This window comes from Cibotium barometz, chromosome 10 (assembly GCF_041138505.1).
Source record: "Cibotium barometz isolate CiBa-2024 chromosome 10, ASM4113850v1, whole genome shotgun sequence".
NCBI classification, from domain to species: Eukaryota; Viridiplantae; Streptophyta; class Polypodiopsida; order Cyatheales; family Cibotiaceae; genus Cibotium; species Cibotium barometz.
The window spans coordinates 8,559,524-8,703,702 of NC_141055.1; the positions used below are offsets into that span (position 1 = coordinate 8,559,524).

At 40.9% G+C, this 144,179-nt stretch overlaps 2 protein-coding genes and 1 long non-coding RNA gene across 5 annotated transcripts; 1 reads left to right on the plus strand and 2 right to left on the minus strand.

Annotated features, from left to right (window-relative positions):
• Positions 1-43,242: 43,242 nt before the first annotated feature.
• LOC147634522 (ABC transporter G family member 22-like) lies at positions 43,243-48,256 on the minus strand. Of its 3 annotated transcripts, none has more exons than XM_086803603.1 (11): positions 47,672-48,256; positions 46,827-47,140; positions 46,529-46,647; positions 46,156-46,421; positions 45,793-45,948; positions 45,526-45,709; positions 45,146-45,451; positions 44,741-45,026; positions 44,151-44,431; positions 43,972-44,079; positions 43,243-43,876 (listed from the first exon to the last, which is right to left on the minus strand). In XM_086803603.1, the coding sequence occupies exons 2-11, from the start codon at positions 46,909-46,911 to the stop codon at positions 43,613-43,615; spliced, it is 2,055 nt and encodes a 684-aa protein (XP_086659729.1). In that variant the 5' UTR covers positions 46,912-47,140; positions 47,672-48,256; the 3' UTR covers positions 43,243-43,612. The 3 variants fall into 3 exon arrangements, with proteins under 3 accessions (XP_086659729.1, XP_086659727.1, XP_086659728.1); XM_086803601.1 differs by having other exon boundaries at positions 46,728-47,140; XM_086803602.1 differs by having other exon boundaries at positions 46,728-47,140; positions 47,933-48,092.
• A 23,063-nt stretch (positions 48,257-71,319) lies between these two features.
• Positions 71,320-104,343, plus strand: LOC147634523 (ras-related protein RABH1e). Its single transcript, XM_086803605.1, has 6 exons — positions 71,320-71,642; positions 101,702-101,772; positions 101,950-102,038; positions 102,177-102,288; positions 103,433-103,523; positions 103,869-104,343. The coding sequence occupies exons 1-6, from the start codon at positions 71,514-71,516 to the stop codon at positions 104,007-104,009; spliced, it is 633 nt and encodes a 210-aa protein (XP_086659731.1). The 5' UTR covers positions 71,320-71,513; the 3' UTR covers positions 104,010-104,343.
• Positions 104,344-134,294: 29,951 nt separating this feature from the next.
• On the minus strand, positions 134,295-136,077 carry LOC147634524 (uncharacterized). The gene is made up of 2 exons (XR_015266760.1): positions 135,941-136,077; positions 134,295-134,711 (listed from the first exon to the last, which is right to left on the minus strand). It is a non-coding gene; the product is annotated as an uncharacterized LOC147634524 (long non-coding RNA).
• Between the last annotated feature and the right edge of the window lie 8,102 nt (positions 136,078-144,179).

Here is a 144,179-nt window from a genome sequence, read left to right on the forward strand (position 1 = left end):
ATCATTTTATATTTGGGGTTTGGATGGTGGAGCCTATATTTCAATCCCTTTTGCGCCTTATTAATCAAGATGTGTTGTTGTTGCAACTAGTTACATCAAGGTGTCATGTTGCTAGTTTTGTTCGTAACTCTATTGATGGTGGATAGTGCATATTTTGGCTTACGTGCTCATAAATGAAGAGAGGTTGCTTGTGTTTCTCCTAGTTGTAGCTCTTGTCCCAATAGTCACAGGGCAGGAGCCACTGCCTTCTCCCTCTCCGTAACAAAGTCACAACTTCATGACATAGACATTGCTATGGCATTGCTATCTAGCCTTCTTACAAAGTGGCATTCTTGATCCTGTGGTACGAAGGAGAGTCTTGTCAGGCAAGTGCCTCAAATAACCCTTGTTATGGAATGCCACTCCCTCTTAGTTTAACTTCATCTCGTAGGGTAAGCTCTCACCAAGTTGGAGTTTTTGAAACACACACACACAATGTCCACTAGTTAAAAAGTATTTACAATGTTACTCAATCTTTTGCTAGAATGCATAGTTTGAATCAACAGTGTTCATTGATGTAGATACAATATCTCCTTGTTCTTAAATGCCTTCAACTTCTCTTCATCAACCTTATTTTGAAAATAGTCCTTAATCAGACGATCTTTCTTCTTGCAATAAAAGCAAGGTTTAGGTCTTCTTTTTCTTCTCTTCTTTAGACATCATGGTAGATTATGTAGTATCTACTTATACACTTGAGGATTCAATGCCATTTGATAAAACTTCCAATCGAGCTTCTTCTATTACCAAATGTGATGCTGCACTAACAAGGGTTAGATTGGGTCGATTGGCAATGACTCGAATCACATTATTAAACTTTAGGTGCATTGAGAAGAGTGACAAACTTCTTCTGTAATAATTTTTCGGTCCTTGAAAGTTAATTCATGAGACTTTTGATACTACTTAAATGGGTTGCAACAATATCCTCAAGATAGAAGCATAATAAATCAAGCAACCTTGGCTATAGAGAAATAGTTGGAAGACTAATATAAGACAAATACTAAAAGAGATTCAAAAGTCGAGATATAGACACTCATAATCTCTTACCACATCCATAAAGCTCCACATTAAAAGCTAAAAAATCTCCAAGGCCTTGAGCTAAGGCAGTCTCATAGTATCATGGCTCCACCTTCTCCTCCGTGGAGTAGCATATCTCAGCACATGGAGCACCTTCTACTTGTGGAGTAGCGTAACCTTCTCAGCACGTGGAGCACCTTCTGCTCTATGAAGAGGCATGGTAACCTTCTCAGCACCGTGGAGCACCTTTTGCTCTTTTTGGAGCAACGCAACACCTTTAACACGAGTAACACCTTTTGCATGGGCAACACCTTCAAATAAGATGGAGCAATACATGCCATCATCATTGCAGGAGCAGACCACTCGATTAGAGAACCTCTCTTTCTCTCGTAGAAAATCTCTCTTTTTCTCCTCTCAGAATGTCTCATATAGTTACACTCAAACAACAGGATGTTGAATTCTCTCCTCCACACTAGAGATTTAGCTTATGCTTCCTCTTAATGATGCAATCCATATTTGATTAGGGAGCTAAGTATCATGGAAAACCTTCTTTAATAGTACTACGTAATGAAGAGAGATTAGACTCACATCCTCATATAAATGCTTCACTAAGAAGATAGTCATGTGGATGCCAACACACAATTAGCTCCACATTAATACTCTTCACAAAAAAGATATTGATTAGGATGTTTACACAAAGATAAATCCTACACAAAGTATAGATTAGAAACTTAACACAAAGTTAATTCCTACACAAGCAAGCATCACAAAGATCTTAATCAATAGCTAAACATGCATTACAAAGGGCTTGACCAAAGAGCTAAAACAACTCCTCACATAGAGAGCTTTCAAGAAAGATGGCTCTGATACCATATTGGAGATTCAACAAGAATCAAGACTCACTAAATGAATAGGTAAAGTAACACAACAACTCAAACTAGACACAAGATGTAGTCCACAAACAACTAGGCACCTAGCCCTTTTATTCAAGTGCTAATATAAGAGTTATACAAGATGATTGTTGAGCTCTTTGTGACCTCTCATTATATAGAGAGGATAAGAAGAGGGCCTCCAAAAGAATGACATCACCGATGTTGTATAATGCTCCTTGACAACATCTAGGCCACCTCGTAACTCCCCTCAAATAGGATGCCAGCTTGACCCATGCCATGTGACTCTCTCGCCATCTAGACTCCTAAAATTGACTAGCTTACCTAGTCCTTGTACACCTTGTAAAAGCACCCACCATAAAGGCTAAAGATATATCAAAAGCTAAATCATATTTCCAATAGCAAGGACATGGTGTAGAGCCACACCATTTGGCCTAAAACCCACCATGAACAAAGATCCACCAAGCGGGAGTCCCATATAACAATGTTTTACCCAAACCTTGAGCCTTGTTGAATATCCTCGTCAAGCTACTGGAAACCCATGGCTTTTATGAAGGGAACTTGTCCCATTTGGGTTCTAAAATCCTCGCCATCCACACAACCTTAGAAGCCAAAAAGATCTAGGTGCTTGCCTTAGTACCCATAGTACCACCCAATAAGGGTACGCTTCGTTGGATCCCAACAAATGGCTACAAGCACAAGGATTCTATGAAGGAAACCCCCTCATTTGGGTGCCAAAATCAAAGAAATCTATGGCCTAGATCCTTGTAAATGCATCTTTAAATGTTAAATCCAAGTGGGTTTGAAGACCCAAAGCTATACGTCTGATGCCAACTCTCAAAAGCTTAAGCAAGAATGGAGAGAAATGGCTTCCACTTTGACTCATGTGCTGACACCATCTTTAGAAAATTCGAAAGAGCTCGTGGACTCTAAACAAAGCAAGAGGTAACACCTTTTCCATGTGTAGTGGCCTTGGCCCCTACTCATCCCTGTTCCAATCAAAGAAGAGTCGCCCATGGTGCCAAAATCTAAAGAGAACCGTGCATACACTTCTATGGCACCATTGATAAGTAACCCCGTGACTCAAGAAGATCACCCACCCCCATGACTCCATAACACTTGTATGTGCCGTGTTGCAACACCAAGTGACTAGTTGGAACTGGAAAGATAAAGCTCAATCAAGCATGAAATTAAGGTTGATAATAGTGATATCAAGGCGTTCATCATTGGATGAGCAAGGGGCTCTCTATTAATTATACACACATGCATACTTGGGAATGATAAAAAAATTTAAAACCCAAAAAAAAAACTAAAGAAGTGGCCAAAAAATAAAAACACGCACATGCAGCTACGAGCACATAGCACATACACACACTTACACTCACTCGTATGTGCACTCACACATATAAGCACCTACACTCATCTACATGTGCACCCACTTATCACTCACCTGTATGTGCATCCACATATACATGCATACACACTCAACCCTCCTAAAAAAAACTACCCCTCCTTGGGCCCTTTTAGTTTTTTTCTCACTTAGATCCTTTATAAATTTTTCCCCAGATTTTTGGAACACCCCTTTCCTAGGAGAGAATTTCTACACACAAGCACCCACACATATACACACCAACACACATGTTGGCTCACATCACCACGTTATCATGTAGGCTCATGTAACCACGTTAACACTTGAGAAAATGAATCTAAAAAAAATTCGACTCACATCACCACATCATCACATAGTCATGATCATATTGCCACACCATCAACCAAAAAAACTTTTAAAAAATCTTTAGAAGAAAAAGGCTCATGTGCCTATGTCATTGGAAACGTCATCGCTTGGGAAAAGATCTTTTAAAAAAGGCTCACATCACCACATCATGATGTAGGCTCACATTGCCACATCATCACCTTTAAAAAAATCTTTTTTTGGCTCACGTCACCATGTCATCACTAAGGGGGGGGGGAATCTTATTAAAAAAGGCTAATATCACCATGTGATCATGTTGGCTCATGTTGCCATGTCATCACTAAAAAAACTCTCAAAAATATATTTTTATTACTATAATAATCATAACAATATAAGAAAGAGAGTAATTGAAAAGAAGAGAAGACAAGAGAAAGAGAGCAAGAGAAGATGAGAGAGAGAGAGAGAGAGGGCGCATGAAAACCTCCCTTGAGAAGAGAGAAAGAGAGCAAGAGAAGAAGAGAGAGAGAGAGAGAGAGAGAGAGAGAGAGAGAGAGAGAGGGCACATGAAAACCTCCCTCGAGAAGAGAACTGTTGAGAAGAGCATTTAATGGGGGTGCAGAGCCATTAACACAAAATTGAAGCCGACAAAAGCGATGATTCACTTAACCATGCCTGTATCTCTCTCCAAAATCTACATCTGTGCTACTCTTGAAGTAATGTAGCGATGGCCAAAAGGTCACAAACAAAGTCACATACCCAAGGTCAGCATTGTCTAGCACTCCAAATTTGACCCCCAAGCCAAGGAAGCTTTGTAATGTTTTCCTTATTTCTACCCCCGATGTTGCCATGCTTTAAAAGCAAATGGAATGAATGGCCGCACCAACATTTTAAAAAGAGGCTAAAGAAACAGCGGATCCCTTTGACCATGTCTAATAAGCCACCCATAGTTCGTCATGTACATACCAACCAAATTGGGTGTCTTAAAATTCTTCCATTCTCATAGCAACCTAATCTCATTTCCACTTGTTATATCGACTAGCCTTGTTACACGTTATAACCACCAATTTCCTATCGCAAACCATGCATAAGAGTCAAGAAAACATACAAAAAAGTGTTAAAGAAAGCAGTGTGTTAGAGCTTTAACTGGAAGAAGCTTCTACATGGCCCACCTTTTGCCCAATGCCCATGTATGTTTTAACCACTCTGTTAGTTGAAGAAAGTAATGTGTTAGAGTTTTAACGAGAAGAAGCTTCTACATGGCCCACCCTTTGCCCAATGCCCATGCAGGTGTTAACCACTCTGTTAGTTGAAGAAAGTAGTGTGTTAGGTTTTACATGGCCCACCTCTTGTTCAATGCCCATGCATGGGTTAACCACTCTGTTAGTTAACCTACCATAAGGTGCTTTGCCATCTCACCCAAACAAATGGGCACTTAACGCTTGTAAGATAACACTAGAACATAAAAATAAACCTTACCATGCTATTAATATCAAATAGGAAAAGTCTATAGACTTCATGTACATAGTTGCTTAAGATTGGTAATAGAGGTTGTACTATTTTTAAGTTAGACCAACCTATAGTGTAAAAACCTAGTCATTTGTATACAAGTTATTTTTTACAATAAGCATTACATAATTGTTCACTTGTAATAGTTTTCTTGTGAGCTCTCCTTCTTTCCTCTTCTTGATTCCTTGCTTGATTCTTGCTTGCTTTATGCTAGATAGGTATGATTATAGGTTTTCTTCTTGTGCTAGCTTCCTCTTCTTCCCCCACCTTTTATGAGAGAGAATCACCACATCTCTTGTTGCCTCCATGAAGAAATAGAGTGCTCTCCTTTCACCCCTTTGGTAAGAAGCATTTTGGTGTGAGAACAGAGTGAGATTACGAGACGGACGAGTTAGCACACCCACATGGGAAGTTGCAGATTGTGTCTCCAAGGCAAGACCCAATGCCGCATGCTTTGGCAAGGCTAAGGTAAGCTTTTAACTTGAACATATTTGGTGCTAATGTAGCGAGGAACCAACCTAGGGCTTAGCTTTATTTTTCATCCATTCTAAGCTATTGGGATCACCCAATATTACCCGATGTTGATTAGGAGATTGTGCTCTGAAAAACATACGGTTTTGGAGCCATAGTCACTAACACCTTGCGACCCGTGTGTGAACGATATGGCATTGATCACATGGTCCAAGATTGCCCCAAGACGAGTTGCTTCAATGCAACTTGTCTCAAAAAATACAACTCTTAACATCTTAAGTGTACAAAACGGGTAACTGGCCACGGTACCTTTGAATATGCTTACAACGCTTACAAGACAAAGCACGAGAAACAGTCAAAAAGAATGCAAAAGACAATGCCTCAACATGGGTAGAAGAACATGCTTTAAAGCAGAACCCAAAATAAAAAGCAAAACCTTCTAAACCCAAGAAAAACAAGGGACTATGAACTATCGAAACCAAAGGTGAATTAAAAGACAAGGAAAAGGAGCCTGTAAAGGACATAAACCCAAAAGGGAACATAAACACAAAAGAGCCAAAAGCTATACATGATGCAGAAGCATCCACGTCAAAGACCACCACACAAACCTTAACACCCATATGTGCGACACAGGATACAAAAACCCAAAAGAAAATTCAATCTCGTCGCATGGGTAAACATAATGAAAAACTGACAATCCAAAGAAAGTCAGAAAATGAAACAAGTTCTAGTACGTCATTAAGTGAGGATGAAACAAGTTCTTACTCTTCACTCAGTGCACCACATAGGTCAATCAAGAAACTAGAACCCACCCAACCACCCAAAATGGATAATAATTATCACATGACATATGCGAAAATACAAAGCCTAGATGAGTACCGCTTCCCCTTTTAAGAGGAAGACATACTCTCTAATAGAAGAGTCATTTGAAACAGATTATACGAACTATATGCTTGAGACAGCACGTGAGAAATTTGATAATTCCCTTACAAGATTAAAACAATATCTTAAAACCTCATTTAGAGGAATGCTCTTCTCTCATGAATGAAGCCAGCATCACATCAGCACTTGCACCTTTAAGGGCTCAACATGAGTTATACAAAGACATAAAGAACTCCATAAAACAGGACTGTGAGGATTCACAAGTTTCCAAACAGACCTCATTAAGAATTGTCAGATGGCCAAGTGTGCCATGTACGCATTGGGCACTCTTAAAAAATATGAGATCCAAACAAGGGATGAAAATAAATGGGAATATGAAACAGAAACAGGATCTGACACTGAAACAAAAACTGAAACATCCATGGTTCCTTTGGAGGAAGATTCTATCATGGTGGTATGGTTGGATTTCCCTACAGGTAATGATGTTAAGCGCAACCGTGCAATGGTTAGCCCTCGAGCTAGTCATAACATCGTGACAATAGACACTTGGGTGTCATTGGGACAACCTAAACTCATCCCTACAGACAATAGTCTTGCAAGAGGAGCCAAGGGACAAAACATTGAAGTTCCAGGTTACTTCAGATACACTACTCAAATAATCGATGGCGATATGGAATCTACATTCCATGTTACCCTAGATTCCCTTGAGTATGATGTCGTCCTTGGTGGAACTTGGAACTTGGATAAGTGAATCGTTGTATTCACTAGATGAATCCATATAAATAGTCACCCTGAACACTACTGCAAGCAATGTACAATTGTTATTATGGGAGGAAGAGACCCTGGAGGAGCTGGAACTTCTAACATATCTTACTGAAAAGATCCCTAGGATTCTAGTTGGATTGGAAATTGCAAATAAAATCACCACAGTTCAAGCACAGCTTTATCCAACACGAGAACACAATCTCATGACCCTCGAGCTATGGGATTTGTTAGGTCAACCAACACTCACGGCACATCATCTTGAAAGGATTACCTTTACACAAGACTTGAACATGCCATGTTTGGGGTACTTTGAACATACAATGTATATTGAAACTAACCTCCTCACTTGCAAGTTTTTTGTGGTTGAGTATGTGCTGGAAGCAGATTTGATCTTGGGTCATAAATGGACTATTGCTGTGCCCAAGCACCACTATGCTTTGATAGCGATAGAGTCATCATGATGGTCAACGACAAAAAGTTGACAATACCATACTGCAAGGAAGAGGATCCAACTTTCATGAATATCCATGATGCTGAACGTAAAAGGATACAAGTCACTTCCACAAAATCCCCTCTACACAATGACCTACCATCTGCATCAAACGACCGACTCCGATAAAGCATCTACTCCTTCAACACCATCCTCAACTACTACGAAGTTCGATGCCAAAACCTCGCAATCAACAAATATTCCTGAAGAAGTTCCCATAGCCAAACCATCGATCTCTAACAAGGAACTCAAAGGGAAGGCCCCAGAGCCTATGCATCTTCATCGACAAACCTCACCAAAGGAGAACCACATGCTCAAAGGGCTCGTCCATCGACAGCCAATCCATAAGAGACTCTAGCCTCATCATCGTCAACAATGTCTATGAGTCTCAAACATGCACCCTCAATGCTAACCAAGTCAAGGAGGGCCCCAAACCTTCCAAATCAACCCAAAAGAAACTCCACCACGACAACCACAATCAACTTATCTTAATAGTATCAAAATGTGGGTGGAGAAGCAGCTACTTTAGCTCAAAGCTACTATGAAGATGCCAATCAAATTTGGGTGCCTCAACAGTCAAAGCCTCTTGCTCACAACGCAGCACTCGCAGGCCAAGGAAAAAGAAAAGTACTCCACAACATAGTCCACAACAGCCTTTGCAAGTTCCTCAAAAAACTCCACCAACAAGTCATCAAGTGTGTGTACCAAAAACACTGCTGCAAGCACAAGGATACTACCAAAGAAATACCAAAGCTTGGGTCCCCAAGCTTTATGATGCGCTTGGGTCCCCAAGCGCATCATAAAGTCCCCTAAGCTTGCACAAAGAAGAAAGCCTTAACACCAAGCACATCGGCCACTAGTTTATAAAGTTTATCAAAGATGGGTGAATGTGCATGTGCTTCAACAACAAGGATACTATAATGGTAATTCCATCATATGGTTGCCAAAATTGAACAATGTGAAGAAAACCTCACCACTGACTTTAACCCTAACAACTTCACCTAAAGTTCGACAAGAATGAAGGCCCAAGCAACAACAAGCAAATCACTCAACTATTTGTGCACCAACACAAGAGCTTATGTGTTCAAGCAAACAATCAGCAATCTCCTCTACTGCCTCGACAACATTTGAGTAACAAATTCAAGAATCAATACCCACAGCTGCAAGAGACTTATGAGCACATCAAGAACAAAATAACAATGCTCTTTTCACCCCTCTAGATGTGAGAAATAAGTGCACAAGAACCTATTAGTCGCAAGTCAGGACCTGGTTGTTCCATTAAAAAATAAACAAACAAACAAACAAACAAACATTAAGGTTAAAACTTGCAACTTCACGGAATTCCATCTCATAAAATATCCCTTCACGGCCAAAAATCCTACAATCTCATAAGTTCTGGTTTCTCATGAATTATAATCTCACGACTTAAGAACCTGCACTTTCACGAGTTCTGGTTTTTCATGAATTATAATCTCACGGCTTAAGAACCTGTACTTTCACGATTTAAGCCTCATCACATATTAAGCCATATCATGCATTAGCCTTTTCCAACGATCTTCAATAGCCATTGTACATTTGTTAAGCTTATTGCTTACTATTCTTTTGGCTAAATTAATATAACAGCTGCTCCATGAATACATATCTATACTCATGCACTAGAGAACATTTGCACCAAAGCCTCACCATCGACAACTTCTAGGTACATCCCTGGATGGGGGGGCCATGGTGGACGAAAGCCTTGTCAGTGGTACAACCCATCGCCTGGAATTCCCCTTCAAATTACCAACCTGTCCAAACAACGCTACCTTTTCACAAATCAATGATCTTCAATCCTTAGTGAAGATATCTATATTAGCCTCGCAAGTCGACCTTTCAATCCTCACCAACAAGAGACTAATTCAACATACAACAGTTCAATAAGAGTCTATATGAATCAATTCTTGTACTTCATGAAAATTTACTTCATAAGAGCACTTAAATATACATAAAAACATAAAAACACATGGGCAGAAGAAGACAGGAATAGGTCCTTCTCAACAACATTTGACAAGAATCCTACCACACAAAGGGACATCATCAAAGGCCAATTATTTAAAATGATAAATGTCGCTTCAATGAATCAATTGAAAAACTGAGAATCACCATCTCATTCTGATGATTAAGTCTACATTGCTCCAAATCCTTCCCTCTTCTCTCCCATTATTAACATCTCTTAGTGTCCCCACTAACAAAAATCACATGTATCTTGCTGAGGTGAGAGGAGGGACGAGGACCCGTAGTGCAACGCGGCGGTGTGACAACGCTCGCTAGAGGCATGGTGGAATTGCTTCTCAAGGAGTTGTAGAGTTTGGAGACCTCAAGGGTTACGAGTTCGGCCATTGGAAAGATGCTCATATGAGATAGTTGCGGTTCACCAGGTAATCTCTTTTTGGATGTGTTTCAAAGAGGGTTAGGGTGAGCCATAATAATATTTTATATTTTTCTATAATTTGTTTATGAATTGTTAGTTAAATCATCAAAAAATACTTAATTAGTTGCATCACATCCATTAAGTAGGTTTAGGACCATACATCACACCCCATCAAGTCTTTAAAAATGCCAAAAATAAGGTTAAACCAACTCTCGAGCCAGGGGGCATGAGCCCACAGTCCCACACAAAAAAAAAGACGTGAGTTGGGACATGGAAGCCTAAAAACATGAGCCTAGACAGGTGAGCCATGAGTCTAGACACCTGAGCGATGAGGTGGGACACATGAATCTATAAACATGAGCTTGGAGATATGAGTCTAGAGGTAGGTATACCTAATATAGTATGGACCAATTATTACTACCATAAAGACTTGTATAGACAAATCTCTCATGTCCTTGTTGGAATATTTTCTTATCATACAATCTGTACACAAATGCCATAAAGACTCATATTATGGACACACCTATCCATGTCCTTGGAAGATTTTCTTGTCATACAATATGTACTTGCTATAAATTCCAAAGAAAGTACTAGTTTTGTGTGCCCCAAGTGGGCCTATTTCATACAAGGGAAGTATGTGAGAGTCGAATTTATACAGAAAAGGCATGAGTCTATAGATGTGAGACTATAGACGTGAGTCTAAAGACATGCACTTGGACATGTGAACTTGAACTCGTGACCCTATGGACATGAGGCTAGAGCCATGAGTCTAGACATGTGAACCTATATACATGAGCCTAGAGACATGAACCTAGATAGGTGCACCCAAATACTTGAACCTATTGACATGAGCCTAAAGATGTAAGTTTAGAGGCATGAACCTAGAGATGTGGACTTGGACACCTAAGCCTAGTAGCAAAAAGAGAGAAAAAACTTATATAAAACCATTCTCAGATTTGTACTAAAAACAAGGACCTTTAATGTGAACCCGATCTATAATAATTACTAGAAAATATAATACAACCAATTGCAACGTATCAAACCACACTTCCTCAAAACCCATCAAGCCTTCAATCCCAGCAAACAACCAGCACACTCAGTTGTTTGCTGGGATTGAGTGCTTCCCCAATTAAGAATCCTAGTTAAGAAGGCTAAACTTTTTGGATCCCCGCCTCTAGTAGTAGGCAAGGAGATTTAGGAAAAATGAGCCAACGAAACATAGGCGTAATTGGAGGAACAACGCAACCCTTAGAAACATGAGCCACCATGTTTCTCTGTACTCTGGATTCACAACTATCTCTCTTAACATCATCTTAAATTTTATGTGATGAAGGCGTTCCAATTGCCCTATTTTTGGGTGCATCTCTTATGAAGGAGCAAGAGCAAGACTAGGAACCTCAAGGTTTGCTATTAGAAGCAGTCAAACCATGTCACATACTATAATGTTTCAAACATTTTGGTGTCATCCCCCCAAGCAAAACATGACCAACAAGCAGCCCAACAACTGTAGCAAAACAGGACATGTCTCTTTTGATGTACCACCTAGGACAAATGTTCCACATACATGCAACAAAAAGTGCGCATAGTATAAGTTGGAAACCTACTCTCCAACAGGAACCAATTATAGAAGCACCTTTACCATGGAACCCTGTTCCAGTTCTTCTCCATTTTTGGTCAAGGAACAAGGGAAACAAGGAGGGGAAAGGAACAAATATCAAGGACTACCTCATCACAAAGGGATCCAAAGGGCATTCATAGAACATGTCCTTAGTTGTAGCCAAGCTGGTGGCATAAAGGATAAGTGATATTAGAAACTACACAATCAAACCCAACCCCATATGGCAAGAAGATCTTGTACCCTGAAATAGAGGGTCTCGCATAACCACCTCATACATTCCAATGCCACATAAATTTGTTGAAGACATAATGAGGATAAACACCTAGAGGGTTAGAGTTGGGCAAAACCAAGCTAATCCACATCTCAAGGATGATGACCATATTTTATGGAAATGGAGATCTCGTTTGGTACCTATAGAAGTTTGATCGAATTTGTGAGGTCATGGGATAGATTGATGATCCTACTAAGATATGCTTATTCGAGCCAATGGTTTAGGTCTCTAAACCCACATCAAAAGGTCAATGAGATGAGGTCTTGAGAGACACAATTTTATAGTGGTATTCTTGTGCCCAATGGACCTAGTGGGAGAGCTAGATGGAGCCCCATTGTATAGATCTATAACCTCAAGTACGAGGAGGGAGAAATAATGTGGGACTACATTGTTAGGACTAAGTATCTCCATCTAAGATGAAACACCAGTGAGAGATTAGATGACTTATCACTCATATTAATTTATGATCAATCTCAAGAGCAAGAGGCTACACCATGACCATCTCTATAGGTCTAGGCACTACATCTTTTATGAGTGCTACCATGAGAAAATAGACATGGTAGATAACCTACAAGGCAAGGATGTAGAACTCATCTACCTAAACCAAGAGAGAGGGGATGCATCATCCAAAACTTCATCGTCGCGTCGGCCAAGAGTGCCTAACTAACACTAGCTAGATTCCTAGTTAAGGACATGAGCATATACGAAAGGTCTTCTCAATTGTTTATGCTAGCTGGCAAGGCTATCCCTAAGAGAAACCTCAAAGCTAGTCCTAGCTTATACCTCAAGTAGGAGAACCACATCTATTTCCACAAAGAGATATCATTTAGTGTGCAATTTTCCATTGGAAGCGTGCAAGTACAGAGTGTTTGATGATGTTGAGGCCTAGACAATAATAATTTTGTTTAAAAACTAAGGAAGGAAGCATGAGATATGGCAAAATTGAATTTTGTAGAGAAAAAAGAGGGGGAAAGTGAAAAAGAAAAAAAATCAAAAATCATAGTTTTGCAATAGCCATCGATCTTCTTTGTTTGGGAGATAGTGTAGGTTGAGACAAAAAATATTGGAGTGCTCTATGATCACTCTTCACAAAGAAGTGACTTCCATATAAGTAGTGATGCCACTTCTTTATTACATGAAGTATTACTAACATCTCTTGATCATAGACATGCATAACCATCTCTTTTCATCAAGATTTCGGCTCTCAACTATAATTACTTCATGATAATGAAACAAAACAGCCCCAATGCCTCTTCCACATGCATCGACTTGAACCGTAAATGGCTTTGTGAAATCCAAGCATACAAGTATGGTAAAGACCCCTCTCGGTTTGGAATGTTGCCTTGTTTATCATCTTCTTTGATTCTTAATTGGTGACATCCCAATCTCAAATCAATCTTGGAGAATAAACAAGCACCCTTTGGCTTATCAAGCAAGTTATCAATTCTTGGAATAGAGTATCTATTCTTGATTGTAGACTTATTCAAATCCCTATAGTCCACACATGCAAAAAGTGTTGTCCTTCTTCTTGACCAAGAGTACAGGTGATGCAAAAGGTGATTAGCTGGGAGTGACCCATCCCATGTCCATAAGCTCTTGCACTTGCCTTGCCACTTCATCCTTCTCCACTTTTGACAATTTATAAGGTGGTTTATTGATGGGCCTTGTATGCGGCTCAAGCTTTATCCCATGATCCAACTCTCATTTTGGTGACAAGAACTTTGGCATTTGAAACATATCCTCATACTCCTTCAACAATTCCTTCATACCTTTATGCATAACTTCACCCTTTTCCTCATTGCACTCTTCCTTGAAAAGCTCTAATACATAAATCGATCCCATTTTCTTTAGCTCCCTCTTGAGCTGCGTTGCATTGATCATTTTGATACTTGACACATGATTTTTGGTCTATGTAACCTCATTATTTCCGTGCATGAAACTCATTTACCCTTGTTGTAAATTCATGAGAAATCACCCAAGTGTTGCCAACTAATCACATCCCAATATGTTATCAATGGGACCCATATCCAAGACAAGTAAATCAACCTTACAAGTATAATCACTTGTGAGTATCAAAATTATATCTTTGCATACCAATGTGCAATCCATCTTTGCCTCATTAGCCACTTGAACTTCATGCCATGATGGTAAAGCTATGGGTTGTAATTTGCGAATGGATTTTGTGTTGATGAAGCTATGTGTGCTCCCACTACTATCAACCAAAACATGCATGCCACCCTCCCATTTATCCATGCCTTCGACCTTAATGTACTTGCAGCCTTGCAATCGACATAGGCATCACTAGAGATAGTGCACAAGGTGGCCATATTATCCCTGTCATCATGAACACACATAGACAATGGTAACCCATCATCATAGTCAACTTCCTCTTCTTTAATTCACCCGATCAAAAGGAAATTCACTATCATTCTCTACATCTTCAACTTCATTGGTGGCATCTCCAAAGTAATCCTCATAATCATCCATATCCTCTTTGTGCCTTCATGGCAAGGTTTAGTGAGAATCATGCTTAGGGTCATCTTCTCTGGTGGCTTTGCGAAAAGTCCAATTATCCTTGTTCCATTTGTCACCACATTTGAAGCATAAGTCCTTGTTCTTAACGTCATTAATGTGGTTTTCACCAATAACCTTAATCTCGTTAGATGCTTTCGCATATCAACTTGCTTCCCATCAACATTTGAAGGCCTAGGAAGAGAGTTGCAAATTTTCTCTCCCACCTCTTCCATAAAAGGTTGGGAATCTGGGAGGACCTACGTGAGATGCAACTCCACTTGAAGTCTTGCCCATAGTTGAAGTGTCAAAATTAGCCCTAAACCCATGCCTTGCTCCGCTTCCATGTGTATACTTTGCCTCGTATATTTCTGCAAGAAGCATGGCCTCCTTAATGGTTTTGGGTCTTTGAGCATCCACATTAATCCTAATGATGTTTTGCAACCCTTTGATGAACTTCCTCAATTTGTACTTCTCACTCAAGCCTTCCACATGACGTGAAAACTTCATGAACTTGTGCACATAATCTTTGACATTTTAAGTGATCATCCCATTTCTCCACCATCCACATAAAGTGAAAACTTCATGAACTTCTTTGGCATTGCCCGTTTGAGTGAGATCATCCCGTTTAAGGGCTGAAAAAAAAATTCTCCTCGTCTCATTCTTGAAGTCCACCCAAGTAGTGATCAAACAACTATGAGCATTTAAGTGTCACCACCAAGCATGGACATAGACTTCTAGATGCAAAGTAGAAAACAACACTTTGGCCCTATCACTACAAGGGCTAAGCTCAAAGTAAAGCTCTATTTTATCAATCCATTCTTCAAACTCCTCATTGGTTAAACCTTCATCTTTGAACTTAGTGAACTTAGTGAATGCAATCTTGTCCTTCTCACTACCTTAAATTCATCTTCATCATCACCACCTTGATGATGATTATGTGGTCTATGCTCAAATGTTCTAACATGATTTGACATGGTGTGGCCTACCATGACTATATTCTATTCCATTGTAATGATGACCCATTATTGTAATGATGACCCATCTCATTGAAGTGATGTGACTATATTCCATTACATTATAAGGATGACCCATCTCATTGAAGTGATGACCTCCTATCTCATCAAAGTGAGGACCTCCCATCTCATTGAAGTGAGAACCACCCATTGTGAATAATTCCAAGTTCCATCCATCCTTAGTTCTTCCAAAATTGCACCTTTGCCTTTGGCCAAACTCCTTCCTTGCATTGAAGAGACACCATGTATAGGCATACATGGCACATTTGTTCCACCTTGATGCATCAATGACATAGGTAAGTTCTCCTTTCCAAGCATAGATCCATACTTCTATCACCGTGATGTATAGGTAAGTTCTCCTTTCCAAGCATAGATCCATACTTCTATCACCATGATGCATACTAGCTTGAGGAGTATGTGATGCATTTGCATGTGAAGCTCCTAAAAAAGGTCCATAATCTTGTGGCTCCGTTGCTCTTAAATTGTGTTTTGTGCATATGGATGCACCATAGGTCCACCATAAGCTTCTTTGCCCTTGTCCACATCTTTCCTCAAACCAGTGAGCCTACCATGCAACTCTTTGTTGCTAATAGAATCAAACTTGTCCCCACCATAAATTGAAGTCTTTGGTCCTTTCTATCAAGCATTTTTGCATAAAGTACATCATATGTGGTAAATTAGCCTCTTGATGCATTCTACATACATCATGAACAAAAGGGTCATAACTACAATGTACAGTCCATGCCCAATCATCTTGAGAAAAACTTGTAGATTCCTTCTTCTCTGCACTTGGTGTGCATATACATTAGCCACAACCATACCCGATTCTTTCTTTTTCTCCTTCTTTAGCCTTTTCTTACACTCATTTATGTAGTGCCCTGGTTTCCTGCAATAGTGACACTTGTCCTTCTTTTTAGGCTTATCACCTTATTTCTTTGCATCCTTACTTAGGATTTTGATTTTGGCTTATAGCCACCATGCAAAGAAGCTTTACCTTTGCCTTTCTGATTGGCAACAAAAGCTTGGTTACCAACTCGCATAACAGATCTGTTTTGCTTAGACTGCTCTTCTTGCAAGAGTACTGAAGCCAGCTCATCAAATGTAAGGGCATTTAGATTTCTCTTCATGAGTCTAAGGGTAGAGGTAAAACTCTGATAAGAATCCGACAATGCATTGAGAACTGTGGGCATCAATGTACTATCAGGATATATCTTATCCACACTAGCAAGCTGCTCCTTAAAATCTTTGATCTTGGTCAAGAAGCTGTCCATTGAGTCTCCCTCATTCATGTGCTCAAACTCCAACTGTTTGCACAAATATGTAAGATGTGCTTCATTGCGCACCTGGTATAATGCATCAAGTGCATCCCTTGCCTGTTTTGAAGTCTTACATGACCGAATATGAGGAATAATGCTTCGCTTCATAGAAAGTGCAAGCAATGTATGTGCATGTGCATCTCTTTCATCCCATCTCGTTTGAGCAGCAATGGGAGGTACTAGTGATGCATGTGGAGGAGTCACATTTGTATGAGATTCTACTTCAGATGTACCTATAGCACCTAGTAGCACTGGTAGTTGTGAAACAGGACGAGTTTCACTACCACTGACCACATTCCAAAGGCCTTTAGCAACTAGTACATGCCTCATCATATAGGACCACAATGGGTAGTTAGCCCCATCAAGTTTGTCTTCAGTAGACATATTGAATACATCACTACTACCAGCCACGACTTTCTACCAAATGCAAAATCTTTCAACACACTGCAAGTACTCACTGCAAGTACTCAATATTCACTGAATGTAACCCTAGATGGCTACCAAACTGGCTGAATCACCTACAAAGTGTATGAAAAATAACACAAAGTAGAGAATAGAGTGTTACTGGCAAAAGTATGATGGTCGATGTTGTTGAAGACACTGTAGATGCTACTGCACACCAAATCTTTGCCCTTGCATAGCCCAAGTGGTGCTAGTAAGCACATTACTTCACAAAAAACTAGTAAGCACATTACTTCACAAAAAAAATTTGTTCTCATGTCTAGAATCTGTCCCAAGTGCAAGAACCGTCACATGTGAAAATGGTTCCTCATATCCTGCCAAAGGAGTTGGTAGAGTTATGCTCACTGCTACAAATGGGGGTGCATTTACTCTTTCTAAAGTTTTATATGTGCTAGGCATTAAGAAGAACTTGCTGTCTGTTTCAGCCTTAGCCTTGTCAAGCTTGATTGTGAAATTTGTGGATGACAGATGTATAATTCAGGATAGAAATGATGGTGGTTATTCTATCATTGCCTCAGGTACCTTGTTTCATGGCCTATATAAGATGGATGTATTTGAGAAGTTGCAGCACGATGCTTGCTCCAGTCTCTACTATGACTCGTGCTATGAGTGATGTAGAATTATGGCATGCATGATTTGGCCATCTAAATTATGACAGTTTATTACGCCTTCAAAGGCATGATATGGTGTCTGAGTTGCCAACTCTTGAGACCCCTACTAGACATGTATGTGAGGGGTGTATTCTTGGTAAAATGCATCAGGCATCATTTTCAAATGATGGATCTGTGAGAGCTTTTAAGAACATAGTGATGTATGTGGTCCTATGAGGACACCATCTATTGGGGGATATCTCTACTTCGTTACTTTTATTGATGATTACTCCAGATATAGTTGGGTGTATCCGTTAAAGGTTTTTATGTGCTTTAGGCACTTTGTATCCATGGTTGAAAATGGATGTGAATGTAAAGTTGGCATCCTTCGTTCAGATCGTCAAGGAGGGGAGTATATGTCCACGGAATTTCATGCATATATAGCTAAAAAAGGCATAAGGCATTAATGTACAGTGCCATACATACCTCAGCAAAATGGTGTGGCTGAAAGGAAGAACATGTCTCTCATGGGGAGATGGCACGATGTATGGTAAAAGCCCAAGATTTACCTCATGGTTTTTGGTTAGAAGCAACTATGTATGCAAACTATGTGTTGAACAAATGCCCTACCCCAAGGCCTTGCAATCTAAAACTCCTTATGAAGCTTGGCATGGCAGGAAGCCTTCTGTGGCTCATTTGCGTGTTTTTGGTTGTCTTGCTTATGCTCTTGTGCCTGAGCAACAACGCAGTAAACTTGATGATAAGGCAGTTAAATGCATATTTGTGGGATACAGTTCAGAAAGCAAGGGATATAGACTCTACCATCTAGCCTCAAAGCGGCTTTTGGTAAGTAGAGATGTTGTTTTTGTCGAAAACTCAGTTCAACCTATTCTTTCATGCAAAAAACAAAAAAATGTATGCTCACAGGACATGTTTGATTCACTCCTACCTTTGTTTAATGGAGAGCAACCATATGTAGAGAAATTGCAACAAGTGCTTAAATTCAGCCTTTTTGCGTGCAAAATCAGCCTGCAAATCAGCCTTTTTGATGAGGAAATTATTGAGGATGTAGTGGATGAGGAGAGAGCAGTCATAGAAGAATCTAGGCGTATGCCAAAATGTCTTATGCAAACATTGAGGGATAGTAAGTTGGCAGCTCCTTTACCTAGTAGAACTTGTGCAGGTTCTCATCATGCAGATTATTCTCATGTGGATCATGTTCTCATTTCTACTTTATGTAATGAGGAGGCACCTGTTTCCTTTGAGGAAGCACAAGATGATGATCATTGGGATGCATGCTATGCAGGATGAGTATAACTCTATACTCAAGAATGACACCTAGTACTTCACAGATGATGATCATTGGATGCATGCTATGCAGGATGAGTATAACTCTATACTCAAGAATGACACCTAGTACTTCACAGATCTACCTCAGGCAAGAAGGCTATTGGTACTAAGTGGGTTTACAAGTTAAAATGCAAAGCAGATGGTAGCATTGATCGCTACAAGGCCATACTTGTTGCAAAGGGGTATGTCCAACAAAAGGGCATTGATTATGATAAAGCCTTTGCACCCACATCTCATATGACTACCATTAGGTGTCTCATTGCTTTGGCAGCACATCATGGGTGGAATATATATTAGTTGGACATTAAGACTACATTCTTAAATGGTGATTTACATGAGGAGGTGCATGTATCACAGCCTCTTGGTTGTGCTATGAAAGGAGAAGATTCTAAAGTATGTAGGTTGAAAAAGGCTCTTTATTATGGCCTTAAGCAGGCTCCTAGAGCATGGTATGAGAAGATTCATGCATACTTGATTGCAAATGATTTTTGCAACAGTCCAACAGAGAGTACCCTCTATGTGAAGAGGAGTAAGGACACATTTTTTATCATCATTCTATATACGATGATGACATGCTGCTCAGGGACCCGATATAGATCAGATTTCAGCTTTAAGACTGATTTGCGATCATCATTTGAGATGTCAGATTTGGGACCCTTGCATTACTATTTAGGGATTCAGTTTATGCAGTACAATGATGGCATTGTTATGTTGTAGTCTAAATATATATAGAAGCTATTGAAGAGGTTTAATCTTGAATACTGTAAACCTATGGCTACACCTATGGAGACAGGTACTCGACTTAGTCTTCAAGATGCAGGAGACTCTTTTGATGCTAGTTTGTATCAGCAGGCTGTTGGATCCCTTCTTTATGTCTGCAACACGAGGCCAAATATGCAGTATGCCGACTCACAGTTGAGCAGATTTATGCATAGCCCAAGTACGAAGCATTGGCAAGCGGGGTTTTTGCTATTTATAGGGCACTCAATATTTTGGATTATTTTATCCAAAAGGAGGTGAGTCACAGCTGCATGCTTTCAATGATTCAAATTGGGCTAGATGTTATGACACACGAGTGTCCACTAGTGGGTTTTGCATTCGCCTTGGTGATTCATGTATATCAAGGCTCACAAGAAGCAGCCTACAGTGGCCACTTCTAGCTATGAAGCTGAGTACAGGGTAGCTTTTATAGCTATAGTTGAGTGTGTGTGGCTCAGACGTCTTATGGCTGATTTGGGTGTTGGACAGTCATCTAGCACTACGATTTTCACTGACAGCCAGAGCACATTAGCAGTTGCGAGGAACCTAGTGTTTTATGCTCGCACTAAGCACATTGAGGTGCATTACGACTATGTCAGGGAAAGACTCTCTGCAGGCAGAGATCAGCTTGGTCTATGTGCCTACACATGACAACAAGCTTTTCGTAAAGCTTTGGGCTTACCACCTTTTGAGGATTGATCGACTGTACATGTTCACATCATCACTCTAGGGGGGATTTCTAGCATTATATGGTAGTGATGTGTGTGAACACAACTTAGGACCATCGGGGCACTTTTTCCCTCACGAGGAGGTTTTTTTCCTTGTGTGTTTGTACACCCTCTTATCTACTCATTTTGGGGTGTGTACTTATCTTTTGTATCTAGCACACATTTGTTCATTCTAATCTAGTGAGTTTGTGTGCTCTCAAGCTTCTCTATCATGTGTGTGTGCATTGTTGCAACCCTAACCCTAATTCCAACAACCTAGTCGGTTACCCAGGTGTTTGAATGGAGAGGTTAAGGGCTAGATTGAGAGCTTAAGGAGTGGGGAATCCAAAACTATATCCACTTATGCTTGAGTCCAAAACCTCTTCTAATACTGAATTAGGGTTTTGTCCTCTGTTGTAAAATTGTCAAGATTGCCACATTCCTAAAAGCATGCATTAGAAGCACCCCTTTGTCCATGGGGCAACAATCCATTGCTCAATAATGCATCAATCAATTTCTTCAAGTGTTCCCAAGTAATTTTTAAAAAAAATGGCGTGACCTTCCGGCATTATGAGAGTAATCATTGTAATAGCATTAGACCTCTTACGAGCCTAAAGTGCCCGATCGACCGACCACAGTTTGAGTGTGAACACTTATGGCCATGTATATAAGTGAATTTCTCTCATTGTAGCATTAGGCCTCTTACGAGCCTAGAGTGCCCGACCGACCATAGTTTAAGTGAGTGTGAACACTTATAGCCATGTATATAAGTGAATTTCTCTCATAATACAATATACTCTCCCATTGTGCAATTGAGTCTTGCACTTGCTAATCCTCTTGCTAATCTCTCTCCCTAATAATGTATGCTAGTGAGTGTGTGAGTGAAGTGAGGTGAGAGGAGGGACGAGGACCCATAGTGCAACGCGACGGTGTGACAACGCTCACGGGAGACACGGTGGAATTACTTCTCAAGGAGTTGTAGAGCTTGGATACCTCAAGGGTTACGTGCTTGACCATTGGAAAGATCCTCACGATAGTTGCAGTTCACTAGGTAATCTCTTTTTGGATGTGTTTCAAGGAAGGTTAGGGTGAGCCATAACAACAACACTGTTGAACGAAGGCGACAATGTCATGTCCATACCCTTATGGAGCCTGACAAACATAGGGAAAAAGGCCATGAGTGAGGAGGTAGCACCACCGAGCACGGTGACATCAACTCATAAAATAGAAAAAGCATCAACTCCACAAACCCTACATAAACAATATCCAAAGTCACAGGGGAACAAAAATTAGGTGCCCAAGGTTCAACTCAATAACCAGCCCCACAATGAGGAGAAGAAGGATAATACGGAGACAGTAAGAAAGATTCACAAAGGAGCCAAAAATCAGACTTGGACTTCACAAGCAGGTTGGCAGTACTCCACACATACCAACATTCCACAAGGCATTCATAAGCAATGGATCCGAAAGGATTTACTATAGGCATAGGGATACTACCAAGGTAATAGGGCAATGTGGGTTCCCAAACCTCGCTTAGTGGCCACCATCACAAACTATTTCGGTAATAAAAGCATGCAACACCAACACCCAACTAAAACTGATGCTAAAACATTGGTATGGAGGAAGAAGATAACTCAACAAGATGGGTGAAGGGATTGCCAAAGCAATGTCAGTAACCACTTCGATCAAGGAGCTAGATAAATACCCTAAAAGAAACAAAGACTCTCACCAAGGGACACGAAGAAAAGCCCCCACCCACAGGACCTAGTCACAACATTGTTCAGTTGGGTGGAAGGAAGAATGAAAAACTCCCACATGGAGCTAAAACGACTGCATCAACAACTACCCGGAAGTGCCAAGGTGTCACCTTGGTTTTCATGGCAATAAAAGATGAAGGTATCCATTTGTTGCCCAATGGATACAAGGTAAACTGGGTATCATTCACTCATTTAATGCATGTTTAAATGACTGAGCCATGAAGAAAAAAATAGAAGGTATCAATCTTGCACTTTCATGATCCAAAAAAGCTCGCGCTGTGAACTGGTTCAAACAGTTCATGCCGTGAGCCATTCCTAAAAAGTTCATGACGTGAACTAGTTCAAAACAGTTCACGCCATGAACTCATTCAAAAAAGTTCACGTCGTGAAACGATCACTTCTCAGAGGCCAATTGAAAGACTCCACGTGGCCTTCTTCATTAAGGCAGTCGCCCTGTCTGATGGCTGCGTTATAGAATCAAAATTCATTTCTTTCTTGTCATTTCGCATCGTGTGTCCATTGCTACTCGCTTAGAGCTCCTGTTTCCAATCATTGTGCATCGTCTTCCTCGGATTTTCCAACCATAATCGACGATCATCGATTAAGGTGGGAGCTTGGTCCATTTCTCGTTTCCTTTTTGTATTCTTTTTCCTTTTTTATTTTGATGTTGATGTTTATGTTCAAATCAATATCTTCTTGTTAACAATCTTGTACATTAGTATCACCTAATTTGGTGGTTATTCTAAATAATTCCTTGCGGTTTCATCACTTGCTTGCATCACATCTTTTGATAACAAAAACATAAAAAATGATACAATAACAAAAATCTACACCTTCACGCTTAACTGCAGTTTCATATAGGACTACATAAACCTGCAATTCCACAAAACCACTATAGTCTCACGGAACCTGATTTCATGAAACCACATCTCATGGAATTCTGTTTCACGGAACTCCCTTTCACGAAACCACCATTCACGGAACTTCAGTTCATGAAACCACTTCTCCGGGATTCCGTTTCATGGAACTACCTTTCACGGAACCTCATTTCATGAAATCACCTTTCACATAACCTCATTTCAGGAAACCACCTTTCACGGAATCTCATTTCACGTAACCACCTTTCATGTAACCTCATTTCACAAAACCACATCTCACAGGATTTTGTCTCACGGAACTCCCTTTCACGTAACCACCTTTCACGGACGGGATTCCGTCTCACGAAACTCCCTTTCATGAAACTCCCTTTCATGAAACCACTGTAGTCTCATGGAACCTCATTTCATGGGACAACTTCTCATGACTTGTAGGTTCACGAGACTACTAAGATCCTGCACCTTCACGCCACAACATTCGCCTGTCAATTAACACACCTTGTTATTGCTCCTACACTAACACACTTCTCATCTCAACTTACTGGTTTACCATTAACACCCAAAAAAAAAGATAATGGTACCTACCCCACTAGTCTGGAGACTGATGTACTTTTCATGTACAGATGTCGGCCTCGAAAATAGAAGCCATAGAGACCTCAGTAGTCACCCAAGCTAGCGCTATAGGCTCCCCAGCAAGTCAGAAGAAGAAACCAGTGCGGGTACCAAAATTGAATTGCTTGGGCCCATATGCCCAAGCCTTCCATGGGGCCATCATTAGTAAGGAAATCCTTACGGCCCATGGAAAGGTCGCATTACATAACCACATCCTAGAGTGCTTCCAAATCCTGGAAGAGGTAGAGGTCAAGGAGAAGCTAGAGAAAGTGGGCCTAGGGAGAATAATGCAGATACTCCCAAGGAACATCGACATCTCTGTGCTGAATATATCAAGACTTATGACAAAGGCACCAAGCGTGGCACCATCACGAAGGCTTATGACAAAGGCACCAAGCGTGGCACCATCACGAAGGCTGACGGCACAACAGAGAAACTTTTAATCATAGAAGAACTCACCCGCCGTGACGCTCTGCAGCTCCCACCAGCAGTCAAAGTCCACGCCCACACATTCGACAAAATGCCTCTGGATGCTATGCTGAAGAAGAGTTCTTATAACTCAAATGGGGTAGAGTACGAGAATATCCGAGATGAGGCTACAGAGAAAGCCTGCAGAGCTATGTCACTTATAATGTAGTTAAAGCCAATGTATCAATACAACAGGGTCCCATTGAACAGGATTGCTAAAGTACATGAAGAAAAGGAGGAGGACTGGGCATATTATATTCATAGAGAGATAGAGAACTATCTCCAGTCCAAAATATGCAACCTGTACCTGTTAATCCAAGTCCTCAATCATATGGCAAAAAGGCCTCTCCCAGAACCTGAACCAGCAGAGCAACTGTAACTGGCACTGCTGCCAGAGCAACCGACACTAATAGCTGAAGAAATGCAAGAGGGGCAAGCTGCCCTAGTGGAGACCCAGGCCATTATGAAGGAGATAAAGAAAGGGAGAAAGAAGACGACATAAAAGAAAACGAGGGGCATCATCCCAGACATAGATGTAGAATCACAAAGACTAGAGGCTGAGGTGGCACAGGAAATCAGAACATACCAGGAAGCATTGACAATGCAAGAGACCACAGTCAGCCAGGCCGCCACACAAGAGCACACGTAGCAAGTTACTCCCCCGATGAGCCCGGCACACAACTGATTTTCACGGACCTATCCCCACTTAAGGATTCAGCTTGGTAGACACACTTGCAGAGATAGAACTTGAACAAGTAGCATCAGTTCCAGTACAGATTGAGGAAACACAAGGTATTGAGGCAGCAAACGGCTCAAGTGCATGAACTAGTAGCCCATACTAATATAAGCAAAAGACCAAGAAGTGCAAAGACATCAAGCCTGAGCAAAAGACGGCACCTGGAGGATGAAGAAAGACTACCCCAGCTTTCCTTCCTGGAGAATGTTGATAATGTATAGTTTATGCAAGACACTATGGAAGGAAGGGTTGGATGAGCTGTTCAACCAACCACCACAGGCTGGACTCGAAGAAGGCACAAGCACAAGTGCACCATGGGAGCAGGAGAAAAAAGTATGGTGTTGCCATCTCCTCACAACACACATGCTCCATGATTGTAACGTTGCCCTTTGGAAGCGGGTTAACGAGTCAAATACATGTGTAAAATCCTCAGCCATTACGGTTGCTTCAGTAATAGATGAGGGCTTTATATTCCTTACTAATTTTTCCAAGGGAGGATCCAACCTTCTGACAAACTAATGAAGAAGGGTCTCATCATCCACCACTAGATCGCATCTAACAGGGACTCGCATAAGACTAGTGATACACCTCAATAGGCTTGCCTACTTGAGATAACTCTAAGATCTCATTCATCTTCTCTTCTTGAAACCTAAGGGGATAAAACCCTCTAATGATGGTAATTCTTCATGTCCTTCCACCTCAAGTGGTCCTAATTAAGACGTTAGATTCAAGGTAATTCCTTTAAGGTAAACCCTCTGATGAGGGTAATTCTTCATGCCCTCCCACCTCAAATGGTCTTGATTAAGATGGTTAGATTCAAGGTAATTCCTTTAACTATTCTAGGCCACACCAATAATCTTCAATCTAGCAAGATTCATCTTACTCCTATCATCATACCCTGCAATATCAAAGTACTCATCCATATAATCTGTCCAATTCAACACTGCCTCTTTGAGGTTGCTGCCCTTGCCTTAGAAGGGTTATGGCTGAGATCTATGGAGCACCTCCTTAACATCGTTATCCAATAGCTTCATTTTGGATACAACATTTTGAGCCTCATGATTTTTTTGAACTAAAAGAATTTTCGTATAGCAAAATCTTGGCAATGACTATATGACAAGAAAAAGATGTCTTTTATTTCCTCAAAAGTCTTATTACATTGCCAGGGAAAAGATCTCAGTCGTCCTGGGATCCAAAAAGGTGAAAACAACAATACTGGCTTACAATTACAAACTTTATGCGAGGAAGATTCAAATTAAGATAATTTAGCCTAGCTAAATACTCTTCTAGGATAAGACTTCTACCATTAATTTTGTATACTTTTACAAAATCAAGACTTTCCATAATCATGGCCAAATTCAGATTTGAGTCATAGACAGCGAAAGATAAATATTCTATTTCTATCACCACGGTAAACTTTTCTTCATCTTCATCCCACTAATGATGCTACATAAATAAAGACTGATAAGGCTTTCCAAAATAATAATTGAGATAAAAATTTACAACCATCACTCTACTCAAAAGAAATTCGAATTGCTTGAGGATAAGTATTGGGCCATATTGCATTTTAATTTTTTACAACATTACTCAAAATAGAAGATAAGATTTAAACAGAAGACAAGATCCCTTAGATGCCTTTCTATCACATCGTAGGTCATCTTCATAAATTTACAATTAATTCCAATCTAATAAATTGTTATTTTATTAGCTTGAGATTGAAGATACTAATGGGTTTCTTTGAACGAGTTGGTGCAAACCAAGGAGGAAGAATTGGTAAGGACTCTAGTCTTGGTCATTATATTGGTAAAATGAACAAAGAAGTTCTTCCGATTTTTCACTCCAATAGAGGTAGTTACAAGGTATTTGGATTGGTCTATTATCCCCTCAAATACTGATAGAGTTATACAAAGAGAAATTTAATGCTATTAGGACTTTTGGGCATGCACTTGGGGTTTAGACTATGAGATCATCATATTTTTTAAATTACACCGCATATGTTTTAGCACCAACTATAATAAGATGGATGCAAGCCTCCTAGATAAGTTTTTAATATTTAGAGGTGAGATTAAGTTTACATCTAGTGATGAATAAGCAAGCTTAAAGGAAGAAGAAGCTTCCGAAAGAGGAATTCATCTTCTTACTTACCACTAGTGTTTAAACTTTATGTAATTGCCTTTAGATATATAAGTTCCGTACGAGAGTTTTTTTTAATGCTAATTTGTTATAAATACTGATCATTAAAAACATATCTTAGATCTTCATGTGATTCATACACCTTTTTCTTATACCTCTAATTTTTATTCTTGTGTACCACTAGTGAACAAGTTGCCTCATCGGATTAATATCATCTATTCCACCTCCATGTGATGTTTCCTTTTGAAAACCACATCAAGCTTACCAATGACATCATTCCATGCTTTAAGAAGACCTTTTAAACACCGCATTGAGCTTACCAATGAGATCGTTCCATGCCTTAAGTAGACTATATAGCTAAGCTTCCCTCTTTGGCAAAGTAAGGTCCATGAGCCTCCAAAATGTGTTGCAAAGTAAGGCCTATATCATAAGTACTTAAAAACTTTAAGAAAAATAAAAGAATTTTTAGATATAGTTTTATACAAATTTAGAAAAACTCTTACTATCATATAGTGGCTTTGTAGTGGCGCGGGTGATACTACTATGACCCCAAACTTCTACCATTAATTTATAAAAGTTTCTAACAACTTTCTTAAAATTTACTACATAATCCATTGTAAAATATCATCTTTTGTAAAAGAATTACCAACTTCACCAATCGAGTCTTTCCTCCATTTCTCCTATCAAGAACAACCATATGCATCTCTGCTGCTTCACTAGTAAATCTCTCTTTTTATTTCGTGTAGAGAAATAAAATTTCTCGCCTTTGCCCCACCAAAGCAGCATGGCTTGCAAGGTATGTTTCCACTTGCCCCCCTTGAAATCTTTTCATGCTTTTTTATTTCCACTCTTGACCTCTATGTGACCCAATGTCTTGTATGTCTCTTGAGCATTACTCTTGGTTGCATCCTATAGGCAAAACATATAAACTCATATACCAACTTTTTGGGCTTATTTGTAAACATATTGTGTTTGGTTGGAAAGCCTTCTTATATAACCGAAGAGACCTGCATGACCATTACATACATACTTAATAAAGGAGGTTAATCCTCAAAATAGATCTCTCTCTCTCTCTCTCTCTCTCTCTCTCTCTCTCTCTCTCTCTTCCCAACAAACAAACGTGCATGCTTGTATGCGCACACACATCTAATTTATGCACACACACATGCATATGCATGTGTACACACATGAGTGTACACGTATACACACACATGCATATGCATGTGTACACACACGAGTGTGCACGTATACATACATACACCCCCCCCTCTGCTTAGATCCATCATTAGGGGAGAACGGAGCTCATTTTAGGGCCTTTTACCCAAAATGAAAAATCCCTCTCCACTAATCGGAAAAAGGCCAACGTAACGTTGGAGAAATTGCAAAAACAAAGTAAAATTCATTTAAAAAAAAAGAAATAAGAATCATATTTTATTGAATATACAAATGTTTGCATTCAATGAAGAGATCCATTTCAATTTTGACAGGATTATTTTATTGTGAGTCACGCAGTTATATCATCAAAGACACACAAAAAAGGTTTGCTCTCCTAAACCAGTTTTCTCACTTGAACGTCGTCTTCCTCTAGCTTCTTCAAATTTTGACACTCTAACATCTAACGTCTTCCTCTAGCTTCTTCAAATTTCGACACTCTAACATCTCTTATTGTCTCATGCTCTCAAAAATGACAATAGAAAACTATCACCGAGCTTGTGCAAAACGCTGTGTAGAGTCAAATGCAAAGGATTAGAGAAGGGAGGTGAGTTCTTTGCCCCATTGACGCGCTTCTTCTACTATTAACTCTATTGAGATTGCTAACACAATTTCTGCAAGTGGGTGTTGTCAAAAGCTTATTGTATATCAAAAGGGAGATGGGTTTTGATGCAACCAAACAGGAGAAAGAAGCAAAGATCAAAGAATCAATTTTTGGCAGCATGGAAAGGTAGGCTGAAGGATTTTAGAACTGTAGAAGGGAAAGTGTTTTTTGTAAAACTTGTGTTTTCTGACCACAACATTTTATTGTTGCAGATATTTATCCATCATCCTATCAAAAATGGCAGCCAGTAGAGTGCATTTTGGGACTATTGGATGTTCTACATGGTAGCATATTGGAGAGTTACAATACCAAAATAGATATGCCACCCAGTTAGCCCAATTAGGGATTTTCTTTTACGATCATTTCTACCAATTGTGCTGGACAAAGAAAACACCTATGGTGCCTTGAGAAGGCTAGATCTTCCATAATGGCATAGTATGGATTGGCCCATTCCTCATGCCACTATTACAGAGACTTATAGAGCTAAGCTCTTCTCGGAAGTGCATGTTCTCTACGGCTAGGCATTGCAACTAGAATTGTCAAAATAAATATTTGCATGCCCATTAAAGTTTTTGTGGACTTGTTCAACAAATATGATGTGAAGGTTTGTAGAAAAATGCTCAACTACAAAGCCAATGCTATTGCAGATAATTTTAACTTTCTAGATGATGGCTAGGACTGAAAAACCTACAATAAAGTCTATTATGAAGTGGTACCAAACTCAATTGCAATCAAATATATGATTGTGACTCATAATTTCATATTCTCTTTTTACTACAAACGCAACAGGCTTATTCAAAATCAATTGGTCCCAATGGATCAAGACCTAAACTCTTTTGGTGATGATAATGAATTGGTTGATATTAAGGTTTAAGAAGATGGATTTCTATTAGGTGTTATATCGCTTAGACAGTGCTGCTGCATACTTACACGATTACGTCATGATGTGCTCCTAGAGACAACAGGCAATGTTTCAGGAAGCTTCTCATTTATTCTAAACAACAAAAAGGTAAATGAAATAACTAAAGTTTGCTTAATATATGAGTTTGTCATACATACAACTAAAACAACATCATAACAGGTACTACATCGAAGGGAGAATAAGATACAACGCAAAGATATCTCAAATATGATGTCAAAATTTGCCAAGATCAACAATTACAAGTTTGTTATACATCATTACAAAAGAAGTTACATGAGAGTAGGCGATGGGACAGGCTAATCAGATTGTGGCTTTACTTGTGCAGATGATGGGAGAGGCACATCCTCTAGGAGAGGCTGTTCTTATATGGAAGAGGCTTATCCATGGGCATAGGCAGAGGCTGATCCATGGGCAAAGGTACAGGCTGATCCTCATGGAGGGGTTGTTCTTTTGGCACAGTAGTGGGAGAGAGGAGGTCAAATGCTCAACTCCTAGCACCGTGGGATCCTCTTCTGCACAGCAGGCTTCTTCTTCTCTCTGGTCTCCTCCTCAAAAATTTCATGTACCATGGGATCTTCTTCTCCAGTAGTGCCAGAAGGCTCTTGTTCTTGTGTGCCCTCTTCTGCAACGGTCTCCTTTTCTCTGGTCTCATCCTCAAAAATTTCCTCCATTTCTAGAACAGATGCCATGTTTTCCTCCTCTTTGATCTACTCACCTAAGGTCTCTCCTTTTTTTGGCATAGGCACCTCTTCTCTTGGTGCTCTGTGAGCATGGTCTAGGAAAGAACTTACAGCTTTAGCCCTAAAATTATCTACAGACACTGCATTGTAACTATCCTCATCAAGCTGTAATCAAGATTAATGAAATTTAGTTACCTTTTAATCCCATATTGATCAGTGTACAATATCATTATTAATGAATGGGTGTATGAACTTATAATGTCTGGTCTTTCAAAATCATAATAAGTGGCTAGTATGTATTTGGCATGTATCAAGGTCCTCTATCCACAGGAGTACCCATCTTTCTACTGTGGAGTCTGGACATGCATTAAAAATCATACGCAATATGTTACATCATATTGAAAACCAGCATGTGTAGAGGGAAGGGCACTTATAGGCATGGAAAGAGGTTTAACAGAGTTTAGAAGATTGACATTGGGGGGAATGTGATCAAGAACATTGAACAGTCTCTTCAAGCATCTACAAAAGAGAGATTTACTTATAAACAAATCCAAAATAACCTTACCAAAAAATAACAAAACTTGTAGAAGGGAAATATACAGATTAAGCTCTTAATGGGTTTCATATGAGTTGAAGAGAAAGCATTCATGATCCTGGACATCAATGCATACAAAGCTCCAATGCCGACTGCTCCAAAGAAAGACAGAAATCAATCAGTCTTCAAGTAGACATGGTGAAAAGATCAAGATTATAGGCAACATTCACTTACTACTATGAGTAATAGGGAAAAATGATGGTATTGACTCTATGAAGGTTGTGTAAACCATTTGGCTAAGATTTTTACTGGCTCTCTCAAATTCCTTATTGCCTAAGAGAAGTGGGGGTTCAGAAGATACACCATTGGTTGGATGTCTTGAGGTAACTTGGATCTCATCATGCTGTCAAAAAGGTTTGGCTCTCAAAAATTCATTGCCAACATTGTACCAAACAGTTAGGAACTTACCATAAACAAGAAAAAATAATTGAGTCGACCTGTGCAGATTTGTTCCTCAAGTTCCCTGTGCAGTCTTTTGACAAAAGAATCTGTCTGTCAGCATCATCCTCCTCTATTTTGATCATAATTCTAGACCCCAAGTCTAGCAATCTCTGCAAGTTCTTCACAACTTGAATGGCAGTAGCATGGGATAGAGCCTGAGAACCATCATTCTTTTGGCTTTTTACTGACTCCTTATAGGCAAACTTTGCCCTTGTGTCTCTATTATGTGTTACCTCCTGATTCTTTGGAATTTCTTCATCTTTTGGCTTCCTTTGCTGGTGGTACCATGAGAATATCCCTCATCGTCACATCTACCCAATCAGTAGGATGAAAGAGATGGTCATATCTCCAACATACCCTCTTAAGGATTTCCATGTCTTTAAGCATGATTGTACACATGTGGACATGTGCAGCAGCAACAAGCATAGTGTCCTGCAAGAACTCAATAAGGAAGTCCTCTGCTGCTTCCTGGAGTGTGTAGATAGTATACCTCTGCCACCTCATTTCCAAATGACCAATTATTACAAACCTCTCTTGCCTTGGGGGGGATAGCAAACCCAATAGCCTTCTGTGCCTTTCTTATCTCTCTGAGTATTGTCACTCTCTGGATGAATCTCTTTGTCTTTGCTTGCTGAAGGATGTGCATGGGCTTTCCTTTTCTAGAGGCTCTAGATCTGGATAGTGATGGTGCCCTTTCTGTGTGGCAACTTTTGCAATAGGAGGACCCTGTCCCTCCTTCCTAGCTGTTTTCTTAGTCCTTGCCATTGACTAAAAAATAAATTGTACCAGCCAAAGGAACTACGTCCGAGACGCGATATGCCTATATGATTGGAATCCAAAAGTGGAAATCGCTTTCTGTCGTGTCTGTCTAGAAACACACCAAAGAATGTGATTTTAGTGATTGAGGGACCTTTCGTATGCTTTATCGCATTCTTTAGCACTTTGGAACTTGTGTATCCTACACTAAAACTTAAAACCAACTGTGCATTTCACAAAACACTATGCAATGTGTGGCCCCTTATATTGTGTTCCAGTGCACCCAAGAACACCATGAATACATGCAACAAAGCAGATCTTACCTGTGTCTCCCTTGATAGACAAATTGAAGTGGATGTCAATGTAGAGTCAGTCCTCGAGGCATTGGGAGGTGGATGTCTAGTTGTAAGTGTCCAGTTGTAAGCTAGAGTCTGCCCATGCATTGGGAGGAGGATGTCTAGTGGTTGTCCAGTTGTGTTGATGCTATGAGATGGTGAGAGCAGGATTGGTGGAAGAGTTGCAAGAGGTGTGTGACAAAGAGTGACCTGCATGCTAGAATAACGGTGTCCGTCCAAATGAAAATCATGAAAAGGTAAGAGCGAATCAAGGCGAAAAAAGCGGTTGACACGTGCGGTCATTAAATGCACTTTACTGTTGATCTCGAGAAATGTGTCTTTTTTATTTTGCATGTGTCTAGTTCCCCCCACACTTGATGTGCCCTTTTTTTTGCATGTGGCTAGTTCCCCCACACTTTCTAGTTCCCCCCTCACTCCCTGCAAGCAAGCACCCTGTTCACTAGTTCTAGGAGCACATGCAACAAGCAGGCACCCTGTCACAATTCTAGCTAGCATCCAGCAGAGGCAGGCACCCTGTCAGCCTATCACTATTTCAAAGAGTACTTGCCAAGCCAAACATGTTGGATAAATGTTATCCCAACTCCTTAGTCCAAATTAATATGTGGTTGATAGGCTAGTGGTCAGTGGTGGTTGGTGTGTAAAGCCTACAAATGGTTGGTGCATGTTGTTCATGCAACTCATGCAACTAAAAATAGGGTAGAGGAGTCTCTAAATAAGGTACAAGTCGTGATCAAGTGATTATGTAAGTTTGGTTCATGTCTAATCACAATTAGTGTCTTCTTGTGTTAATCTCATATCAATTTTCTGCATATACCAATTTTTGTCCCTCATATTCATAATGTCTTGTACAATCTTTGATCCACCTTGAATATGGTTTTGATCAATCTTCATATCTTAGTTATCATATCCAACATTTGGTATCAGAGCTTGACTCAATTAGGCTTAGTTTATTAGCAAAAACCCTAATCAATTTCTTAATCACCATAGCCAGTTTTTCTCAGTTTGAACCACATACTGTAGTTTGATTCCATGTGTGCACCTAAGTGGATGAAACCCTAATATTTTGATATAGGATCTTATCTTAGCTCCCACGCATGCTACAACTCCAAGCTCATTGCCTAATTTTGATGTAGCTCAGCGAATTTTGAATCGCCATCAGCACAGCCCGTTTCCTGTTCAGCGCAAAAATTCGCCTACGTCGCTTCAAATTGAGTCAATTACTTTGAGGTGATGCAAGTCCATTATGTGAAGATTCAGCACACAAATTTTGGAGGCATATGGTCCACTGTAGTAGCAGCTGCACGCATCATTTTTCCAATCGCCCCTTTTCTGCAGTTTCTGCTCCAACTATATGGTGATACCTATTTTGATTTATATTGATGATATTGTTTTTATTTGGGCTTAAATCGTCTATGTGAGCAAGTTCTCAACATTAATCATCATATTTCATCATCATGAGTTCCAAATTCCCCGACAAATTCAACGGAACTGGGTTCCATACCTGGCAAATCAAGGTGAAGGGCTACCTCACAAAGAAAAATTTGTGGAGTATGGTCAAGCCACTTACTGAAGATGAAGCAGGTATTTCTGCTGCAGCTACAAGAGCTACAACGGCTGCACTTCAAGCAAAAGATGAACAAGCACTTGGTATTATCATTACTGCTTTAGAAGATGATTTTATTCATTATATTGATGATGTTGAGTCAGCTATGGAAGCTTGGGAATTATTAGAACATACTTTTGGTGCAAAGGCAAAGCATTCCAAGATCAGTTTGAAGATGCAACTCTTTGATCTAACCATGGAGAGTAATGAAAATTTAGCAGCTTTGATTAACAGGTTGAAGAGCTTAATGACACAGTTGGTTTATGTTAAATCTCATGTTCCTGAAGAAGATGCTATTGCTATCCTGCATAAAAGCTTACCTTCACGCTTTAGATAAATTGTGACGGTACTTAAAGAGAAGGAGCACCCTTCTTTGGAAAGTATCATAAATTCTTTGCAGGAAGAAGATAAGAAGATTACAAAGGATGTGATAGATCCTTATGCATATATTGTTACTACGACATCGGCAAAGAAGAAGTGTACTATTTGTGGTCGTACAAATCATCTTACTAAGGATTGTTTCTCCAAACATCCTTGTGAGTATTGTGGAAAGACGAATCATCCATCCTCAAAGTGCTACAAAAAAGATCAAAAGCAAGCAAAGGCACATGTGGTTGAAGAAGTCAACCAACAAGAAGAAACAAATCTTTGTTCTAGTCTCAGTATAAAAGATGTAGATGAGGAGTATGCTTTTTAGATTATGTCATGTATGTGGTTGAGTCAAGACTTATGTTGTTCCAACTTGACGAGTTGTAGAGGAGAGTACACTACCCTATGTTGTTGTTAAGGGGGGACTCTTACTCATTGTGTCAAGGAGGTTTGTTAGACTTGATTCATGTTTTGTAAGAAGTTGGTCTTAAGGGGGGATTGTTGGATAAATGTAATCCCAACTCCTTAGTCCAAATTAATATGTGGTTTGATAGGCTAGTGGTCAGTGGTGGTTGGTGTGTAAAGCCTACAAATGGTTGGTGCATGTTGTTCATGCAACTCATGCAACTAAAAATAGGGTAAAGGAGTCTCTAAATAAGGTACAAGTCGTGATCAAGTGATTATGTAAGTTTGGTTCATGTCTAATCACAATTAGTGTCTTCTTGTGTTAATCTCATATCAATTTTCTGCATATACCAATTTTTGTCACTCATATTCATGATGTCTTGTACAATCTTTGATCCACCTTGAATATGGTTTTGATCAATCTTCATAGCTTAGTTATCATATCCAACAAAACATTACCAACAAAAATGGAAAACCAACAAGGTATGAAACCTCAGCCTTCCTCATGACTATTTTATGCCAGTCAGGGTTGTAGCCTTGTTGTATTTGAAACTAGAAGGGTTAGCATTTTCTGAATTATTACATGAATAAGAAGCCATTTCCCACGTTAATAATAACCAAACGTGAAGCGGCATCAGGAACGGCCCCTTCGTACGGTTAAGGTAGGTTAGAAGGTGTAATTAGTTCTGGCGGAAGCCCGCCAATCAAAGGGAAAGGGATAGAACGAGTAAAATACCAGGTGCCCTACAAAGAAAGAGTTTTAAGGCCTTGGGATTTCCTCAAGCTCCTCTATCGCATTGTTTGGCTTTTTCTTGAGAAAGCGCAATACAACATGATTTGGGATTTTGGGCAATCCTCCAGCCCCCCTCAGATCGCATTCTTTGGCTCTTTCTGAAGAAACCTATTTTTTATTATATTGCCATTGATTTTTTTCCCTACTCAGATCCTGGAGAGAGAAGAAGGCCTTTCAAAATGTCTGTAAGCTTTTCTCATGAGGCACTGAAGCAAGAGACTGCTCCAGGTAAGCTGTAACAACCATACCTTAAACTGAATTGTTAAGATTCCTAAGTATTGTAGCTTATATGGATTGTATACTCTTGTAGAAAAAAGACAAAAGATCAAGGGAAAAGGGAAAGAGAGAGACCCTGCACAACCCATGAAAAGGTCCCTCAAACTTGAGGGTACAACTCTTGACGAAGGTAGATCTTGTAATGTTCTTCTTATATTATGTCTCCTTCTCTGTTTGTTTGGCTTCTAAGGGGTAGGGATCTATTTCTACCAGAGAAGAAATCATGTGACATGATGCTCTTTGAGTTCCTTCTTCATAGAAGCAACACACATAAAGAGTATCATATATTATATGAGATGTTCAACAAGGAACTGGACTATGCAAAACTGCTGGAGTAGCATAAAGACTTCTTGGCTGAGGAGACCAAATTTTTCCAAGGTCTGACAGAGCAAGAAAGGGTTTTTCTTGAGGACAAAGATTACATCCACATCAAGGATATATTAACATGAGATACAAGAATGTAGTCAACAAAAGGTATGAACAATTGCTACAGACTACCAAGGTAAAGTGTTCCATACACCCCAGAAAGTGCAAGCTCCTTGATGAAAGTGTGGCTTTTGCAATCTACCTTTGGTATGTGCATGGAGCACCAGAAGAGCTCTCAAAGTAGGTAGGAGAGGAGGAGTATCTTGAGGAACTGAGAGAAGTAGAGGAGTCAGATGAGGTTAAAAATCAAGATAAAGAGGCTAAGGAAAAGGATGTAGAGAAAGACATCAACATTGAGAAGGAGAGGGAAGAAGTTACTACTATGGACCTTATTAGTATAAGGTCAGAGACATTGAAGACAGTAGTTCATAATCAAGCTCTGGACATTGAGAACTCTAATCATGCTATTCCTTTGCTCCCAACTTTTAGGATTGGAGATGTGGAGTATGTTTTGCTATATGATATACAATGTATATTGAATTTGAGGGAGGACTATGGACTTGCACAATGATTGCCTAGTCTTGCACTCTAGATTCTGGGTTCATTGATGAGGATGATCCCTACATCTCTCTGGAGGACAACTTTAACTCACAAGAGTCATTGGCTTTCTGTTTTGAGGAGGCCGCCAAGTTTGAAAAGAGTGAAGAGATGAATGATGAAACATTTAAGTGCAAAAGGATCTCAAATATAACATGCTTGTCAAGGACATAAAGACTAAGGAACCAGCAAAGGACTCTACTGAAAGAGGTAGTTTTCTTTGGTTAGACAAGCAATTAGAAGCAGATGAGAATATGAAAGTTTATCTTTTTATATTTGAAGTCTCATGTTGTTATGCTACAATATTTGTTCATTAAGCTTTGTTTTCTTCATTTCAATTGCTAGGTGAAGATGAAAGCTTCCTTCAGAGATCATCTAGGAGCAGAGAGAGAGGCCTTGGTCAATCATCTAGTTTGTCACACTACATCAGTAAGCTATCATCTGCAAAGATGTTGATTTATCATCGGCATTTCAGTAATGATGGGGAAGTTATTGTTTTCTTCTTGAAAAGTTTATATAAATTTCTTGGAGGACATCCAATCAATAGTCAAAAGGACAAGATTATACTGATTGAGAAGCTCTACGCTCTCAATATTTTTGGCTATTATCCAGGCAAGTAGTGCTCCAGAGATGGATATGAGCTACACTACTTATGCACTATAAAGTGGCATAAAAGACCGGTGGATGGTCATGGTAAGCAGCATCTTATCAGGTACAGAGAAGGAGCTACACCAAAGCTAGAGATTTTGCAAAGTGAAGGAGATCAATCATATAAAAAGCTAGATGATCCTATTGTTGAAGAACCAGAAGAGAAAGGCTTTTTGTAAAAAAAGAGGTCACCAATTAAAATATCAAGAAAAGCACCAACTCGTAGGCTATGGGAATACATGTAGTAAAATTGCACATGTAATTATTCGGTAGAGAATTTAAAAAAAGTTTATATTTAGAGACAAATAGGAACTTGAATATGCTTGTACATTGCATTTTAATATGTAGTTGAATGTTCAACTCCCTATCTATCAACCCAGCGATGGTTGAAGTACAGTTTTGTTTTTCTCCACTCTGCATGCTTTTGTGTGCAGCTATTGAGTTGTCAAGAATTTGCCTTTTTCTTTGCTTTTGGACAGTTTTGTATGCTAATTTTAGTTGTGAGATTTTAAGTGTCCTCTTGATGTGCAATCTTTGCAAGATTCCTCAATAGAACCATTGGAAAACTTGCTTCATACTATTTGCTTTTTGAGCTTCCCCAAAATGTTGTGTATGTCTTAAGAAAGCACTACGTGCTATGTAATTAGACTTTTCCATCCCTTGTGTAGACCAAATTGCAGGGCATCCATATTTTTTGGCAAAAAAACGGCACGTGGTTGTAGATTATATGCTGCACAAATAATACAAAACGTGTTACTTTGTAGTGCGAATTGTTTACACTATGTGGCTAAGGAAAGTATCTAAAATTTATTACCATGTAATGTGTAATGTTACAGTCTGTCCAAGCTTGTTTCATGGATTTTCCAAAAGTCTTCAACTCTTCTTCAAATGCCCGATAGTCATCCTTGATCCAAGTGTTCTTGTCGCAAAGTATGAAAAGTTTGTCAATAGCCTCCCACACTTGTGACTTCACATTTCTTGCAAGACCATCCACTTCATGGTCTTTTACTGAATTGTATACTAGCTTCCACAATTGATACTTTGCTTTGGAAACATACCTTGATTGTCTTATAAGTCTTTTTTTTGCACTGAGGTTTTGATAGAAACCTTCTAGCTTTGACCCCACCAATAGATGGCTTGACAGGAACTTCTTTACCATTTATTGATTTCTTTAGATCCTTTGTTATATGAACATCTCCTCCATGAAGACCAATGTCAAACAATAGCCTCTCTAATGCTTGAATAGCCTACTTCTTTTGTTTCTCATGAGACGAATCCTCCAAGCAAATCCAATATATAGAAACACCAACTTTTTGATAATCTGACATAAGGCATGCAATGTGCATATGTGAACATTCCACAAAGGGATATCCAGCACAGCTTTGAACTTAGAATCCTTCTTGTCTCTATTAGGTGCTCTCTTCCACCACTTAGGGTCTAAGACATGTGTTGGTTTCGTTGCAAGTACAAGCATGGAGTCTTTGAGTTCCCTCCTTTGCTTATGTTGTACATGCATTTAAGGGTTTTAAGGTCACCTGCCATATGCCACTCGACTTGAAAATCACCTTTGCCTCCCACATGAAGATGCTCTCCTTGCACTTGATTTGCACTTGATTTTTAATTGTGGTTGGTATTTCTGTTTTGTGGAATACCCATTTCAAGTGTCTCATGGTCCTCTGTCTTAACCTGTCATTGACAATTGTAAGCTTGCGTTAGAAACAAACATAGACATCATAGCAAAATAGTGTGCCAATTAAAGTGTTTACTAACCTCAAATGCCCCTAATCACCAAATGTGTTTTTCTGATTTCACGCTTAAATATTTTGGGCTTCCTTCTGTAATTGATGGGTCCAATTCTCTATTCATAAGTGTGATGTCACATGTTCAATCTTTTTCTCTATTATAATTTCACATTCATCCAGTTTTATAACAAACTTCAGACATCCTTGGCACTCTTCAAAAATGATACCATAGTACTCATCCATTCTTCTTTGCATTTGTTGGAGATCAACAAAAATGTTGTTCCAAGGATTATACATAGTACTCCCTTTCTCACCCTTAAACAATCCTTCAATATAGAAGCATTGGCCATTGTAGTTATGTACTTGTTGCTAATTTAGTAGGCCTCTCAACTTCCATACTTCTACAGGTGTAGGCAAAAGCACACGTTTGATTCTTTAATCTTTCAAAGTTGATGACACAGCCTTGAAGATAGAGGTGTAGCCTTTTCTGCTAACTCCACTTTCATCTAGTACCTCTTGAATAACATTTACATCAATTTTATTGGTGTCCACAAATTGTTACCAACATTCCGTTTGACTGTCTTGTACTTCTTCTCTTCAACCATGTTTTTTGCAATGCTACTCGGTAGCAAACCTTTCATTTGTTTGTGGAAGGATACATTAGGGAAATTTTGGGCTCATTTTTAGGCCCTCTAAGGGATTTTTGCCATCTTTGCCTTATAATTTCAAACTCCGAAACATTTGGAGTTGCTAAGCTCAAGATATACCATTTTCCTCAAAATTAAGTTTAAAGGCTACCATAACGGTCCACATCATCACTTTTGAACCTACTTTTTGTACATCTTCCATGGGTCATGTCCAAACCCCATCATGTTATATATCAATGGAAATATCTTGAAGAATAGATTCTATATATGCAACCTCCGAAAAAATTGGAGTTGATTTACAAAAAATTTACCATGGCCCCATTTTTGATGATGTGGCATTCCTTAGAGGGCCCAAAAATGAGCCCAAATTTCCCCTAATGTTAGGATTGACATTCTCTTTGTCAGGCTCTAAAACGTGTCTGCAAATAAGAATGGTTTTCTCAATTTCTAGTTTAAATCTATATTATCATTACATAGTAATAAAGGCATAAGAAATCTTACTTTTCTTGCTTAACCCTGCGCTTGCACCCTCCACTACCAGGTTTCAGTTTAGCAATATTGCGAATTTTTTTACTTCTATATCTGTCTCCCAATGGGGTAGCTTTTGTCCTTACTTTCTTCAGCTTCTGATGGGTCATCCTGAGTTCGTCAACCTCTTTTTGAAATTGTTCTTTTAGTTGTGAACACTCAGCAACCTTCTGAGCTTTGTCTTCTGCCTCTTGTTGGTATAGACACCTATACATATCAGCAAAATAGTAGATTGTCTAGATATGTATACAAGCAAGCCTTTGTGGTTGTCACCTGCAAACTTCAATAGTTGTGTTGGATTGGAAAAAGGAGGAGTGGAGTTCGTGATTGGGCATTGGGGTAGATTGCTCCATCACACCATAAGTCGATATAGTGCAGGCCTTCTCTCCTCATTTTTTCCATGTGCATGGCATCTATTCTTGGACCTTTTCTTCATTTTTGAAGAGGAATATAGTACTCTTCTTGTAAGTCCATGTGAAGATGGTATAGCCTCTTCTTATTAGATTCTTTGGTCGCTTGATTGCAGGTTGCCATTGTTTTTCTCTAAGTTCTCACAATGCAGCACCTCTTCATGAATCAAAACTTTGCGATGGCGGTAAAGGTCTAAAATGTTCAAAAGAACAAAGATTTTGTATGACATATCCAAAAGTATTTATGAGCACGTAGAGTCTTAAATGCGACGTGAGTTACTCCCTTGTGTTAAATGCGCGCCAGTTTCTTTATTCCTCTAGAGATTCACTTTTTGCAGGCAGTTTACATATTTTATTGATTTTATTGGATGCAATTTTTGATATTGTGCATTTTGGAGATGAGAAAAATAAAGAAATTGAGAATTTCTTACAAGGCCCCAAAATGAGTTTTGAATTCTTCTAATGGCTTGATAGAAACTTTCAAATTTTTAACAACCCCTTGGACCATCATTAAAGAAGTGTATAAGGTCATTCACTCTAATCCCAATACAAACTCTACACATAACTACTTTGCAAAGTATAAGGAAACCTGGCGATTGTACAGCATCCTCTGGCTATAGATATATGCCACCACCATAGCTAGGTGGGAGCACTTCGAAATAAGAAGTGGTTTTCCAACCAAAGAACGAACTCTTTGGCCATCTCTAAATAGATCTGAAACACAATCTCTAATGCTAGGGACCTTTCCCTCTTACAGTAGGTCAAGCCGCATGAAACGCTAGTGGTACGTTGCATCTGTTTGCCACTCGGCTACTATAGACGTGATGCTACCTGGGCTTTGTAAAGAAGCCACATCACCTCTATGTCCAAGAAGATAGATGGTGTGTCACATGCATTCGTACAAACCGTCGTCGATAGCTCATGGTGAATCGCGGCTTATGAGGTCCTCAATGGACTCCCGTGAGTCTATACTAAAGAAAATGCTCATTGAGAAAACTCTAAGAGTGAACAATGAGAATGAGGGGAGGGGGGAGAGGGAGAGGGAAAAGGGGCTTTTTATAGCTCGAGCGAGTTAGGGTTAGGATTTTTAGATATAAGGGACATGTATCAGCTGATTCACTGCCACATAACTGAATCGAGTTACATGAAAATTGTGCTTTCTTTTTGTACCTCAATGGGTATGTGTCATCAACTAGCTATCTGTATAACACGGGCAAGTTGCATGAAAAAACCAATGAAAAAAATTGGGCAGCACTATGTCAACAATTTTGGGGTGCATGCATGCCATGTGTTCAGTAAAGTAACTCGATCGAGTTACATGGTGGACATCCATATAAGCACCACATAACCGATGCATATCGTGTAACTCGATCGAGTTACGTTGTACCTACGTGGATATCCACCGTGTAGCTCGATTGAGTTTCGTATCGCATAACGAGCGAGTTACGTGGTGCCTATGAGAGATATCCACCATGTAACTCGATCAAGTTACTTGGTCATCGAATGTCACTTGGCATACTGCTAACATCAACCTTGTCCCATCCTGACAGTACAATCCCAAAGTGAGGAGCTTTATTGTACAATGACCCTATATTGCTTGTATAGCACCACCATTCGAGCTCCCTCTAATTTGGCAGCAAAAGTGGTGTGCTTAATACTTCATGTGAACTAGGTGTTGTTAGCATAGATTGGCCAACTTTTTAAGAATGATTGGATGCATTGAAAAGAATTTTTGCATGCCTAGTAGCTAAGGTAGTGATGGGAACTAAAAATGGTTTGATTGCATGAGAAGCTTGATAATCATATGTAGACATCAAACCCTAGCTGCATGAAAATTAGTTGGAGTTATTATCAAGATATATATATTTTACCCCTTCTGGAAGTGTATATTGATTTTGTATTTTCGTGCTAAGAGGAAGAGGACATTGTAGAATTGCCAAAAACAAAACCCTTTAAGTAAAACTTGTAGCTTACTGTACTTACGAATGTAATCTGCTAGATCCAACATGAAAGTCTTCAGTATTGATTATTAGAAAGCCCTATCTTCTATATGTTGGTGGCTGCACCACTAAACATTATGGCACCAGCGTAGGGGGTTGACCTTGTCATGTTGGGAAGCAAAAACAGCATGCATGATTTGCACAGATTTGAAGTATCATGTTGGGGAGCAAAAACAGCATGCATGGTTTGCACACATTTGAAGTATGATAAGTCTTGCAAGACATGCCTCAAAAAGAAATAAGGCATTCTGTAGTACTCGAAGTCGAAAGTATGGGCGAGACACTAAGCCTGCCATGCTGCAAGGAAAAGCATCCTCTGACTCAGACACCAAGCCTCATGCGGCGAAGAGCAATGTATGCAAAAAGGTGGTATCCCACAACCATAGCAAGCAAAGTTGAAGCTTCCTTAACACCACCACCTAAAGGTATGTTATGAATAGCTGGGGAAAGAGCTATGCTCTGACAACCAGTAAGTGTGTTGCAATTGTACTGCTGTCCTTTGTTGTACTGAACTTTGACAAGGAGTTTGAAGGTGTAATAGTTGAAAGAGATGTACTTTAGCCAGGCTATGAATGATGGAAGGTGCTGCAACACAACCCATGTTTCAATGCTTTGTTATAATGATGGGAAAATCAAGGTAGATCAACTACTGCATGCGAGCTAATTTGCAAATATGCTACCTCTACAAAATACCCTCCTGCTAGCATAAAAGTGAGTAGTATCACTGAAGCCAACGTAGTTGCTTTCTGTACGTCCATCATTGCTGCCCCAATAGCAACCCCTAGACCCTGAAAAAATCCAGAGAATTGGAGCACTGTAGGGTAGGAATTTCTCTTTAAAAAAACACTTTGTATTTTACCTGTGCAGTGATGGTACTGAGAAAGATGGTGAGCAATGTGAGGAAGAACGCCGATGGGGTCCGTTGCAAGTGTGCCATGAAGTAGACTATCAGAAGAAATACAACTGGTAGGCAAAGATCCAACAGAACATCACTGAGGGTGCGGGCCATGAAGTAAGCACTAAGCCTGTACATATCAGAAGCCCTTTCCTTTGCTAAGATCGCTCTCTCTCGGGGGAAAGTGAAGAGTGCTGTAAAAAGTGGAAAGAAGCTCCAGAATGTTGTCATAAAGAATAATAGTCCTACCTGCATTTTTTCCAGGATGTGCTAGATCAATTCATGAGACCTGCACAAGATCTTAGTGTATTTGGACAAGTTGGAAATACAGTCTGCGGCTTCGTAGGCGAGTTGGTAAGTATTTGAACTCTTGAGCGCGGGGTCTCGAGTCCAGACACCACTCGCCTCAGCCAATGGACACCAAGGTCCTTCGTCGCCTACGGGCGATCCATGGCCTCTCTCTCTTTGACCTTGGAGAGGATCAGCCTCATTGACTGATTTTAGCAGGATCAGCTCTACCAGAAAAAAAAAAGGTTGGAAACACAGTGATCAACCTACCTGATCTGCTACTTCTTTTTCTGTGTAAAGGTCTGAGTGCCACCACAAGCTGCCCGCGATGAGCGAGCTAGCTATGACTTGCAATATCCGTAACCAACTCAAGTATTCATGGCGCCTTTCTTTTACGCCTCTAATAAACAGGACTTTGAACTGTAGCCACCATGAAGAGCTCCATTCTCGCTTCGTGGATATCCCTTTCTTAAGCTCGGTCGAAATGCTCAGCTCAAGCAGTTTACTCCTCTCAATGGGTTGTAAAGTAATCTCAAAAGAATCAGAAAGGACCTGCCACAAGAAGCATCATTGGTCCATCACATATAATGGCCTCACCACACATATGTTGCACTAAGAGAAACAAATGGCATTCTTGAGAAACCTACTATGCAATCATAATTGTATTTTACCTGCCGTATTTCTTTGGACGGTAGTGTCAAGCAAACATTTCCGTCTTCACATGCACTAGAAAATTTTTGATGCAACTCTACTGGTATGGACATGTCAGCAAGATTGCCACTTGCCAGGTCTAGCAAAAAATCGGCAGGATTCATAGCTATAAGAGGAGAGAATCCTATAGAAGAGAAGTGATCCATGGCCACTCCTGCCTTTCCAAAATAGATCACTTGGCCTTCTGAGAGCAATATCAGCTTGTCAAACATGTGAAATAATCTGCTTGAGGGTTGATGGATAGTTGTGACCACAGTTTTTCCAGCCTACATAACAACAATACACTAGCATGTGAGGAAACCGTAGCCAAAGTTGTAGCTCGTATAAGTTTGTGACCAACCTCAGCTAGCTCATGCAACATTTGGACTATCCGTAGAGCTGTTGTCGAGTCCAATCCAGAGGTGGGTTCGTCTAGAAATAAGAGTGAGGGATCAATCAAAATCTCATGGCCCACAGAGACTCTCTTTCTTTCACCTCCGGATATGCCACGTAGAAAAGGGCCACCAATCGTTGTGTCTTGACACCTGCAAAGGCGAAGAATCAGGGAATCACATACCGGTTTTGTCAGTGTATACCCTGAAAGATCATGTCAAGGCCTAGCACATACCTCTCAAGGCCAAGCTGATAGATCACCTCCATTGCACGCTGTTTTTTCTCTTTCTTAGACATAATTTTTGGTAGCCTAAGTAAAGCCGCATACATCAACGTCTCTTTTACAGTCAAATGTGGATGAAGGGTGTCATCTTGCATAACAAATCCCATCCTGACTCAAAAAGAAAGATTCAATTATAGTAGCTTGAATGTAAGATTAACTATCTGAGGTGGTGACACATGTCATGTCACATAGCGCCAAGTCGCTAGTGGCCGCCATGTGGGAGTTCATGCCACATGAGAGGTCCCACCATGTGGCATGTTAGGCGCCCATCACATGGAAAATTCATTTGATGTAGGAAAGACTCCACCTACGCACCTTCGTTTTAATGCCTTGGAGTATGGCAGGTCATTATAGGTGATGGTGCCTCCCTGATTTGCATTTAGTCGTCCACTCAATAGGTTGAGAAGGGTTGTTTTTCCACTACCCGATGGCCCCATCAACGCTAACATTTCTCTGGGTGACACATAACCTGTGACACCGTGGAGAATCCCTTTCTCTTCTGCCATCCTTTTAGATAAAGTTGGACTTCTCAAGCTTAAAGAACTCTTTTTTATCGAAACTTTGTATGTGACATCGACAAACTGCAAAGACTTGATAAGTTAAATCTCTATGTTGAGCTTATGTTGCAGCCTCTAGAGACAAGAGAGAAGCTCTTTGAGGTTAGGTTTCTATAGGTGCTAACACAAACCTTTAGGGATATGGGTAAAGGTCTAGATACGTTGTGATCTTGAATTGGCATGTGGTTGTGATTATCCTTGCATGATCCCAGTTCCAGTGCCATGGTTGCTTGCTTTCTTGCTTCCATCACTAGAATAGTAAGATAACCTTGAAATTATTGCCAAAATTAGAACATTACAATAAGAATACACTTTGGAAATTTTATTTACCGTCACTCGTCATGCTGTGATCAATGCTGGGAAGTAGCACTGGACCTGTAATACCATCACTCATCATGCTGTGATTAATGCTGGGAAGTAGCACTGGACCTGCAACACCCAATGGAGGGCCTTGGACGTGCTGCAGGCTTGCACTAGAAGTTCTGCTTATGAATGTATCCTCTTGGGAGCTCATAGGAGAGATGTTTCGGATGTTCTCTCCTTGGCTTACACCATCTAAAGCTCCACTTTTTTTTGGCCTTCTGAAGAAACGTCTTCGGAGTTCTGAATGATTTTATTCAGAGGTCTATTGATAACTGCAATCGAGTCGGATTTCCACTAGAATTATTTTCTTGTATCCTCCATCTTGGGCTGTCCAACGTTTTGTAAACCCATCTTCTGGTGCTGTAATTATATGGTCCTGGCTACACAATCTCACAAGCCAAACACATCATAAACCAGTGCTCTGATGTTCAGATTTATATTTATTAAGCCAATTTGACCTATAATAGCCAGTGCTATGAAGTGCACCAGACACCAGTGCTATGGTATGCTCATGTATGATGCTATGATTTATGTATTAGAACAGTATAGTGCTATGGTCATGTGCTATGATATGGACCAAATAAGTCAAGTATAGCATGCGTGGATGCTATGAGTATATGTAAAACGCATCCTGGTCAGTCTGGCATATGATACATAGAAGAATGATGCCATGAAATTTGTGGTGTGTGTATATGACCCTTGGGAGCGAGACAATCAGACTATATCATGCTATGGTATAACGATCAAACTATATGATGCTATGATATAATGCATGAGGCTCTGCTATCTGTTTGCAGGTTGATATATGTGCGTTATATTAAACCAAGGAAATTAATCAGGTGAACCGATTAATGAGTCTAGATATAAATATAAGATTAAGCAACACTCATGGTGCACATGCAATTGCATACCTGAGCTCAAGCATAGCAGACGAAGAGGTCGAGGAGGCGGAGGAGGAGGAGTTGGTAAGGCGTAGGTGTTTCTTTTAATCAAGAAAAACGCTTGATTTCTTCTACGCGAGATTTACTTTCAAAGCAATTAAACAACCCACCAACCTGACAAGAACTACTTCGTTCCGATTTGCAGAAATTTACCCAAAATTTACACACTAATAATTCTGCTTCATGCAATCAAAATTGATGCTGGCTTAATTATATGATACAATCGTTCACCTGCATGCAATCAACGCTAAGCTGGCTTACACCATTCTCCGTAGATACTACGTTACACAGGACGGCAGATTATCTTGCCATGGACTTCAATTGAAGAGAAATAATAAGATTGCGACGGAAGCTAATTTGCATCAAGAAAACCTTCTGAGCAACTCACGTCGCCTTGTATTGTAGGCTAACTTGATTATATATATATATATATATATATATATATATATATATATATGGGGGCCATATCTTACCTTAAATAATATGATGTATTTAGATTTTGAAAGGTCATTCCATGATGCTCTGATGTGGACGACTACTTATGTGGCTAAGCTTGTATTTCCCACGCTACAATACCCCACATAAATACCTTGATCCTAGAGTTGCCCCCCCCCCCCCCTCTCACAATTGCCCCACTCACAATTTACCCACACCTTGTGCATCTGATGTGTATTGAGGTGTATATCTGCCTTTGTCGTGCCTTACTCATCTTGTGCTGGTCCACCCCGTGCTACACTCGAGTGCTCAACATCAGTAATCGAATATTGTTCTTTATCCCATTATGGGTGGTACGATGCATGACATGGAGAGTTCCTTTTGTTGCCTTCCTAACTACCAACCTCAATTATTTAACATATGCCATGAGGTGTCATCACTTTTTAACTTTGATAGTCTTAGTAGCCACTTTACAATAATTATTACTCTAGTGTCATTTTTTGGGTCAATCCAATTATTATTCTTTACTGCACACCTAGAAGATACATCTATATACGTGCTTTTAGGAAATAAAGGGGATCTGATTGATAATAGCTAAATTAAAAATATTATATATTTTTAATCATTCATACAAATTTTATTTTTTGCTTTCCAATTATAATTACAAAGTAAAGTGATGAATGATAAACACATGCAAACAAAATAGTTCTTTTAACATTGGGTTTGTTACGTAGAAATAAATGGAATATTTTGCTTTTGACTCAAGAGTGTTGGCACGTGGTGGGGGGAGGGGGGGGTGAAGGGGATTTGTTCACTACATGAAAACCTCCTATATCATCCATTCAAGAGGTATTTTTAAAACCTCCTATATTGCATCCATTCAAGAGGTATTTTCAAAACCTCCTATATTGCATCCATTCAAGAGGTATTTTCAAAACCTCTCCACATTTTATATGTTATGAATTATGAAAATTATTGAAATATTTTTGTGGTATATTTTTCATGGATTTTTTATTATTATTATTTGCCACATGTTCAATGACTTACCACTGCCAGAGGTAATTGGTCGCACCATGCTAGGTAGATAGTCATTGGATATAATCACATGTGCATGTGCTTTTTATAGCAGATCAGTGGGGCAGGGCTAGTGCGGGTGGCATGATGATGGTTACACATTTTTGGCATGCATATTGGATGCCCATTTTGGCATCACTATGTTCATGGTGACATTTTATTTATGCGACATTCTATGTAGTCGCACATATTCATGGCGACATTATATTTATGCGACATTTTATGTAGTAGCTCGGTGGGGCCGTCATTATCTTGTACATAAAACGACGACGCAGCACACATATTTATTATGCACATTTGTTGTAGAGATATATTTATTCAAATGGTTTATTTACCCTTAGTAGATGGCCCATATTAATTCATGCATGACACTTTGCTAAAGTAAAGGCCCAAACATGTTTCACATTGCTTCACCACCTTCCTAAAGTTTAGAGGCAGGGTCCAAAGTGGAGTGAGGTGGACTGAGCTTTGTCCATTATTTTATTGAATTTGAGCATGAGGACCACAACCCTCCTACAACAATGGTACTAGAGCCAGGCCCACATCTAAAAGTGCTGCAGTGACCAGTCCTTGGCAATTGTGTCACCTATCATTGGGCAAAAAAAGTCCTCGATAAGCGTGCCACATGTTGCACAAAGAAGCATCGTAGAGCCATGATGAGGTGGGCGCTAGCCAAGCCTGCAAAATCGGGCACACCCAACGGTAGCCAGGTACATCCTAGCACATACCCACAAAGGACCCAAGGCCCTGTAGAGGATCAAGGTCATTAGTAGGAGCAAGTGAGTAAATCCCACAAGCTCTCTCTCTTCTCTTTCACCTCTTGGATACATGGAAATGAAACCAACACACTATATATATATATATATATATCCCTCTTTCCACTCCCCATGTTTTGGCTTATGGGATTTGTCCTTTTCCTTCTTCCCTCTCCTCATTTACCGTCCCACTTTTTCATAAGCCCACCTCCCCCCAAAATTTATCCCCAAATTATACTATTTTACTTCTAAAATCCACATCGCACCTCCAAATTCACCTCTGTAAATTCCCCTCTCTTCATCTCATTGATCCAGTCGTTTTGAGCTACTACACTCCTATTTTATTTTAAATCGTAATAAAAAAATCATTGTTAATTCATGTGCAAAGTGATTTGCAAGCTTCATAACCAGTGTGCTTGTGAATGCTAGCCTTTCCATCAACAATTTCCCTCTCAAATCAACCCTCTTTCTTCATTAACAATGCCTTCGAATCTTTTTTTTGTAGTGCAAAGCAACAAATTGAAGCAAATTGGTCATGGAAGTATTATATCTCGTCCTTTATCTAATCAAAGCAAGGTGATCCTCTTCCCACATTCAATACTCAACATCTCTTTTCTCAACCCGATCGTGATTTGAATTGTGCAAATAAGGTAACCAATTTTTCAAATTCAAAATGAACTCTTCTTCGTATGATGATTTGCATATGGACAATGCCATGGCTTCACCAATTCTCCACTTCTTGAGCCCACACTCGATCAAAACTTTCTTTGATCCAAGATCAACTCTAAGAAGAGCAACAACGCCGCATGCACATGGAATCCTTATTGGAGCATGAGAAGTGTGCACGGACCAATGATTCTCTAGAAGATGATCATCTCACCAAGATTCTCAAAGTAGTTCTTGAAGCCCAAGGCACACACAAGGAATCAAAGATAAGTCGTCGCTCTTTCACTTTTACAAAATTTGATGGTATAAAGGATGGCCACATTGTTCTTTCATGGTTAAGTCAATTTAATGATGATTACTTTGCTGATGAAAACTTCTCCGAAAGAGACAAAATTAAATGTGCCACTAATCACATGGTTGATAAAGCATCTTTATGGTGGAATGTACTCCACAATGATGCTGAAACAAGCCAACCACTTAGCTTGAGTTCCAAGACAAAGTCAAAGAGTCTTTCCTTCAACCTCAATTTCATTTGTAGGCATGTTGTGCATGGTGCAAATTCTCTTGAAATGATCGTGACAATGTGTCACAATACACCGAGCGTTTTTGGCAATTTAACATTATATCTTCACATGCTAGAAGATGTGCATGATGACAGTTTGTAAAAATAGTATGAGGATAGTCTTAAAGAAGGCTTGCAAAGCAGAGGTGACTATGTTCTAACCTTATTCTCTCTATGATGCTATTTCTCTTGCTCATGATGCAGAGAAGAAGCTTCGCTCCACCAGCATGTTTGTTAGGCCTATGCAAAGGCCTAGTCCAACAAATCGACAATCATCTTTTGTGGGAAATAATCGTCCATTTAAACGATTTGTCAAATCGCACTAACAATGTTTAACACTCATGGAAACCCACATTTCCTCCTACAAATGTATTTAATGGGGCAACTTCAAAGCCAAATTTTCTAAATTCGAACCCCAAGCCTAGTCACAATAGCTCTCATAATGTCTCATCAAAAGCACCTAAACCTACTCTTACTTTTCATTATTTCCTAAAGCCGAGCCATATTGCGGCAAATTACTTCGCCAAGTTACCACCTCCAAAGAAACCAACCAGCCCACGGTCCACTACATCAAAGAAGAAGCTCGTGAGGTTGATGATGACACCATTCTAGAATGGATGAAGGACACTCTTCATGGTGAGGTTAATCAAGAATCAAACAACCATCCAGGTATTCCTCAATCTATATTCATTATTACGTATGCTAGGTTCTATCGATGGTCATCAAGTTTGTGTTTTGCATGATGACGGGAGTTTGCATGATTTTATTTCAGAAAATCTTGTAAGGAAGTAAAATTTACATTTCAAGGAACTCATTACAATGGCACTCGTGAAATTAAAAATCTTGAAAGTCAAATTGGGTCAAATAAAGAGCATCGTGATTTCTTGATTGCTCCTTTACATTCCACGGACATCATTTTAGGAATGTTGTTCCGGCATCAACACAATCCTAACATTGATTACAACACTCATAATGTGCAATTCACACATAATGGCACATTGATATCTCTTTCTAGTGACTCTTCACTTTGACTTTTTCCATTGATTATACATATACAAACAAAAAGAGCACAAAGCATACATGATTTATGTGACTGAGGTAGATAAGTAAATCAAACACTCACCCCACATCAATAAAACTTTCTTGATTCTTTTTATGATTGTTTTGTTAAGTGACTATCCCCCTCACTTACCTCCTTCTCAGCCCAAGAACCATAAAATAGAGCTCTTGCTAGGAATTCAGCCACACCACATCGTGCACCTTATAGACAAAAACCTTTGCAACAGTAAGAAGTTCAATGCCAAATTAAGGAATTATTAGATAATGGATTGATACGACCTAGTAGTTCACCATTTGGAGTACCAATCTTATTAGTTCAAAAGAAGAATAAGACTTATCGCATGTGTGTCAATAACCATGTATTAAATAAAGTGATTGTCAAAATCGTTATCCTATTCCTAGAGTATATGATTTGCTTGACAAATTGAAAGGTTATTGTGTTTTTAGCAAGATAGATTTAAAATCCAGTTATCATCAAGTGCATATGAACCCCACTGAGACTTATAAAACTGCATTTCGTACTCAATTTGGTCACTATGAATTTCTAGGAATGCCCTTTGACCTTACAATTGCATCAGCCACATTTGTTTGCATGATGCATAGAATCTTTTTGAACCATCAAGATTTTGTGATTGTCTTTTTTTATGACATTCTTATTTTTAGTCACTCCGAACAAGAACACGAAAACCATTTGGGGATTGTTTTTAAACTTCTTAAAGAGAGCCATTTGTATGCAAATCCTTACAAAAGCTCTTTCTTTCAAAGTGAAATTGAATATCTTAGGCACATTGTTTCCATTGATGGCATTCGTGTTAACCCTAAAAAGATAGCAGCCATTAGAGGAGGCTGGCCAGCTCCCAAGATTGTACTTGATGTAAGATCTGTTCTAGGACTTTAAGGCTTTTATAAAAAATTTGTGCAAAACTTTTCTCTCATTGCATTACCATTGACATTATTGTTGAAAGAAAACTGTTTTTCATTGGGAACAGTCAACAAAAGTCCTTTGACTGTCTCAAATATCTCTTAGCTCATGTCCCACTCCTACAATTACCTGACTTCACTAGACCATTTTTTCTAGTTGTCACTATCACTAGTGAATCTAGTATAGGAGCCGTTTTGATGCAAGATGACCATCCCTTAGCATTTTGAAACTCATAAACTAAAACCCTCTAAATTCAACTATAGCACCTATGATAAGGAACTTGTGCATGCTCTTCACATGTAGAAACACTACCTCAAGGGTCCAGAATTCTTGATTAAGATTGACCAATTGACCAAAAAAGCATTAGACACCTACTTAGTCAGCCCTTGATCTTCGACCGTCATATTAAATGGGATTCCTTCATTCAAAGTTTTCACCCCATGATCCAATATCAACTGGGTTGTGCTAATGTTGTTACAGATGCTTTGAGCCATAGACCATCAATTAATATTGACATTTCTGTTATTCATACTGAATCTTTTGATTCTATACATGACAATTATGCCCATGATGTTGATTTTTCAAATGATTGGATTTCACTTGTTCATAATAACTATTTGCCTCTCTATAGTTATTCATATGCTGACAGTTTTCTATTCTTTGAGAAAAGATTATGCATTACTGCACCATTTAGGCATATTGTTTTGCAAGAAATACATGAACCACCTTATGTTGGGCATCGTGGTGTACTTTCTACTTTGACATCATGTGAAAAACTTTGTTATTGGCCTGACATGAAAATTGATTTTGCAAAATATGTCTTTGATTGCATTGTTTATCAACGTGTCAAGCGTCATCATGGAAAACCATATGGACTATTGGTGCCTTTACCAATTCCAAATGGTCTATGGGAAGAAATTTCAATGGATTTCATTACGAGATTACCTACTACTTCCTCGCATAATAGATAGTTTTAGCAAACAAGCATACTTTGTGGCATGCCAGAAAACATTGACTACTCCACTTGTGCAAAGATATTTATTAAAACTGTTTTCACTCATCATGGTTTTCCTAGAATAATTGTTTTTCATAGAGACTAGCAGTTTTGCAATCATTTTTGGATAGCTTTGTTTTCAAATTTAGGCTCTATTATGGACTTTAGTTCCACTTTCCACCTAGAAAGCAATGGCCAGACCGAAGCTACTAATAGCACTGGATCTTTTGATGGCCTATACCGTTGAAAAACTTCTAATTGGGATGCAGATTTACACTTTTTCAATTTTCTTATAACAATACCACCCACTTTGCCACAGGAAAGGCACCCTTCAAAGTTGTCTACGGTAAAAAGTTACTTGCTTTGACTTCTAGAATCGAAAAACACAAGTTCCAGCTGCATACCATTTTGCCTCTGACTATACCCAAATTTAGGCTAAAGTAACTCAATCTATTCAAAAGGCTCATGAAATACATACAAAACAAGTAAACAAGAAGCAAATACCTATGTAGTTTCAAGAGAATGACATCGTTTGGTTAAGAATCAAAAAACATAAACTTAAGAGCATTGAAAAGCACCCCAAGCTTAAACTCACTCCATGTTTTTATGGGATTCTCAAGAAAATTAATGATAATGCTTTTATATTGGACATCCCACCTCACTGGCATATACACAAATCCTTCCATATCAGTTTGCTATGCCCATTTAAGAGAACTCTTCCACTTTATCTTATTCTAGATGACCCACCTCTTTTACAAGAAGACTCAAAAATTTTAGTCCCAAAATCTATCCTTGACCATGACCAGACCACCACTCGTATAGTTGATTCTTGTATTTATCATCAATACTTGATTAAATACAAGAATCGTTCTGCTGAGGAAGCATAGTGGATACTTGAATCATCGTTGTCCGCCTATCGTGCCCTGATTACTGCTTACCATTCACTATCGCCTTGATTCTAGCTATGTGCACAGACTCACCGATTGAGGTGGTGTACATATATCCATTTGTGTGTACAGACTCGTCGATTGAGGCAATACACTATGTGCATAGACTCATCGATTGAGGCAGTGTACAGATACCTATTTGTGTGTGCAGACTTGCTGATTGAGGAAGCACACTCTTTATATGTAGACTCGCCCATTGAGGCAACATGATTTCGTATAGACTAGCTCTTTGATCTTATAACTAATTAAATACATGAAATTAATAATAATGATAAACTAATCTCCACATGCCACCTCATTTGATGCCATGTCACATGCATTGACACATCATCAAGGAGGGAGAGTTGCCACCTCACTATAATTGCCACATTATTAGCCTATGTCACATCAAAACATCAAAACATTATTAGCCTATGTCACATCAAAACATCCACCATGTGGACATGAGTTGGTGCCACATGTCATACACATGTATGCCACAACAACAATCCATGCTACCACATTATTAACTCAAGTTTCCATGTCATCATCACCCCATGCATGGGTGCATCCATTCATAGTTTCACATGCATGTAAAATATATATATTTAATTTATAGATAATCCATGCATATGTATGTAAAATACTCTCATGATTTCTAATTTTTTAAATAAAATATACATGAATTAAAATAAATATTATCATGCCCACATAAATTATTAAAGAAAATAATTTAAAACAATTAGCTATTTATATGTAATATATATATATATATATATATATAATGTAAAGGTATGTTTTTAATTATTTTATTTTTAATTGTTTATTAAAATGAATCACATATGTAAATTGAATTATATTTTTTTTATAGTTGAAAGAAATATCTTTTAAGTCCTCATTTGAAAAATAAGTTATTAAAAAAGTATAATTATTATTTTAAAATTATTTAGTTAAAAAATATATACTATATCAAAATTTTCTCCATTTTAATTTAGTCAGTAATTACATAACTTAATTTTCTCCATTTTAATTTAGTCAGTAATTACATAACTTAGTCAGTATTTACATAACACAATCGAGTTACATAGAAATTACATGTTTTTTTAAATACATACCTTGAATTAAATCGAAACGTGTCCATCAACATGGGTATCCACACGTAACGTGGAATTTTTTGAGTTGTGCATTCTATGGAACAATTTTGGGATACATGCGTGATGTGCATGAATGCCATGGGTTAAGTAACTCGGTCGAGTTACATAGTGGACATCCACATAGGGAGCTCGTAACTCGATTGAGTTCCATGATGGTGGATGTCCACCGTGTAACTCGATTAATTTATGTGATACCTACATGGATGTCTTGTGTAACTCGATCGAGTTACATGGATGTCCACCTTCTAACTTGAGAGAACATACATCATATCCCCACATAACAATATCGAGCTGGTGTCTTGTGGATGTCCACCACCACGTAACTCGATCATCGAGTTACATGGTCATTGGGATAGTGTCCCAGGCGGTGGAAGTGGTAATTCGATCAAGTTACCTCTCGAGCCTCTAGTGATTGCCACTTGGTGTGATGCAATTGGAAGCATAACTGGATTGCGCTACGCCAAAGGTGTCCCATCTACACGACATGATCCCAAAGTGAGAACCCTTATTGTGTAACCTTGGGGGGTTCACTATATGTAAACTCTCTATATCACATGCGTTCAAGACATAATTTAAAAACCCCTTATCTGTAAATTTTTCATGAATAAAACACACCCTTTTTCTATTCAATTTGCAAATACCCCCTTTAAATGGTACCCTTCTATATGTAAAAAATGTGTAAAAAAGGGATTAAAAAAACCCCTTAGAACTGTTGAACCCACGTGCTATGCTTACATTATGAGTGACCCCCCCCGCCCCCTCGAGTGTGTAACCACCTTATTCAATGGTGTCCCATTTGTACGACATAGTCCCAAAGTGAGAACCCTTATTGTACCACCACCTTGTTCAATGGTGTCCCATCTGCATGACATGATCCCAAAGTGAGAAACCTTATTGTACAACCACCCTATTCAACCATTTTGGTGATTATTTTATTTATGAGTTCAATTGCAAGTCCTTGGCTGTTACTCAATTGTGCTTTAAGTATTACTCACTTAAATATGCTAGAAGTATTAAAATAAAAAAGTGTATTAATGTAACTACTTTATTTTTACTTCTAACATTACTCAAATAATTGCATTATAAATAAAAGGTTAGAGGGATTCGCCTAGGAGTATATAAGATAGCGTATGTATGAGTTTAATAGAAGAAGTTTTGATTTTACTGGGCTTACACAAAAAACTTCTATTCATTTTAAAAAAAGAAAAATTGGTAAGATTTTTTCAAAAGAAGGGGTGCTTATAATGTTGCAGGAGGGTTGTGGTCCTCATGCATAAATTCAATAAAATAATGGACAAAGCTCACTCTACCTCTCTCAAAACACCATAGCTTATTGAGAAATAAACTTGCATATGAACATGAAAGAAGAGAAGATGCACGATGCACATTGGGCACAATCTCCCCCCACTTGCTTGATGGCTCACGCTTTCAAGCAATTGTATTTTGATATATTATTTTGTGAGCCAATAATTACTTTTACACTCCATTTTGGGTCTTTCCCCTAAACTTTAGGAAAGTGTCATGCACGAAGTAATGTGAACTATCTTTGGGCCTTGACTTTAGCAAAGTGTCATGCATGAATTAATGTGGGCCATCTACTAAGTGTAAACAAATCATTTGAATAAATATATCCCTATAAAAGATGTGCATAATAAATATGTGTGTCCCCATTGTATGTACAAGATGATGACGATCACCAAGCCACTACATAAAGTGTCGCATAAATATAATGTCTTCATGAACATAGTGATGCCAAAATGTGCATCCAATATGCATGCCAAAAATTTGTAACCATCATCCTGCCACCACTGATCTGCTATCAAAAAACATGCATAAGATTATATCCAGTGACTATCTACCTAACATGGTGTTACCAATACCTAACGGTAAGTCATTAACCATGTGGCAAATAATAAAAAATAAATATCCATGAAAAACATACCACAAAAATTTCCATAATCCATAACATGACATGGGGTCAAAAAGCAATTGACCTTAGTTGGTCATGAAGCTAGGAAGATGCCTTAATTGGTGAGTCCTCTTCCTCTACTCGTGTTGCCTCAATCGAGCTATGTCAAAGTATATGTAAATATACATGTTTCTTCTATAAGAGTTTACAACTCACCTAAAGTTCACTTAAGGTTAATTAGGAGTACTTGGCACAGACCATTGGGATTTTATAAGGTTAGTCTTGGTTAAATAGGGATATTACTAAGTCTAAGAAATAATATGGCCTTACAGTTCCTCTAAGCACGGCAATAACAATTGAAAGCAGTTCATTCCAATCATAAGGTGATTGTGTTAATTCTATGAATGTAAGTTTGTGAAGTAAAGAAAAAATTTGAAGCTGAAGTTAAGGTACACCTGAGTAAGTCGAAGAATTTGGTCTATATCGAGGTTACGTGTCCACCTAGCCGCCACCACTGTATGGGTTCTTCATGTCATAGAATCTAGATTTAGTGACTGACTATAACTATAAAATAATCTTATCAGTAAGCTCATCAGATAACCATAATGAATAAGCAAGCTCTGATTTAACATCACACTAGGTTGATCTCCCCCTCGCTTGGGCTTCCTCAATCATGCTCTGTATCCCTCCTTCTTGAGGTAGAGTCCAATGTTCAAAGGTTTTTAGGAATCCAAACTTTTTGAGGAAGGGATGGCAAAGATTCCATCATGACCTGCTTTTCCTTGTTTTCTTCTGAATTGTTGGAGTTGGTAGCTATTAGCGAAGCTTGTACATTGGCATCGCTTGGAATGACTAGATTATGCTTTGGAACCAAAATTAAGTTGCTGCCATGGTGGAAGCCTTGAGCTTGAAGAAGATGAGTGGGAATCCACCTTGAAGTAATTTTAGGTTTAGCTTGATTGTAGCGATAGTTTTACCTAAGCTTTCGAGCTTTTGGTTATTGTTGTGTTGGTAAAGCATGTTGAGTAGATTTGGGACCCATTAGAAGGTGGGTTGTGGCTTCCTTACTTGGTTCTTCTTTGCGAAAGATTTGGATGCAAAGTTGGCAATAGATGTTGGTGTGAAGGACGTAGCCTTGGGTTGAGTCGATGGTGAGGCTTCATCCTTATGGCACTCAAGTACTAGTTATTGTAGCGTATTAGGTGTGGAGTGAGGAATGTTTTCCATGAAAACACTCCCCGTGGCTCACTCAACTCTACATTGATCTGCGCTCATCCATGTCCATCCAAGATGGCAAGTTCTTTCAAGGTTCCGGGAGGCATGACCAAAAAGTTACCCCGCAAGTGGTCGTATTATCACCATGTATAATAGTTTTAAGAGAGCCAAGCACCTTGGTATTTTAGGTGCTAATACCCTCTACTCTTGAGTTTTTTTTTCTCAAGTTGATGTTTACCTAATTGATTCCATGTAGCAGAGAGCACCTGTGTTAAGCAGTGCATTGTAGAAAACCTTACCATAAGGGCTAGGTAATTTAATTGATGTCCTGAGAGGCTTAATATGATCCTCCTTGTGCATTGTGTTAAGCATTGCATTGTAAAAAACCTTGCCATAAGATTTAGGTAATTTAATCAGTCCTAAGAGGCGGAATATGATCCTCCTTGTCATCTACTATATCTCCAATATATGCTTATGCAACAAGTCTAATATTTTCTTCTTCCCAACGTTGTTGAAGTTTGATTTGTCTCTCTCATTCTTCCTTTTGGACTTGGATCTTTTTTAATTTAGCATATTCCTTGGTAGCTAGTTTGTCATAGAAGCACACAAGGCATCTTCTGTGAGAGAACTTTTGTATTTCTTAAATTTACTACCATTAAGGAAACCAATGGTTTCAACTCTATCAAGAGTCTCAATGCATATAGTACCTTGTGGCATAACTTCACAAACTTTAAATGGTCCTTTTCCTGTGTATTTGAGTGTTTCCTTCTCATTATGGTGGATCCCATACATAAGAGATCTCCCACCTTGATCTCTTTATCTTTGAGGTTTTGGTCGAACCACTAATTTCTATAGTCTTTCTCAGTTAGCATATTTTGCACAGCAAGTTATCTTTCCTCCTTGAGTTATTTCAAAATTTGTATAACCATTGAGTCAGTCCATTATTATCAAGCTTCTTAGTCACAAAACCACTCTCAAGCTAGGAATCATGAACTTCCAAGGCATTGCTACCTGTAGTCCATACACCATCTTAAAGGGCGTACATCTAATTTCAACCTTTTATGAGGTGTGATAGGCTCATAGAGATGCGGTGAGCTTAGACTCCCAATCAGTGCGTCTTGCCTCAGCCTTAGTTATTAAGATTGAAATAAGGACCTTGTTGGTGCTCTTCGCTTGGCCATTGGCTTGTGGATAATACGGTGTTGATTTGTTGTGTGCAATCATGAATGTACTAGTGAGATGTTTGATTTGTTGTGTGCAATCATGAATGTACTAGTGAGATGTTTGATTACGTCATTCATGAAATGTTTACCTTGATCACTCACTAACTCAAATGGGCATCTAAAGCATATAATGTTGTGTGCAATCATGAATGTACTAGTGAGATGTTTGATTACGTCATTCATGAAATGTTTACCTTGATCACTCACTAACTCAAATGGGCATCTAAAGCATATAATGTTGTTTGATTCCATCATTGATGAAATGTTTACCTTAATCACTCTCACTGACTTGTTGGTGCTTTCTGCTTGGCCATTGGCTTGTGGATAATATGATGTTGATTCTTGGTGTGCGATCATGAATGTACTAGTGAGATGTTTAATTATGTCATTGATGAAGTGTTTACCTTGATCACTCACCAACTCATATGGGCATCCACCACCCAAAGCATGTATTGAGTTTTCATAAAGAAATTTAACCATTGCCATTGCCATTGCCATTGCCATTGCATCTGCTTTCCTTGAAGCTCTTGCTTTGGCCCATTTGGTAACATATAAACGGTGGTGGTGGTGACTATGATGAAGCATGCATGTGTGCCATGGGTAGTAGGACTTATTAGCTTGATAAAATCTAAGCCCTATTTCTCAAAATGTTGGTCAACCCTAAATTTAGTCTCCTCATCTTTAGCGCTTTCTTCCTCCATTAGTCTTTTGGCTTCTTTTTCAGCTAGTACCAATTTTATTTTTTGTGCTTTACATGCAGAGCGGCAAAGTTTTTGTGGTTCGGGTTGGGAATTAGTTGTTTCTTCAAGTTTTGTGGTTACCGTGTTACCCACAGAATGGGAAACTTGTCGAGCCCCTTTTGCCATACTTTGCAAAACTAGGAATGTGTGTTAACAACTTCCATGTACCTCATCCAATGTTCTTCTGACTCTATCAGGAAGACGTATGCCTCTTCTCTTGAGAAGCCATTGGGTTTATGTGTTTTGCGGGGGTGGTTTCCCCGTAATAGTCTTTCCTCTCTGACACTCACAGGTTCATGGCTTGAGCATCGGGCATGCATGTGGCGCTGAGCATGTAGAGGAATGTGATTTCTTGCTTGTCTCACAGTTGTGGCAAATCTAGTACCCATGCGTTTTGGAAGTATGTCCAAGGTAGCAAGGATATGCATCCAGTTCTCATAGTCTTCTGACTCTTGGAGGGGTGCAAATTCCACACTATCTCATTCTTCATCTAGTGTTTTATGGCATGTTTATCACAAGTGAACTACTGTGGATCTGGCCATCATTACCAAATCCTTAGCGAAGGGCCTCCCACTCATAGGATAGATCTTACAAGTGCACAGGTTGACCTTTAGTGTTTGGTATTGCTTTCAAAGGTAGATATGATCCGTGTCCCAGTCATGGATCATTTTGGTTTCCCTCATGAAGGGATATCCTAGGATATAATCATAAGAAACAGGCTGCTCTAGCGAAAGTTCATCACCACAGAAGTTACTTTCGAGAATCTTTATTTGCAAATCCCATAAAAGACCTATGGGCTTTGCCGTGGCTCCATCAGCAAGTTTCATGAGTAAAGCTTTGTCATCCATGGGAGGTTCTCCCCATTTCTCCTAGCCCTGACACCTAGGATGGCGGTGACTTGAAGGTTATCAAAGGTTAAGGGCAACACTGCATTAAATTCATCTCCTTCAAAGTATTGCCCTAACTTGTTTACTTGGACTATGGGAACACCGATGATTCCATTTAGTTCTATGAATCTCGTCCTCATCAGTCTCGTCAGAGCTCCCTAGTTCCATTGGTTCTTCCATTCTCCTCTAAGTCATCCTTCCATCCAATCTTTCAAATCTTTCCATAAACTCGCGCTTCCTTGAAGTAAAGTACCAATAGGAATTTGAATTTGTGAAGAAAGGAAGGAGGAAAGACCTGTAATGTATCTCGGAATGGATGTGGGTTCCTGAGTTGGATTACCCCTATTCGTGATGATTAGGCTTTTCTGGGTGTAAGGTATCAAAATATGAGCTTATGTGTTTGTTCTTTTTGGGTGATCGTTCCTCAAGTTTTTGAGATACTCCGTAATAGGTTCTACTTGGTGCACGGTTGCCATGGCTTTTGGTGCTATCCTTTGAGGAAGTGTCTCACGGAGTGCTTAGTTGTCACAGGACCTCTGTCAATCTCTTGGGTTTCCTCAGTTCATTGAAAGCTCAGCATAGGGGGACCTTCAACCATATGTACCACTTGAAGTTCCTCCTCCAATTGAGCTTGACAATCCTTAACCAACTTCTGAGCAGCCTTTAGCCTTTCCTTCTCTTCGATGGGGTTCAAGTATTCGGTTAACTTTCAATGTAACCGATTGGGATCTATTTTTCCTCTTTCTTGAGGGGTCAAGGGTAGAATCTTCTCCTCATCAGATGAGGAAGATGACACATTGGTAGTTGTCCCCTTGTCGAACCCACTCTTTATGAACCACACGACTATCCCCTTTGCCGATCTTTGTGGCCTTTTTCTTCCGTGAGCACCTAGTTACGCGTGCTTGTTCAGGGACTTATTTAGGGGATAAAATCCTTGCATGTCCCAAGGTTTCGGCACCGTGTCAATGAAGCCATCTCGTACACTAAACAAGTTAAGGTTGGTGCTAGGTTTAGCTCTATTTCCCTTCCCAAGTGTACCCATTCTCAATGGGCAATCCTTGTATATATGATCTATCCCACATCATGTGCATAAAGGAGTTAAGGCAGAAGTACTCTCACAAGAGTACTAGCCATCCCTTTCTTGACAAAACACTTAGCTATTCCATGAGGTTCCGCAGAATGATAGCATTGCATAGGTGGTTGTTTAGCCATGTTATTCAAGTCTCGTCCCCATGGGAATAGGACTGCTAGGTACACCGGCGGGTACATGTGCTCACCCCCCATCACATATAGTGACTTATGATCTGTGAGGGTGGACTACCTGACTCAATGAGTTCAAAAGTTGTATTGCTAATGGCTTCTTCCTCCTCACCTTCTTCAAAGATCTCTGTCGAGGTCAACTAGTGAACATGGGTAATTTGAAGTAATGGAGGTTGTGGTGGGTAGGAGTGGGAGTGGTAAGGGTACGTCGGGCACCTGGCATAGGACTTCATGGCCTAGTTGAGGTGCGTTGCGTTGCGCTGGGGATGGCAAAGCTAGCGGTAGTCTAGGGTTTGGAGGCAAGGCCTAGGGTTGAGCTCGTGCTTGAATAGCCCCTTGGTGGTAACAATTGGAGGTCTCGTGATTACCCCACCTTTTGGTGGTAGCAATAAGCACAGTAGAGAGTGGGTAGAGGTATCAAATGTGGACACTTTATAATAGTGTGGTTAGCTTAATAAATTGGGCACCATACTAATTCTCTCTTTAGAGGTAAAGATGGGGTTGCCCAACTTGGTCATGAGCTTGGCCTATTCTCTCCAGTGTTGGGTCCTTTGATGCATTAGCGTAGCTGCTAACTACTCTACTTGTTGTCTTGAAGAGGACTCTTTTCCCATTCCTTTAGATTTCATATTAGTAGTTTTGAAGGAAGCTTCAGAAGTTTCCTCATGCAATTCACGGGATTGAGTTCCCTTGAAATTGTCCTCGAAATCCATCGCACTCTTGTAGTATTACTTAGGAAAGTGTGGGCTAGATTGTATAGGGAGTTGTGCAGGGCTACATCTTCGAGGCCCTCTAGGAATCACCCGATCAGTCTTTCATCAAAGAACTTGTCTCTATCGTTATTACAACGAGAATGGAGATATCCCATCTAGGGTCCTTGTCTTAGTGGTGGGCCAACGTGTGCTTTGTAGGGATCCACATGTGCTTTGTAGGGATCCACATGTTATCTAGGATACACTCTGTGAGGCAAATAGTGGTTGTACATAGGTGCCATGTGTTGGCTAGAATATTTCGTGTGGGCTCTCTCTCTTTGGTAGGAGGTCCCAGGGCCTTAGTGAGCTGGCTCTTGATCTAGTTTTTGTGCCGGCCTATGGTCTTGGTATGAATCTATAGTTACAATAGGTGGCATGGCTTCCCAGACTATTGGATTCATCTAGATTTGGGTCTTGGAACTCTTCCCTACCTTTGATCTAGGGTCTAGTAGTAGCGATGTGATGGTTCTCTCTGGTTGATGTTTCATGCCTGAGTCCCTGGGGTAAGGCTCTTCCGATTGCATGTTTCCCAGGATAAGTTTTGTAATCTTAAAGCGAGGCTCCTTTGCGAATATGCAAGGAATCTTGGGTCCTCTTGCTCGAGGATCGATGGTCTGTCCATGCACTGGGCAGCCAATCCTCCTACCTCTAGGTCAGGGGTAGTGCGTCTCATGCTTGAATGCTCTTTGCTTTCACTGGTGGTGCCAAGGACTAACATTGTTTGGCTCCACTTTGTGTTGACCAAAGGAACTAATCTCACAAATGTTTGTGCATTTGATGGCTCAGCATCTTGTTGTCACGATGAGCTAGAACCCATTGAAGTCTAGACCTAGAACCTATGGAAGTCTACTGGCTCCACCCATAAAGAAGCTATCTTGATCCCCAACTCAACCATGTGGTAAAGCAAGACTTATAAATTCTAGCTCTACCATATGGAAAATCTAAAACATCTAAAATTTTAGCTTTACCATATAGTTGAGTGGTTTTGTGTTTAAATTTTACCCAGGCCACTCTCGTGCCAGTTTCAATGGCTTTCCCTAATCCAAAGGTCTTCCTGGACATGCAATACGGTTTGTGGGTGAGATTTATCATCTTCACCACAAACCGCATCTGCTTCTGCCTATCTTCATCTGCAGTGCTTGTTATTTTTTACTTCTTGGATCTTCCCTCTAGCAAGCCAAATTCTTTGATCAAGTTATCATCCTCCGCCGACTTGATCTCTACTTCTCCCTCGGCTGGCAAGTTGAACACCTTGGCCACATATAAAGGACCGAATTCCCTCTTCTCTTTTGAGGGTAGCGTGATGATGTTTGATTTTTGGAGCTATTCCAACTGTTCCCTGGTTCTGAAATTGTGTTGAAGCTCCTCCCAGGGGAGCTCCATGAACTACTTTAGGCCCATCTTTTTCAACCATTATGCTTGGTTATCAACCTTCTTGTATAGGGTGGATCAAAGAACTTAAATTCCACCATCCTATAAGGCACGAGATAACTAGGGTTGAGAGAAAGAAGGCAAGGGTGACAGCAGAGCTTAGCAAAGAGAGTATTGGAAGCGTAGCATAGCAAAGAGAGTATTGGAAGCGTAGCATAGCAAAGAGTTTTTGCACAATAGACATGCAAATTAGGCATTCAATAGAGAAAGTGTCACGATTTCTAGCTGTTATCGTGGTGCACACCTTCCCTTGGTATGACCATAATTGCCAGATATCTCCATAATTCTCCCTAATCCTTCTTGAATTATGTCTATGAGTGCCTACTACACAATTGGGATGTGGTGGGATAAAAGTGATGTGACACCTTTCCCTCTCCATCCATGCACCCTTTTTGGGGCGACAACACTGATTTTCCTACCACCTCCATGTTGTTGCCAGCTGGCTCCTCGTTCTCTATGCACACTGAGATTATATTTACATAGACAGTTCCTATTTTTGAACTTCGTTCTTTTTCATTTTCATTCTCTCCATAATCCTATCCCACTTTCGATTCTTGATCCTGACTAGACTTAGATTTTTCTTTTTGGACATTCTCTAGATTTGGACATGCTTTTCTTGCTAGGTTCCCTTCCTGTTCTGGCATCCTTTCATGATAAGGCTTCAGCCTATATCCGTTCACGAGTTTCTTTAGCCTTTCACCATCTAGGCTTGCTAGTTCAAAGGTTCCCCTTCCCATTTTCCTCCTAACAATTTTGAATGGGCATATCCATCTCATCTTCATCTTTCCTGGGTGAGGTCCTATTCTTTACGAGAATAGTAGGATTGCGTCTCCTTCTTTGAAGATCTTAAACTTTGTGTTTCTATCCACCTCATGCTTTCTTCTCTTGTGCATAATCTCGGCCGTCCACACACTATGCAGTCTTCTTTTATCCAATTGAAGGAGTTGTTCAATTCTGTGAACTTTTGACTCTTCCGGAGAGAGCCTTTCTACCACGGCTATCCTAAGGCTTTGTGTGAGGACCTCCATGGGAATTACTACTTCCAGTCTATACACCATGCTGAATGGCATGAATCTCATTTCATTCTTGTAAGCTATTCTGAATGCCCATAATGTTGAATGTAGCTTCATGTCCCTGTCGGTCTTATTTTCGTTTACTGTCTTGACCAAAATTCCTTTCAAAATTTTGTTGGTGGATTCTTCCTGACCATTTGCTTATGGGTAGTAGACTGTTGATTTCTTATATATGATCATATGCTGTTGTGTTAGCTTCTTAATCACTTCATTTCTGGAACATCTCAAGTGGCAGTATTGGGCTGTGTCAGCTTCTTAATCACTTCATTTCTGGAACATCTCAAGTGGCAGTATTGGGGTGTGAGGCATTCTATTTGCATCATTTGGTTGGCCTAGTCTCTAGCACATCGCACTCCTTTGCGAACTTGTGTGCATCTTTCAATGTCATCGTCCACCACAATCCTACCTGGACCACTTTTCATCCTGTGACCTCTCCAAAAAAGTTCCTTGCACTTATCCCTTGATGTGCTTCCACCAACACAGCCTATTATTCTACTCCGGAGAGTTAGCTTTTTTCTCTAATCTCTAGACATGTGCTCCAGAAAGGACAAGTCAGAGAGGAAGTGTAGCATTTCATCATACTAGCTGGGTCTCTCTCCATCTATGATAAAGAGATGAGCATCTAGGAAGTCATCTTCCACCCCATCTAGAGTTTCTCCCGACTCCAGTAGTCTGGATAGGAAATTTGCCACACTGCATGCTTGTTTCTTGGGTGTACTTGATAGTGAACTCAAACTCTTATAACAGTAGCATCCATCTTACCAGCTTTCCTATCAGGTCTGGTTTGTTTACTAGGTATAAGAGTGCTTTTTGGTCCACATGAAATTTAAAAACATTACCTATAGGTAATGCCTGAATTTCTTGATCGAGTAGATCATGCCCAATGATTCCTTTTCTATGGTGGAGTAGTTCCTTTTTGGCTTTGACAGCCTTCTTCTTACATAGTAGACTGGTTAAAACCAACCCTCTTGTGGCTCCTACATCAAAACACTTTCAATGGCAAAATCAAAAGCATCCACGAATACATGCAACACCAGATCAAATTTTGGTTGTTGAAGAATTGGTGCCAGATAATAGTATCGGCTTCAGATTTTGGAATGTCTCCTGACCAGACATATTCTATATCTTTTATGGTCATACTATACAGGGGTATTGCCACATTTTCCAGGAACCTCATGAATCTCTTATGCCATTTGATCAGTCCCAAGAATCTGGCTAGTTCCTTGGTGTTCTTGGGTGGCTGCAGTTTTACAATGATCTTGACCTTAGCGAGATCTACTGCCAGTCCTTGTAGATGTTATGTGCTCCAATAGAGATCCTCTCATGAGCAAAGGCACACTTAGCTGGGTTGAGGCTCAATTTGGTTGTTCTACACTTCTCTAAATGCATAATAAGGGTGCTTTATATGGTCTTCTTTCTTTTCCAAACACACTGAAATCATCCACAAACACCCTCTTGAAGGTGGTTAGATATTCGTAGAATATTTCCCGAACCATCCTTTGGAACTTGGTTGGAGCATACTTTAGCCCAAAAGTTAATATTCGAATAGAGCAGTCCAGAATCTAAAGGTGAATTTAGAGTCCCTATCAATGACTATCCTATGAGGGAGTCATGGAGTCCTTGATTACTTGATTTACCCTTTATCCATCTGACTCCACGTGATAACTAAGCTCATATCTAAATGAGTAGTAACAATAGATTCGAATAGGGTTGTCTTGAATCTAAAGGTGAATTTAGAGTCCCTAGTCACTAACTATCCTATGAGGGAGTCCATGGAGTCAAACAATTTCCTTGAGAACAACAATTGTATGCAAGGTGCCCCTCCATCTAGGAATCATAGATTTAGTATATACTCAAGTCAAGAACATAGAAGCATTATTTATGTCTATGTCTATGTCTTGTTTAATTTGAAGTCTATTATCAAGGATTATACTTTTAATTTATTAGGGATTTGGTAAACTCACATGCACCCTTTTTCACTTCCTTCACTAGTCTTTGATAAAGATCCCAAAATCATAAGACAACGTCAACCATTCACTATACTTAAAAAAAACTTAACCGTTTCATAACAAGAAGAAAGAAATAAAAGAAACCAAGCACTTCATCATATTTTCTAAGCCTAGTTCACATTTCTTAAGCCGGCTAGCTTATAGGCATGACTATTAAAAAAGAAAGTCAACTCAATCCTTTTGAATTTGTATAACTCTTCTTCATGGTTCTAGATATGGAAACAATTTTAGGTTTATACTCATGCACACATAACTTGGGTTAGATTGACCTACTAGTGTCTACAAGTGTTCTTTAGTAGTTTCTTAACTAAGATTACCTTGTATTATTTAGAATCATTAACTTCTTATTCTAACTAAGGTTCACATATGATTGTAAGATAAATCTAGCTATAGCTCTAAAAATTACTTCCCACAACTAGTCCAAGATTCTAAGAATTTATTATTTAAGTTAGGATAAAAGTTAATTCTTAAAATAAATCAATCCCTAGTTAAGTCAGATTGGAGGCATGGCTAAGCTAAAATCATCATTGGAATTTTTGTTTAAAGCATACTGGAGACCCTATAAGCTATCACAAAGCATAACCCTCATGAATAAACATTAAATTAATCAAGAATGACCATATTTCCTCTAAGGATGCATAGATAGGTTAGAAACTGAAGGGAGGTAGTAGTCCATGCCTCAGTGGATGAGGTGCACTCTTCAACTAACGAAGGCCTAACTCCCACCATTGCTCTTGATCAAGTAGAGCCATCAATTTAGTACTTAGGGGGCACAAAACAAGATTTAAATACAATTAGAGAAGAGGAAAATCTTTGGTTTTTAATAGACTTTTGGGGTTAATTAGGGGCCTTCTAATCACACAATTAAGGAGCTCTAGTATAAGGGTAAACCATTGGGCAAGGTAGGGAACAAATCAATTGCTTAAGTAGTGTGCATCAATGGAAGGAAGCTAGGCTGAAAGTTGTGCTAATTTTTGGTGATTTTTGGGGCTTCAATTGATGGGATAAAGTTGATGATAAACCTCCCTCTTTGCTTGGGTTTGATAGTCCATGGGTTGTGCAATTAGTTGGGCAATGAAAGGCTTGCATATGAGTGCATAGGAGCGTCCCACCATAGCTTGCAAGAGGCTGTGCATAAAAACATAATTTTTAGATTTGGATAAGAAGCACAATTTTCCAATTTCACCCTTCTCATATCTACTACTACTAGTTGCACCCCAGACTTGGATAGCTTGAAAGGGGTCCAAAAAAACTCCAAGACTCTATTTATATTTAAGGTTTAACCCCCACTAATAAGCTTAACAGGTTAATTTAACAATTGCTAGATAACAATTAAGCACACCCACCAAGCTATATCTCCTAAAATATCCACAAATGTTTCACCCATAAGCTTTGGCACACGAGAATTTAATTTAACAATTGCTAGATAACAATTAAGGACACCAACCAATCTATATCTCCTAAAATATCCACAAATGTTTCACCCATAAGATTTGGCACACAAGAGAACTTCTATATTTATATCAAGCTCATTTATAAAATCACACATTGGCCCTAATTAACACAAGAACAAGTATAGCAGAGGCAAGCTAGGTCCATAAGATTCAATATCTCTCTAGTGAACCTAGTTCACACAAAAGTAAATTAATTCCTCATCTTCGTCCTAACAAAAATTTGCATTACATAATGCTAAACTCACATCAATTAGAGTTAATATGACCAAAGAAGTAGGGAGGGTAAAGGATGCCTTACAAAGAACGAGCAGGTTATGTATGTGCAAAGGGCCTAAGAATGGCTTCAAAAAGAGGGCATATGTATGGGCTCACCAAATTTTGTGTAGCACCTAGAGGCTACCCTTGTTTTAGACAAATGGGCCGAGGTAAGTCGATGTTAATACGTCTAGGCCCACCAAATTTTGGTGTAGTACCTAGAGGCCACCCTTGTTTTGGACAAATGGGTCAAGGTAAGACCATGTGAGTCGATGTTAAAAGATATGGGTAGTAGGCGATTTAACAAGATTGACCACTTTGCCTCGCCTATTTTATAGCCCACCATTTTATATTGCAACAGGCCACCTTGTTAATAGAAGATTGACCAATTTGCCTCGCCTATGAGCCCACCATTTTATATTGCAACAAGCCACCTTGTTAACAGAAGGTTGACCACTTTGCCTCGCCTATGAGCCCACCATTTTATAATGCAACAGGCCACCTTGTTTCGCCGAGCATGTGAGTCCAGCCCTTCTGTGGGTCTTACGTTCTGATGTGAAAGAGAAGGGCGGGGAGCTCTTTGATATTTCAAAGCCGGGAGCACCTCTCCATTGGATTTTCCAGTTTCATACCACATGGCCAACATGCGTGCGCCTTCCTCTCTCTATACGAAAATTAAATCTTCATGCAGCTTAGGAAAAAAAACTTTCTGCTATGGTTCACCAGCCCTAGCTAATTAATTATTGAGAAAAAAAACATGTTGGGTGCATAATTCAATGATAAAAGCTGTGGGCGGGCCCGTAACAAGATTGGCCACTTTGCCCGGCCCATTGCATACAAGTGTGTAAACACCCTAGCATTCGATTTTCCTGTGTCTTCATATGTGAAATGGAATCGGTGAGCTTGGATTGAGTGTTAAGAAACACAAGGTTGCTGCTTGATATTTCACCATGCTGCAGCGGCAGTGAAGCCTTTGTTTTCCTGTTATTATAATCAGAAAGGATGATAAGTTGCATCTGGGTTATATAAGCTGTTTTCCATTAAGCTGCTGCAATAGATGGGCACTCCCATGGCTACTGTCTCACCTCTAGCAAAATATAAGCTCGTTTTTCTGGGGGATCAATCTGTTGGAAAAACAAGCATCATCACAAGATTCATGTACGACAAGTTCGACAACACTTACCAGGTACCTGATCAGTTAGGATTTCCGATTAGGATCCTCAATTCATGTGCTGCAGGCCTGATCAGTTAGGATTTCCGATTAGGATCCTCAATTCATGTGCTGCAGGCCTGATCATGCTTGCTCTATTAGGGTTTTCATTTACGTACGACAAGGTTTTTAAATCTTTCGGTTCAACAAATTTGACATGGCTTCTTTAAATCTTCTTTAAATTTGACAGGGTTTTGCATTTGGCTTCTTTCTGTAATACCCGTCTCTTCCTGCTGTCCTATGCACAACCGTACGAACCTAACATGGCAGTCAAGATCTTGCACTCACCATCAAGGTTGGAATAGATGCACTTAAAGGTCACCGCTTTTTGGCATCTGATCACGACAGGAAAAGAGTGCTTATGTTCACAGCGGTGGCTGAGAAGACCATAGTCCTCTTCAGGATGGCCCAGTCAAAGTCGAGCAAGAGAACTGCCAAATCTTGCTGGTGGGTCCATGTGCACTACTTGTGCTTTGTGCAAGAGTTATTAGAGAGAGAAGAGAGCAGCTGAACGCAAAGTAGACATAAATCCTACTGTGTATATTATGTACAAGAATGATTACAACTGACTGTTCTCTGTACAAAATAAAACCAGAAGGTAGATATCCCTGTTCTCAGCTCCATATTGCTGTTATACATATGTTCTCAGCCCAACGGATGACTGCAGATCTGATGCCAGCTCTAGCTTGCTTACTAGTGCTCCTTTGCTGAAGAATTCCTGGAATGTATGAGAAGACCCCAAATGCCCATTTTATATGTGTCTAGAGGGGCTAATTGGCCCCTGCCCGACTGTACCAAATCTAGTGCAGGGCTGCCCGACCCTTTGCCAGCTTCCCGACAGCCTGCCCAACACGTGTCAGGGCTGCCAAGCTTTCATGTGCTGCTGCCCAGCGCCTGTCAAAGTTGCCGAGGTCTTGTGCCCTGTGTCGTGATAATGTGGAGGTGTTTCCACACTCCCCGTATTTTTTCCCTTATTTTCCCATTTTTTCCTAGTGGTGGGAGGGCTGCCAGATGATGCCAGGAGCACCCCAATGTTGGCCGACGGGATCTTCTTCAGGCGTGGGCATCAGGGCTGCTGGCCGACTGCTTTTTCATTAGTCGTGGGCATCAGGATGCTGGCCGACTGCATTTATGCAGTCGTGGGATTTTTCTCCAGTCGTGGGCACTCTCTGCTGCTGGCCGACTGCCCTCTAGGAGTTGTATATATTGCCCCTCAGCCCCCACCACATTCTCATTCAGTATTTCCGGGATCTTGTGTATAGAGAAGAGTTTACACACCTATCTCTCTGTGTTTCTTGTGCTGATTATTTTCTGCAGTCTACTTGCTCTTGTCTACCCAAGTTTGGTTGTCATTTCCGCTGCATATTCTGACACCCGTGCCCGTGTGAATGCCCTGTATTTTGGCATGGTTTGTGGCATGTGAACAGGTGGCAAGTATTCATTTAACCCTTGTTTATTATTGCAAAGGTTTTATAATCTTAGCAATTCACATTTATTAAAGCTGCTCAGTGCCTGGGGCCCAAGGTCAAAAGTGTGGCCAGCCCAAACGCTGGGCACCCACATAAGGCCTCATTAAGTGTGTGGAGTCTGAACACTTTAAGGAGGTGCCCACCATTAATTATGGTGGGCTGTGCCACATGGCACAAGGGATTTGGACCCCTCCACCTCCTCTCCCCCAATCTTCTCCACCTCTACGCTTTCCCTTCTCCTAGAAGTTGGCGCCCAACTCTCCTTGGCTCACTTCCCTTTTTCTGCTGGTCGACTGCTCCTTTCAGTACCTTCAGCACCTTCTGCACCTGTTGTACCTACTGAAACCCTAATTGTACCTATTGTACACGCTCAGTACCCGACTGTACTTGCAGTGCTGTACCCACCTCTGAACTTTCCGTACCGAACTGAACCTACAGTACCGGATTGTACCTACAGCACCCGACTGAACCTGTAGTTCAGTACCTTCTGTACCTGCAGCACTTCCTGTACTTGCAGTAGCTGTTGTACCCTCAGTACCTTCTGTGCCTACAATACCTACTGTACCTGCTGTGGGCACGTACTGTACCTACTGTGCCTGCTGTACCGTGTGTACCAGCCACCGTACGCACCTGCTGAAATCCTAACTGTACCAGCTGTACTTGCTGAAAATCAGATCTGTACTCATGGTTGTACCTGCTGGAATCCTAATAGTACCAGCTTGTGTACCGGATCTTCTACAAGTACATCTTCGTGTACTTGTAGATTGTGAGCACCTGTTTGTGTGCCTACACTTGGGGGGACCAAGCCCGTTCCTCTGCGTGTTGTGCGAGCCAGGCTCTAGTATGAGAGTGCTTGTTCATGCGTGGTCTCAGAACGACAGTTTTGTGTTCACACAACTCTAGGTGTATGAGGAGTCGGGGCTGGTTGTATTGACTCATTCGACGAGTTTGGCTTCGACATTCTTCATTGGCAAATACTTGTTTGGGTAATATGCCTTCATATTATGCATTGCATGGATTATCTGGCTAGCAAGCCCTTGGAACTTTGTACACAAATAAAAAACTCTAGTAATATACTTTAGTATTGAAGGGGGGGTTGGCCCGTTTGCGGCCCCAATGGTGGTGTTGTCTTGAGCAATGATGTATCTTTCAGTGATTATGTGTATTGTGGCTAGTTCATTTTAGTGTTGATGAGCGTATTGTTCATGAGACAGTGCTCAAGGACGTTCACACCTAGTCGGTGTAGTTTCAATGGTATTAGAGCACGGTTGTTTCCCTCTTCAGTGGGGAAACGATCGTTTGGGCATTTAGCATCGTGTGAACAGCCATCATTCACTATGGATAGCCATGCACACAATGGACAAGGGCCTAGTTCAGTTGGTCAAGCAAGTGGCACTCATATTTCTAAAGCTTTGGGCAATAAGCATACAGGTTATGTAGAGAAGCAAACGCATGTCGAACAACCTTCTCGAGGCAAAGAGAAGATGCATGAATATGACCCCGATGTATTGAAGGTTGAGATGGAGCAGATGAAGAGGTAGCTGTATGCCAAGGAAGAAGAGCTCAAAATGTTGTATGTGAACCCGTAGGTTCACAAGCTTATGGAGGCTACAAAGTCCGGGTCTATGGTGGCACACACGATGGATTCTATGGCGAAGGAATTGGGTGTGAACCCTTGTGAGATAGCTCTCAATTATCTCATACGCAGTGGGGATGTGGTGAAAGGACTTGGAGGTGAACTTTGTGTTAAAGAGCCCCCATATGTGGAGACAGGAAATGATGTATCTTGCAAGGTTAAATCTTATGTACACAGGGATGAGGCTTCGGTGACTTCAAAGCAAGTCTTCGCTTTGCATGGGTCAAGAAGAGAAAGAGATGTACATGGCAGAATGAGTGGTAGACATGCTGAAAATGTACATGTGATGCATGCTTCTCATAGGGAAAGTGATAGGTATGTAAGCCGCAACACTTTGCCTATGGAATTGGCCAGAGAAGAGCCCCGTCGTGGGCTGAAAGCTATGTATATTGTTGGGACAGCCAAAGAAGACCATGTGTCACCTACTACTCATGCCACTGAGTATGCCTATGGTGAACAAGCTTCACGCACGGACCCTTTTGTGAATGCAAGTACTGCGAGACCACCGTTGCACGGATCCCTGTTGCATAAGGTGACAAATCTATGAAGTTTGACGCCTATCATGGTGATTATGATGCAAGCAAGGCAATGGCTTTTATAGCCCAGATTGACATTGCCTTCAGTGATGAGGAATTCTCTGGGAAATCCAAGATTTGACATGTGAGCATGTTTCTAAAGGGCTTAGCTGCCCATTGGTGGATTACGGAAAAGCTTTCTAGTTGCCTTGTGCAGACATAGGAGAACTTCAAAGAAAGGTTTTATGCACAGTTTTTGACTCCAAATGCGGTAGAGAAGATCATGAGTAAATGGGACAAGATAAGGCAAAAGGACAATTGAGTCTATGCAAGCATATGTAAACAGATTTTGTAAGATCTATTTGGAGGTCTCTCCATTTTTGTTTCTGGGTGAATTTGAGAAGAAAAAGAAGTTCAAGTCTAGGCTCCAACCGGTCTACAAATCCGGACTTGATACACACCATAATGCCGCTTTACAGGACTACATTGCAGCTGCTCTTGCCACCGAGCAATTGGAGCACAAATTATAGCATTTTGGCAAAGGAGGCTGGGCATTCAAGGGCAAAGAAAAGGCTGGTCATAACATGCAAAAGAGTGGACGTCATGCTAAACCTTTTGTGAAAGATGTAAAGAGTGGTGGGAAGGTTGAAAATAAGCAATCAAAGGATGCCTCTCAGAAAAAGCACAAGTTTAGGCTCAATCCTAAGCAAAGGGAGCAATATGCCAAGGAGGGTAAGCGCTTCTCATGTGGCAGCCAAGATCACATGTTTCGTGAATGTCCTAAATGCAAGAATAAGGACAATGAGAAGCCGCAAAAGGCTAATGTGCATTTCCGATGTGCAAGGGAACACAGGTAAGAATGACAAAGAGAGGATGGTTTGCAAAGCGTGTGGACAGGATCAGCCCTCTTGATGATTGTGCCGCAGACAACTTCATTTCTCTGGAGATGGCATCTAGATTGAACATTGATGTAGGGGACATGGGACCCCATATTGAGGCAGAGGCTGCTTTTGTGGGCAAACAAGTACAAGTGACCCCTATCATTGGAAAGTTGCGCATACACATCCAGGGGTATCTTGATGAGTCTGCATGTTTCAACCGCATTGATCTTAAGAGTGGGTATCACCAAATGTCCCGGCCACGTTCAATAGAATGATGGATCACATTTTTCATAAGCATCGGAAATTCACAGGTCTTCATACTAAGTCTTTGCCTTGAATTTCAAGCATAGTGAACTCTTGCAATGTCTAAATAGTACCCTTGCGACTAAGAGCATCGGCAACGAGGCTATTCTTGCCCGGGATGTATTCAATCATTCCCCCAAATTGTTGGAACAATTGACTCCATCTAGATTGCCTGTCACTCCATTGGGCACTAGGCATGGTTTGCAACCATTTAAGTGCCTGGTGATCTGTCTTAACTGTGAAGTCCCTCCCGTAAAGGAAGTGCTTCCAATGTTTAAGAGCGGTCATCACCCCCAAGAACTCTTTGTCATACACTGAATAATTCTTCTTGGCGTTATTCAACTTGCGGCTATAATAAGCCACTGGCCTACCATCTTGCTTTAAAACAACTCCAATGGCAAGGTTATTGGCATTGGTAATCACCTTGAAAGAATCATCCCATGATGCCAACCTCAAAACTGGAGACTCAGAGGCAACTTTCTTCATTGCGTGGAATGCCTCTAGAGCCTTGCCTGTGACGGACACTTTTTGACAAGGAGTCTTCACGCCCTTGAGCAAGTCAGTAAGAGGTGTTGCAAGGTTAGAAAACTTGTCCATGTGGGTGTTGTAGGCCTGACAAAGACCCATGAATGAGCGGATTTCTTGGGCTGTAGTGGGTGTTAAATTTTTTTTTAATGCATCTCAAGTGAGGTCGGCCAAGTCCATTTGTGGATATATAAGCACCCTAGCTCCATTGTAAAATTCATCTAATTCATTGTTGTTCTGCCAACGTTTTCTCTCATCCTCTCTCCCTTAGCGTTTGTCTCACTAACGCAATACTGCTTCCGCGTTGTTAACTTTGACATGGTATCAGGGCCAAGGCACGTCAACGCCTAGGGGACCGGAGCGCGAGGAGAAGGTAGATCTCGGCTGCGTTTTTCAGCCGGCAGGAGAGCGATTGATTTGCTACGTTTTCATCGCGAGAAGCACCCTTGGACCAGCGTTTTTGCTATAAGAGGGGGGCTGATCGGATCTAGCAGCGTTTTCATCGCGGAGAACCCCTTCAACTCTGCGTTTTTCAGCTTGTAATCGACGGAGCAGTGCTGCTGATTTTCAGCGTGAAGTTGGACGAGATTTGGGCTGTGTTTTTTGGAGAGGAGGGTCGGATTGACGAAGGAGATGGGTCTCCCGTGTTCGAGCAAGGACGACAAACTGAATGGCGACAATTATGCGCATTGGAACTTGATCATGAGGCTATGGTTTAGCAGAAAAGGCTTATGGGACATTGTTGATGGCTCGGAGGAACGCCCCCGAAGGGATAGCAATCGGTTCACACGTCTTCAGGAGGAGGAGTTTCTCAATCTCTTGTGGATTGGGATGCTCACAATGCGAAGGCAATGTCGGCGATTGCAGAATCTCTCACCAAGGAAATTTCCCCTGCCATACAGACTTTGAAGACTGCCAAGGAAATGTGGTCAAAGCTTGCAGGAATGTTTGATCGAGACTCAACAATGCGATTAGTAACCCTTCTCGGCCAGTTGTTTTCCATCAAGTTTGAAGCCGGGACCTCTATGTAGTCATTTCTAATGAAGGCAAAGGTTATCCATGATCAGTTATCGGCTATGAATAGTGCGTTAACTAGTACCCAGTTAGCTGCCTTGGTTCTTACGAAGTTGCTTGAGGAGTACGAGATGGTCTCAAGGGCATTACGCTTACAAGTCACGAAGGAAAAGCTGGAATTTAATGTTCTCAGCTCTTTTCTCATTGAGGAGGAAGCAGTGCTCATTTCCCAAGGCAAGATTCGAGTTCCGAAGGATGTAGAATCGGCACATGCTGCATCGGAATTCAATAAGAAGTCTAGGAGCTATTGTTGTAAGTGCGGAAAGTGAGGGCATTTGGCTCGGGATTGCAAATCCAAAGCTAAAGCTCAAGGCTCGACGAATGACAAAGGCAAAGGCAAAGCTGACGAGGATGACAGTGACAGTGATACTACCAGGGATGATACGGCTTCTGCCGGTGTGGCGAGGACTACACTGGCACATGCTCCAGGATTCTAGCTTGGTGGATGGATGCTACCACATGCTTCAGCCAGAGAGAGACATGTGAGTGGCAAAGAGGAGCAGTCTGTGCTCCCGTTTTGACGACTTGGACCCATGTGTCGGAGTTCAATTTCTGGGTGTTTGGATCCGTGTGTCGGAATTCAAAGCACTAGGCATCTGGCAAGGAACCAACATGGCGTATAAAACACTATGGATGTGCTACAGTCATTCATTGTTGTTTTCGGGATTATGGACAGGGTGTGTACCAAAGTTCATTATCTTGTGGAGTTTTTTGGACGTGATGTGTTCACAGTTCATGAATGGGGATTCTTGGACGTAGTGTGGTCTACAGTTCAATGTTCTTTGAGGCAATTGGTGCTCAGGATGGCATTTTTGGTGGTGACAAGCTGGTGGTTGCAAATCGGAGGTGTACCTAGTGGTTGGCCACTGCTCGGGTGTCCATGGTAGCTTCTTCATCGACTTGGTATTCCTACTTATGTCCACTATGAGCTGCAGAGAGGGTGTTAAAATTTTTTTTATGCATCTCAAGTGAGGTCGGCCAAGTCCATTTGTGGATATATAAGCACCCTAGCTCCATTGTAAAATTCATCTAATTCATTGCTGTTGTGTTGGTTCGAATACTCTCTCCCTCTCTCTCTCTCTCTACCTCTCTCTAGCGTTTGTGCACCCTCTCTCTCTCTCTTTCTCTGCCAGCGTTTTCTCTCATCCTCTCTCCCTTAGCGTTTTCTCACTAACGTAATACTGCTTCCGCGTTGTCAACTTTGACAGTGGGAACATCCCAACTGAGAATGGCCTGTGCCTTTTCAGGGTCGAGGCTAATACCTGAAGAACGGATGATGTATCCCAGGTAATGGATTTCTTGTACTCCAGACTCACTCTTCTTGGCATTGATAAACAACTCATTGGCTTGCAAGAGTTGCAAAACCTGTGCCACATCTTGCTTTGCGGGCATACATTTGCACAGGACATTTGGTTGCCTGGCAGTGCACATTGGTGCTTGGTTTGCTTGCAGGTATATTTTGTTGACATGGCACAGAATGCTACAGATGTATTTGGTGTGCTCACCCAGGAGGACAAGCTGGATGGATCTAACTACTCCCTCTGGAGTTTCATGATCCGTAATTTGCTGGTAGCCAAAGGGCTTTGGGGCATCGTGTGTGGTGATGACACACGCCCACTTACCATACAGCCAGCCACACCTCAAAGGGGAGGTGCTCAAAGAGCTCCTGATGTAGATCCTGCTCCCACACAAGAACAGAAGAGATGGGACTCTAGAGATGCACAGGCCATGTCATTGATAGCCCTTTCAGTGAAAATGACTATTATTCCACACATTCGTTCATGCAAGACATTGAAGCTTGCATGGGACACACTGGAAGCAATGTATCAGGTACGCAACGAGGCAAGGGTTGCCTACTTGAAGAGGCAATTGGATCTTCTTTCTATGGATGAGGGTGACTCTATGGCAGATCATCTCACCAAAGTGAAAGATTTGCAAGAACAATTGCTCAACATTGATGAGGTTATCCCAGACAGACAGATGGTCACCAACACTCTTCATTCTTTACCGCCTTCCTACTTGGGTTTTCACACCTCTCTCAACCTCTCAATGAGAGGAGGTGCTGATCCCGTCACTTTTGAAGAGCTCGTGGGTTTACTCTTACAGGAAGAGCAAACAAGAGCAAACAAGAGCAAACTTATCGAGCAACCGTGGTGGAGAAAAGGCATTTACAGCCAAGGATAAGGGTAAAGCAAAGAGCTTTAGGCATGGGGGACAACAGTCTAGCAAGGCTGGTCATGGACAGCCCTCTTCTAGTGGTGAAAAGTCTGACAAAGGGGATGCAAACAAGCCCCAAAAAAAGGGCAAATGTCACTATTGCCATAAGCCTGGACACTACATCAGTGAATGTAGAAAGCGGATTGCAAAAGAGAAAAGGAAAGAAGCAGGCAATGCAGTAGCAGACTCTTCTGATGTCAAAGCACAGCAATCAGCTAATGTAATCCAGGACGAGTACACTTTTTTGGTCACATGCACTAGTGTCTGACAGACAGAATGCATCATGATATTTTGATAGTGGTGCTTCGAGCCACATCACTTCATGCAAAGATGTATTTCAGCACTTGGTTTATGCTTCAAAAGGCCGCACTGTATCATGTGTAGATCATACCACATATCCAGTAAAGGGAATTGGTAATGTCATACTTATTGCAGCCAATGGTGCCAATATATGTATGAAAAATGTATTGTATGTTCCAGGGATAAAGAAAAATCTGCTCTCCGTCTCGGCCATAAACGACCAAGGTTTAAAGGTTGAATTTGAAGACGGGAAGTGTTTGGTAAAAGACTCATCAAAGGGTTATGAAATAGTCACTTTTGGAACACGATACAAAGGCTTGTATAAGCTGGATAGCTATGACAAGCGCACTTATGATGCAAATACAGATTATATGCTTCAAAAGGGCATCAAACACCAATGTACTGTGCCTTATACACCGCAGCAGAATGGTGTAGCTGAAAGGAAAAATAGATCTCTCATGGAGATGGCAAGATGCATGGTGAAAGCACAAAAGTTGCCTCACAAATTTTGGATGGAAGCTATAATGTGTGCAGCTCATGTGTTGAACAGGTGTCCAATAAAAGCTTTGAAAACCATAACCATTTGAGACTTGGTATAGCCGAAAGCCAACAGTGGATTATATGCATACATTTGGGTGTTTGGCATATGCACATGTACCAGAACAACTCCGAACAAAGCTAGATGACAAAGCAATTAAATGCATTTTTGTGGGCTACAGCAATGAAAGCAAAGGATACCGTCTTTATAATCCAACTACACGAAGGATTTTTGTCAGTAGAGATGTGGTATTTGCTGAAAATTCAGAACAGCCCATGTACAGCTTGTAGAAAAGCAATGATACAGGCTTACAGGACATGTTTGATGGACTTTTACCCATTGCAATTAGGGGGGATTCAGATCAGCCAGCCCCTACACAAGAAAATCCACATGTAGAACATGTGGAACAGCCAGCCATTCAGCCCCCTTCTATGGAAGAAGTGGAAGATCTTGTCAGGGAAGAGCAAACAGCCATAGACACAGCCAAGTCAGTGCCAAGATGGTTGGTGAAAACTTTGCAAGAAAGCAAACTTGCAGCTCCACTCACAGGTAGAACAAGGGCTAGTTCCAGCCATGCTTTGAATGTACATCGTGGGGAGTCTGCATTAGCAATGGGTGGTCTCTTTGATTCAGAAGAGCCTTCTTCTTATGAAGAAGCACATGAGAATGAGCATTGGTTGCAAGCTATGCAAGCTGAAATTTCTTCTATCATGAAGAACAATACATGGGATCTTGTGGAATTGCCTAAAGGCAAGCATGTAATTGGAACAAAGTGGGTGTACAAAGTCAATAGAAAGTTTGATGGTACTATTGACAGGTACAAAGCAAGACTTGTGGCAAAAGGCTACTATGAAGAGACTTTTGCTCCTACTTCGAGAATGACCACAATAAGATCAGTGATTGCATTGGCTGCCCATAAAGGATGGAAAGTGCATCAATTGGACATCAAAACTGCATTCTTAAATGGGGATTTACAAGAGGAAGTATATGTAAATCAACCCATTGGTTTTGTAGTTCCTGGTGAGGAACATAAAGTATGTAGGTTGCACAAAGCATTGTATGGGTTAAAGTAAGCTCCAAGAGCTTGGTATGATAAGATACATGCTCATCTAACCAGCCAAGGTTATGAGAATAGTCCAGCTGAAAGCACATTGTATGTGAAGAAAACCGATGCCGATATTCTCATAGTCATCTTGTATGTAGATGACATGCTCATTACAGGTACAAGCAAAGCACAAATTTCAGATTTCAAAGCTGATTTGAAAGCTGAATTTGATATGTCAGATTTGGGGCCTTTACACTACTATCTCGGCATACAGTTTATGCATACAGATGATGGCATTGTTATGCAGCAAACTAAGTACATAAAAAGTTTGCTAAAAAGGTTTCACATGGATGAATGTAAGCCCATTTCTACTCCGGTAGAACCAGGTGTACGGCTTACTATGCATGATATTGGAGAGCCTTTTGAGGTCGGCATTTACAGCCAGACAGTGGGATGCTTCATTTACTTGTGTAACACGAGGCCAGACATATCTTTTGGGGTGTCTTTGTTGAGCAAATTCATGCACAGCCCAGGCACAAAGCATTGGCAAGCAGTCAAACGCATTTTTCGTTATCTTAAGGGTACCCTGGATCTTGGTTTGTTCTATCCGAGGGGGGGCAGCTTGCAGCTTTATGCATACAGTGATTCAGATTGGGCTGGTGATTATGATACCAGGCAATCCACCAGTGGGAATTGTTTTTTTCTTGGCAGTTCATGCATATCTTGGTTGAGTAAAAAGCAACCCACTGTTGCTACATCTACTTGTGAGGCTGAGTACAGGGCAGTCTTTACAGCTACAGTAGATTGTGTATGGTTGAGGAGACTATTGGCTGATCTTCGTGAGTGTCAGCAGACACCCACCACCATTCTCACTGATAGCCAGAGTGCTATGGCCGTGGCATGACATCCAGTATTTCATGCACGTACCAAGCACATAGAGATTCATTATCACTATGTCAGAGAGAGGCTACATGCAGGGGAGATCAGTTTATCTTATTGCCCTACACAGGATAATGTTGCAGATCTATTCACAAAGGCTTTACCTCGAGAAAAGTTTGAAGCTTTCCGCAAAGCTTTGGGCTTACTCTCATACAGAGAGTGATCTGCTACCTTGTACAGGTTCACACTTCCACTACAGGGGGGATTTGTAGGCATATGCTCACTTATGGTAGTGCTATGTGTGAATAGGGCTTAACCAGGGGCACTTTTTCCCATGTGGTTTTTCCCCTTGGACATCAAGTGTGAAAGGACACTCTAACATATAATATTTTGTACTTCTATATTATATGGATGTGGCACACATGCAAGAGTTGACTTGCATTTTGTGGATACCACACTTTTGGCTCTCTCTCTCTCTCTCATTTCTCTGTGTGAGCTTCTCTACCCTGCACCTAACCCTAATGTGCAGGTTTGTGTGTGTGAGTCCAACACCCACATTCCCTTAGTGCTAGGCTTCATTATGGCTGAGTCTGCCTTGCATCTCCGGAAGTTTGACAGAAACTCCTTGACAACATCTTTACTTTCTGGGAGGCGACGGCCCGAGCTAGGTTTCTTGGCGAGGACTTGGTCGTGATGCTTCTCGATTTTGAGAAGGCATACGATAGAGTTGATTGGGGATTCTTAGAGGGCACTATGCTACGCCTGGGCTTTGAGCCAGGATGGATCAGAGGGGTGGCAGCTTTGTATTCCACAGCTCGCAGCCAGGTGCTGATTGCAGGAGGTCAGGGGCCGAGTTTTGAGCTGACCAGATCAGTCCGTCAGGGGTGTCCTCTCGCCCCTTTCCTTTTTCTCTTCTTTGCGGAGGCTATGAGTATGTATTTGACGGCAGAGGAGGTTGGTTTGAGAGGACTTCAGCTCCCAGTCCGGGGGGAGGATTTGCTTGATGCTGAGTTTGCAGACGACACGGGCTTATTTTTGCATGGCCAAGAGGCCAATCTTATTCGGACAGAGCAGTCGCTCCAGGTTTTTAGTGCAGCTTCGGGAGCATTGATCAATTGGCGCAAGACAGTGGCCTTTTGGATCAGTAGTGCTCCCACTCCGGCATGGAGTCCGGACCCCGGTTTTAGATGGATTCCTCCCGGCACAGCAGTGCGGTATTTGGGATGCCAGATTGGCCTCGATTTGTCACCTGAGCAGCAGATTGCCCCGCTTCTTCTGAGCATTCGGAAGAAGCTATTGTATTGGAGTACAGCTCGACTATCGTTGGCTGGGAGGGTGGTGGTGGCAAATCAGGTGCTGTTAGCGACTATGTGGTACATTACGTCTTGCTGGATTTTCTCGAGCTCTTGCATCAGCCAGGTACAGAGGCTGATCAGGAACTTTCTGTGGTCTGGGCGGGACGGTCAGCCAGCTCGGGCAAAGGTTGCATGGGCAGTTATTACACTTCCGCTGGCTCAGGGCGGTTTGGGCATTATAGATCCAGTCGATCAGAGTAGAGCCTTATTGGGGAAGCTTATTGTTCGGGGGTTGCTTCCAGGCGCTGAGCCTTGGAAAGAGCTCCTCTTGCAGCGACTGCAGGCCCGGGCGCCTCCTGCAGGGGGTACTTGGGCACCAGAGATTCGCTGGATCTTCATAGAGATGAGGAGGACAGGCCTCAGTAGAGGATGGGAGGACAGATTTGCTTTGAGTATCCTGAGAGCTTGGGAGCTGCTGAGACCGGGGCTCTCTCAGCGGCCTCCTTCTTGTGTTGAGGAGCGGGCCAGGCAGCCGCTCATCTGGAGCCCAGCGGTTCGTACAGAGCAGGGTCATATGCTGGGTTCTCGGCCTCGTCTAGCCTGGGGACCTTTAGCGGCAGGCCCAGCTCGTAGTTTTGGAGACTGGCAGGCTTTCTGCAGTCTACCAGAGGAGACCCAGGTGGAGAGGCTGAGTCACTTCAGAGGGGGGTTGATTATGAGGGATGATATTCAGGAGGCACTTACAGAGGAGTGGTTCACACCTCTCGAGCCAGTGGCCCCACGGTGGATGGGAGCCTTTACACAGTTGGAGATCCTGATTGCTGTCAGAGCTAGCACTGAGGATGGCAGATGCCTCTATTATGAGATTCAGGATGAGGGCAGACTCCAGAGAGTGGAGGTGGAGTCGCCTTTGGTTGCAGAGTGCACCTTTCAGAGGATTCGGGTAGTGGCTGCCGCTTCTCGGAAGTGGCATATTGACCCCGACCCTGCTGACGTGCTCCCGGATTGGCGCATATGGGCATATGCAGCGCGCCCCTTGGCCCGGCTACAGTGGGACCCCGGAGAGTACGAGTGGCATGATCCTTATGCATCCCTTGAGGCCACAGAGATCACATTTTTCCAGTATACTGTTCGGCTGGGACGGCACATTTTGACGGCGAGGAGGACGGTTTCTCCAGCGGCAGCGGGGCATTGGCGATTGCAGGGACTATCACAAGAGTTCCTGGAGGATTTCTGGGCTCGGCTCTGGGCTAGTCGACAGGCCCGCAGGATCTCGGCTTTTCAGTGGCTGGTCGCCCACAGGGGCTCAGCAGTTGGCACTTGGCTTGTTTACAGCGGTCTTCCGGCGGCCTGCGTCAGATGCGGCCACCCTATGGAGACACAGAGACATTGCCTTTGGGACTGCCCTCAGGCACAGCAGATTTGGCTGCGGATGCTGCGTATTCTAGCCCCCCTCTCTCCAGAGGGTATGTTTACGTGGGGTGCCGCTGCTTGGTCGACTTCGTCAGGGCCTGCTATGGGCTATGAGATGGAGCAGGGCAGTCAGGCCATCAGATTTATTAGGGGCCAGCCTCGCCTGGTTCCGGCACCGGATTTCTCGTCCGCCAGCTGGACACAGGAGAGGGATTTACGATGGGAGCTCCTCAGCAGCCTCACCATCTGGTTCACCTGGAGGGCCCGGTGCTTTACGGCCTTTGAGGGGAGATTAGAGCCACCAGCAGAGACTGTTCGGGGGATTTGGCAGGAGTTGATCCACACCCTGCGAGGACAGTACGACCGCATCCGGGGAGACTCGGATGAGGCGATCTTACGGCGCCAGGCCTTTCATACCACTTGGCGCTGCGGCCCGTTCTACACCCTACACACGGGATCCCCCCGTTGGCACTACAGGCCACCTGTTTGGCTCTTTCCCCCCCCCATTGTATGATTTAGCCGCTCAGTCCTTTAGACTGATGCTTGTATTTTGCAGCACCTAGGGAGAGTCTCCCGGGCTGCCATGATGTATTCACTGCTCTTCTCTCTGTTAGGAGCAGGAGAGATCTCTTTTGTAGCCCTACGGGCGTTTTTTACATAACTAATGAAAGGATCTTTTCTCGGAAAAAAAAAAAAAAAGTTTGACAGAAACTCAGTACGAAGGGCTTTGTGTAAATATATGCTCTTATGTGTGTGTGTGTGTGTGTGTGTGTGGAGTGCGTGTGTGAGAGCATATCTTGATACAGAGTTCTACACCCACTATTGGGCATTGATGACGTTATTGGGGATGTTGTAGTATCTAGTCCATACTATGCATAATGGAGTTGATAGTTATATAGTCTTGTGGGTTTACTACCATGAGTATATAACATGCACGTTCCTAAAAGGTGAATTTGGGCATGTTCCTGGATTCATCTAGGTATATATATATATTTTTTAAGCACATCTAAAAAAAGGATGGCTTAGTTTTAAAGTGAAAAAAGAACTTGGGTGTGTTTTTTAATAGCTCCTAAAATCGAGGCCAAAGACCTCTTGTTCTCGGTGTGTGACGAAAGTGAGTTTGGGTGGATTTCGAGACGTAGTTTCGAGATGAGTTCCTCCAGAGGGAGGACGAGGGCTTGATGTGATGTCCAAGTTTGTAGACTTGGGTATGCAACACATGTTTTTCTTGACACGGATGTACAGATATTTAGAGAGTTGCAATCTGGAGCAAATCATATGGATTCCACGACTTTGTGTGGGTTCTTTTGTTAGCATATTCATCCCCATATTTGATCCCTTTTATGGCCTTTGGTTGTGGGCTGGCCACCCCTATTATATTTCCCCATTTTCTTGGTATTTTTCCTAGGTCGGGTGATGCACTTCCAGTCGGCCAGCTCTTCATGTCCAGTCGACGAGGTTGTCTTGCTCGAGTCGGTCAGCCCCATATGACCTATATATAGGTGGGCTGGCCTCTCCCCTTTTCATTTATTGTTTTGCTAGAGGTGTGGTTCATGTGTTGACACACTCTCACCTTTTGTATCCTTCACTTATGAGACTATTCTGTCTCTTGCTCGGGATTGCTTTCATTGCAGTATATTCAGCGGATTGCTTTCATTGCAGTATATTCAGCTTATTAGCTTCATATCTCTCTCTCTCTTGCACTTCTTAGATCAGCACACTCTAGTGCTCATCTTGCTTCTGCTCTGTGCACTCTTTCATGATATCATCGTTCTAGGTTCAGAGTTTTCTCTGCTGCCCCAATTTTTACCCTATCTACAACCCCTTCGCCTCTACATTTTTTCATAATCACAGCCCTCTGGATTGCTGCATTTTATGGACAATTACTGCTGATTGCTCTACCTTCTTCTAGGCTTCATCGCTTACAGCCTACAGGTATATTCTCATCAGAGTTTTTCTCTACAGAAGTGTGGAACTAGTCGGCCTGTATTTTCAGGTCTGCAACCCCCTGTTTGGTTGCGTTTTCTTCTCCAGTGGACACTATCTATTGCAAAGGGGGTCTTGTGGTGATTCTAGCTTTGGTGGGAACCTTGGTACCTGTGGTGTACACTTCTCTCTTCTGAGGTGTGTGTTTTTTCTTCTGAGATTGAGCCCAAGTTTTAGTGATGGATGCCTCGACTACTCTTCATATGTTCTCTGAGTCTGCAAAGTTGGATGGCTCCAACTATACTTTATGGAAGGTGAAGGTGAAATTTGCCTTGCGTGGAGTGGATCTCTAGGACTGTCTTGTTACAGCTACCAATGCCACCCCTCCCACCCTTTCTACCGTTGGTGTGACTCAGGCACAGATTAATGTTTGGCAAGCGAATGATTGTCGTGTTTTCTTCTTTCTGATGTTGAATTGTCAAGATTCTGTTCTCTCTCATGTGCGTACAACAGATGTTGCACATGAAGTTTGGAAGGCATTTGTAGATCTTTACGAGATTTATGTCTCCGGTCGGATTTTGGCTTTGGAAAAGCAGCTTATGAATCTTTCAGTTTCTGCCTTTCCATCTTTATCTGCTTTCATCACGAAGACGAAAGATCTCCGAGACAAGCTTGCTGTATGTGGCAAGGATATCTCTACACAGGATATGGCTATTCAGCTTCTCTCCAAGCTTCCAGAGAAGTTTGATGCTTTCTTTCAGTCTCTTGTTTCTTCTCCTCGTCCTGTTCCAGTCACTTGGGAGGAAGTTCTCCCCTCCATTATGCATATTGAATCTCGCTTTGAGGAGCGGATTGGCACCTCTGCGTTCTGATGGAGCTTTGGCTGCTCAAGATAAAGGGAAGAATCGATAGAAGAAAGGGAAAGGGGATTCTAACAAGAACTCCAAGGACAACGACCAAGATAAAGACAAAGACAAAAATAAATCTTCTAAAAACAAGGACGTGGAGTGTAACTACTATGGCAAGAAGAGTCATAAACAGCCCCAATGTTACAAGAAGAAGCGGGATGAAGAAGAAAAGGACTTTACCTCTACAACGGTGTCCCAAACCAAGAAGGATGATGCTATTCTTTTATTAGCTGCCGGTGCTCATCGTGTATTGGCTCTTGTGACTTCTTAGTCGGGGTCTTGGATTGTGGATAGCGGTGCTGCTGCTCACATGGCACCTCATCGGGATTGGTTCGAGGACTTTACTGCTAGGATAGGCAATATCACTTTGGGTGATTCTTCTTCTGTGCCAGTTCTCATGGACATGGCACCATCCCCATCTTCTGCTCCTCCGAGGACAAGAGGTACTTCTTTGACGTTTTGTACATTCCAGATTTGGCATTCAACCTTTTGTCAGTGAGTGCTCTTATAGCTTAGGGTGCGGAGGTGATCTTCTCTCTTCACGATATTATATTCGTGATAAGGAGACTGGTTGCATCTTGGCTCAGGGAGTCTAGGATAGTGGCTTGTACAAGTTGACCGCTTTGCTCTCTACTGGTTCTTCTTCAGCTCTTTGGCATGCTTGGTTTGGCCATTTGAGCTATCAGCTTCTTCAAGCGAGCTTCAAAGGATGGGTTGGTTGAGGGTTTACCGACCATCAAGGCTCCAACTTTTGTTTGTTCCTCTTGTTTACAAGGGAAGCAACACCGAGCCGCCTTTTTGAAGGATGTGACACGTAGATCTTCGACATCACTTGCTCTTGTTCATGCAAACTTATGTGGTCCTATGAGTACCACGTCTTTTAGTAAGGCGTTGTGCATGCTCGTGATGGTGGATGACTTCTCTAGATTTACTTGGGTTTTCTTTTTGAAGTCCAAGGATGAAGCTTTTTAGCACTTTTGTGATTGGAGGGTTGAGGTGGAAAAAGAGACAGGTTCTTCGGTCAAGGTTCTCAGGACGGACAGAGGGGGTGAGTTTACATCCCATGAGTTTCAGCAATATTGCAAGGATCACGGCATTCAGAGACAGCTTACTACAACATATACTCCATCACAGAATGGAGTTGCAAAGAAAGAATAGGACTATCATGGAGATGGCCCGTGCTATGCTTGAGCACTCCTCTTTACCTCGATGTTTCTGGGCTGAGGCGGCTTCTACTATTGTCTATATTCAAAACAGGTCTCCTACTGGTGCCCTTCTAGAAAAAACTCCATATGAGGCTTTCCATGGTGAGAAGCCCTTTGTTGTTCCTTTGTAGGTATTTGGTTGTTCGGCGTATGTACATGTGCCTAAGGAGCATCGCTCCAAGTTGGACTCCAAGTCTCAACATATGACTTTTCTTGGATATAGTTTTGTGTCCAAGGCATATTGTCTGAATGATCAACAGGCCGGCAAAGTTGTGAGCCATGATGTGGTGTTCGACAAGACTCGTGCATCTTCTGAGGGGGGTGGTGAGCTTCTTCCTTCTCCGCCTCCTCCTCCTCCTCCCCCTGCTTCTATTACACCTCCAGCTATGGATTCTCAGTCAGATGATAATGATGACTCTGCTCCTCTCGAGCAGATTGGTGCCTAGATGGTATTTTCAAATAGTTCGTGATTCTGGGTTACGAGAGCTTCCTTCTGCTCCTCCGCCTAGTTCTATCAAGCGATCTTCCAAAGTTACAAGGAAACAAATTCATGAGGGCAACATGTTTGTTAACTATGCTCTTATGTCCTCTATTATTCATGGTCCTTCTGATCCCACTTCTATGGACAAGACTCTTTCACATGAGCCTTGGCGTCGTGCCATATAGGCAGAGTTGGATGCTATTGAACGGAATGGCACTTGGATTTTGGTGTCTAGACCACAACAGCGTAAGGTGATTGGTGTGCGGTGGATCTTCAAAACGAAATATCGAGTTGATGGCAGCTTGGATGGGCACAAGGCGAGGTTGGTTGCCAAGGACTATGCTCAACGCCCTGGAGTCGACTTCGATGAGACCTTCGCTCCGACGGCCCAAATGACTACCATTCAAACCGTTCTTGCTCTTGCAGGACATCATAGATGGCCTTGTATTCCAGATGGATGTCAAGTCGGCTTTCCTGAATGGGGAGCTTACACAGGAAGTGTATGTTGATCAGCTGTTGAGAAGGCAGACAGGACCAAGTGTATCGGCTAAAGAAAGCTTTGTATGGCTTGAAGCAGGCTCCGCATGCTTGTTACCAGTGGATTGATGAGTTCTTTCAGAAGCTTGGCCTGTGCCGTTCTCATGCAAATTCGAACCTTTATATCCTTCTTGAGAAGGGGTTAGTTGTTATCATTGTGGTCTATGTTGATGACCTCATCTTTACAGGTTCTTATTCTGTGAGGATCCATTTAGTCATGGATGCTTTGGATACAGAGTTTGAGATGACAAATCTTGACCTTCTGCATTATTTTCTTGGCTTTGAGATTTGGCAGGCCCCTTAGGGTATTTTCTTCTCTCCACAAAAGTACACACAGGAGATTCTTGATAGGTTTCAGATGACTGGTGGTAGACCAGTATCTTCTCCTATGGATACTAGTGAGAAGCTCTCTCTTCTTGGTGCTGCTCCAGGGATTGATCAGGGATAGTATCACGTTCTCGTCGGTTGTTTGGTATGGTTGACCTACTCTCGATTGGACATTGTGGAGTTTTCGTCCGAGTTGCGGCCAGTTGATATTGTGCTTATTCTTTCTATCTTTAGCGGTGCATTTACCCTATCAACTACTTATTTGCTGTACTAATTCTTTCTATTTGCTACTTTCCTTAGTGCTAGGCTTCATTATGGCTGAGTCTGCCTTGCATTTTCGGAGGTTTGACAGAAACTCAGTACAAAGGGCTTTGTGTGAATATATGTTGTGTGTGTGTGGAGTGCGTGTGTGAGAGCATATCTTGATACAGAGTTCTACACCCACTATTGGGCACTGATGACGTCAGTGGGGATGTCGTAGTATCTAGTCCATACTGTGCATAATGGAGTTGATAGTTATATAGTCTTGTGGGTTGACTACCATGAGTATATAACATGCATGTTCCTAAAAGGTGAATTTGGGCATGTTCCTGGATTCATCTAGGTATATAAATCAGCCGTATTAGCGGACATGCAGATTTCACATTGTGAAGTTTTCATCCGAGTTACGGCTAGTTGATATTGTGCTTATTCTTTCTATCTTTAGCGGTGCATTTGCCCTATCAACTACTTATTTGCTGTACTAATTCTTTCTATTTGCTACTTCCCTGAGTGCTAGGCTTCATTATGGCTGAGTTTGCCTTGCATCTTCGGAGATTTGACAGAAACTCGGTACGAAGGGCTTTGTGTGAATATATGCTCTTATATGTGTGTGTGTGTGTGGAGTGCACGTGTGAGAGCATATCTTGATACAGAGTTCTACACCCACTATTGGGCGCACTGATGACGTTAGTGGGGATGTCGTAGTATCTAGTCCATACTATGCATAATGGAGTTGATAGTTATATAGTCTTGTGGGTTGACTACCATGAGTATATAACATGCACGTTCCTAAAAGGTGAATTTGGGCATGTTCCTGGATTCATCTAGGTATATAATTCAGTCGTATTAGCGGACATGCAGATTTCACATTGTGAAGTTTTCATCCGAGTTGCGGCCAGTTGATATTGTGCTTATTCTTTCTATCTTTAGCGGTGCATTTACCCTATCAACTACTTATTTGCTATACTAATTCTTTCTATTTGCTACTTCCCTTAGTGCTAGGCTTCATTATGGCTGAATCTACCGTGCATCTTCGGAGGTTTGACAGAAACTCAGTACGAAGGGCTTTGTGTGAATATATGCTCTTATGTGTGTGTGTGGTTGTGTGTGGAGTGCGTGTGTGAGAGCATATCTTGATATAGAGTTCTACACCCACTATTGGGCATTGATGACGTTAGTGGGGATGTCGTAGTATCTAGTCCATACTATGCATAATGGAGTTGATAGTTATATAGTCTTGTGGGTTGACTACCATGAGTATATAACATGCACGTTCCTAAAAGGTGAATTTAGGCATGTTTCTAGATTCATCTAGGTATATATATTTGTTTCACAATCAGCTTATTGAGTTCTTTCACATCCAAACCGCATCAGCACCATTGGTGGTGTGCTCTTAGGATTCTTCGGTACTTGCATGGTACTTTGGACTTTGGCATCTTCTGTGGCCAAGGGTGCACTCTTCTTGGATGGTCTGACTGGAGATCTAGATACTCAGCGTTCGACCACTGGTTGTGTTTTTTTCACTTGGGTCGAGAGCCATTTCATGAAGTAGTAAAAAGCAGCCTACTGTGGTGCTTTCCTCTACAGAGGCGGAGTATCATGCAGTTTGTTATGCTGCTTGTGAGGCGATTTGGTTGCGGAGATTATTGGGAGAACTTGGCTTTCCTCCTACTGGATCTACTCTTCTTTGGTATGATAATTGGAGTTGCATCGCCATCGCCAAGTACTCTGTGTTTCATGCTCGTACGAAATCCATTGAGATTAAGTATCACTATGTTCGTGGACGGGTTCTTGCTAGAGATTTGCGTTTGGATTATTGTCCTTCAGCAGAGAATGCAACAGATTTGTTCACCAAGCCAGTGTCTCAAGCTTCCTTGGCTCCTCATCTTCAGCTTCTCGGAGTTTGTTCAGCATATGTTGCTGAGAGAGGGTGTTAGCAACTTAGCATATTCATTCCCATATTGTGCCCATATTTGATCCCTTTTATGGCCCTTGGTTGTGGGCTGGCCACCCTTATTTTCTCTTTATGTTTCCCTATCTTCCTGGTATTTTTCCCAGGTCGGGTGATGCATTTCCAGTCGGCCAGCTCTTCTATGTCCAGTCGGCCAGGTTGTCTTGCTCTAGTCGGCCAGTCCCATATGACCTATATATAGGTGGGCTGGCCTCTCCCCTTTTCATTCATTGTTTTGTTGGAGGTATGGGTCATGTGTTGACACACTCTCACCTTTCGTATCCTTCACTTATGAGACTATTTTGTCTCTTGCTCAGGATTGCTTTCATTGCAGTATATTCAGCTTATTAGCTTCATATCTCTTTCTCTCTTGCACTTCTCAGATCAGCACACTCTAGTGCTCATCTTGCTTCCGCTCTATGCACTCTTTCATCTTTATCTGTGAATTGTTGCAAGAACACAAGCTCTAGGTGAAGAGGATTCTTAGCAAAACATTGGAGAATGCCATCTAGTATGCTAGGATCAATGGGAGATGATGGCCGGCCAATTTAAGAATTACAAGAATGTTTCCCAGAAGCCTCAAACCACAAGAACCTCTGAGCGGGCTCTCGGGCATAAACGTAAGTTTAAGTCTGGAAAGGCACCACTAAACCCAATCCGAAGAAGGATTGAAAGCACTAGCAGAACCGTCAGTATACTCGGGAAGGGTAGGTGTTTCATCCTCAAATTACTCTTGTTTTAGGTCAGTGCGCCTACATCGAATATAGTTATAACATGACAGTCTTCAATCCCAATGACTTGATACGTATGCTTTGGGTGAGCGTTAGGGAAGACTGTGCACATTCTTTTGACCCTTGTAGCATTCTTGTACAGACGCTGGGAGTGGAGACGCAATCCAGTGATCACGTGTATCGTGTGAACCTGCAGCAAACCGTAGACAAAGTTAGGACGTGCTTGTGTCTCAGTTGGTTTTATAACCATGACGTCCATGTCGATTGGAAGGGTCATACTTTATCTTTTGTTATGGATAATTCTCTAGTATATTGAAGGGTGTTTTTGCAGTCCCAAGGTTTTAGAGAGCATCAGGACAGACTTCATAGATATTTTCTTTACTGGATTACCCCAACGTTGTAGTTGGTGAGTATTGTACCTTACGAAATGAACCAGCTGGGGGAGGACGAGATTGTTTCCTGAAGGATGAGTCTTGATGGATTTGTAGAAATGTTTTATCTGGTTGTTTCTTCCAGAGGCCACGAAAAGGTTTGACCGTGACATGAGGTGGAGGTTTAGTTGCTCCAAGATTGAATTTGGGAAAGGATTGATCACCCTGAACTAGCTCTTAAGTCAAAAGGAGATTTTATATGGGGTGAATCCTTGAATCCTAGTGGTATGGGATGCTAGGATCTACAACATGTAGACTTTCCCACTGTGTCTATATTTCTAACCAAGTATGTCCTATTCCTGAGGGGATAGTTAACCTAGGTCAGGGGGTGGAAGGAACATAGGAGAGTTTATGGGGGCACTTTGAAGTTTGAGGACTTTGATAGAACTTTCAAAGTATTGGCAGGGTAATTTGGATGAGTAAGATTGGGGTGGTGAATCTTTTGAGTTTTACCAAGATTTGTGTTGACTTGTATGATTCCTTGAGAGAGCTATGTGTGACCGATGGACATTCTAGTTGATAGAGAGCAGGTCCAAGTAGGGAGCTCCATTGTCATTAGACTAGGACTCAAGGATCAATTGGTAGTCAATACTTTATTTGGGACAAGTTATGGCTCCAAGATGATTGAGTCTATATGCCAAATTATGTTTAATTAGATAGGAAACCCTTACATGTAATCAAGTCCACTCCTAGACTATGGTGTGTCCATTCCGTTTTCCTCATGTCTTTGAACATAGATACACAACCTCCTCAACAAGAGGCTTACTTTCAATCACTACGAAGTATAAATCTCACCTATTATGTGTCCATGGTTTGTAAGGATTTCCCTTTGATTTCTAGGATCAAGGGATAGTGTGCCTCCTGTTGAGTAGAGAGGGGAGCAGCAACAACACACACACACACACACACACAGAGAAGTACGCACACAATCACATTAGCTTGTGAGAGAGAAAGCACGTAACACAATGAATATTGAGTGTACCAAAAATGAAAGTACAATGAAATGATAAGGTAACACACCCTAATGGCTTAGGGTGTGTCCCTATGCACGGGAAAAAAACCCCTCCTAAGGAGAGTAAAAAGTGTTCCGGTTATCCTATGGTGTTCACACACCAATGCTTGTGTCACAAGTTGGGGAGTCTCATAACCATATACTAGACCAAACACTTCAGATACCAACACTACAAATACTAGATACAGAGCATGAAAACACAACGGAAGAACAATATACAATACAATAACACCGCATTGGGCCGGAATGGCCAGCCCCCGGTACGAACTTCTTTATTAAGATAGAAGCTTTTACAATAAACCAAGATGCAGGTGTGAACAACACTAGATCTTTCCACAAATTCTTTAGAGAAACAATTCAGCTCCAAAAAGCTGACAAACAGTCACCAAAGAGCAGCCCCTGAAACAAGCCCCAAACTAAACTAGCCCTTGGGCTCCACACGTGTGATCCAATGCTGTACCGCTGTACGGCTGCTGCACACGGGCTGTTCTCAGCACCTGTACGGCCTGATCCCTAGAAAGAGTATGGTGTACCGTTGCTGTACTCTTTGTATGTCCAACATATGAATAGACTGGAATGCTGTACAACAGAAGCTTTTCAATACGGCCTGTGCAAGAAGAGGAGAAGAAGCTGCCGTACCCTGTGTACAGCCTGTGCAGGTAAGTGGGGCAAGGCTGTGTGCTGTACGACCAGAGCAACAGGGCAGGAGAAAGGGGGCTGCCCGACTGCAGCTCCAGTACGGCCTCCAGAAAGAGAGAGAGAGAGAGAGAGAGAGAGAGAGAGAGAGAGAGAGAGAGAGAGAGAGAGAGAGAAGTACTGCCGCTTGGATCTCCTGTACGACTGCACAAAGAGAGAGAGAGAAAGAAAGATTTTATTAACGTCTTCCAAAAGACCGAACTCGGCCTATGAGACAAATCAGTGTACCTGTGTGGGGTATCCTCTGTCATCCCAACAAAATGAAAAAGTACTGAACTAAAAAGCTGAATCTGGGTGTGCAATAAGTACAATGAGTGGGGGAGGTGATGGAGCTCTACTACTAGGAGAATGCAAAGCTATATGCATGGAGTATACAATCATGATATGCAACCTAGCTAGCTCCATCCTAATTCCCTGCTGTGTAGGGGCTGAGAGAGAGAGAGAGAGAGAGAGAGAGAGAGAGAGAGAGAGAGAGAGAATATTGTCGATTGTATGCTTTTGTTTGGCTGCCGAGAGGGCTAGAAAGGATCTACTCCTACTACTCATGAAATAAGCCCATGCTAATAAATTCGACTGGCCATATTTGCCTAGCTTTTCCCTTTTTCACCAAAAATAGTTGGACTTCTGCCCAAAATATCAACTTGGTGCTTGTAGCCCAAGTTTTGAAGTAGGCGCCTCCTTTTTGTCCATTTGTCCATGCCCATGGTAATAATATGTCCACCCTGGTGTTAATGGTGTGTGAACACACTAACCCATGAAAGAGAGAGAGAGAAAAGTACTAGCCCAAGTTTTGAAGTAGGCGCCTCCTTTTTGTCCATTTGTCCATGCCCATGGTAATAATATGTCCACCTTGGTGTTAATGGTGTGTGAACACACTAACCCATGAAAGAGAGAGAGAGAGAAAGAAAGAAAGAAAGAAAGATTTTATTAACATCTGCCAAAAGACCGAACTCGGCCTATGAGACAAATCAATGTACCTGTGTGGGGTATCCTCTGTCATCCCAACAAAATGAAAAAGTACTGAACTAAAAAAGCTGAATCTAGGTGTGCAATAAGTACAATGAGTGGGGGAGGTGATGGATCTCTACTACTAGGAGAATGCAAAGCTATATGCATGATGGATCTCCTGTACAACTGCATAGAGAGAGAGAGAGAGAGAGAGAGAGAGAGAGAGAGAGAGAGAGAATATTGTAGATTGTATGCTCTTGTTTGGCTGCAGAAAGGGCTAGAGAGGATCTACTCCGACTACTCATGAAATAAGCACATGCTAATAAATTCGACTGGCCATATTTGCCTTGCTTTTCCCTTTTTCACCAAAAATAGTTGGACTTCTGCCCAAAATATCAACTTGGTGCTTGTAGCCCAAGTTTTGAAGTAGGCGCCTCCTTTTTGTCCATTTGTCCATGCCCATGGTAATAATATGTCCACCCTAGTGTTAATGGTGTGTGAACACACTAACCCATGAACCTTATAAGCCACTTGGATGAATAAAATTCATGCTGCTTTTGCTCGAAACCCATCTTTTAGGCCAAATTTTGTCGGTGAAAGCTCCAACTTTCTTTTGTGGGAAAGATCCCCGTTCACACCTTGGTTCCGCCTAGTGTCTGAAACACTGATCAAGACTGGTGAAGGGACCAAATGGTGACATCCCCTCCGTCTTATAAAGCAGTTGTCCGCAATTGTATAAACCTAATACCACTGAGATATCCTTCAAGAATAGCAGGTGCACAGATGCACTGCCAATCCATAATATTTCAGCCATAAATCCAAATCCACGATCCGAAGCACAAGAGCCAACCGTATCAAGAAAGAATCTTTATCCATATCTCGAGTCAAGAACTCTGATAATAACCAGACACAGGCACAAGAGCCAATTGCGTCCCAAATATCCATAAATCCATAATTTGGATAATAACTAGACACAGGCACAAGAGCCACCTGTGTCCCAAATATCCATTAATGCATAAGTAGCTTTAAGTACCTACAAAAATAAAGAAGCGGCATACTTAGCCACAAAACATCTTGCCATGCCATTGGACTGCATAAGGGCACCACCCCTATGATCCATGCACATGCCCAAGCCATATGGTTCACCAGGGCAACAACCCTTCCATGAAACCCTAGATGCTCGCTAGGGTTTTCCCTTCCATGAGGCTTCACTCACCAAGGTCACCAACCCTTCCATGAGTTACAATACTCACCAGGGTTACCACCCTTTCACGAGTCTTGATATTAACTTACTAGAGTCACCAACTCTTGCGAGGGTCACCAACCCGAAATCACTTACTAGGGTCGCGAACCCTTCCATGAGTTCATGAAACTCTCACTAGACAGAGTCACCAACTCTTCCATGAGTGCAATATAGAATAAGATATCAATAAATCACAGGCATAGAGATCTTGGTTCTCCATAAACGTCTGCGATCGATAGTTTTACAGCCATTTTGGCCAATAAAAGAAATCCATAGAGAAATCCTTGATTCGTAAGATATCCATAAATTCCTAAAATCCACTGCATTCCGAATAAAAGGGAGTCAAAAACATACTCCATCCTAGTAAAAAGGAACCAAAAACTCAGTCTAGAGTCCTTGGACACGTTTGTATGAAAAACCATGTAAACCAGGCTTTTCAGTCATAATGTTTACCTGAAACAGTTTAAGGCAAACAAACAACACACAATTCTCCTTGTATGGGCATACAAGGGTTAAGTGTAAAAAAACACTTACAATAAATTACAAAAAGCAGCAACTTTGCAAAACTCAAAGTATACTTAGCTTTTTCTTGCCAGGATCGTCATGAAGCCAAAAGAAATACCTCCTTCACGTACGCAAAAGATATCTTGAGATATAGCTCTATATAGCTTGCTCATAAGCCTGATTTATAATCCGCAATAATCCATATGGAAAAAAGTGTTGAACATGGGCACATAAAACCAACTCCATATTCCGAGAATAAAATCTGTGAATCCATAAATCCTTAGACCAAGCTGTCTATTGCTCATGCTCATGACAGCAAAACTGTTGGTCAGTGTAGTCCCCACTTCTGATCTTTTCTCTTTCTCATTGTTGGAAGAAAGCCTCTTGCTTCCAAGAAAGCCTTTGCTCTAATACCCATGTCACAAGTTGGGGAGTCTCAGAACCATCGACTACACCAAACGCTTCAGATACCAACACTTCAAATACCAAATACAGAGCATGAAAACACAGCGGAAGAACAATATACAATACAATAACACCGCACTGAGCCGGAACGTCTGGCCCCCATACAAACTTCTTTATTTAGATAGAAGCTTTTACAATAAACCAAGGTGCGGGTGTAAACAACATGAGATCTTTCTACAAATTCTTTAGAGAAACAATTCAACTCCAAAAAGTTGACAAACAGTCACCAAAGAACAGCCCTTGAAACAAGCCCCAAACTAGCGCCTGGGCTCCACACGTGTGATCCAATGCTGTACCGCTATACGGTTGTTGCACACGGGCTGTTCTCAGCACCTGTACGGCCTGCTCCCTAGAAAGAGGATGTTGTGCGGCCGCTATACTCTCTATATGATGAGCGTATGAATGGGTTGGAATGCTGTATGGAAAAAGCTTTTCAATAAGGCCTGTGCAAGAAGAGGAGAAGAAGCTGCCATACCCTGTGTACAACTTGCGCAAGTAAGTGGGGCAAGGTTGTGTGCTCTACCACCAGAGCAACAGGGCGGGAGAAAGGGGGCTGCAGTACGGCCTCCAAAAAGAGAGAGAGAAACGTAATGTCCCTGGATCTCCTGTACAACTGCACAGAGAGAGAGAGAGAGAGAGAGAGAATATACTGTCAACTGTATGCTCTTGTTTGGCTGCCGAAAGGGCCAGAGAGGATCTCCTCCGACTGCTCATGAAATAAGCGCATGCTAATAAACTCGAGTGGCCATATTTGCCTTGCTTTTCCCTTTTTCACTAAAAATAGTTGGACTTTTGCCCAAAATATCAACTTGGTGCTTTTTCTCAACTTGTAGCCCAAGTTTTGAAGTAGGCACCTCCTTTTTGTCCATCTGTCCATGCACATGGTAATAATATATCCACCCTGGTGTTAATGGTGTGTGAACACACTAACCCATGAATCTTATAAGCCACTTGGATGAATAAAATTCATGCTGCTTTTGCTCAAAACCCATCTTTTAGGCCAAATTTTGTCAGGGAAAGCTCCAGCTTTCTTCTGTGGAAAGATCCCCGTTCATACGTTGGTTCCGCCTAGTGTCTGAAACACGGATCAAGACTGGTGAAGGGACCAAATGGTGATAGCCTGTGACATAGATGTCAACAAACCCCCCTAGAGTGATGATGTGAACATGTACAAGGATAGGCGGATCAATCCCCAGAAGGTAGTCAGCCCAAAGCTTTGCAAAAAACTTCGAACTTGTCACAAGAAAGAGCCTTCGTGAATAAATGTGCCAAGTTATCGTGTATAGACATGTATACCAAGCTGATCTCTCCAGCTGAGAATCTTTCCCTGACATAGTGATAATGCACCTCTATGTGCTTGGTGTGGCGTGAAACACTGGGTTTTTCACAATTGCTAGTGCACTCTGACTGTCAGTGAAAATGGTAGTGGAGGACAACCCAAATACTAAGCGAGACACACTAATTGTTGTTGCTTCACAACTAGAAGTAGCCACTATTGGTTGCTTCTTGCTGAGCCATGATATACATGAATCACCAGGACGAAAGCAAAAGCCACTAGTGGACACTCGCGTGTCGTACCATCCAGCCCAATCCGAATCTGCAAAGGCATGCGACTATGAATCAGCCCCTTAGGATAGAACAATCCGAGGTGCCAAGTGCCTTATAAGTAGCGGAAAACCAGCTTGACAGCCTGCCGATGTATGGAGCTTGGGCTATGCATAAACCTGCTCAATTGAGAGACCCCAAATTGATTGTCTGCCCTCGTGTTGCATAAGTTATCAAGCGACCAACAGCCTGCTGATATATTGTCCAATCAAAAGGCTCTCCAGAATCTTGAATGCTAAGCCTCGCACCTATCTCAAGTGGTGTAGACATAGGCTTACAATCCTCAAGATTAAACCTTTTAAGCAGTCTTTGTCTCTAGGTGAATTACGTCGTGGATGGCTGTCACATCAGCAGTGGGGCTGAGCTCCATTTCCCCCGTCTTAAGCTACATTGTTTTTGGCGCTTTTATTACATTCAGGTCGCTTGTTGAATCACTACCCTTTTTAGCTATATACAACTATCTATTGACACATCTACAATAAATACATATACACGAGTGCACGTGCACACACACACACACGCACACTGATGGTGTGTGCACATACATCTATAGACATCTATCATCTTTGTGGTATCATGTTGAGGGCTTTTCTTAGTTTAACCCGAATTGGTTCTGCCATGAGGGGACAGCAAATTTTAGTGCCGGAAAGTTAACATATTGATTCTTGTACTTAGCAAGGTTGAGTTAGTAATCATGGTATTTTGTTTATTCAGGCAACTATTGGTATCGACTTTCTTTCAAAAACTATGTATCTTGAGGATCGAACTGTTCGCTTGCAACTATGGTAAGCTTAAATTGATCCTTTCATTGTTGTTTGAAGAAACAATTCAATCCCTAGAGTCTTGATAAGTCACCACGCACACTCGCACACACGCCCACACAAAAAAGAAAGTACTTGCACACCCACACAAAATCACCTTTTTCTTTCTCCTAGTTACTTCGATGTGGCTGTGACATGTAGGGATACTGCAGGACAAGAACGCTTTCGCAGCCTTATACCCAGCTACATTCGAGACTCTTCGGTCGCTGTTATCGTGTATGATGTTGCCAGTGAGTTTTTCTCTCTGCTACCTTCTTATCAACCTTCACCTTCACCTTCACGTTGGCTTGGATGGTTTCACCTAGCTAATAACTTCAAATTCGGTGGGTGTATCATATTGACCTAATGCAAACCTTATGCTCGTACAGATAGGCAATCCTTTTTGAATACTGCCAGGTGGGTCGAGGAGGTACGGACTGAGCGAGGTAGTGATGTGATAATTGTTATAGTGGGAAACAAGACGGACTTGGTTGACAAAAGGTATGTTACTTGACTTTTCTGCCAAGGAAAGAAGAGCCTCCTTCAGTACAACCTACTAAAAATATTTGTCAGAGTCCATAGCCTTGGCTCTTAATTTCCTTGCTTCTTTGTTCTAGAAGCATGAGATGGTTTTGATAATACTGGCGTTAAGGGTAAAAAAAAGTTTGTTGTAAATGTTAAAAAGCATGAGGTTGTGTGTAATGATCTTTCAAATTTTCAAAGTTACGAAATGATCCATCCTGTTACCAGACATGACTCCGGAAACGTGTGAGAGACTGCATCAATACTAGTAAGTGATGTGGAGTTTACAATTGAATTAAATTTTATTGGAGTTTGTGACAGTGTACGACTGTGCAAGGGAAGAGTTAGTTTTTCTGGCTAGGTGGTGGATGCACACTGAGAAATGGATTTTTTCGTAGAAAAAAAAAACCCCAATGGGGAGTCGGGACATACCAGCCTGTTTCTTCTGGTTCTAATGTGGTCTTCAATTTTATTACTCACTGTGAATGCATAGCATGCTTTTATGTGTCGTCGTGTGCTTTTGATGTATTTTCCTCATTGTTTTAGCCATGGCCGAAAATAATTTTATCTCTAGTGGTGTATGAACCTGTTACACATCCTACACTACGAGTTTTGAGAAAGCAAGGAGGAGGATCTTTACTGCTATGAGCTCCAGCCTCAGGGGAAGCAAGGATGGGTTTTTTTTGTAGCATTCGAGCCAAGTGCTTTAAAAACCAGACTGTCAAAGATAATTACGTGAGACTGGTACCATGAACTCCAAAGAGGACTGTGATGGTTCTTTGCAAGAGCAGGTCTTGCAGGCAGGATGTGCTTGAGAGGATGGTGAGAAGTATCAAGGTTGTATTGGGTTTTTCAATTCGAGTTCCTATGTTCACCGATAGTTTTTTAATTGTCTGAAGCTCTTAGTGCAGCATATTGCCATGCCCTAAATCAAGGTTTACCGGTGCTATTGTATGCTTTTGTTTTCCGGCTTCAGACACATGCGTGTGCATGCACACGCTTGCACGTATGCATGTATATTATGCCTTTCCTTGCCTATGGCTCTTCTGTTTGTGCCTCAATATTCTTTGCTAGTTCTTTGAGACCTTCATAGCTTTTGTCCTTAATGTGAGTTTTGATGCAGACAAGTGTCGATCGAAGAAGGTGATGCAAAGTCTCGAGAATTCGGGGTCATGTTCATTGAGACAAGTGCCAAAGCAGGGTTTAATATCAAGGTTTGATGATATGGATGACATGTAAAAATTCACAAGTGTATGTGTGTCCATGCACACGTGCATCTGGGTGTGCGTGTGCATGATATGGATGATGTGTAAAAATTCACTAGTGTATGTGTGTCCATGCCCGTGCATCTGGGTGTGCGTGTGCATGATATCACACACACCCACCCACTCACTCATGCACGCACTCGTGCGTGGGTGCGTGCGCGCGCGCACACACACGTGTGTCTGTGTGTGTAGATCATTTATATACATGTGTGTGTGTGTGTGTATATATGCATGTATTTTGGGTTGAAACCAAGTGTCTTATAATGCATCAAGCACCTCTCTTTTTATCTGCAGGCATTGTTTCGGAAAATAGCAGCAGCCTTGCCAGGTATGGAAGCGCTCTCCACAAAACAAGAAGATATGGTGGATGTGAACCTCAAGTCTACAACTGCTACTTTGCAGACAGATAAGAAAGCAGGGGGCTGTTCTTGTTAATCATCTCCAAATACCCTTAATGCAGCGAGCAATGCCTCCCATTGATGGCAGATAAGATTTTGCACCTGTATTTGTTTCTCCTGCAGTTGAAACCGCCTGGATGCAACTACTTTGATTTGGTAGTGGTTCAAAATCAAAAGATAAGCATATATGCTCTCCCTACAAGCATGGAGGGGCTCTTATTGGGATTTTCTGTATCATCAACGTATTGGAAATTATCTTGTAAGCACTTGAACCTAGATACTTGCAAGGCTAAGATGGTGACAGTCTTGTTTTGATCGTATTATGTAAAGAGCTTCGTACTCGGTAATACTTGCCTCTTTCTTCTCTGGTTGATAGGGCTACTGGGAGTGCTTACCCTTCTTTTGAGCCAAATTTTACATCGTGCTCTGTCCTACATGTGGCTGCATTCATGACCTCTGCTTTTTGGGCAAGCCTATAAGGTTTCCCTGCTTATTTTGGAGCATTTCTTAAGACAAGCTGCAACCATAATATGTCTTGCAGCTGTAGTTAATCATGGCTTTGAAATTAGCAAAAGAAACATCACCTGGGTAACATAACTTGATAAATGTTGATATTTAAATATGTGAGCAGAAAGCATAGCAATTCCAGTAAGATATTTGCACTCATATGCATGTGCATACATGCACCTATGTGTGTATGTGCACATAGACACACACATGTATGTATGCATGTGTGTGTGTGTGTGTGTGTGTGTGTGTGTGTGTGTATGCATGTGTGTGAGGTGTGTGTGTGTGTGTGCGCGCTTGTGCGTGCGTGGGAGAAAGCATAGCAATTCCAGTAAGATATTTGCACTCGTATGCATGTGCATACATGCACCTATGTGTGTATGTGCACGTACACACATGTATGCATGTGTGTGTGTGTGTGTGCACGCGCGTGCGTGCGTGGGAGGGAGAGCGACCTGCGATCTGCGACCTGCATCCTGCTCGACTGGTTGCCTGCGACCTGCTCGTCTGGTTGCCTGTGACCTGCTCTTCAACACTGCTTGCATGCAACATGCTCGTCTCTGCTCGCCTACTTGACTGCTCACCTGTGACCTGCGACTTGCTTGATTCTGTTCGCCTGCGCCTGAGACTTGCACGTCTTGTTTCTTGCAACATGCATGTTTTCTTCTTCAGACCTGGGACTTCTGTTCTACACGTCTTCTTCTTGCATTCCGTTAATTTTTGCCTTTCCTTTCTCTTATCTGTTCTTCCCCTTGTGAGCGTGTGAGCGTGTGAGTGTGTGTGTGTGTGTGTGTGTGTGTTCCTATACAGCTGCTCAGCCAGCAGTGTGTGTGTTTCCCTGTGTGTGTGTTTTTCATGGCTTCCCTCGAAGCTCAGAATTCTGCAGTGTATCTCCGTGACAAGGAAAGGCGTCTTCATTCTCCCAGTGTTGAAGCTAAACGCCAGCAAACTATGATGCACAATTGTCGTCCCGATTCTGTGGATGCACAGGTTGTTTTTGATGCGATGCATGAGGGGTTTGCTGACATTCATAAGGCTTGGAATAAGGCGCTTCCAGAGCACACAGTATCGATTGCATTGCCTGCAATAGTTTCTCTAATCAAGCGTTTTGCTGAAAATGCAGTGATTTTGTTTTTTCTGGGCCGGATGCCAAATGTTGATGATGTGGGACAATGGTTAAACTCTGAGCTTAAAGCATGTGCAATAGATGGTGTGTTTTTTGCTGCAAGGGGCTTTTATGAAGTATTGTGTTCTGAGCTGCGGTTCAAACAAATGTTATTGGAAAGGCCACCCATGTATTTTGGCCTGCAAATGATACATGTTTTGCCTTGGTCACGAACGAAGGATTATCAAAACCTCAATTGTCATAAATGTCTGGTTTGGGTGGAGGTAGTTGATTTCCCAAAGTGTTTGGCAGATGCATTACCCATGATTGCAAGCAGTCTTGGTAAAGTCATATGCCCTCCACGAATAAATGGGAATGGTAACAGATTTTGCATTCTCTGGGATACGGATGTTGCTAACACCTCGTATCTTGATGGGTCCTGCTTTTTTTGAATTAAAATGGGGTATGTTTGCTGGTGCGTGCTTCAAATGCAAGAAATTTGGTCATATGGCATCTGAATGCCTTGAGGCACTTTTGCAGCCACCTATTGCTGCTATGCACCCTGCGAAAGTGGCTGAAAACAGCCCTGCTTTGCACCCTTAAAAGGGCAAAGGGCAAGCTCATTACATAGTCTCCTGTCTCTACTACTCAAGAAAAAAGTACTGATAAAGATGATGCTTCTGCTTGGCAAATGCCTAAAAAGACAATCCCTGCCAATTCTCGCATGCATCTTACTCGCAACTAGACTGCCTCTACTTCTTCTTCTGGTCAATCCACTACTTCAGCTGAAGTCCGTGGAGTTGGAAAATTATGGACAATAGTAGTAAAGTCGGGCACTATTTATGATGAAACTATGCATGAGATGGGACATGTTGCTATGGAAATTGACTTGCTTTCGCCTATGCAAGGGGGTGCAGGGAGTCAAGCACTAGTGCCTATGCCCAACGTAGCCATGCATGTGGAAGTTTGATGTGCAGGGCAACTATATTGATTGTATATATGTATAGTCCAATCAAATGCATTACTTGTCCAAAGCCTCTGTCACATAAATAAATGGAGGCTGGTTTGGGACTATGTAAATAGCAGTAAATCGCATATAGTGTGTTTGCAAGAGCATAATCAACACTCCTTGGCAAGCTATGAAGGCTACTTTGCAGGCTTTCGTATTTTTTATGTTGGTTCTTCTTCTTTCTCGGGCATTGCCATGCTCGTGCATCATGAATTACAGCCACATGTTGCGTATAATGATCCACATGGCCGTTTACTGATTATTCAATGCACTATTAATGGGGAAATTTATGAGTTTGCTTCAATTTATGCCTCGCAAACAGCTGCTACATGAGCTGAAATGTGGCGTCGTTTGGCTCCTTGTCCTTGACTGGGACATGCTTTTCTTTGTGGAGATTAAAATAATGCGCTTGATTCAAGGGACAACAGTTCGCATCGGTCTCATATGCTTTTCAGAGAACGCCAAGCTTGGTGTAGTATGACTGACTACTTGTACGCATGTGATTTATGGCAGCATCTTATGCCCAGTTGCCCTGGCTATACTTTCCATCATAATGCTTTCACTAGCTATTGGGCTAGATTGGATAGATGGTACATGTTACATGCAGTGCAGTTTGATGATTTCACTTGTGACATGAGCCTAGACTTTTCGATGTGCTTATCCGATCATTTTCCAGTATCTATGATGTTGTATTTTGGACTCCCTGTACATGATGTACCACTTCCTTGCAAAAGGTTCTTACTAGTTCATAATAGCTATCTCAAACATCAATGCTTGAAGTCCATGGTATTGCTCCGCATGATTAATGATGCTTGGCTTTCTGGTCAGATGCCTCAACCATGGAAAAAGGGTTTGTTGCAATTGATTCCTAAAAAATAGCTGTGTGAACGTTTGTCGGACTGGCGTCCTATTACTCTCATGCCAGTGGTTTATAACCTGGGTTCTAAGATGTTGGTTCTACGGCTGTTACATTTTCTGTTTGAGGGGTTACACCCGTCTCAGTACGGTTTTGTGCCATGTAGACAGATTCTTGATAATATTGCTAATGCTTATATTGGCATAGAGTATGCCAAATACACTGGCAAGGATGTTCTAATCATGCAAGTGGACATTGAGAAACGTTTTGATACTGTTCGTTGGGATTTCATTGTGGCAGTTACGGCCAAGTTGGGATTTGGTTCCAGAATGCAAAATGTGGTGCATTGGTTCTATGCTGATGGTTCTGCCTGTTGCCTTTTAGCAAATGCTCTGTCTTCTTCATGGACATTGGGTCCCTCGATTCGGCAAGAATGTCCTCTCAGTGCTTTGCTATATGCCATTGCAACTCATCCTCTCGTTATACATGGATGTTTTGGTTTATGAGCAGCGTTTCCATGGCATTGATATTCCTGGGGGGTAGACTTTCCTTAGCCAACTTGAAGCTTATGCTGATGACTCTTTTTTCTTCTTGCGTAACTCTAAGTCAGATCTTCAAAACATTATGTAGGCCCTTGATTTGTATGGTTTGGTGATGGGGTTGAAAGTTAATTTTGCCAAATCAAAACTCCTGTCTTTGAATGAGCGGAATTGGCATCGTTTGTTGTGACCCGGACTATTGCTCCCTCCTGATCATATCGTGCGGCATTTGGGGTACCCCATTGGATGGAATATTTCATTGGCATAAGAAAGGCAATGGGTACTGCACAAACTTTTCCATAAGCTGGACTATTGGAAGCTTTCCATATGGCCACTTCATGTTCGCTTGCGGATTGCGCAATCCATCATTATGGCCTATGTGCAGTTTCATTTGCCATTGATCCCTTGGTCTTCTTCAGACATTGATCAGTTCATGTCTAGGGCAATGGAATGTCTTTGGCATATAAAAACCGATCGTAAGGCAGTTCGTCTTCTCAAATGCAGTTATATTTGTGCAGAAAGATGCATGGTGGTTCGAACATCCTTAACATTCATGTTCATCTACTTGCTCGCAAGGCTATGCTTTTGCCTATTTTCTTAGAGCAGCGTCAACCTTGGGCTATTATGCTTTCTCACTTGGTTGCTTCTCTTAGAACGGATGCTTTTGGCCATTGGATACCCGATATTTCAGAGGTCATGTTTGGGAGTTTTCATGGCATTATTCTAGGTTGTCCATTTTCCACCCGTTTGCAATCGGATTGGCAGCAGGTTTTGGCATATTTATCTTGGTCAGGACGACCGTCTGATCCAGGCAACTCACTTCGTCACCAAAGAATCCATTGGAGTCCAGTGTTTGCCTCTCCTTTGGCCCATACTCAACCTCGTAAGGCTTATTTTCTACATCGGATGGGCATTCGTCTAGTGGCTGATGTTGTGGATGATAGTGGCTATACCCTTTCTTTTCCACAAGCTAGGACATGATTTCATCTGGGGATGCATCACCGGCCTATATGGCATGCTATGTTGCTGATTTACTGCAGCCTTTCCAGCAAGTACCTCGCTTGAATGAACCTCTTCCGCTACTTGATTGGACATTTGATTGGGGGCTTCCAGGTTATTCCTCTTTTTCTTTTGTGGACTTGTCGGCCAAAAAAGCTTATCATCGTCTTCTTCCACAGCCATGGATTCAGGAGCATGGTAATCACTTTTGGCGTTTGCATAAGCCACTATCTTGGTGGAAAACCTGTCTTCATCAACAAATTTGGAAAAGCAAGCTTCCTCTCAAGGAGCGAGTCTTTCTCTGGCAATGTCTAGTTAAAGTCCTCCCAGTTGGTGTCCTTCTGGCTGTCAGACGCATTGCATCATCGACTTGCCCTACCTACTCGCATCCGAGAGAGACAGTCCTGTATCTTCTATGGGCTTGCTCTACTACTCGTGATTTTTTGGCCCGCCTGTTGACAACTCGGTTGCATGCCCGGTTTCCTAGTATTTCCTTTGGCAGGCATTTTTGGCTCTTTCGTAGATATGTCCCCCACACTTGATTATGATCTCTTTTTTTCATGGTGCCGTTATTGGGCTTTGTGGACATTATACCATGCCTGCAACACTATGTTGTTTGGCCAAACTTGGATAGATCTCTTCTCCTTTTTCCGCTTCTCTTTGATGCGGTCCCTCCAAGATGCACATTATCTTGGAGACCTTTCCACTGCCCAACTAGAAGTGTTTTCTCACTGTTTCTAGTTTTTCTGTAGTAGCTGTCCCATGTTGGGGGGCAGATATGAATGTACATTACACTTTTATTGAAACAGTGGTTTTTACCCCAAAAAAAAGTGTGTGCATGTGTGTGTGTCCCCTTGCCTATTTCAAGAATCTATAAATGGTCAAGTGGGCAAAGGGAATTGGCAGGCTATGCACGTGGGGTCATCTTGTTTTATGACTGAAAAGAAACTTATATGATTGGGATAGAGAGGATCAACAAGAGCATGAAACTCTAGAGGTTGAGGAAGGAATGTTGTTTTTCCTTGGGATGACAAGTTAGGAGAACTAATGGAACAAGGAGGCTCCTTCAATAGGCAACAAAGCCATCTTGGACGTGAAAGCTGAGTGTTGCATCTTTTCAACCATGTGTTCTAGGTGGCATCCTAATAAACAAGCATACATTTTGGTGTGTAAAGGGGCGAGCACCCATGTTTAGTGATAGAGGTGCTCATTGGTTACACAAAAGAACATTGATGAGCGTGTTTAACCAGCATCAATTCTATGTACCTATGTACACCAATAATCTATATCCAAGTTGTAGCTAGTTGATATTGTGTTTATTCTTTCTATCGTTAGTGGTGCATATGCCCTATCAACTACCTTTTGTTGTAATAATTCTTTCTATTTGTTATGATCTTTAGTGCTAGGCTTCATTATGGCTAAGTCTGCCTTGCAACTCCAGGGCTCTAATGGAAACTCAATACACATTGCACATACCTTTGTATGAATGTATGCTCTTATGTGTGTGTGCGTGTGTGTGTGTGTGCGCGCGCGCGCGCGCGGTGGGGGGGTGTGTGGGAGCATAATGATATCAAGTTCTACACCCACTATTGGGCACTGATGACGTTAGTGGGGATGTCCTAGTATCTAGTCCATGCTATGCATGATGGAGTTGTGGTTTATTATCTTGTGGATGACTACCACGAGGTTATAAATTGCACTTTCTTATAAGGTGAATGTGGGCATGTTCCTAGATTCATCTAGGTATATATCCTAATTAAATTTGCTGCGCCTCTAACATTTATCTATGCTAATAAAATATATTAGTATTGAGTATTGCTTCATTTAGGCTTGAAAATCTTGTTTTTTTTCAAAAAAAGCATGTATGATTTGAGAGAGAGAGAGAGTTATATCAAATGTCTTCAAAAGATCCAATGGGTCTATGAGACCAAAGGTACTAGGCCTTGGAAAAAGACTAGCAAAATTTGAAAAACTCATATACAAAAAGAGAGTATAGTTGTATGTCTATCTCATCTTCATCTATCATCATTAGCATGGGCTGCACTATGGTGAGCATGTGAATACATGTGAAAGATACATCTCCAAGTTGGTACAAGAAAAAGAGGTCTCATGTAATTGTAGTATCATCATCCTCTTCCTTCTAGACCTTCCAAAATATCCAAAATAGGCAAGTCTATGATGTTCAGTTCAATAGTCTTGCCATGTCCACCCAAAATGGGGGTTGTCTCTATGTCATTGGAGAATCTCCATCTGGAGTTGCCACGTGGAGAGTTGTCGTGGACTTGCGGCGTCGACATTGAGTGCGTTGTAAAGTCCAGGGCGACTTTAGGTGGGCGAGGTGGGATATGGGGGTGGCTAGTCCTATGAGGTGGATTTATGGGCATGGGAACCTCTCTTGTTCTTTGAAGTTGACAATGATATTTGCTTTGAAGTTAAAACACAATAGTCTAGATGTGTTGTAGTGCATGAGAGTATTTTGTGTTTGCTCATGAATTGTGAACAAAACTTCACAATCAAACGTGGCCATCCTCCAATCTATATATTCCACATGGAAGTTTTGTCCTAGTGACCATAGTAATTGTACATACACAATTGAAGAATGGACTTCAAATACACCACCGACTTGATATGTATGAGGTAACTTACATGAGAATATTTCCACTCCCCATTGCTAACATATCCTTATGTGGCCTTTGACTTTGTGAGATTAGTAGCTTACATTGAGAGGGAGTAATTCTTAGGTAGAAGACCAAGTTTGGTGTAATACTCGACTTTTATGCCGCCTCTTGAACTTTCTTTCTCCTCCTCTCAATTAATCCATTTTTTCAACTGTCCCCACAGCTATAAGGAATTAAGTCATTGATGCGTTTTGTTCCTTTCCCTTTTGAAATTTAACCTATTAAACCTAAGTTAGGCCTCATTGCCCTAAAGTAATGGCATCTAAGGATCAACTTAAGCAAGAAAATTGGAGATGTATACTTGGCCATCGCCTTACAAACCCTTTACCTCCTAATATAAAACATCTATTGGACAGGAATTATTTGTCTAATTGTCCAGTCACATGGATTCCTATATTGATTGATCGTATTGAACTAAGTTGCATTGTTCGTATTTGACAATTTGTTTTAGTCCTGAATAATAGTCAAAACTATATGTTTCGCCTCATTATTCTTATTCACACTGACACTCCACGTATAATGGGTTATTCATTTTTGTAATTACATTTCATGCAAAAAGCTTCTAAAGAAAAAATGATATAGTATAAAAGGAGTACTTTATTCATTGTGTCATGTACGAGGTTGTACTTCCCTCGGTCTTCACAGACTTTGAGGAGAAGTCACACAAAAAGGGGTCTCCAAAGACCCAAATAGGGTAAGGAGGTCAAATAAAAACAAAAAATTATTAGTTTAAAATTCTTTGTTTAGTTGGCATGTGTTTGATGTTTAAGCTTACATTTGTCCAACCAATTATGCAGCAAGAATTTCCTTAGGGTTGAAGCTTTCTTTACACTTATCAAAGTACTAGTAAAGTGTATAAGTAAATTGGCCTTCTTGAAGCTTGCTTTGCACTTGTCAAATTACTAGTGAAGTGTAAAAGTGTGTTGAAGCTTGCTTCAAATTTACTAGTGTAAGCATGTGGTAAATCTTGCTTTGCATTTGCCAACTGATCAATAAATGCTAAGGTAATGTGTAAAGATACAATCATTTTTTGAAATGGATATCTAACAAGATATACATGCTGACAAGGGTAGAAAATATTACATTGGTAGTAGATTGCCACACAAGGAAAACAATTCTTTTACATTTGGCTTACATTTGGCTAACACTTTTCTCTTGTGTCACATTTTCAATACAAGCTTAAGGAACATGTCTAATATATTATTAATGGTGAATAAAGGATCTGGTGATTCTTGGAGAACACCAAAAGACATTGCTTTCCATCACTCAAGCTCAACCTCTAGATGTGTGACACAAGCATCCAAGGAGTCACTCTCTCTCTATAGGTGAAGGATACAATCTATGACACTCTAAGCTATGTATGTGTCTCGCTTTTTTCACAATTGTATCATGCGCTTCGGGAGTTAGAGTGACATGCCTCACTCGCTCAATGGGTTGGTTCTCATTAGCTCTTTCTTTGGGTCTTCCTTGCCCCATGACCAGGATTAGGAGGTTTGTCAATCCAACCAACACGATGTCTTGAATATAAACCTATTGAATGAAGTAGATAGGAACTTGCTTGTTGTTGGGCAAGGTCTTCTCCACCTCGATGAAGTGATGCATAATAGACCATTTAAGGTCGATCTCTTGAAGATCTAATAACTTTAATGGAATAGTTTCCTTGCAATGCCTAGATCTTCATAGCAAAGTGTACATCAAATCTTGTGCAAAACTAAAAGATCTTGGTGCCCCATCCTTCAAGATTTGTTGAGACTCGGACCAAGCTATGCCTTCTATTTGATCCTTCGATGGGATTGGAGGAGCTAAGTTGGATATCAATAAGGTTCACCAGTGGGGCTGGAGGAGCTTGTACATTAGCAAAATTCTCAACAATTTTTATCATGATCACTGTCCACAAATCAAAACAAATTGTTTAGATGTTTAATCAAATCAAAACAAATTATTTAGATATTTAATCAATGATTTTCTTATTCTAATTAATGTATATGTAAACAACATTAGCAATACTTAATGATCCCATGGTTCAAATATAAACAAAAGCATAAATAGACTTAGCATAGGCATAAAAATATATACATGTGTTGTATATATTTACAAGTTAGAAAATCAACATTTTCTTTGTTATAGTCAGAGTACCATTTTTGTATGTGTAATGCTTCCACATCGAAACACATTCTCCCATTACTTTTTTATATGTGAGCACACACTATTCCTCACCAAAAGAAACATTCTCTTATTTATAACTCTATTCAGTATGTGTGGCGAAGTCATAAGCTCTAGTAATAGGAATGGAATGCTTAAGTGTTGGACACCAAATAGTGTGAGATGCATCATGAACTACGGGCCTATTTCTATACGATTCACATTCAGAACCTGTATACAATCTTTGCTTATTTTCCTAAGTGTTGGACACCAAAAATAGTGTGAGATGCATCATGATCTACGAGCCCATTTCTAGGATTTACATTTAGAACTTGTGTACAATCTTTGCTTATTCTTCTAACCAAACCCAGGTGTTATTGGTAGAATCATACTCAATACAAGTGAGAAACATTAGGAAAAATTAGGACTCAAAAAGAGGGACCCTCTAAGAAGCCATATCATCACTTTTCTAGAAAAAAAAAGGGCCCTCTAAAAAGCCATATCATCACTTTTCTAGAAAAAAGGGGAGTCATGGTGGTGAACTTTACATATCTTATGCAAAACCCCTATATCTAGCATACCATTGGAAAGCCCCATATGTACCATACCATTGGAAAGCCCATAAAAAGTAGATTCTAAGTCTACCTCCTCTAATAAATTTAGAGTCGCTATGCTCGAGTTATTCCTTTTCTACTAAAATGTAGATTACAATGATTGTAACATCCATGATCTACCTTTTAGTGGGGAAGACATAACTTCAATATATAAACTCCAAATTTGTCAGAGGTGGTAGATTTAAATTCTATTTTTTAAGGTCTTTCCAACAATATGCCACATGTGGAAGCTTTGTTGTAAAATATATAAGATTCACCTGTTGGGATTCAAAGTCATATGTGTATGTGGCCATCTCCTGTGTCCACCAATGTGTTAAGTTGAACACCCTTATATGTGTAAGTGTGCTTATATGTGTGTGAGACCTAAGTAGTGATGTAAATGTAGAGGTGCCGTGTCATTGACTTATAGTTTGTGTGAATCAAAAGATAAGGCTGATTGCCTACAAAAGCATGTACTTCCAAGTGGAAGTTATCACATCAATCATAATGTGCAACTTTGCCTCTCTCTCAAGAGCCTTTGTTCTCTTTCTCTCTCTATCACTCTACATACACACAGCCAGATGTTCGACCCTCCATAGCCTGGGCCTGTGAAGCTACCAACCCTAGGCTTAGTACTAACAAATGGTATCAGAGCCTACCAACCCTAGGCTTAGCACTAACGAATGGTATCAGAGCCTTGCAAATTTTTAGGGTTTACAGATTAGAAGGTTTCTAAATTTGAGGGTTTATTGTCTGGCCTTCTCTCCCTCCTCCTAGCCCCCGCCCATCACCGCTTGTTAGCCCCATGGGCGTCGCTCCTCTGTGAATCTATGTCGCCCATAGCAACACATCTCTTCGCTCACCCATGTCCCGGGCCTTCGCCTTCTGCATTAATGATGCGTTTGCCCAACTCCATGACGAGAAAGATTTATAATGCAAGTTCAATTTGATGTAAACAATAAAATAGATATATATACATATATATGACGATGTAATATTTCAACAAAAACCTAGGTTTCTTAACTATGTCTGAATGAATCATATTTTTTTAAGCACTCACGAGCAATGTGCCTAGAATAATCACACCACAGATGCCCCATAAGGGTGCCAAAGTGCACACACTTGTCCCAAACAAGCTTTACCAAATAACCAAGAATGCTCACACCAAGAGTGGAACTTGCACACTATACACAAGGACCAAGTTGGAAGAAAATACATGCTATGTGAAACCTGATCACAAGATAAAGAACTTGAAGCAAGAGTTATGGAGAATAATGTTGAATTAGTGCCACAAACCAAAGTTACAAAGTGATGGCATCTACCCACATGTATGCTCTTGTTGCAAGGAGCTTAGATGGTGATCCAAGTAGACTTTGGACATGGATATCATGCCAAAGACACCCTACGACTAGTCTAAATGGACCAAACCAACCACATCACCTTAAGTAGAACCATATTACACTATAACAAAAAAACTATGGCCTTAGTGTAGTTTCGAGATCCGTCTAAGGTTATATGGGCACTTAAACGGGCCCTACAAGGTGTCCTAGGAAGGTCTCCTTCTACCAAGTGTGTGGGCAATCGGCCATCACTAACATATTATTAAACTAATCTAAAACTTGATGTAGAATGGTCACAATGGCCCAAACATATTATTAAATGGTTACTAACATATTATTAAACTAATCTAAAAAACCCGATCTAGAATGGTCACACTAGACCAAACACACACATAGAGAGAAGAGATGTTACCTCTCTCTCTCTCTCTCTCTCTCTCTCTCTCTCTCTCTCTCTCTCTCTCTCTCTCTCTCTCTCTCTCTCTCTCTCTCTCTCTCTCTCTCTCTAAAAACTATTTGAACGAAAGCATTTTGATTATTGTATATATAGAGTTTTTTATACAAAAGGTTTTTTGTACGAAAATCTTTCGCATGAAATGAGAAAATAAAATTTGGTATTCGAGGTAATATTTGTGCTATTTATGAATAACAAGGAATAATCCATATACAAATTTCATACGAGCTGAGTACTACAACCTAGCGAGCATCATTTTTCTTACACTTAAGGTAAGGGTTCAATTTTTTCATTTGTTTGCAAGGATTCATTGCTTAAGAACTCATGGCAAGGCTTTTACTATGGCCATTTGTTTGCAAGGATTCATTGCTTAAGAACTCATGGCAAGGCTTTTACTATGGCCATTTTTCTAAGCAAGCGAGTGTACATGCTCGCAATGGTATGATAAGTCCAATTCTCTCTACTGCCCTCCCAATCGCCAAAAGACATGGAGTGGTGATACCAAAAAGATTACTCTAGCCCCCCCTCCCCAAGACCATTGTTTAGGATAAAAAGGCTTCCAAATCACCATCATCTCCATGCAAGGGATTACCTCTACAATCATCTTGCAATAGTAGAGAGCTTCGAAGCATTCTCTTACTCACGGGCCATCCTCCCATATAGCCTTCAACCCTTGCTACTAAGCACCAAAAGCTCCTAGGTGTGACGAGCATGACCTAAAGCTTTGCTCCCCCCCCCCCAAGTCCATCACAAATGTAGAACTTTGCAGTTGTTTTATCACGATTGTGGCTCTTCATAGAGAGCCCTTTTTTGAGTCCAAATTTTCCCTAATGTGAGTTGGCTAACAAGCTCAAGTCATGTGAGGATTTACTTTTAAAATTTGTTAGGTACTAACTAAATATTAACCTTGTAAAAGTACTCACCTTTTAACCTTGTACTAAACTAAATACTAACCTTGTAAGCTTCATTAGGTACTCACCTTGTTGTAACCTTGTACTAAACTAAATACTAAACTCGTAAGCTTCATTAGGTACTCACCTTGAAACCTTGTACTAAACTAAATACTAACCTTGTAAGCTGAACGTTAGGTACTCACCTTGTAACCTTGCACTAAACTTAATACTAACCTTGTAACCTTGTACTAAACTTAATACTAACCTTGTAACCTTGTACTAAACTAAATACTAACCTTGTAAGGTTCATTAGGTACTCACTTACAAATGGCAAACTTTTATTAGTATTAAACCTATCTAGCTCTATATTTCAAGTGGACTATTGCATGATAGTAAGATCTAGATACTAGGATCTACCAACACCTTAGGTCTCTACTAATACTAAGATGCATTCTCATCATGAGAGTGCATGGGGCGCCATACACTTGAATAGTATTGTACACCTTATGTCTCTTCAAGGGCTTTGTACCATACCTTAGATCTAGCAAAGTTTGCCAATACATGAGGAGTCTATCATCTCCTTGGTTATACTAAGGAAATAATATTGTGTGAATGATCTGATCACATGATCTTTTTTAACAATGATCAAGTATGCATGTTTATGAATCCATAAGTCATACTTGGATCATTTACAGTGCTACATATGATGTTTTGTGTGCTATCAATTTATATCAATACGCGTGTGTTTTATGTGGTTCTTGCACCCTGTTAATTTCTCTTTTTTAATAATAACAAATCTATCACCATGTTGAAGCCTTTCTTCCCATAAAGTCCTTACTAACTTATTCTTTTGCAAGGTGGCAGGTGAATAGTGATGGTTGGATGTTTAATTCTTCGTTGTGTTATATAAAGACTTTATAAAATGTTTCCTCTAGTGTTATTCGTAAGATTTAAGCCTTCTTAACTCGGATATACACCTCCATTGCATTTTGCATTTGCACCGTATATGACTTCATAGTTCACTAAGATTTTTTATTTTTATTTTTTCCTTTATCCCTTTACATTCCTTTCTTTATATTAACTTGTACATGTATTTATATGCATACGTACACCCACATATAGATACACTTCTAAAAAATTCATATCTTTCACATGCACACATGCACACACACATACACACACACTCAATTACTCACATGCTTCTTAATACACTTCCTTTATTTATACACTAACATATCACTACACTCTCTTCCTCTCGTACATAGTACACAATTACTTACATTTTACTATGCAATAATACCATTCTCTCTCTCTCTCTCTCTCTCTCTCTCTCTCTCTCTCTCTCTCTCTCTCATAATAGAAGATATATTACCAAAAAATTTTACTTTACAAATGGCCGCATGGCCACCATGTGATGTACTAGCTTTCCCTCACTAATTACTCCGAACCACAGGTGTAGCTCGAAGTACCCTCATCCAATATATAGCCGTGTCATTCAACACCAAATGAGCTGACTGCAAGGTCTTGACTTGCATAATAGTAGCCCTTTTATACGACCTATGTGAGCTGTAATACCCACTTTTGCATCAAATATGAAGGCATTCTTAGTTAACCAAATATATCACAAACCTATCCACCTGAAAAAATGAAAGAAAACTGAATGTTATCGGTTATTCGGCCCATTTGGAATCTTGCCAAAAATCCAATCTTTAACCTTTACGGGCCTATCTGTCAACGAAATCCATACACGAGAAAGGAGATCCCACACCTTCTTTGCCATTGGACATGAAATAAAAAGATGCGGGCATGTTTCCAAACATGTAGTACAAAACACACAATTACCAAAATCAATCCGCCACTTTCGCAAACTGGTCCCCCAATGGTAGGCCTCCAGCTAGCATGCGCCATAGGAACACCTTCCCTTGATATGGAATCTTAGACTACCAGCCCTGTAAGATTACTTCCTTCCACCAGGCCCTACTTTTCCTGATGTTCCATACCCTATTTGTTGAGAGATGTAATCGTGGTGTTGTGTGTATGTGGGAAAGCACCCTAGAGGTGCAAAATATTGTGGTGAGATAGGAATGCCACATGTAATATTGTATGGTGTGTGAGTGTTGACCAAAAGAGTGGAAAAGGAGTTGCCACATGGATGATGATGTGTTAAGTGGGATAAGGCTAGAGGGCCTATATCATTGTATGGTTCATTGTGATATGCAAGGGAATAGAATTGAGTGTTGAGTGTGCAATCTCCCTCTCTCTCTCATCATGGAGTTCTTAGTGTGGTTTAATCCACCTTAATTATGTTGCTTAATCTATGTTTATCACCATGATCAATCCCATTTTAAGATTGTTAACATGGTATCAGCAGAGCTTGGTGGGTGGGCTCTTGGTCATGGTGATTATTATGTATATTAGCTTGTTTGTATGTGTCTTTGATTAAGCATTATTTTCAGTTTATTATGAAAAACTTTATGCACACTCATATTATCATTTGGATTTGCATTTGTGAGGATTTGAGAGAGATTTGAAGCTACCATTCTCAAGTTTGAGAGGAGATTTGCAACAAGGAGGTTGCATAGAAGCTGCCCAAGAGAGTTGCAAATGGAGTTTTGCAACATGGAGAGCTTGCTCATCATCAAGGAAGCTGAAAATGGAGATTTCAGCATTATGAAGGCTATGGAGTCTTCATCATCGTCAAGGAGCTGCTGCCAAGAGAAGATATGTTGCTGATTATGCCTCAAGAAGGTTGGTTTTGTGAAGTTTTGCCTCAAAGTTTTGGGTTTGAGCATGGAAGAATGCTCAATGAAGGGTTGCTATGTATGGGATTTGTGTATCCCATGAATCTTGTGTGGAGGTGCATGCTTGTCAAGATGATGGCAAGTGAGATGGTGAACTCAATGGAGTTCACATGTGTGTGCATCAAGAAGAGGATGCACTTGTGGATGTTTGCTCAATGAAGGAGAGCAAAGAAGGGGATGGAAACCTTGGCAGTTTCCACATGTTTATGCACCTTGGTTCTTATAAGAATCTTGTGAAGAAGCACCCTTGAATGGATGCATGCATTGAAGGAAAAGCATGCTGATTTGGAAGCCATGAAGGCCATGTCAATGGAAATGAAAATCTCAAGGAGGAGATTTGTTGGTTGAGGCAAAGAAGAGGTAGTTGGTGGTGGGTGAAGCCAATTGCATCATGGAAAAGAGCTGCACACAAAGGTTGTAGCTAAAGAAGATACAAAGAAACAAGATTGCTAGCAAGCAAAGTATGGAGGAAGGCAAGGCATGGCAACAAGAAGAAGCTTGTGCACACAAGCTAGAGAGGAGAAATGGCATAGAAAAAGGGCAGCATAACAAATGTGGCCAGTAAAGAGAGTGTGGAGGAGTGAAGCAGTCGACAACCAGCTACTGCAGAGAGAGCGGGCACATCAAGACAGCTCAATAGAGTAGATGGTGTAGAGAGGGCGAGTGAACCTTGGTAAAGGAATTGAGAGAAGACGACCACATGTTAGGTGGTCTAGAGAGTGTGATCGCAGGTCACAATCCAAAGAAGACGGCTGACAGGAGTGAGTACAGATAGAGCATCGCCACCAAACAGGCAGCTGCCAGCAGAGCAAGCAGTCATCATCAGAAGAGGTAGTCGTCACCACCAGTCAACAGAACACTCGCCGCCGACAAAGCAGGCAAGAGGCGGCAGCAGCCTAAGCAGATAGTTACCTCTGTAGCATGCTCCAAGAGTAGATTCGAAAGTAAATCGACAACAGCAAACTGTACAAGCGCTCCGACATTGTCATCTCCACTGAGCTCATGCGCAAAAAGCACATCAGAGCTCTTTGTGAATTGCAACTACAACAGGAACAAGTCGCTATAGCTTGGCGAGGAAAGGTCAGAAAAAGCCTGTGGAGAAGAAGACCCTGTGTGTGTCAGGGAATCCGACGACTGCAACAGACTCGGCTCTTCGGCGCACAGAAGCGCATTCAACGCGCAGTCGTGCAGACATTTCAAAGGATATTTTTAAAAAAAATAATAACAATTAAAACAAATGTGAGCCCTTGACGAGATAAGGTTCAAAGACAAGGCTTTTGCCCGGCTTTGGCCAAAAAGGCTTTGTAATTTTTTATTTTTTCACCCAAACATGATGATGGACAAACGTCCACGAGCATGCGTGCTCGAAACGAAAATTTTTGTAATCATCCATGGTATGAGGGTAACCTACCCGAGCTCACCGAGAAGCTCAAAATGGTTGTCGTGTGATGTGTGCATAAGCGATGCACGTGTGAGGTGCATGCGCATGGGTTGGTTCCCACCCGAACTTCTACGTTCAAATCAACTCAGTGGTTCTGCTGTGAGCGAGTCGGCTCAAAATGGACTAGGTGTCTAAGATGGTAGACACGCGCACACATGTTTGGTTGATGGACACTCCAATTTATCATTGAGGGGGGGTGTTGAGAGGTAGCGATTGCGGTTGTGCAATGCTACATTGATATGGGTGATGGGTGATGGGTAATGGGTGAGTTGTGGAACACCTTGATTAAGAGGGGTGTTAAGAGATGTAATCGCGGTGTTGTGTGTATGTGGGAAAGCACCCTAGAGGTGCAAGATATTGTGGTGAGATAGGAATGCCACATGTAATATTGTATGGTGTGTGAGTGTTGACCAAAAGAGTGGAAAAGGAGTTGCCACATGGACGATGATGTGTAAAGTGGGATAAGGCTAGAGGGCCTATATCATTGTATGGTTCATTGTGATATGCAAGGGAATAGAATTGAGTGTTGAGTGTGCAATCTCCCTCTCTCTCTCATCATGGAGTTCTTAGTGTGGTTTAATCCACCTTAATTATGTTACTTAATCTATGTTTATCACCATGATCAATCCCATTTTAGGATTGTTAACACTATTAGCCTTCTCAGTGATCCAACGCTTATTTTCCACCAACATATGGTACACTTAATTTTTTGTCCACTAGAAAATGTCTTGAGGCTTTCTAAATGCCCAATCTAACCAAGGTTGTTGACCTATTCTCTCTCTCTCTCTCTCTCTCTCTCTCTCTCTCTCTCTCTCTCTCTATTGCACATGTGCGTATACACATATAAAAATAGATACACACACTAATCCTCTCTCTCTCTCTCCTCTCTCTCTCCTCTCTCTCTCTCTCTCTCTCTCTCTCTATTGCACATGTGTGTATACACATAAAAATAGATACAGGAACTACTCCTTTGTAAGTTACCATAATGATATACTAACAAGTATCATTTCCCAATGCTTATTGATATCCACTTGTTTGTTGAAATGTCCCTATAAGTGGTATGGTTGTTACAAGTGTTTCTTAAGACCTTACTCATTGGTTCAAACCTTTTCTTAAGTGTTATGTTTCTTAGGAGTTTACTAACCCTAAAGTGGCATGGTTCTTAAGAGTTTCTTAGGATCTTACTCACTGGTTCAAACCTTTTCTTTTCAACTAATTTCTCAAATATCATAGGTTCAATATTTTAAAACACAATGTTATTCTTCCCCATCAATCCTTCTCATTTTATAGTCAATATATGTTACATTCTTTCAAACTCTAGATGCTAAGCTTTAGTGACATTAATAATAAGTGTAGAGTGTTATTGGCACCTACCTTCCTACTACTAATACAATTGATAACCATTCCTAAATATGTCCCACCAATCCTATCGACATCAATAATGAAATTCAAATCTTACTTTGACAAGGGTAACACCATAAAACCCTCAACATTAATAGATCCTAGTATAGCCTCTTGAACGCCATTGATAATCAAGACCTTCCCTCTATGTTGACATTCCCCCATGATGAAGCCTCTCCTCTGAGAACCCTCTTGGACCAACCTCATCAAAGGAGAAAAAAATATATCACCAAAAATTTGTCACCAATAGCCCCTCTTCTAAACATCCCTAAGGCATATAAGACCAAACTCCATCACACATCATGTGACAAAGGTAAATCCACTTACCTGCCCTTGACATCAACAACCCCTATATTGCAGACCTAAGCCTCAACATCAATGTTAACTATACCCATAAGCACCAATGTTTCATCACAAGCTCATGCCAAGAAGGGTACCAAACCTTTAGCTCCATTAAATAAGGTAACTCCACCACCAAAAAAATCATTATCCAGATTATCTGCAAAGTATCAAAATATGGGTGGAAAAAATATTGTTGATATCTCAAGGCTACTACGAGGATGACAATCCAATTTAGCTAACACGCCACAACCCATGCCTTGTAAATGCAAATCTCATAAGAAGGGTATCCAACTACCACTTCCATGGAAACCCGTAAAAGCACAACCACAACCTCTACCAAATCAAACATTGTGGGTTCCAAAGAACTTAATTACAAGCTCATGGATACTATGAATATCTCAAGGCTACTACGAGGATGACAATCCAATTTAGCTAACTCACCACAACCCAAGCCTTGTAAATGCAAATCTCATAAGAAGGGTATCCAACTACCACTTCCATGGAAACCCGTAAAAGCACAACCACAACCTCTACCAAATCAAACATTGTGGGTTCCAAAGAACTTAATTACAAGCTCATGGATACTATGAAGGTTATATCAAAGTGTGGATTCCACAGAAATCCACAAAGACCCGCTAAGAGTGCACAAAGGAAAAAACCTCAACAGCAATGGCACCAACTCCAAAGCCCAAAGGTTCAAAAAAGATGGGTACCCGCACCTAATCTATGCTCAAGGATATAATGAAGGCAATTCCTTCATATGGATGCCTAAATAAATTAGTAAAAACAAAGCATCACCATCAACCTTAGTGACAAGAGCACTGAAGTCTAACATTAGAGTGTGGAGGCCAAAATAGTAGAAAGCAGTACACAAGAAATTTTTCCCAAAAATGGAAGAACCAACTCAACAAGGGAAACCAGCAGGAAAACTTGCCTATTACCTCACAACTTGATGATGGTCAATTCCAAGCTTCAACATCCTCACCTATCCCATCCATTATGGAATTGATTACACATACAATGTAAATCAACCCACTTTTTAAGCTAGCTGTAGAAGCTTAATAAACGACACAAGAACACACTCTTTCAAAAATGAGAGTAGCCACAAGAACACAACTCAGGTGTGCACAAAACATATCAAAGTGTTTATGATGGTACTATGGTAGACTAGACTTGAATGTACATAAAGGCTGAATTAGAGAATCTACAGTAACATCTTCTCTTTAATTCAATAAGGAAATTCAGTTATTATTGGGAAAATTCATCAAAGATAGATCCAACTCTTGAAAAGGTCAATATTTCACCACCATGAAAATCTAGTTTTTCATGATGTGAAAAAACAACTCATTTTTCACCCCAATGAAGATCATCATAATCATATTTACTTCTCCCAGGTCATCAACTTAAATCCACCCAAAGTGATCATCATGCCCACGCATGTTTTCTTGGAACCGTGAAAAATTAGACTAATTTTTCACACCATCAAAAAAACCATTTAAAGTCATGTGCTAGGAGGGGGATAATTCTACATCTCAATTAACCATTTCCCCAAGAACTTAGCACCATGAAAACCTAAACTAGTTTTTCAATTCTACGTCTCAATTAACCATTTTCCCAAGAACTTAGCACCATGAAATACTAAACTGGTTTTTCATGTCAACATCAATCATGGAAGGAACACCAAAAACCCTAATCTCCTATTTCTATACGATTTACTGAATGTCAAGATCAATCATCAATTAAAAGGGGAGAAAGCCTTAGCACCATGAAAAACTATATTTTTTCATGCCGTTAAAAAACTACCCTAGTTTTTCCACACCACACTTAAGCTTGATGTTTGACATCCACACACTAATGTATCATCACTAATGTATTATACTAACATGGGATCATGCAAATATTTTAGTTATCATGGTGAACAAAAGCTTGGTTTCCTAGTACAATGTATCGCATGGATTTCCCTTGAAAGGTGTAAGAACAACAAGTTGCCTTTACTGATATCACTACTTCCTACTCTATTCCAACAGCCTTAACTTCACCAACAATAGGCCCCCCTCAAGAAAATATCTTCACTATATAACCCCACATTCCAAACTCAAGAATGATAAAGTTCTCCATTAACCTCACAAGTCGATTTATTTTTTTCATTAGCCTCTCCAATTATTTTGACTTTGAAAGCAAATAGCTACATCAAGAGTCTAAATGACTCACCTTCATGCACTTCATTGTATATCTACTTGTATGAGCACTTAAATACACTTAAAAAATAAAAAATCACATGAGACAGGTACAGGTCCCCCTCAAGTTCATTTGCCATAACAATCCTCCAATAACAAGAAAAGCATCAAACCAAAGAAGCTATTATCTTACATTGCTTCAATGTATCAATGTTATGGGCTACCACACCTCCAAGAGGGAACTCAATGCATTCACCTAAAGGATGAGCAATCAAACACAACTGTCATCAGGCACTTACCAATGCTTCGAACTTGAGTCCCTTGAGGCATCCAAGCTCACTTGTTAAGCTCCAAACCTCCAAGCTCCACCTCCACGCTGTCACCGTAGAGTCGCTCACACCATCGCATAAGGCAATCTCTCTCTCTCACACACTCTCCCACACAAGAAAGTTATGCTGTGGAGAGGTTGCAGCATCCTCCGATAAAAAGCTTGCTGTGATTTGGATAATTCAACAATACAAGCATAGAAGAGGCACAAATGCTAGAATGCTCTCTCTCAATCTCTCTCAAGACACAAGGAAGAGCTCTCAATAGCACAAAGGGGGATTGTGTATGAGAAAATGCCCTATATACGTTTGGCCCTTATTCACACTTAGGCGTCCAAAACTTACTTAACTAGGCCTTGGGTGGCCAATATCTCATAATGTACGACTTTTATAGTGCCATTTCATGACACTTATTAATGTCCTCAATTGGAGGAGCATGCTTGTTAATCCAAAATGGGATTAACATCCCCCCTACCTAATGTAGGTTTTGTCCTCAGAACCTGTCACTCACTGAGGTCTAAAGACCTGGTCACCGAACTCATGTCGGTAGAAATTTCTTCGTGACTGAAGCTTCTTGAGGGTGCATCTGAATGCTGAGTGGGAGCACCAGAATCCTGTGTCCACACCATGTCTTCGAACGTGACATGCATGTAAGCCGGAAGACACCTTAGACAATGGTAATACAGCATCATGCCCCAGTCAAATGGCCCTTAATTATGTCGAACTTCACTTGCTCAGCTTCATAGCCATCATAGGTCTCTTTGGATTGATCAGTCAGGACCACCAGCAATTTTAAAAATCAAACACTTGCCACGATTTCTAGGTCCTGGATACGTCGCCATGCTTGTATCCAAGTAAGCATTTGTTTCCTTTGCTCCCATATGTCTGGAAAGCTTGCTGGCATGAAGACTGAAAAATTGTAACATACATGGGAGTTCCGCTGCTTGGCCTCTTGAAACTCCAGTGGAGTCCATCTTCTCTTAAGGGGCATGTACAATGGGTCAACCCGCTGAGTTGGCACACACATATAGACTTGGTTGTACTCTGGAATTGTTAAGTATTCTTTCCACCAGTCTGGCTGTATTCCAAAATCCTCTAGTTTGGGTTTTGCCTCATCTGTGACAATTGTGGCATAGCCACCCCTTGTGTGTACGAGGTGAGCCTTTCTCCACCTGCGAAAGCAATAGCTAATAATGAAAGTGACAATCCTGATTTCCAGTAGGTCAGCCAATTGGGGATTGGCCAATTTTGTGTGCCACGCCACATTAGCCCATAATGTGCCTTCTCCAACCAAGGGAAGTAATTCTTCTAAATCCGGGCGAGGTGCTCAGTAGGGGGTATGGCACATAATGTTGTTTTGTTGGTGTGACCTCGGAGTAGGCTTCTGGCAAAATCCTTCGAGTTGGTTCAAAGGGTGTTACTTGCATTAGCACTTTGAACATCAACTTGGGCTTTAATAGAGGATTGCCAGCGCAAATAAAGCCCTCATATTCTGCACCAGACAATGATTCCAAAATTGTATCATCACTGAAAGCTCCAATATTGTCATGGGGAATAGGATAATGTACCTCTTGAGGTTGCCATTGGGGAGACGAGTGAGGTGCTAGTATCTCCTTGGGGACAAGAGGGTTAGTGGGAAAATCTATTGCTGAGGAGTGAAAGTAGAGAATATGAAGGTGGCATAGATATGTTTAGTAGGTGGGACATTAGGATAGGGATTAAGGAGTTTACTAGTAGCGACATTAGAATATCCCAAAGAGATGAGACAGGGCCCATCAGAAGCCCTTTTTGCCCCCTCCCTTGAAGAGACCTCCTTCAAATTTTTCTATCCCTAAGTCAAAGAGAAATAGGGGATATGATTAGAGCCAAGTGTTAGAAGCCAGTGGGCCAAGGGGATATGATTCTTTCCCCAGAATGCTATCAGATCTGCAGCTTTAGATTGAGAAGGAACGTAAGTTTTAGATGCCAACAACTTGGACATTTGATGAATGATTACCTAAATGTACAAGTTCATTGTCGCTTATCTGACTCCTTCTATTCCAAGATATTGTTTTCAAATGCCAACAACAACTTGGACATTCATGAATGATTACCCAAATATACTAGTTTGTTGTCACCTATCTGAGTCCTACTAGTTTGTTTTCACCTATTTGACTCCTACTTTTCTTAAGATGCTACCACACCTTTGCCCAAGTTCTTAGTCCTAGCCTAAGCCGCACTTTTATAAAAAATTTAGCAATCAATTTCAAGGTAATTCCTTTAACTATTCTAGGCCACACCAATAATAACTTTCAAAAGTTTAGTTAATTTCAAAGTTATTAACTAAAATTAATTTTCAAAGGCTTTTACCTTTTTTGAGCAAATTTTCCATGTGCATATTTCTTCTTCAAGAAGTTACAGTTTTTGAGCCAATTTTGTTTTCTTTTATTTAACATTTGCTTTGAGCACGGGTAGGAGGGATCTTACATTATGCACAGTCTCATCCTTCTTTTTAATTAAAATCACTAGTTCACTCAAAAAATTAAGTAAAAAGTAGTTTACTGACAACACTTTGCTTCTTCTTTTTTTAAATCCTCAAGAGAAAAAAGTCGAGAGTTTTATACTAGTTAGATCCACGCATGTGTTTTTTATACTAATCAGATTCACAATTGTGTTTGTTGAGCTTAAATCTTGATTTTCTTGTGTTTTATGCTAGTCACATGCACGACTTTGTTTGTTGAGCTTATGTAACAATGGTGAGCCACACATCATAAGTGGCCACGTACATCATAAGGGACCATGTATATACTAGCCTATGTACTTGTATAAGTTTGGGCATGGGAATAGGTTAATAAGTGTGAAAGGAGGGCCAAGTATACTAAAGATAAATATTGGTTCTAATCTAAAACTAATCAATGTGCTAATCACTTTGCTAGCACACTTTCTTGGAGAGCCTATGCAAGCTTCCATGGAACCTTGATTGAATAGGAGAAGACTTCCTTCTATCTTGTGCTTTGATCCTTTACCTTGCTAAAAACTCAAAAGAAAGAAAAGAAAAGAAAAATATTTTTGTAATTGCTTTATTGTTTTTTTAATGTCTTTTCTTTGCCAAACCCTGGTCACCTTGGGCAAGTGTATCTTGCTTGGTTAGCCTTTTATGGGAGTGTAGAGAGCATAGTCAGGGTTTCTTTGGCTTGAAACTCACTATTTACAACATGGACAAGAGGTGAGAACAAGGCCTCTATTGTTGTAAGAGAGAATGTTTCTAGCTTTCAGGATTTGGTGTCTTATGTTAATCATAGAAGAGAAGTGTTTTGGTGAAGACTCTTCCTACCAGAGCAAGAACACTTCAGAAGAGGCCTTCTACTCAAATTTAGGTAGAGGTCGCAGTCGAGACCAAGGTGGTGGCCGTTTTGGAAATCATAATTATGGACATCAACACTACTCCAATGATTTGCAGAGCAAAAACACACACGTGGAAGATGCCATTATCAAGGTAATGGGAGCTAGAGAGGCCAAGGAAATTGAAAAAGGATAGGGATTAGGTTCAAAGGATTGTTTTTATTATGGAAAACTAGGTCACTTTACAGTAGAATGTCACAAGAAGTAGAGTGACATAAAAAATGGCAAGTTATAGCAAAACAAATATGCATCTTCAAGTAAGCAGGTTCAAGATAGATGTGAGCATTTGTTTGTTATGGTTTGCCTAAGTTTAAGGTATATGGAATGCATAAAGTATGTGAAGCATGTCAGTTTGGAAAGCGTACAAAGAATGTATTTCCACATGAAAATAATGTAAGAAAGAGACCACTTGATGTGGTGTACTCAGATGTATGGGGGCCGACAAAGATGACATCAATGGGAGGATGACGCTACTATGTATTTCCACACGAAAATAATGTAAGTAAGAGGCCACTTGATGTGGTGTACTCAAATGTGTGGGGGCCGACAAAGATGACATCAATGGGAGGATGACGCTACTATGTATCTTTCGTTAATGACCACACAAGGAAGTTGTAGGTCAAATAGAGGGGAGAGTACTTCTCCAATGAGTACTTGAGAAATTATAGAATTCAGAGGCAATTCATATGTAGGTGCACGTTACAACAAAATGGTATTGTAGAGACAATTCACATGCAGGTGCATTCCAGAACAAAATGGTGTTACAGTGGTTGATCATGCATTGATGGGTGGCTAAGAAGAGCATGCCTCACCATTATTGGACTGAAGCAGGTGCGAGCAACGACTGAGTTTACACTATGAACATGACCTCCATAGCAGCGGGGCGGCAGTGCATGGTATGACTCCAAAGGAAAAGTATACTCGCAAAAAACCAAATTTGTCACACTAAAAAGTGTTTAGATCCAAATGATGAGCTATGTAGTAAGTTGGATCCAAAGGCTGAAAAATGTGTGGATGTTGTCTTTGATGAGATGAGAAATCGGTATGCTGCTCTATAAACGAATCGATTGAGACTGATGAACGTTAGCAATCACAATCATTGTGAGTGGACCGAGAGATTTCTCTAGGAGTGTGTCTGTTGATAGACCCTGGAATAGTAGGCTTCGTCAGAAAATTAGTCCTACAAGTTCACCAAGTGCATCACATAAAGGTAAAGAGAAGGTTGATGAGTCTCTTGGTATACTTGACATTTGAGCAGGACATTCGTATGTTGATGGATAGTCTAGTGGCTCAGAGCAGAGCCTTGATGTGAGGAGTTTGGGATTCCAACTATCAGGACACCTGGTGTAAGGAAGGCTAAGGCAACTGCAAGGACACCAAGGATAGATCTAGGACCACCCAGGTCAAGTAGGGTCAAAGACCTTGTTCAAAGATTGATGTATGATGGTTATGTAGCTCACCATTATACATACATGGCAAAGGTTATGCAAATAAGACATGGAAATTGGTACCTTTTTCTGAGGGTAAAAAGGCTATTGGATAAAAGTGGGTCTAGAAAGTGAAGCACAACTTTAATGGAGGTATCAGCAAGTACAAAGTCAGACTAGTTGCCAAACGTTATTCTCAGACCTACATCATCAATTATGAGGAGACATTCAGCCTCATTACCAAGTTGGCAACCGTGAGAGCTATTATTGCAGAGGGGCTGCTGAAAAGGTTGTGTTTTACATCAAATGGATGTAAAGAATGCATTTTTGCATGGTGAGTTGCAAGAAGAAGTATATTTGGAACAATCACCTAGTTATGAGGATTTGAGTTACCTAGATTAGGTGTGCAGAGACTACATAAATACTTGTATGACTTGAAGTAGGTACCAGCATATTATCTTATTACCATTGGCTTTCATATAACAAATGTTGATCATGCACTCTATGTGCGAAAGAGTGATAAGATGATTGTGGTCACATCACCATCTATGTGGATGACTTGATTGTTGGGAGTGACAATGAAGAGGAAGTTGAGAATACAAAGAGTCTCCTCAAGAAGAAGTTTGACATGAAAGATTTGGGTGAGCTAAGATACTTTCTTGGCATTGAGGCCATCAAGATGCCTGAGGGCATATGGCTATCACACAGAGATAGTATGCATTGGACATATTATCCAAATATGGTATGGCTAGCTGTAAGCCCATTTCTGTACCGTTGGATCAAAGTGTCAAGCTAAGTGCAAACACAGGTGAGATTTTGGAGAATGCCACTATGTATGTATAGGAAGATAGTGGGTATCTTGATCTACATAATGATCACAAGGCCAAACATGAACTAGACAGTTGGGTTGGAGAGTCAGTTTATGCAAGTTTATTGGAAGCTGCATTTGGATAGTGTGAGGCACACACTATGCCACATGAGGTCCACAGTGGATCATGACCTCTTTTATGAGACTGGTATATACAATTGCAAGTGTATGGATACACTGATGGAGATTGGGCTGATAGTATCTTGGACAAAAGATCTACTAGGGGGTTTATGTTCTCCTTTGGGAGTGGTGATCTTACATGGAGCAGCAAGAAGCATACGTTGGCACAGAGGAGCACGTAGTTGACATTTTCACAAAGGCCTTGGGAGCAAAGAAGCTTTGCAGATTCTAGACTATGCTTGGAGTCTTGGGATGGAGTTGAGCTTGAGGGAGAGTGTTGAGATATCAAGCTCAACACAAGCTGACACTCAATGACTTACCTGGGTGACCGTTCTACCTTTACCCTAGCACATTTGGTAGCTACTAACATGACAGATCTTCGCCAGTGATTCTACAACTAGACTACACCTACCTAGTCCAACCGAGTTATAGTATACTTATCCCAACCGAGTTATGACATACTTATCTTGCCAGCTCACCTACTTAATAGTGTGTTCATATAATGATCCACTTGTACATAGTACTCTAGTACTTATGTTGGTTTTTACTTATCTTTCGTAAACCTCTTTTGAGAGCAACAAGAAGTAAATTTCAATGTTCCATCTTTGTATGTGTCTTATCCAGTGTTGTGAGAAAGTGTGTGCTTGCAAGAGCTCATGTTCTCTCCCCTCCCCCGATCTTCTCAAAAGGATGTTGGACTTGGTTAAAGAGATGTGAACGTTTATAGAGCAATATGTGCAACAATGCAAAGTCAATAAGGATGAATGCTCAAGACATGGTGGTTTGTTGCATCCTTTGGAGATCATTGTGAGATTTTCTAAGACCAATAGAGAGAATGGTGCCATTTGGGTGATAGTGATTTGCATCCTCTGGGGATCATTGTGGGATTTTCCAAGACCAATAGAGAGCATGGTGTCGTTTGGGTGATAGTGATTGCCTACCTACCTCCCATAAGAAGTTCAATAAGGCGTCCATAGCTAGCTCAATTGCCAAAAAGCATTGTTGGTGATGGTGAAATTAGGCTCAGTCACTTCTAGCAAGAGATATTCAAGCAAATTGAATATGCAAGACTGACGGTGAAACGAAACGGGCAAATAGGACTAGAAAATATGCTTTGGACATATGTCAAATGCTTGCATATAACAACACACATGTCGCTACTAAAAGTTGAGTCCATTCGTGTTCATGTATGGATATCAACCTAAAGACTCGTAGACCAAAAGAATATAGAATGTCAAGGTGCAAAAATCTTTGGGCTTTTTGCATGAGCAACAAGAGATGTTGCACCATGTGAAAGGTGTTCTTCATTTAGCTCGGGATAAAGCATAGTTTTATGCCAATGAAAAGAGTCCCCCCTAGAAAATTTCAGGTTGGTTGAATGGTGTACCGTAGAATCTTAGCACTAAAAGCCAAAAGAATATAAGCTCTCTCCTCAATTTAGTGGGCCTAGCAAGATCGTTACAGCATTTAATGATGTGATCTGCAAAGAAGAATTGTCACCAAGGATGAGAATTCACTGATTTTTCATGTTAGTAGACCAAAAGAGAGATAGGGGACGAGACATGGATTGGTTTCCAACGAGGTGCTTGTTCAATTGAAAATTTTCTCACCACATTCCACATGGACCAAGTCCATTCTTAACTACCTCAAGAAAGCCATAAGGAGTAAGGAGTATTCTTGATTTTTTTAGTAAATGGAAGCATCATACTACTAAAGACGATCCTTGGGATACTATCGAGTCTCTTAGAAAACAATTATTTATATATACCTAGAGGATACTATTGAGTCTCTTAGAAGACAATTATTGTCTAGCTTCTTCATTCGATGGGAGGATGGTCTACCAAATGACCTCAGATGGGGTTGGAAGGAGGGTCTCATATAGGGCAGTTATTGGATTGTATGTTTAGCTTCTTCATTCAATGGGAGGAGGGTCTACCAAATGACCTCAGATGGGCTTGGAAGCTATGCCAAGAGCTAAGTCTCTTGTGGGAGGAGCATCGGTTTGAAGTTAGAAGCTTGTTAGAGCTTGTTAGTGATTCGCATGTATATTTGCGGCTAGGTTTATACCTAGTGAGGGTACACATAAGTTACAAGTGTCCATGTCGACACACGTACGTGGGATGGTGTGAAAACCTATTAAGTATTAAGGAGTAAAGCTGTGAGCTTCACTGTGTTTTTGGATCCCCAAGCCCTACATAACTGAATTGAGGGATAATAAGTGAGTAATCATAAGAGGGGGATCAAGACTCTTGCATTGGTATGACGAGAGAATTCCATGAATACTCAAACGAATGCAGGCAATGCTTTCTCACCTAGCTTTTCCTACAAGCAAGCCACAATGTACATGCATAAACAACCAACGTACTACTCTCTTTTGAGAATCATAGAATCCTTGCATTGGACATAACTATGTGACAATTGGATGCCCTTGTAATGTTTCTGCACCGATGCATACTTACACCTTCTAAACCTCCATCCTGCATTCAATTGCTACATCTCCATATATTAGTGTCCAGGTAATTAACCCCAGGGGTGATTTCTTTCTCACATCCCAAATAGTCACAGGCTGCTAACCTTTTTCTTCAACTGTCTCTCCCAGAATTACTCTGCCAACCTTCCTTTAACTGTCTACGAACTATTCAGTTCATGTCCAGGAGGAGGAAAAGAAAGAGAGAAACAGATATAGAGAATGAGACAGATAGCCACAAGCACCTCAATGCATAGTGTATATCTTAATATTGAAAAACTCTACCTATAATAATCCACCTCAATGCATGGCCTATATCTTAACGTTCGGAAACACTACCTATATTTATCCGCAATTAAATGGCAGCCACATTTTAATTACACCAATTTCAGATATTTGCCAAAACAGCCAACAAATTCACAAATCAAAACTGAGTACCAAGTTCACCACAGTACAACCTTAGAAAAAGGAAATGTGTATATAGAAATAAACAAACGTGCATAATAACTAAAGGCAGCATGTCAAAAGAAGCAAGGCATAGTCTCTGTGTATACATCTATGTATCCAACCTGACCCCAAAAAGAATAATGGTAACAAATAAACAAACAAGTGCTGTGATCTGTCTGAAAAGGCCATCTGAGTGTGTGAATATTGGGCCTCAGTACAAAATGGCACCCGCTAGAAGGGAAAACAAGCTGAGCAGAGCCAAACTGGCTAAGCCCAGCTCTGCTGATAACCCTGCGCCAGAGGCTGGGGCAGGGGCTGGGGGATCGCTCTGAGCCATCACTGTTGTGATGCACAGCACCAGCAGTGCTGTCACAAAAGCCATAGTTGCAGCTCCAGATGCCATCTCACTTGAATTAAAAAAGCTTTTACCTGCAGACACCAGATAGCTAAGAATAAAGGTACATACATGGCTGCACGCATGGAGATACATCTTGCCAACAGATGATGCTCCATTTATACATTCAAAAAACAAAAGTTCCAAACATATGCATTCTCTTGCTCCCTCCTACATAATCTACAAAGCAATCCGAGAGCCTCTATACCCAGTCTCTCTACATGCATACATACAAAGAGCAAAAATTACCAACAAATGCATCTTCCCACTCCCACCATCTCTGTACATATAATTTTAAAAAAAATGCAGAGGCCCCATATCCCGTGCATACATTGAATGAACATTTATCCATATTTCCACATGCACAAACACCACAAGATACCCACATTCTTAATTGCTTAATCTATACATACATAGCGTCTCACACACACATTTTCTCTTTGAACCCCCCCTTCTGCATACATCAATAACCTGCACATACACATCTTATCCATGCATTCACTGAATACCCACATCGTTGCACATATTTGCATATCTAAACCCTAATTACGTGCAACACGTGTCAGCATCTCGAACATTTCTTCATCGTTACATAAATTTAGTCTGTCAAAACATACATCTAGTACACACCACATCATGGCATGCATACATGCCCACATACTTGTGATTCCTACCCTTGTACACACACAGAATCTCATAAATTAGCTCTATGCGCCAGTATACATGCAATCTTGATAGCATCCCACACACACAGCCTCTTGAACCTTACATGCATGCACAACACATACTCACATACATGCATTATGTGCTGGGATGCCACCCTCCCCCCACCCCTCTCTCTCTCCGTATGAAAGGCAACCTACCCTAAATCATGAAGGCAACTAATGAGTGTACACGCACTCACATCAAAACACCTAAAGAAAGCTCTCTACACGCTCAAAGCTACCAAAAGAAAACTACTTCAAGCCCGCACCCTGCAAGCAATTAGTGCAATGTTGCCCAAGGCTGCACCCTGCAGCTTCTTGCTGTCACCATACACGGAGAGAAAGGATATCTACTCTTTCGCTACGATGAGACGAACTGAACAAACTCTGAAGTGAGCACGGGCTCACATCGAAAACGCAGAGAGATTAATACAGAAAGAGAGGGTTCAGATCCTGCAGGTAAGGGTTTCTTTTGGTCGTTAGGGTTTCATGGACTGTTATGGTTTCCTTCCAAATGCTAGGGTTTCTTACTGCAAAAACACATGAGTGAGCGATCGTACCTGGCCGAGGTGGAGAAGATGGCCAATTAGGGTTCTCTGCCGCACAGGGACGAACTTCGAAGGCTAGGCGCGCGGAGATAAGAGCTGGAAAAAAAGCTCTGAGAGAGGCAGAAACGAAACTACTGATGAAGGTGGAAAGGCAAAAGCATGCAAAATTTTGCATGTGGGAGCGTGCAATAAAGGAAGGGAGATGGAAGGACGAGAGAGGGCCCGCTGTTGTTGTATGCATGTGCGTGTGTATGTGTGTGTGTGTGTGAGAGAGAGAGAGAGAGAGAGTGGCAAAAACATGAAAACATATGTTAAGAAGGCTTTCACTCTTCAGAATCGTAAAAAACATAAGAAGGCCAAGCACAAAAAGAAGACCACCCACCCACAACGGACCACCCCATCCATAGCCATGGAAAAATGACGACCTCGCGAGTCACAATTCCTACATCATCGGCCATGAGCAAAAAACAGAAGAACCATGCAGGAATCGGAAGGAAGCACAAAAAGAAGACCACCCACAAAACGGATGGCTACATCGGTAGCCATGCAAAATAAACGCCACCACGTGTTCACGCGTGCAAACACATGGTGATAATCGACGAGTGTACAAAAGCTTTAAAACAAGCGTGCCACATGTAAATGAACCTTCAAAACGTGATGTAAATGAACCATCAAAATGCAATTAATTAATAAATGAAGACCCAAAAAATATTTTGGGTGCATATTGGAGGTTTAAAATGAGCCCTTCAAATGAAAATTTTGGGTATTATGTCCTTTCAGACCCAACCATGCAAGTGCACGATGAGTAATATGTTTGTAAGGGCACTCAAGACAGGTTGGTTCTGTTGCCATATATATAGGCAGTGATGTGTGTGAACACACTTAGGACCGCCGGGGCACTTTTTCCCTCTTTAGGAGGTTTTTTCCCTCGGCTTTTATATACGCCCAATATTCTAGGGCTATCTTATCTTTGTACATTGACACAATCTAATACATTGTGTGTTGTGTGCATTCTTACTTCTTCTTCTCCAAGCTTTGTGTGCTTTCCTGCACTAATTCCAACAATTGGTATCAGAGCAGGTATCGGCTCCCAGGGCTACACCGCTAGCACCCTCCGACTCACGTTCTCCGATTGAGGTGAGCTTTCACGAGCGCTTTTGCAGGTCCTTATACTCTGCAAATAGACCCGTAGGGCTTTGCGTTCTCAGAAATTGCATCTGAGGTCGTTTCGGGCTCCATTTTTGCATTTCAAGTTCTGCACAGGTGTTTTCGTCATTTTATGCAGAAATTTCAACAGTGCAGTTTTCTGCAAAATAGGCATACGTATTCTATTGTGGACCGTGCTACATAGCACGAGTGGTTTTCTGTTCAATCTTTGCTTCATTACAGGTAGCTTTTGCATCAGTTTCAGTCAATGGCCATGGCTGATAACAGCAATGATGTATTTCGCCCACTTTGGGCATACATGATGCAGCATGTTTTGGTTGCAAGTGTGGAACATTGTGCAGGGTATGGATGTACGTCCAAGTTTTGTGGATGTAGGATGTGTTGAGGATGTTGCAGGTTCTAGCAGCTCTACTGTTGCTGCTGTTTTACCCACTGCTGAACAAGCTCGTTGGGATGGTAAAGATGCGCAGGCTCATGCGTTGATTGCACTTTCTGTCAAACGTAACATCACCCCACATATTCGTTCAGCTAAAACAGCAAAACAGGCTTGGGATATTCTAGCTGGTTTGTATGCAGGTCATAACGAGGCAAAAATCTCTTACCTGCGTAAAGAGCTAGAATCGAAGATTATGCAGGAAGATGATGACATGAATGTTTTTCTTGCTGAGATTAAAGATCTCAAGGAACAGTTGATTTCTGCAGGTGAGATTATTCCTGATCATTCTCTTGTGCAGACTGTTCTTGATGCTTTACCTGAGTTATATCAGACTGTTGCTTCCACGTGGAGACTTGTAGGAGGACAGACCTGATGTTGTCAAGTATGATACTTTAGTCAACAAGCTCTTGCAAGAAGCGCAGTCCAGGCAAAACAGGGCTAGGCAGCGTGCAGTTGATCAGGCATTTGTTGCTGCCCCAGCAGAGAAGAAGTGGTAAGGCAGCCCCTTCCACTGTTTCTTCTCCTATTAATAGGTCTGCAACTTCTTCTCCTTCCACAGGTAGCAACAATAGGTCTGAGAAGGCTCTTGATAAAGGCAAGAAAAAGATCAGGTGCAACTATTGTAAGGCAACCGATCATGTCATTAAGAATTGTCCTAAGCTAAAGGCTAAAGAGGCAAAGAAGAAAGAGTCAAATGCAGCCAAAATAGCGGATGCTTCTACAAATGCAGATTCTGCAAATGTTGTGCAGGATACAGAATAGGCGTCTAGCGTGTATTACCAGTATGATCCATATGTACATGATGCATGTTTGGCAGTTTCTGTTGACTCTCATGTATGGTATTTTAACAGTGGTGCTACAAAGCACATTACCTCGCATCGTGATATGTTCACTTGTCTTGAGGCTGTCCCTAATGGGAATACTGTCACATGTGCCAATAATGCTTCTTACCCAGTGAAGGGCATTGGTAAAATTATGCTTACTGCTGCAAATGGCAGCGCTTTCACACTTTCAGATACTTTGTATGTGCCAGGGATAAAGAAGAATCTATTGTCTATCTCTGCGCTTGCTAGACTTGGGCTTGTAGTCAAATTTGTGGATGACAAATGTATTGGTCATGATTTGACTTCTGGTGATACGATTATTGTATCTGGCACCTTGTTTCGTGGGCTGTCTAGGCTCAATTCTTATGACAAGTGTGTGGAAGATTCAGCAAACGCAGTTTCTGATGAAAAGGCAGTTTTAGATGCAAAACTATGGCATGCTCGTTTTGGTCATCTGAACTTTGCTAGTTTGCTACGTTTGCAGAAATTTGATATAGTTGCTTCATTGCCCCCTCTTGAGGCACCATTAAAACATGTTTGTGAAGGCTGTATTTTGGGCAAAATGCAACGTTCTGCGTTTCCAAAGGATGGTTCTGTGCGGGCCACTTGCAAATTGTAACTTGTACATAGTGATGTATGTGGGCCTATGCAAACTCCGTCATTTGGTAAACACTTGTACTTTGTGACTTTCATTGATGATTACTCAAGGCATACATGGGTATATCCACTGAAGGCAAAGTCCGAAGTGTTTTTGTGCTTCAAACAGTTTTTGCTTATGGTTGAAAATGTATCCAATTGTACTGTGGGCACCCTCCGTTCTAATCGAGGGGGGGAGTACATGTCTAAAGAGTTTGATGCATTTCTGGCTAGTCGTGGGATAAAACACCAATGTACAGTGCCATATACCCCTCAGCAAAATGGTGTTGCTGAGAGGAAAAACAGATCACTTATGGAGATGGCACGATGTATGGTCAAGAGCCAAGCTTTGCCACATGCGTTTTGGCTTGAGGCTGTCATGTGTGCTGCATATATTCTCAATAGGTGTCCCACTAAGGCCTTGCAGTCTATTTCTCCATACGAAGCTTGGCATGGCAGAAAGCCTTCTATTGGTCACTTACGTGTCTTTGGTTGCTTGGCCTATGCTTTAGTGCCTGTGCAACAATGCAGAAAATTAGATGATAAGGCTGTCAAATGCATTTTTGTTGGTTACAGTGCTGAGAGCAAGGGTTACAGATTGTATCATCCGCAGTCAAAGCGTATCTTGATTAGTCGAGATGTTGTTTTTGTGGAAGATGCTGTGCAGCCTTTGTTATCATGTACCAAAGAGACAGGTGTAAGCTCACGGGATGTATTTGATACATTGTTGCCTCTATTTATAGGTGGGAATTCAAATGTAAGTCCTAATGAGGAAAATATTTAGCCTATGCAGATTTCAAACGACATCATAGATCAGCCTATTTCTGATGCAGATTTATAGGATGTAATTTCTGAGGATAGGGCTGAAAATGAGCAGGCTAGAGGTATGCCTAAATGGCTGGTGCAAACCTTGCGTGATAGTAAAATTGATGCACCTATGTCTAGTCGTACTCGTTCAGGTTTTCAGCATGCCTCTTATGCATCAGATTGTTATGCTTTGGCTGTGTCTAGTATGTGTGAAGAGGAAGAACCTCTTTCATTTGATAAGGCACAAAAATCAAAAAATTGGTTGGCCGCAATGCAAAGTGAATATGATGCTAATATGAAGAATGGTACATGGTCTTTGTGTGATTTGCCTATTGGTAAAAAAGCCATTGGATGTAAGTGGGTTTTTAAGTTGAAACGAAAGCCAGATGGCAATGTTGATCGCTATAAGGCTGTTGATCGCTATAAGGCTAGACTTGTTGCAAAGGGTTATGCTCAAGAAATGGGCATTGATTTTGATGAGACCTTTGCTCCCACTTGTCGTATGACTACCATTCGTAGCATTTGTGCATTGGCAGCTCATAATGGTCTGGCTTCTTCAATCTTCTTATACGAGGCTTTGCTCCTCTCATAGTACTGGCCAGACTTCCATATCTTCTAAGAGAGAGAGAGAGAGAGAGAGAGAGAGAGAGAGAGAGAGAGAGATTATATTGTCATCGTCCTAAGATGCAAAGTACACAATGAGGAGTCCAAATGTGTAAGTAGTCTAAACAGGGAGAGGAGTTTTTTCATGGTATTGATTAATTTGCAAGCTTATTCTCGCTACAATATGGTGCAGCATATTTGTGAGTCTTGATGTCTACTGGTTGTGTTAGAAAGAGACAAACATGTAGTCTAGCATAAAAAATCAAGAGCACAATGTGGTAAGTCTTATGTTTTTGTATAATTAGGCTTCCACCAGGTCAAGGTTCACTTGTGCTTCAGTCAATGATTGGGCAACTAGTATGGACACCATAGTGGACTTGTTTGCACATGCCATGGAGGACTCCCAACAAGATACCACTCTGGCATGTACCTATTACAAGTAGATTCTGTTTTCGGTAGGTAGTTTACCTCTTTCGACAAGTGATTTGTGCATGCGTTGTGCTAGTGTCATAATGTTTGATGTATTTCTATAAATATTTACAATTTTCTCCATCCTTAATAGCACATTAGCCATGGGGTTGGCTAGCCATTTGAGCATCATGGTGGTAAGAAATGCTACAATGCACTGTCACCAATGCACTATCACCTTGGGGGTGTATGAGCAAGCTTGATGCACTAAGGAAACCACCTCTCAAATACCCAAAGATCACTTGCATAGCCAAAAGGACATGACATCTAAATCTTCGTCTTGCATACACAATACCAATTTGTTAATGATAAATTTGGGCCATTTCTAATCCTTTGCATAGTTATATATTCAAGCATACCGTATTACCAAGTTTAGCAAACTTCAGAATATAAAAAAAAATAAATATGGTTATGGTTGTCTTACAAACATTATAGACTACTACTTCTGACTTTCCTTGAATTTTTCTATTTCAATCCTTCAACCATACAATATAGGTCCTATATATTATGGGTCTAAGGAGGATATGACCATGTTATGAGAAAGCAAACCAAGATATTCAAAATTTTCTTCACCTTAAAAAAAAAACTTACAAGATACACCTCTTTTTAAAGCACTAAATAGCATATACATGGTGGCAGGCTAGAAAACACAACAATTGTATGAGTACCAACCACCACAACACTAAAAAGTTTTGAAATCATCCCGTAAGAGAGACCTTAAATCATTGTTGGCCATTATTACGTCAATGTTTTTTTGTTGGTGAAGAGAGGAGGGAGAGGAAAGGGTATGGGATACAATAGGTAGAGGTGAATGAAGGGATGGGCATTATACTAGCATAGAATGTACATATGCGCACAAGTGCACACATGCATACATGTGCTCTCTCTCTCTCTCTCTCTCTCTCTCTCTCTCTCTCTCTCATGCATGCACAAGCATATGGCAATAGATGTAAGGACTTTAACACCATGGTCTATACTCTTTAAAGGCACCCAAGTAAAAGGCATATACCATAGGGGTCAAGCCCAAGGTCAAGCAAACAATGCATAGACCAAGACAAGGTTGTAAGGACCAGGGTAGAGGGGCTAGTATGGAAACACCAACTTTATTTTCTAATGTGTGCTACTTTGAGGCAATGTTGTAAGGACTAGGGTAGAGGGGCTAGGATGGAAACACCAATTTTGATTTCTAATACTTGGTTTAAGGCAAGGTTGTAAAGGACTAGGGTAGAGGGGCTAGTATGGAAACATCAATTTTATTTTAAAATACTTTCTTTGAGAGTAAGGTAGAAAATGGGAAATTTTGACCTTACACAAAACGTTGCACAACCTAAAGAAATATTGTCAATGATGTTTGAAGCAAGCACATCTCATCTTTTCAAAACACACTCTTAAGACAGTTCAGAGTTACAACTTGGGAAATTGAAAGAGAACATCAATCAAGTCTTTTGGGGCAATCAAATGTTTTATCTTATAGCTATATCTTCATCAAATTTAACATTAACAAAGAAAGAGTGGGGGGGGTTTTGTTAAATTGTGTTTCTAGCCTACATATCTACAATAGAAGCTCATAAGGGAGTGTTAACTACCCTTCTAGCCATGCACGAGTATCTCGGCATACTCCATCGACACAATGTAAGGAATATCTAAACATAAAGGAACTAATACCAGCTTCTAAACAAGGTTAAAGCTTTAAGACTCATCTAGATAGCAAAATTATATGGGTCATAAGACCAATCATCCTCCCACAGTGTCTCTTCTCACTTTTATACTCTTTACACTTCATTTCATCTCACTCCTCGATTTCCTTTTAATTCTAATAGATCTTATTTAATAACAAATTAACATAAAATACCCTATTAGGGAGTTTGGGAAAATCCCAATTCCCATTTTGCAAGATCAAAAAAAGGGGGCCATGGTGAACCCTTTTAAGATTTTGTCAAAACCCCCTCATGTGACATATCATTGGAAAGCTCTTGAAGAGCAGGTTCTAAATTCGCATTCTCCAACAACTTTGGAATTGGTATGCTCAAGATATACCAAAAATTAGATTAAAAAGAATATTCCCAAAGTAATGGGATTTTCTCAAACTCCCTAATATGGTCTTATAACTATAAATGGTTCAAATACACCTGATCATTCACATTGTTTCGCAAATCTTCACTTCTTCATTTCCACTTCCTCTTTTCTTCATTCACAACTCCTCTCGTCCACAATACTTTTTCACGAACACATATTATCTATACTTAAACCACTAAACACTACCTGGAGAACGGTGTTAACATACTCTAAATTTTATTTTTTATTTAATACTTTTTTAATTCTTTAATTTTTAAAAGAAAATAAACAAGAAACTTATAACTATCACTCCTAAACCAACAAAACTAATGATTACTACAGTCTAAGCACAATATTACCTCAATAGCTCTGAATGGGAAAGATCTATTCTACTCTCTTACTCACTCATATCATCCTAACCTAACTTTAATCCACATTGAAAGGGTTCACACTACCACTCCAACTATACAGTGAGGATAGTCTAATCTTCTCTTATGCTATGGTATATAGGCATCTACACGTGGTCCAATCACCTACTTTGAGTAAAAAGCTATAGTAACCTACACATAGACCATGCCCTAACTTTAATCCACATCGAAAGGGTTCACACTACCACTCCAACTATACAGTGAGGATAGTCTAATCTTCTCTTATGCTATGGTATATAGGCATCTACACGTGGTCCAATCACCTACTTTGAGTAAAAAGCTATAGTAACCTGCACATAGACCATGCCCTAACCACTTCACATAATAAGAAGATTAATTATCTAGCTTCATGGTTGATATAGCTTGAATTTATTGAATTGATGCCCTTTCTTTCTTCTTTTTACAATCTTTTGTGATGTGTCCTGACTTTTCACAATATCTACACTTAGGTTCAAAACCTGAACTTGAACCTACCTTAGCAATATCTCTTTACTCTTTAAGGCTAGACCATAAGTAAGTCCATTGTTTGAACCTCTATTCTCACAACCACTTTTTTTGTCTTATTAAAATAGTAATCACTAACATTTCCATGAGAATCACTCACCTCCCAAAACAATGGATACATTTTTGTCATACTTTGTTTGTTGAATTTCACCTCCTAATTCTCCCCATTTATATCTCTCTATTTCAAAGCAATCTCACGTAGCCTTTATTGGCTGATATCTCTTTGGCTATAATCTGTACGCTCTTACATGATAATCTCGTCCTTTTCCCTTAAAACTTCTTCCAATAATTCTCTTAGCTAAGTCTTTATTATATCAGGCTTC

Excerpts from the sequence above, each read along its gene's own strand:
- LOC147634522 (XM_086803601.1), bottom strand. The coding sequence starts at position 46,911 with ATGAGCTCCCAAGAGGATACATTCATAAGCAGAACTTCTAGTGCAAGC. Across the intron at positions 45,949-46,155 it reads TCCAAGGCATTAAAACGAAG|GATGGGATTTGTTATGCAAG; the intron begins GTGCGTAGGTGG and ends TTTTTGAGTCAG. Across the intron at positions 45,710-45,792 it reads TATCAGCTTGGCCTTGAGAG|GTGTCAAGACACAACGATTG; the intron begins GTATGTGCTAGG and ends TCGCCTTTGCAG.
- LOC147634523 (XM_086803605.1), top strand. The coding sequence starts at position 71,514 with ATGGGCACTCCCATGGCTACTGTCTCACCTCTAGCAAAATATAAGCTC. Across the intron at positions 102,039-102,176 it reads TATCGTGTATGATGTTGCCA|ATAGGCAATCCTTTTTGAAT; the intron begins GTGAGTTTTTCT and ends ATGCTCGTACAG. Across the intron at positions 102,289-103,432 it reads ACGGACTTGGTTGACAAAAG|ACAAGTGTCGATCGAAGAAG; the intron begins GTATGTTACTTG and ends GTTTTGATGCAG.